At 39.1% G+C, this 144,179-nt stretch overlaps 4 protein-coding genes and 1 long non-coding RNA gene across 6 annotated transcripts; 1 reads left to right on the top strand and 4 right to left on the bottom strand.

Moving 5' to 3' along the window:
* Positions 1-5,954: 5,954 nt before the first annotated feature.
* Positions 5,955-25,838, bottom strand: LOC124381005 (sacsin-like). Its single transcript, XM_046842371.1, is given in 8 exon segments — positions 5,955-6,414; positions 6,416-10,157; positions 10,372-10,460; positions 10,542-11,979; positions 12,282-12,428; positions 21,153-21,264; positions 23,850-23,937; positions 25,792-25,838. Coding segments are annotated over 8 exon segments (6,108 nt in total). The 5' UTR covers positions 25,824-25,838.
* A 16,727-nt stretch (positions 25,839-42,565) lies between these two features.
* LOC124383200 (sacsin-like) lies at positions 42,566-66,805 on the bottom strand. Its single transcript, XM_046845656.1, has 8 exons — positions 66,681-66,805; positions 65,231-65,282; positions 64,303-64,390; positions 61,995-62,106; positions 56,539-56,685; positions 54,317-55,754; positions 54,120-54,208; positions 42,566-53,922 (listed from the first exon to the last, which is right to left on the bottom strand). Exons 2-8 carry the CDS (start codon positions 65,260-65,262, stop codon positions 42,989-42,991), a joined length of 12,840 nt encoding a protein of 4,279 aa, XP_046701612.1. The 5' UTR covers positions 65,263-65,282; positions 66,681-66,805; the 3' UTR covers positions 42,566-42,988.
* A 21,478-nt stretch (positions 66,806-88,283) lies between these two features.
* Positions 88,284-117,168, bottom strand: LOC124380994 (sacsin-like). The gene is given in 10 exon segments (XM_046842364.1): positions 88,284-95,019; positions 95,021-95,258; positions 95,260-95,329; positions 95,332-99,576; positions 99,785-99,873; positions 99,982-101,419; positions 101,868-102,014; positions 109,652-109,763; positions 111,540-111,627; positions 117,140-117,168. Coding segments are annotated over 10 exon segments (12,861 nt in total). The 3' UTR covers positions 88,284-88,614.
* Positions 117,169-125,375: 8,207 nt separating this feature from the next.
* On the bottom strand, positions 125,376-127,889 carry LOC124383156. Its single transcript, XR_006925224.1, has 2 exons — positions 127,757-127,889; positions 125,376-125,668 (listed from the first exon to the last, which is right to left on the bottom strand). It is a non-coding gene; the product is annotated as an uncharacterized LOC124383156 (long non-coding RNA).
* A 2,148-nt stretch (positions 127,890-130,037) lies between these two features.
* On the top strand, positions 130,038-140,927 carry LOC124382754 (CD209 antigen-like protein C). 2 transcript variants are annotated; one of them, XM_046844976.1, is made up of 6 exons: positions 130,038-130,241; positions 134,682-134,853; positions 134,954-135,220; positions 138,134-138,279; positions 139,837-139,943; positions 140,399-140,927. In XM_046844976.1, the coding sequence occupies exons 1-6, from the start codon at positions 130,203-130,205 to the stop codon at positions 140,541-140,543; spliced, it is 876 nt and encodes a 291-aa protein (XP_046700932.1). In that variant the 5' UTR covers positions 130,038-130,202; the 3' UTR covers positions 140,544-140,927. The 2 variants fall into 2 exon arrangements, with proteins under 2 accessions (XP_046700932.1, XP_046700933.1); XM_046844977.1 differs by lacking the exon at positions 130,038-130,241 and having other exon boundaries at positions 134,654-134,853.
* The last annotated feature ends 3,252 nt before the right edge of the window (positions 140,928-144,179 follow it).

The following is a 144,179-nucleotide window of genomic DNA, read 5'->3' as shown; positions in this document are numbered from 1 at the left end:
AGATTTCTTTGGGGATGGTTCAAACTGTGATGATTTAGACTGTGATGGTTCAGACTGTGATGGTTTAGACTGTGATGGTTCAGACTGTGATGATTCAGACTGTGAGAGCAGTTGGAAAAAGTCTGTGCAGGTAGCATTTCCATCGGGAGCTGATTGTTTTTCTCTTTTAAACTGATAAAGATCAAGGGAGCTAACTTCTATAAACTTCTCATCACCTATCTGTATTCTATACCTTGACGGATTTTGCCTGGTGTCCCCTGAATGCTTATCCAGACACTCCACAACAATAGCAAAAACATATTCATTTTCCAATTCATCCTTACAAAAACCAACATACTCTCCTTTCTCAAATCTGTTGAGAGGATCCATATCAAGGGAATCATGCCACTCCTCTTGTATAGGAGTTCCTGGGTTTGGACGAAATCCAAGTCCCTTTTCATCACTCACAGTGTTACGAACTCCATGCTGTTCCAGGGCCCGTTCAACATCCTCCATGTTTTCACATAGTAAAAGTTGTCCAAGTACTGATAAGCATAATGAATTTAAGATATTTTCCAGAAGAGCATTGATTTCTTTAGTTAGGTACATGTTGACCTCATTCACCACTTTGAGAGCCATGTTATCATTGTGCTTTAAATAGAAAACACACTCATCTTCCTGCTTTTTCACATAGACCTGAGTTTCCATCGCTGTACCTTCTAGTGGCTGATGATTTAACAGAAGCTCAGTGTGTAAAGCTTGGCAACAGACAATTTGAATTTTCCCAAATGTGCTTTCACACATGTGTACAGCTTCAGTCTGAGAAATGGTGCCCTTGCTCTGTTCTCTGATCAGACACATAAGACCATGGAGGAATTCACGAGAGGACAGACGTTTTTGAAACCAGCCACTGAATTCACATGAGCTTCCGTAATCACAGTGTTCCACCTGTCCATCAACCAGGTTCACAGAAATGACTCCAGAGAGCAGTTTGAGTTGACTTTGTTTTGGAAGCAACTGCAACAGCTTTTGATGTTCATATGGATCATCTGTTAGGTGACACTGGTGAAGTTTCACAAGAAGCTTTAGTTTTGTTTTCAATGAATTCTCCAGTCTGTTGGCCTGAAAGAAGGTGTCATTGAAAAACAACATACTGGATTCATATAGTTTTCCATCTGTTGAAGGAAGGTATAGTGTGTCCTTTGGAAAGTGAGTTAATTTGCCATCCTCTTTTATCAGACAGAAGAGCTGCTGCACAGCACGTTGAACAGTTGCCAGCTGGTTTGGCTGAAGTGTACTTTTATCACTGCACTCAGTATAGATTTCCTTAAGCACAGTACATAATTGAGAGACAGTAGGCCTTTCTTCAACACCAATCTTCTTAAAGAATTCTGCAAACATTGCATGTTTTGGTTGAATGGGGTACATGTATGGCCTAAACTCCGTGGCATTAGATAGTGTCAGGACTACCTGACTTGCTTTCACAAGACTTGTGTCATTTTCAACAAGAACAAGAGGGAGGTCAGCCAACAAAGCCTCATTAAAAGGCACAGATTGTAGGTAGGCATATGCGTTCTTGAACACTGTAGCTCTTGTCTTTACCATTTGCTCTGTTCTGCACTCAGATCCACTGATATTTTTTAGGTTCTGGATGACCTGCTCAGAGAATGGTTCATCCAAGGCTCCAGCTGTCCTTAGGGTAGCTAACTCATTTGTAGATAAGGACTTTGTGGGCAGTATTGGCATGGAAGTCCATATAAGGTATTGTTGATCTAGCTGCTTTTCCAGCAGTGATCCTTTGATGGCAACTACATCCCTTTCTTGGGCAAATGCTTTGTGGTAATTACATAGTGTTGGATCAATCTGCACAGCTAGTATGAATTTTATAGTTTTAATTGTTTGCATTAATTTAGATGACTTCTTGGCACCCAAAAAAAGTGCTGTCTTAAGCAATGTTACAGATTTCTTTGCAAGAACCTGCAGTTCAATGTGACCTCTCGCATCTGATTCAATCTGATGAGCAAATTCAATAACCTCTTCTTCAGATACTTCATGTTTTACTCCAAAGCTCTTTAGAAGGGATTTTGCTCTTGTACTACATTTAAATAGTTTCCAAAAAGTCTCTGGAACAAACTTCTCCTTTGAAAGCATGACTTTGTACAGCTCAACAGTGTCATCAAAGAAGTATGAGGCCATCTGAGGATCACCATTGACGTCCTCAATAAATCTGACATCTCTCAAGGCACAGACAATGGTGTCTCGGGAGTCGTTATAGCCAGGTGTTTGGCTCAGTTCCAATAGCAGCCTTATTAAATCAATAAGCTTTGTCTGTTTCAGCTTGTGTACTGAAGGAATAATAAATTTTACACAGTAATCCAGATCCTCCAAAATCTTAATGTCCAGGCATTTTGAGAGGTTTTCATTCACAAGGTTGTTTTTGAGGAAAATGCAGTTGGTGTCATCAAATGTGTACAAGCCTGGAAAATGTTTTTGAAACATGGATTTAAGGATGAATACATTCTTGTAAGAATCGATTCTTTGCCGCTTTCCACATATTGTCTGAAACAAAGGCAGAGACTTGAACATTCTCTGATACTCATCTATATTTTTAGAGGAGCTGATGCCAAGTTGAAGGAAGCGTTGGAGCTCATCACTTTCATCACCAGAAAGCAAATCAAACTGTGAATGTGGAATTGTCTCCAGCTGTTTCAGAACAGCACTTCTGTCCTCAATGTTGAAAAGTTCAGGTTGGATATATTTGTGGAAAAATTCCCGAAGCCCCAGAAAAAAGCTATGGTCTATTGTCATGCATCCAAGTTTAATAAGAATGGCAGAAATGTGTTCTTTTGGATCATGAACAATTCTATGTAGGTTTGCAAGTTTCTGCAGAAAGCATGTGTCGTTTTGTCCTGGATGTATTACAGGCAAAATAGGACTGCAAGAGAAGTGTTTCTTTATTTCACTTAAGACCTCATTTGTTTTGCCACCTGGGAATTCATTCACCTCATTTTCAAAAAATCTCCATAGATTCTTCAACCATACTTTCATTTCATTTCCAGCTGTATGAAGCTCATTTGTTTCATTAAGCGGTAAATGTTGAAGCTGTTTCTGAAGAACTGGCTTTATAAAACTGGCTGCCACTGGGATGGTTAATTTTTCAAGATATTTTCCTTTCAGTAGGATAGATTTGTGCCGATAATTAACCTGATTGTCTGCAAATTCTGACTTGTGTTCCTGAAAAATGGAACCAAATTTTGAAATAAGCTTTGGAGAATGAGAGCTGAACTTTCTCAACATCTGATCTTGGGTAAGGAGGAGAGGCAGCCCATTAAGATCAACAGAGCTAGACTCTTCATACACATCTCTGGTAACAGAGCCAGACAATTTGTTATTACTTAGACAAAAATCCAAGAGCTGTGAACAACTTTTTGAATCTTTGATCAAAGTCTGGTTGATAGATAATGGTAAATCATCAGTTGTTTGGAAGGGATCATTCATTCTTTTCTGTTTCAAATAGCTGTTCACTGAAGAAGGACTGACTTCAGCCACTTTAATACCTGCAGCCTTAAAGCTCTCCATAATGTTTCGAATTTTCATTGAAGATGGTACCAAGTTCATTTTAGTGCGCTCTAAAATGAGGACAATCTCACCATGGCTGTGGTTGGTAAAATATGGTGAATCTGTTGGATCTGGCTTTGAAACACTTGACCAGATAAATGTGTAATTTGGATCAAAGTGTTGTGAAGATTTTTGTTCAGCAACACTTCTAAGAATTGGTATCACAGGAAGGTAACGTCGACTGATTGACTGGTAGATTTCATTGATCATTTCATGCCAAACTGGAGCAACTGTTTTTGACACAATGGGAAAGTAGCTCAAGGTAAAGTTCAGATGTGATTTTGGATGCATAAACATTTTGGGTTCTCCTTTCCTAAAGTTTGTACAGATGTTTGCAAGGAGATCAGCATACAGAGGTGCAATGGTGTTCAGTTGCAGTAATTGATTCCATTTGGTCTTTAAGCTCTCACCATCTTCTTTCCACAGATCTCTTCTAGAGTGATCCACTTCAAAGTTTCCATTCACATGAACAGGAAGACCAGTTTCTCCTGGCAATGGCAAAGAACAAAAAGCCCTTCCATGAAATTCAATTTCTTTAGGTTTTGTGTCTAAACAAGCTGCCAGGCCTGCCTGAGGTATTTTGGCATGGGATTTATCTTCTTCTTGGTTTGGCAGACACCATCCATATTGCTCTGCTATAATCCACTGGCTTTGTTTTTTCCCTGATGTGATAGAAACCTTATAGATAGCTTGGTGTGGGATTACACTCCCAGATTTAAGAGAATTGCGAACACGATTATGAAAACTTTCCCTTTGTTCCATGGTGTCCTCTGTGATTTTTTTCTCAATTAGGAAATTGCTTTTAATTCCATCCTTGTTTATTTCATGAAAGTGTATTTTGGTGATGTGCTTCAAAAAGAGAATCAGTTCCTCTGAATCTGTTTGTAAAGCCTTGAAAAGTTCCATCATTTCATTTTCTTGAACTGCATTTATTGATATTTCTGATTGTGCTGCCATTGCTTCTGTCCTGAGTGGAAGTCTGAACATGGTTCCAGTGCGAAGAGGAAAATTTTCAGGAAGAAAGGTATTGTAAACATCCCGGAACGACATTTTTAAATCTTCATTCATTGAATACATGCAGCCTGGTGACTCTCTGGTTCCAGTTTCCACATATTTCAGGTTTGGATCAGATATGCAGAGATATTCATCACCAGTTAGTATACATGGGCAGTCAGTCAGCTGGTAAACAGAATTAAAACCAAGACCATATTTTCCAGTTCTACCCAAAGTGCCATGTTTTCCTCCTTCTCCTAATTGCTGAATGCCTATCAGGTCTTCATTTGAAAATATTTTATTGTTGTACACACAAAGTGCTGGGCCCTGAAGCATCTCCCATTTTTCCCCAAATAGTTTTTTAGTTCCATGCTTTCGTTTGTCCCATACAAAATGGATTTCTGTTGCTTCTGCATCATCAGCATTCTGAAGGAGTTCTTTCAGAATATCTTTCTTGGCTGGATAAGCTTCAATTATGTTTTTGATCCGAACAGTTAGTTTCTCATGTTGTCCGAACGGTAGGGGAGAAAACTCATTCACTAGATGATTTTTCAAAGTATTGTGTATTGTTGTTTCTACATTAAAATAGCAAGCAACCTCCCGAGGTATTAGTTTATGACAGAATGCTACCCCAGCTTGCACTGGCATCCAAGGACTGTCGTTAAATTTCAGCTTGCTTGACTTTGTCAACACTCCTTTTTCATCAGGAATTAAACAGTCTTCAACATATTCTTCTCGAGAGCCATACAGCCCTTCAATAAGTATATGAAGACACACATGAAGATCTCTTTCTTTGAGTTGTCTTGAATTAATACTCATTTTCTGAAGGACAGCAACAAGTTGCTTTGTAGTAAACTGACTTTTGATGCCAACACAGTTCCAGAGCTTCTCAAATTTGGACAGAATGGTGGGAAGAAAATAGAGGTATGGCTTTTCTTCAAATGTGCCACCCATTGCCACTGACTGCACATTGACAAAACAACCATCAATCAGTACAAATGGGTTGGATTGTGCATATTCAATAATAACAGTAGGAACACCATCATTCAACAGATATTTGTTGAGGTAGTCATAACAACTCATGGCAATATTAAAGAGTTCAGAATTTTCAAATGATTTGACATGATGATGTGCTTCTTTGAGTTGTCTGAGTACTAACTCAATTGGTGGGGTCTTCATCACTCCCAATTTTGCCAGAACTGGGTCATCTGGTCTTAAACCTAGATTTAATCGATCGAGAGTAAATTCTGTCATATTTACCAAGTGGTGGCACTGGTCATCATAGATTTCGGAAGGTTTTCTAAGTTCAGACATTACTTTATTTTGCCTATTGGTACCCAATGCAGGAAGAAATAAAATATGTTTTAGAGTTTCCCAGTGCAAAGAATCCAGATGTGCAAACTTCTCCATGGAGTGAAAAGACACTGAAGATGTGTGTAGGCTTTACTTTTGTCTTTAGCCCAAACTTGGGAGATTTTATTAGCTCTCCCAATAACTTCCTCTAGTGGGAGCACATCATTCAACATTCCCAAGCCTGACAGTCGCTGAATCCTTTCTGGAGTAAAATAGTCATTTTTGGTTTCATCAAGGAAGCGGCCCTCCTCTGGCTCATATAAGCATGCAACATTCCCATGAGGATTCACCAGTTTGTTAGAGAACTGAAGAGTCCCTGTTTTCACTGTTGGAATGCATGCAGTACTTTTCAGCAATTTGTCAACTTCATGATCATTCAAGTCTATGGCATTCAATATAAGAACATTTCTGCAGTGTGCCTCCATTTTGTTCAAGTTCTTGAAAACTACTTGGTAAAATTCAAACCAGCTAAATGTTCTCCTTTACCATTTCACCAAAGCCACATCGAATGAAATTATTCCTTGCCCAGGCCGGCAAAGGGACGGAACAGTAGCTCGATTCTGGATAATTTAGGAACACCTCCATTGCAAGTTTTCCCACTGTTTCATTTTCTTGAATACTTGGATCAAGAAATCTTGCATTGACAAAGGAGCACCAGGTTTTTCCATTACTCAAGAGCTCCAAGATTCTGACATTTGTGCTCTGTACAATGGCTGAGTAAAAAGCACTAACCAAAGGTTCAAATGCATTGTTTACTTTTTCTGTGTCAGGCCAGAATGTGTAGTAATCATAGTTCTGAAGGTTCCCATTTTGGTATATTTTCTTAAGCTCGAGCAGTGTGGTGATGTAGGCTGTTGCAACTGCATCTTTAAGCAGTGATTTGTTCCACTCCAGTTTTGTACCAAATCCCCACAAAGCCTTCCTGTTTGATGTGACTGCAAATGATCCATTGATATGAACTGGGAGGCCTGTATCTATTGGAAGAGGAAGGAAACAAAATGCCTGGCCATCTGAAAACCTTTCATCAGGGGACCACATATTATCTGATTCTTTTTGTAGAGGTACTGCAACTCCTCCAATTGGTAAGGAAAATGTGCATTGATCCAGTTCTCTCTGAAACATTCTCAGTGAATCCTTTGTCCCAAAACAGGAATAGACAAGCCAGTGCTGTTTGCTAGGTCTCACGGCACACTCCCAATCTATTTCCACAATGGTTGCAGTAAAACAGTCTACAACTTCATGGCAGCTTGTGTCAAAGTTTGTCAGAGCTTCTCTGATGTCTTGTAGATGACTTTCATTTGAAATTTTAATTGAGCATACGATCTCTTTGGAGATTTTCAGGACAGTTTCGATTGGTTCTTGTTTAAAGATTTGAAGAGACAATGACTTCATGTGTTTAAGAAATAACAGAGGAGTAAGAGAACAATCTGTCAAGTGTTGCTGAAATGCATTTATACACTCTCTGTCATATACTTTGGAGCTAATTTCTGAATTGCAGGCCTCCTCTGCTGTGCGAAATGGTAGTTTAATCAGAGTACCACTGTAAAATTTCTGGTTGCTGTTTGATATTTCACAACCAAAAATCCCCTGATAAGATTTGAACTGTCCAGGAAACCTCCTAAACAGCCTATCTTGAAACAGGTCAAGTTTAATTCCAGGAGCTGATTTACTTTTTATGTGTTTTTCCAAGTGGGTTACATTTGGATCAAGAAGTAGAAGAGTTTTTCCACTCAAAATAGATGGAATATCTGTCAAGTGGTAAACAGCATTAAAACCTAGTCCAAACTTCCCGATTGTCTCAAGTTTGTGTTCTTTTGGTGTAGAGCCAACCCTAACAATGTTTTTCCAATCTTCCTCTGAGAACAGCTCATTGTTGAATGCCCAAAGACAAGGACCATTGCACAGAGCCATGCCTTCATCAATAAGCCCTTCAGTTGGGTGTACTCTGAAATCCAGCATAAATCCACAGGTAATCGCACCAGCATCTTCAGCATTTTGTAGGAGTTCTTTAAAAATGTCATTTTCATCATCATACTCTTTCAGTATGTTTTTGATTCTCAGAGTGATTGGCTCTGTTTGACCACACTGCTCGATTCCCTCATACTCTTCCTCATCTACTATTATTTGTGGTTTCAGAATACGGGTACTTAGAAAGGGAATTTTCAGCCATTTTGCTGTCACAGGTAGCACCTCCTCATGGATGACATAGAACTCCTCTTCATCTTGTTTTAGGTCATTTAACCCATCATCACTGATATCACAAAAAACTGTTGTTTTCAAAGGTTGTAAGGTGAAGTTTTGGTTTTGTGCCATGACGGGTACTGGTGTAGTGTCCTTTAAATTCTTTTCATTTTTTCGCATCCAGTCAAGGATGGCTATTGACATTTTAAGTTCAGAGGGTTTGCCATAAGGTGGAATCCTGTCATCAATGTTTTCTTTAATGTCACTGAGTATAGCTTCAATTTCTTCATCAGCAAGTGTTTCCTTCACACCAAATTCTCTAAGGAGCTCATTATATTGTAAAAACTCTTCAGGCACTTTCTTGATGTAAAGACTTAGATCAAGTTCAGCTGGATAAGTGAGCACAACTTCCCTGGGTGACACAAACTCATTCTGGGCCCAGAGCCATGAAATGCTCTTATTGTTCATCTCCTTTCTGAACTGTTCAATGTTTTCTTGCATGAATTTATATGTGCTGTGCAAATTGTTTTTGAACTCATAATCTGAATCTGGACTGGCCATGGTTTGACCCCAAGATTTAAGAACACACAAATTTTCCATGACCTTTTCAGCTGGAGGAAAACTATAAAGGTCAAGTTTGTGGCATATGCTCTCATTTAGGTCTGAAGCAAGTGGCATGACATGTCCAACAATTGCAGAATACTTTGAAGCCCTTATTTCAGTTGGTTTGTAGAGACAGCGCTTCTGACTGTTTTTCATTTTTACTGAATTTGGATTTTCACAAGGAATCCACTGCAACTGAAGAAGCTCTTGTCTCTTCTCCTCAGAGAATTTCGATAGCAAGTCATTTTCATTCAGTATTCTTACAAGAACATCAGCCTTTTTAAAAGCTCTGTTTAGTGAGTGGATGTGGAGTTTTTGAATTTGTGAGGCAACATAAAGAATGTTTGCTGGAGACAATTCTTCTTCTTTTGTCTGTAGGCCAAGTTGTTTCAAGCTTTCCAGCATTTTTGCTGATCTATAAACTTGTGGTGGGAAAAAGTCTTCCTCAAAAAGATCAAGGAAAGTTTTCTTTGTTGGATCAAAAACACTTGACGGGCTTTTGCGTTCACCCTGCTCTGTCAAAATGAATCTGAGATTCTTGCATTTCCTGAGCAATTCTTCATTTTGGGAGAAAAGGATTTGCCCATGATTCAGAATCCAAGTCATTATTTGTTGTTCATCCTCTTTGGCAAAAAGATTGGCATCAATGCAGTCTACCAAGTAAATAGCTAACTGAGCAGGATCCAAAAGCTCAACTTTAAGGAGAGACAAAAGTCTGCGGTCAGCTTCATTTGCACACTGGATTATGGTGTCAGGCACCGGTAAATCCTTTGGAATGGCTGGGTTGGACTTTAAAATAACTGCTTGTTTTGACTCAATGGCAACATACTTTTCAGACATCAATCTAAAAATGGGCAGAGCTGACAACAGATTTTGCTCTACATCAGAAAGAAGATCCAAAGAGGAGATATAGGTTTTAAACTCCTCCTTTTCATGAATTGAAGTAGAAGCAATACCTCTGATGACCTTGTCTCTGTCTATATTTAAAAGAATTTGCAGGACGTTCCTTGGAGATGGAGTCAGAACGTAACTTTCGATGTCATGATGCTTTAGACACTCATCTTTCTTAATGACAGTACCTCCAATCGCCTTAACCACTTTCTGAATTTGATCTGATAAGGTGTACTCTCTGCTGCTCTGGAAAATCAAAGTGGATTTCTCTTCCAGTCTTGCTAACATTACAGTGCTTGCTGTTTGTTGAAATGGTTCCAGAGGTATCAATGGCATGCCAATAAAATCTCTTAGCTCTGCCCAGTGATCGTTCAGAAACTTCCAGAATTCCTTCAGCCATGTTTTTGGTGGATGATCATCTTTCATAGAATTCCACTTCACATGACCTTTTGTCTCTTTCCACTCTTTTGGTAAATGTTTCTTGCAAAATACACAAACATTCTTTGCATCCAAATTAATGAGTTGATACAGTTTTGAATCTAGAATTAAGCAGAGCAGATATAGAATTGTCAGTCTTCATCTATTTGCACTTTTTTTTACAGCTTGAAATACACAAATGGTATAAACATTTGCTTATTAGTTTTATTGTTAGCTACAGTATTTGTTAGTGTTTTACTGGTTAGTATGCTACTATGATCAGAATGTCCATAAACCATTTCATACAATCAGCAAAAAACACAATTATTTCCATACTTGTCATGGCTATGTGCCTCAGATGATGGACCGTGGAGCTGTTCAGATCTTCAGGCAGAAATCTGTCTTTGCAAAAAGGCAGCAACACCCTAGACAAGAGTATATATATTATTTTGACAATTCACAACAAATCAGTATAAAATAAAGAAGTGTCATATAAGAGAGCTCACCGTGAGAACTTCTCATTGTCAATCAAAACAGTGTCCTCCTCTTGGTTCGTAAAGGACCTGAAACTTCCATCACTAAGTGGCAAAAGCTTCAGACCATTTAATTCTTCATACCTTCCATCACTGAGCACATACTTCAAGATGGACAGTTTCTCATCCTTACCAACTGATTTAATGTTATTTCTGTGGAGCACAGATCTAACAAAACTTGGTGTCACCCATTCCAGACTGTCGGGGTTTGGGAAGGTTTCCTTTATGCTGAGTAGAACATGTTCAGGCACAGTCACAAGGTTTTCTCCTTCTTCAATCAATAAGCGAAAAACTGCAGACATTATATCAGTGTCAGTATCCGCTGGGAAAACAGCATCTGATGCAGCCACCCATTTGTTCTCATTTTTCGCTAAGGAAAAGATTTCTTGTTCTTTAAACAATCTTTGAAAAAGGTCTACAGCAACTTTATGCCATCGAGGGCTGTCCTGTGTCTCTTTTAGATTAGGCCAGAGTTTGTACACAGCACTTACAGGAAGTACTGACTTTTTTGATAGTTTCACACCATCTTGGAGTATTTTGAGATATACATGAGGCAGAACCTCCTTCATTAGCAACTCATTCCACTTTGCTGATTCATCATTCTTCTGATCCTCTTCCTGCCACTTGATGTACCTTCGATTGTCTGTAAGGCCAAAGCATGCGTTAATATGAACGGGGAGTCCTGTCCTGTTTGTTTCATTGTTTGGAAGGGGCAAAAAGCAGCTTAGCCTTCCACTGCTACCTGCCCCGTCTTCATCACACTGAAATGCTACATCAACCTGAGGGTATAAACTCAGTTTGTGAGCCAGAGTGTCGATCTCAGTTTCGTATTCTTCCACTAGCCGACAGGCTGTCACAAGCCACTGGGTGGTTGTTTCATCCTGATCTGGTGAACGGCAGGACACTGTCTTAAAGCTAGTCTTGCCTTGCACATAGTTACCTCTGAAATCGTCAGTCTGCTGAAGAGGGCTGGTTGGTGATGATGTAGAAACTTTCATCCTAATGGTAACACTGCCATTTAAATCAATATGCAACAAAGAAATGGATGAGACTGATCTCAGAAATAAAACGCTAATGTCTGCATCTGGAATGAAGCTGTCAAAAAGTTGGGTAGCCTTCTTGGAGTCATATAAATTGTCAGAAATCTCTGAGGCCTCATCACGCAAAGGAAACCGAAAGAGTGTTCCTTTAAAATAGTGCTCGTTGATGATTTTGTCCCAAGTACAAGAACCATTACATACTAGATTAATAATATCTTGAAAAGGTTTGAATTGATCTTTGAATTTCAAAATATGTTTTCTGTCCGCTTCATCATCCAGGGACCAGCGGTAGCCCTCACGTTCATCATCAAACATCAGCTTTTGGGGGTCAAAAATGGCAAGATATTTGGAGCTAAATACACACGGCAAATCTGTAAATAAATGAAAAATTGCTTGTTTATTGACCATATCACATTTCATACAAATGCAATTCTTAGGAGAATCCTCATATCTATAGTGACACTTTCTGCTTAGTGAACTTCCTATAAATTCTCTCCCATGACAGAATTTCAGCAAACACCATCACCATGTTTTCTCACTACTTTTCAACGGTTCATCCTAAAGAGTCCTCAGTGAGGAAAAATGGCCAGCCAAATTGAAGTTTAGGCTTGTGTGAAGAATTAGTAAAAGAAATGGTTTTACAATTTTTAAGTGTAAAAATCTGATTTCTTACCTGTAACATGGTAAACAGAATTGAATCCAATCCCGAATCGCCCCACTTTGGTTGGATCGTCATGTTTGATGCTCCGCCCTGCTCGCTGAATCCCTTTCCAGTCTTCCTCAGTAAAGTCTGCATCATTGAAGGCATAGAGAGCCGGTCCTACCAGAACAATGAAGTAGATTACGCCATAAACTTTTTGTAATGATTAATGATTAAATTTACATAATTGAGATGCACTCAATGATGAAATGCAGTATGCAATTTGCAATCTGTCAAACAGTAAGAAGGAGTTCTGCCTCTGTGTCTGTTCAAAAGGAATGTCTCTAGGTTACATATGTAACCTTATTTCCCTGAGGGAACCACACAAAGGTCAGCGGGGTGGACTAACCCCCGCTAGGGGGAGTGGTAGCTCCAGTGGTTAAGGCGCTGGATTACTGATTGGAAGGTCGGGGGTTCAAGCCCCGATATCGGCAAGCTGCCACTCTTGGGCCCTTGAGCAAGGCCCCCTAACCCTCTGTGCTCCAGGGGTGCCGTATTATGGCCGACCCTGCTCTCTGACCCCAGTTTCCAAGCAAAACCGGGATATGCGAAGAACAAATTTCACTGTGCTGTAATGTATATGTGACAAATAAAGGCTATTCTATTCTATTCTAACCAGACAGACCCCCCCAAAATGACGGCCCGGTCCCACACAGGCACTCTGGGTCATACCGAGGGCCTCAGCCTCTGGGTGCTACGGAGAAAACACGTTGCCATCGGGTCTCTGCCAGAGATTGCATGGCCACGGGGGCATGATTAGCCGAAATGGCATACACATAGACTTTTAAGGTGGATAGCGCAACCCCTTGGTGAGCTGTCCCTGGAGGAATTCAGCACTGAACCAACCTCGCAGTGGACTGAATCCAGCTGGTGGTGCTCACACCACGAGCAGAACAGATGCCACCTGGTGGCATACTACCTCCTCGTGGTGGGAACTCTGTAGTGGAGAATGGTCTCTACCACCTTGATGGAGAGACCAGAACCTTAGAGCTGTGCCCCCTCAGGGGACACAGACAGCCTCTAAAACTCTGGATTAGGGTGAAATATGGCACCTCTGAGCTGGGAAAGGAGATCCCTCCCCAGAGGAATCTCAAAAGGAGGGTGCTCGAGGAGAGCTACCAGGTCCGCAAACCATGGTTTGCTTGGCAACCTTGGAGCTACCAGAAGGAGACGGACTCCGTCCTGGCGAACTCTCTCCAGAACTCCTGGAAGCTGTGCGATGGGGGAAAGGTGTACAGACGCAGCCTCGGTTATGCCTGAGCCATGGCGTTCAGCCCAGCTGGGGTGGAGGAGCAAGGGAGTACCAGAGGGGACAGTGCAACATCTCTTGAGATGCAAACAGATCCACCTGGGCTCTTTAGAATTTCTCCCAAAACTTCTCCACCACATCGGCGTGGAGCCACCATTTCCCGGGTCTCAACCCCTGCATCGACAGGGTGCCTGCTGCCTCGTTTACCCAGCCTGGGATATAAACTGCTCCTAAAGAGAGGAGTTTCCTGTTGGCCCAAAGGTAAATCTGGTGCACCAGCCTGCACAGGGGGCAAGAATACAGACCTCCTTGATGGTTGATGTAGGAGAGTACCGCCGAATTGTCCGTATGGACCAACACATGGTGACCTATGAGGTCCTAGAGGAAATGCTTCAGTAGTCAAAAATTCCATATGACCATATGGTTCTCTGTAATGGACAAAGCACACTTTTCCCGGCATTGAAACCCCAATGCCTTCATTTGGGCAAGAACGACATCTTGATGCAGGACCGGCAACTGTTCTGATTGAGCTAGGATTCAATTAAATTCAATTCATTTTTATTTGTATAGCGCTTTTAACAATGAACATTGTCTCAAAGCAGCTTTAAACAGATAATGTGGTGATTAAACGTAAATATGTTCTTTATGTATGTTTGTCCCTGATGAGCAACTGTGGCAAGGGAAAAACTCCCCGAGATGGCATACGGAAGAAACCTTGAGAAGAACCAGACTCAAGAGGGAACCCATCCTCATCTGAGTTGCACCGAATGTCCATTTGAAGCAGATATACAATGTTGCGGGGTACAGTGATGATGATCAGAAGCGAACTGTATTCGTGAGTCAGTGTAGCAGACTGTTGACATTAACTACAGTCCAATCTATCTTTAAAGCGCCCGTTCTACTCCAGAATTTCAGGGAACCACCCAAGGTGTTGATGAGAGACCGTCTCAAGCTGCACAGAAGTGTGAAGATCCACGGAGGGGAGAGGGGCAGGAACAGTGGTCACTGGAGCCTCAGGAGCATGTTTAACTCGACCGAGAGAGAGAAGAGGGTGACAGGAAGAGAAGGATATGGATTATTAAGTGTCCCTATTGTTGTATGAAAGTTAATGTCACTGTGCAGTTTGGACTCCGGCAAGACTCGCTATGGCAGCATAACTAAAAGGGAGAACCAGAAGGTAAAACAGACATGAGGGATCTCTGGGATAAGAGACGACCCACCACACCACCGTCAACAAACCCGAGTGAACGTGGGAATGTGAGGGGACAACAGCATACAAATATACCAGTTCACCAAACACTCTATATCTATGCTCCCTCCAGATCTGAGCCTTTACCTAAGAAAAAAAAATCTACTGATCAAAGGTTTGACTAAATAAATACGTTTTCAACCTCGACTTGAACACTGAGACTGTGTCTGAGTCCCGAACACTGGTTGGAAGGCTGTTCCATAACTGTGGGGCTTTATAAGAGAAAGATCTGCCACCTGCTGTAGTCTTCATTATTTGAGGAACCAACAGATAGCCAGCACCTTTTGATCTAAGTAGGCGTGGAGGATTATACTGGTACAGAAGTTTACTCAGATACTGCGGTGTGAGACTGTTTAGTGCTTTATACGTCAGTAGTAGTATTTTATAATCAATGCGAGATTTGATTGGGAGCAGTGTAGACTGATTAAAACAGAGGTGATGTGGTCATATTTCCTAGATCTAGTGAGGACTCTTGCTGCTGCATTCTGAACTAACTGAAGCTTATTTCTGCACTTACTCGCACACCCAGACAGTAAAGCGTTACAGTAGTCTAATCTAGAAGTAACAAAAGCATGAACAAGTTTTTCTGCATCCTGTAACGACATCATATTTCTAATTTTAGCAGTATTTCTAAGGTGAAAGAAGACGATCCTGGTGATATTATTCACGTGAGACTCAAAGGAAAGACTCGGGTCAATAATCACACCAAGGTCTTTGACAGCCGTACACGCTGAAACAGAAACACCATCCAGAGATGCTACGTAATCTGAAAGTTTACTTCTAGCTGCATGTGGTCCTAGTAAAAGTACTTCCGTCTTATCTGAGTTGAGCAGAAGAAAGTTATTAAGCATCCACTGTCTAATGTCCTTTACACACTTCTCAACATTGTTAAGCTGATCACTCTCATCTGGCTTTGCTGAAATATACAGCTGTGTGTCAAAAGCATAGCAATGGAAGCGAATCCCATGTTTATGAATGATTCCACCAAGAGGCAGCATATATAAAGAGAAAAGCAGTGGGCCTAAGACAGATCCTTGAGGAACACCCAACTGTACCTCATAGAGTGTGGAGAACTCACCATTTACATCAACAAACTAATAGCGATCAGTCAATTAAGACCTGAGCCAAGAGAGAGCTGTTCCCTTTATTCCAACAACATTCTTAAGTCTAGCAAGTAGTATAGTGTGATCAATGGTGTCAAAAGCTGCACTAAGGTTGAGCAAAACTAGTAAGGAGACAAAACCCTGATCAGAGGCCAATAACAGGTCATTTACCACCTTAATTAGGATCAACCTGTAGTCGATGTAGTTGAGGATGTAGATGACCCGAGACCTCAGGGGAACCAGCGCCGCATCCACACATTTTGTGAAGGTACGGGGTGAAAGGGCAAGGCCAAACGGAAGAACCTGGTATTGGTAAGATTCGGCCCCGAAAGCTTTTGGAACTTCCTGTGTGACGGTATTATGGATACCTGAAAGTATGCATCCTTTAGATTTACCGTGACAAACCAGTCCTTGGATCTGATTTAAATCACGACCTGCTCGAGGGTCACATCTTGAAACTGAGTCTTATGAGAGAGTGCTTCAGCTGATGTAGATCTAATAAAGGACACAACCCCTCCTTTTTTAAACCTATGAAGTACCGGCAGTATAACCCGGACTCTCGTTCTGATGGAGGAACCACCTCAATGGCCTCCTTCCTCAAGAGAGTGTTTACTTCTGCTCCATGACCAGAGCAGATTCAGACTTGAACTGAATCAAGTGTGCAGGACCCACTGATACATATCTGGAAAAGCTTTCCAAGCTGCCAGTCTTTAGAGACTGACCTCTGGTGTGCCTAGAGCAGAGGCAGTGCCCTTAGATGGCTCTAGGGGTGGTGAGATCTACTGGACCACAACAATGCCGGGTGGAGACCATGGAGAGAGCACATTGGAGCTGGCCATGCCCTGAAGCACCGAGGGTGGCAGGGTTAACGTACCAGGTCCCTGAGGGGGCCGGGAGAGGGTGGGCACCGGATTTAATGGTGCGTCATGCCCTTTTATAGCCAGATCCCCAGAAAGTCCCATGTCAGGACTTTTTCATCAAAGCCTTTCTGTTGAAGATGACAGTCCTCAGATCTCACCGATATTAGCTTAGTCACCGAAGAGGCCATAAGGGGTTAGCGGGGCGTCCAGCATTACAGAACTGTTTCTATCACACATCTCTGACAGAGTGAGCTTTCTGTGGACACCAGGGCAGCCATAGAACAGCCAATGGCCCTAGCGGTCTCTTTGGTGGTTCTGAGAGCCAGATTCATATGTGTGTGTAAATATTTAAATGTAGCATGAATATGTAGAGGATATTTTTTGTGCATAAGTGAATGCAATACATTTTGACTAAAGTGCAGTTGATTTTCTGTTTCAGGTATGTGACTGAACTTTTGGGAGGAGAAAAAATATGTTTCATGCACTGTGGTTCCGCCATGTTTTTTGTCATCTTTCTTCTGTGATAGAAAGCTCAGATGATGACCCTGCCTACATGGTCAAGTTTAAGTCTACGTCCAGAAAAGACCTGGAAAACATGCAAGAAAAGATCCAACATTGCATATCTAAAGATTGCTACTACACTGGACCCGAGATTCAAGGACCTGAAGTGTTTACCCAGAGCTGAGAAGGGAGAGGTGTGGGCCTCAGTCACCAACTTACTCAAGGAACAGAGTTTTGGGAGACACTCTTATCCAGAGTGACTTTTATCTAATGAATACATCTGAGCAGTTGAAGGTAAAGGGGCTTGCTCAAGGGCCCAGGAGTGGCAGCTTGATGGTGCTTGTGACCTTCCGATCCACAGTACAATATCTTGACCACTAAGCAAAAACCCCCCTGGGATGGTTTGAGCATTTAAGAAACTACTAATTTACTTGTATTTTCCCCACACAACAGCCTCCACAGCTTAAACAGCGTGTCAAAAAAGAACTCATTGTGACTTTCTGTGGTGAAATATTTACAGATTATTTAAAACTGCCAAGAAGGATTTAGTACTTCAATTAACACTCTTTAATAAAGCACATAGTACAGGAATTTCTCGACCAAGATGGCGGCGCACGCACAACGCAAGGCCCAGCGTCTCTCCAGCTTTTGCGATTTAGTAGCAATTTCTTCATCATCAGCAAGTTCTTTCACTCAGAACAGGCTTGCACACATCTCATACAGCCTACAAGCATTATTAGACATCGGCTACACTCACAGATACGGACTTTCAACCAACTTTGAACTCCCTCGGGAAATTGCTCGAACACCGCCGACCGCTGATCCAGCTCGGCCGACAGCGAGACCACATCGCCGGCAGCGAGACTGTAAACAAAGGAGGGGGAAGCGAGGTGGCATCAGGGCTAGGCTAAGCTAAACCCGCATCAACCATCGATTCCAAGCATATTCCTTGCTAATGTACGGTCTCTCACAAACAAAATGGATGAGCTGCTGCTCCAGATATCATCACACAAAAGATTAAGGAATGTAATATGATTTTTACGGAAACATGGCTCAACAACAAAATTCTAAGCAGCGCCATTGAGCTCGGGGGTCGCAGTGTTTTTCGGGTGGACAGGAAGGCAGAGGACTCTGGTAAGCGCAGAGGTGGAGGTCTGTGCATTTATGTTAACAACTCATGGTGCACGGACTCTACCGTTACTGAAAGTCATTGCTCTGTCCATTTAGAGTATTTGATGATTAAGTGCAGACCCTTTTATTTACCAAGAGAATTCTCAGCAAACAGCAGTCTGCACATCCTGAAGGAGCTATTGTTGTTGCTGGAGATTTCAACGACTCCAACCTGAAATCTGTTTTACCAAAATTTAACCGAAATGTCTCCTGCTCTACCAGAGGGGAAAAACACTGGACCAGGTATACACAAACATACCTGGGGCATACACAGCCATTCCCCTCCCCCACTTGGGTCAGTCTGATCACCTCTCTTTGTTCATGCTACCCAAATACACACCACTGATCAAACGTGTGAAAACACCTATGATTACAGTAAAGGTATGGCCAAAGGGAGCCATTTCTTCTCTACAGCAACAGTTTCAGGATACTGACTGGACCATGTTTGCCTCACAGGCCACACTGGACTCTCACACAGACATGGAAATTTACACTAACTTCCTGTTAGAAGGAAGGGTGGATACATGAAAGTATGCATCCTTTAGATTTACGGGTGCTTTGAGGACGGATTGGACTGTAGTTGGTGTCGGCGGTCTGCTGCACTGACTCGGGAGTGCAGTTTGCTTCTGATCATCATCACTGTACCCCACAACATTGTATATCTGCTTCAAATGGACATTTGGTGCAACCCAGATGAGGATGGGTTCCCTCTTGAGTCTGGTTCCTCTCAAGGTTTCTTCCTTATGCCATCTCGGGGAGTTTTTCCTTGCCACAGTTGCTCATCAGGGACAAACATACTTACAAAGAACATATTTATGTTTAATCACCACATTATCTGTGTAAAGCTGCTTTGAGACAATGTTAATTGTTAAAAGCGCTATACAAATAAAAATGAATTGAATTGAATTGAATTTACCGATGGACTTTCATGTATCCATCCTTCCTTCTAACATGAAGTTCCTGAGGTTCGCTCAGCAGTATCTGAGATCTGTCTGAGCCCCCTTCGAGCCTCAAGACACCATTCTTATTGGCATTTTGCTCTCTCAAGAGAGTCAGAGATCTGCAGGCCCTTTCTGTGGCCCCCTCCTTCGTGGAGTTTACTGATTTCCTGAAAGTTTTAACATGATCATACAAAAAGATTTGAAGAAGGCAGTTGCATATATATATATATATATATATATAGTGGAACCTCGGGTTACGAACGCCCCGGCATACGTATAATTCAGGTTACGAATCGCAGTTCATAAAAAATGTTGCCTCTAGTTACGAGAAATTTTTTAGGATACGAGCGTTGCGCATGGAAAAATCGCAGGCAGGTTAGTTTTTTTACGTATCGCCACGTGCTCTCGCTGCGCTCTCGTGCAGCACATACACATCCGCTCGTCGCTCTAACAGTGTGGAATTACTGAACTTTAAATACTGTACGTATTCCTATCACCATGCCGCCAACAAAGTAGCCTGATGGAAATTCTCTTTCCAAACAATAACTCTCCCTCCTCCCGCTTCTACGGACGTCGTCTCCATCATGCACGCAGCGAGACTTCTTAAAGGTAAGGTACCATTTAAAGATTTATTTTTTATATGTTTATATGTTTTTATATGATACGATTTCAATATAACATGTTAAAAGTAAATAATATTAGTGAAACACTTTTTGGGTGTCCAGAACGAATTACTGAAGTTTCTATTCATTCTTATGGGAAAATTTGTATCGGGATACGAGCTTTTCAGGTTAAGAGTAAAGTGATGGAACCAATTAAACTCGTAACCCGTGGTTCCACTGTATATATATATATATATATATATATATATATATAAAATGGCATTAATCCATTCTAACCCTCAAAATGCCACCCCATTTTTCATGTTTTATTTTATTAAATAAGGAAAATACATTTCTAAATAACAAATCTTGTATAAAAACATAATAGAAAGAGTATGTAAAGATATAATAAGCTTTTATACAGTGTATTTACCTTGAAGATGAGACGACTTGAGCTATCGAAGACGATAGGCGGAGGAGGAGGGAAGACTAGTTTTTAACTACTCTCTCTATCACTACTGTACACTACGTATCCCTAAACTTTTACATTCTTTACTGCTTATCTTAATTTTTGTCACAGTCTTCGCTTTCTGGCTTCTCTTCGCCATCTAGCAGTGGCATCTCGAGCTCGTACCTCAATTTTTTGCTTGCGTAACAAACCAAAAAATTGACCGAGTGACCACTCGTACCTCAGGAAAACTCGTACATTAATGCACTCGTAGGTCAAGGTATCACTGTATGTGTATATATTATATATATATATATATATATATATATATATATATATATATATATATATATATATATATAAAATATAATTTTGTGCTATAGGGAGTACAATATAATATGCATTTATTTTCACTGATGGTGTTAACATAGAATTGTTAAATTTTCAATTGCTTTATAATTATTCACGTGCTGTGCTATATTTTAGTTTACTTTATAAAATGAGATATCATGATTTATTATCAATTATACTACTTCTGGTTTCTCATTGTTCAGTCAAATCCAGTTTTATTAAACTGTTTCTGCCTGTATCTTGATTGGTTTGAACCCCGATCCTTAAAGCATCATATTACTTATTTAAAGGGAGCAAAATATACTTGACATGACTAAGAATGAACAGTTTAAATCATTCACACTGCAATGGAAATATGAAATAGAAATACCTTGATATTTTCCCAGGGCATTGCTCCACACACTGTTTGTGCCATATCTTCTCTCATCATGGATGAACACGGTGTTTGAAGCTCCAGCATCGTCTGCATTCTGTACCAACTCCTGTAAAACAATACGAGAGAGTGAGACTCATTTATACATACAAAGATCATCTGAAAAGACTTATGACCGTCTCCAGGTTATGCATGTAACCATGGTTCCCTGAGGGAACAAGACATTGTGGCAAAATGCTTTCAGGAACACCTCAATCATCAGTAATGAGTCCAATGGAAAGCGTGACATCATGACCGGGAAGCTTTAAAGCGCATGGAGTGATACCAGCACCAACTTCTGGGGAAGAGAAGCAAGCGATGCAGGGATGCAGGCAGTGTGGCATGGAGACGCAGCATCTTGTTCCCTCTGGGACGTTTCCCTTAAGGAACTTGTAATGTGTCAAAACGCTTCGGGAATGAGAGTTCAATCAAGCCAGAATGACCAATCCCTGCCAAGCGTGAACGGACACAGCTAGGGCGAAGGACAGAGGGGCCAGGAATGGCACTCCTGAGAGGCAGCAAACCCCCCATATCTGCTACAGTGCCAGGCGGAATGCAAAGAGGGAGTTTTCTGAATCTGGCCATGCCCTGAAGCACTGAAAGTGGAAGGGTTAATGAACCAGCTCCCTGATGGTGCTGGGGGACACCGTATGATGAGGTGCACAACACCCTTGTCCCAGTGAGGTACCAAAGTGATCCTGTGTCAGGTCCTCTTGGCCGAAGCACTTCGAATGAAGACGACGGTCCTCAAATCAGTGTGCAGGTCTGGGAAGAGGGGTAGGCCCCAGTGCAGAGGCAGTCACGCGGGCTGCAGAAAACGCTTGTCAAGCTTGCAAGGTGGACGAGCTTTCTGCTGATTTCTGCTGCAATCTATCTCTATGTGCTTTTTGCTTCCTGGTCATGATGTCGCCCTGTTGGTGACACCGTGCTTTCCATTTGACTGATTACACAAGTGGTTCAGAGCATGAATAACGTGGAGGCGTTCTAAAAGCGTTTTGATGCAGTTTTGACGCAGCTCGAGTTCCTGAAAGGGGGAACAGCTGTAAATGGGTATGAGAATTTTTTAAAGCTCTACATGGTTGGTTTTGAAGTGTTATAATGTTTTACAAATGAGTTATGAATGAATGATGGAATCATTATAGATTAATCAAGATAGAGGATTATAAAGGCGTATGGCATTATTTTCGGATTATTAAGGCATTAATAAGTATGTATGAGATATATATGTATGAGGAATAAGAATTATCGTGAAGTTATACAGTATTGTGTATTTTAAGTAATCTTATTGCTTATAAACTTTTTATGACGAATCAGAAAGAATCTACTGTATGAGGGATTATGAAATAAATTGTCAATTAATTACAAATTCTTGTCTTGAATATATGAAGGAATGTAGATATTTATAGAGTAATTATAAAAGTACTTATTAAGGGGATGTGTTCGGGGAATAGGTGAGTTTATAAACTGAAAATTATGATGGAATTGTGAAAGGGTTATAAATAAAAAGAAATGTAATTGATTGGTGAATTATAGAGTATTAAAAAGAACTGTTGGTGTTATGAAGGGATTATGAAGAAAATTTTGTCGTCTAGACCCCAACCTTCCTTTCGTCACGGACCGGATTATTGTCAGACAATATTTTCACGGACTGCCCTTTAAGGTGGGGCGGATAAATACAACAAAATAAAATTATACGACCTGCATAAAAACTAGTATTTTCTAAATATAATAATAAACATGAATCCACTGGTTTTTTTTTTTTTTCATTTTGCTCGCTTGGGGGTTTGAATTTAGCGGTAATGTATTATGTGTTAGCGGCCGGAGCAGCCCCTTAAAGAAGGTAATGGATGGAGGTAAGACATGTGACCGAGGCACCGAGTAAATCATTGACAGATGTGGCAGAGAGAATCATGTAATGTTCCAAAAAAAAAAACATCATTCAGAATCAGATAATAAATAAAACAGAAATAATGTAAGTTATGTATTCTTTCTGTGCGGCCCGGTACCAATTAATCCACGGACTGTTGCCGGTCCGCAGCCCTGATCTAGATTATTGTCATTGTGTAGGGTACAAATACAGAGTCAATAAAATTTCAAATGTACCCATACACACATAAGACACATGAATATAATATAAATATAATATAAATGACACATGTAAACAGAATATTGCATTACATACAGTGCATATAATGTATACATATAATATGTTATAAATATATAGAGAGTACAGAGAGACAAAGTACAGTACTTATGTAGGATAAAGGGCAGAGTCAAAAGGAATTATGTAAGGGTTCCAAAATGATTATGAAAGGGCATGATTATGTAATAGAAATAATATGTTGAACAATGTTGGAACTGTAAGGTTTGTTATTATCATTATAATTTTTACTAGATATACAAATTAAATCTAAAGGAGGATATTATGAAACAGGACTGCAAGATTATATGGTCATTGACACATATAGACAACTTTTTATGTAGTTATTATAAGTTACTTATGTATTATAATTAAGAAGTATGAAGGAGAATTATAACATCAGTTAATGAAATGCTCAGTTCAACTTTAAATGTATGCATAAACCTAGATATTTTAATATTAATAACAAATTGAACACGTCAAAATATTAATATGTATAACAAGTCTATTTTCACCTTCAGTATCTGTCCTCCATCAGGGTAGCGTCTGAGGATCTCTTTCAAGTAGTCGATAAATGGAGGTGCCGTGGCTCCAAATGCATTTCTTAATAAAATAATTATAAAGTTCATTTAGAATATACAATAAAAAACAGTATCTTCATTTCTTAAAAAAAAAAAATAATAATTAGTTTTTTTCTCAAAGCATCAAATTGCAAAGTGTCAAAATGATGATGGAATTGTAAAGTACTACAGGGGTTCGAAATTGACATCAAGAGAGGAAAACAAAAAGGTTAGTGTAGTAAGGAAGTGGTGGTAGTGGTAAATCCCAGCATCACCAAGCTGCCACCGCTGGTTACATGAGAAACCCTTAACCTCTCAAATGCTCAGTTGTATAAATAAGTTAAATATAAAGTTTCTCTGGATATGCATGTATGCAAAATGCTGTAAATGTAAAAAAAAAAAAAAAAACACGAGTCTTAAATACTAAACTACACTGAACCAGCAGTACACATATTAATATTAAACTAATATTATTAATTAACAATAGTATTAATAATAATAATAATAATCATCATCATCATCATCATCATCATCATAATAATTAAGTGTTTAAATTCCTGCCATATTAATGCAGCTTGCAAATAGCAATAATTATGGTAATAACAGTAGTTTTCATATACAAAATTGTATGGAGTGATGTAACAGATCAATAGGTCAGTAGGTAAATAAAAAGTCAGATTATTTAATTAAACTGTGAAAATTAAAAAAGAACTGTTGATATTATAAAGGAATATATTTTAAGAATTAGACATTTCAAATTATGTTATCCTCAGGGATTATGTGTGTAGAGTACAAATACAAAGCAATGAATTAAAATTATATACATACTATATACAAAAAACTGTAAAATTCCTGCGGATTAATGACAAATATTGTAATGATGTTGAAAATAGGCTGAAGTTATGTAATAGGTGGTGAATTATTGAATAAAACTGTTTGTATAGATTCAATATCTGTTAGCTGCATAAGTTCAGGCATCAAGCTGTACAAGTGTAGGAAAATGTAAGTGTAGGAAATGTTTGTTAGTGGGATGAAAATTTCTTCCATTTCTAACCAAACATGTTCAAACCTTCTGATACTCATTTTAAACAGGGCCCAAGTCGAGGGTTTTGTAAGAGCTCCATGATTTTTAATTGTAATTATAAGAAAAAATCATGGAGCTCTTACAAAACCCTTCACTTTGGCCCTGTTTAAAATGAGTATCAGAAGGTTTGAACATGTTTGGTTAGAAATGGAAGACTTTAGATCTGCTTATCTGCATGGTGAACATCAGCACGTGTATAAACCACTTCTCCTTTTCTACACTAGCTTCTGAATTGTTTTAAATTACAGTCAGTCGTGTATATTGACATGTACAAGGAATTTGTCATTGGTAAGACAATAGTTTAAAAAATTGTGGTGGCTCATTGGTTAAGATGTTTGCCTTCTGAGCAGAAGGTTGTGAGTTCAAATCCAAGCAACACCAAGCAACCACTGGTGGGCTTCTGATCAAAGCTCTTACTTAACCCTTAATTGCCCAGTGTGTAAATGTGATAACTGTAAATCACTCTGGATAAGGAGCATCTAACAAAAGCTAAAAATGTAATGAAGGTGTAAGACTGAGCAACTTTTAACATTTCCCATAGGAGTTTTGGGGGTTATTTTTGTGTTAGGAAAATTTGACAAAAGAATAAATGAAAAAATAAAAACTGCTAAATTTCAGTGTAAACTATTGTTCCAAATCATATTTTCAAAATAATCAGATTATTTGAATTCTAAAACATTTATGCACATCACACACAGATACCATTACAGTGAAATAGGATGTGAACAGTGTCAGTGCAGTGGGATTTGATTTACACAATGTGTGGTTGCTTCTAGACAGGTTGGTTCACATGAAGTATTTAAGACCACTCACTTTTTATTCTTCGTCTTGTTTGATAGAGACATGGCTGCAGCTTTATGTTCTCCTGTGAACAAAAAAATATAATACATCATTAACACAATATCACTACATTTTATATATTTTTTATTATTAAAAATGTATTAAACAAACACATGTTTTAAGAGATAATACACACTGAGAATAAGCGGTAATGAAGTGGAGAGATAAAGCAGAGTTACAATTAACACCATGAATTTGATTATTTTTCTCAGGGTCGGGACTCGAACCAGGGAAATGTTAGTCCACCATCTCAGTGGAGACATTTGGGTTTGTCAAAAATAGTGTATGCACAGCAATATATATATATATATATATATATATATATATATATATATATATATATATATATATAGTAGTGTAGTGAGGATTATATAGTAGAGTAGTGGGGAGTGGTAGCTCAATGGTTAAGGTGATGGGCTACTGATCGGTTTCAAGCCCTGTTATCGCCAAGCCGCCACTCTTGGGGCCTTGAGCAAGGCCCTTAACCCTCTGTGTGCTCTAGGGGTGCCATATCATGGCTGACCCTGCACTCTGGCCCCAGTTCCCAAGCAAGCTGGGATATGCGAAGAAAGAATTTAACTGTGCTGTAATGTATATGTGACAAATAAAGTTTACTCTAATAATGTTTTGGACGGATCTCTTTTTTTTGTGAAGGAGAGCAAAAAAAAAAAAAAACGGCAACACATGAAGGACCAACATTTTGAATGCAAGGAAGAAAGAAACCGGAGTGTAATTGTAGCTTCTGATTTTTGTTTCATGAACATCAGAAATAAAAAAGCTAATAAAATCATTAAAAAATGAAAGGGTAATAAATGCATTAATATATGCAAATGCATAAACACTTACGTCCTCCTGACAGTCCTGATGGTGTCCGTGAAGAGAGAGAAGGTCATGTCTGCAGTGCTTAGGAGAGTAATGGCCCTCCGCGAGCTCCACTCGGCTTTATTAAGACTCATAGTTTCACTTTCTGTGGAACAAAATCATTTCTAAGCAAAACAAAATCCAGATGGATCGCAGTCAACTGCGGTGGAGGAACCTCCCCGAATCCACATGCAGAGCGCATAAGATTGGAATCAGAGCGCATAAGATTGGAATCAGAGCGCATAAGATTGGAATCAGAGTGCATGAGATTGTAATCAGAGCGCATAAGATTGCAATCAGAGCTGGTGTATGAAGTTCGTGGAAGTCTGATACTCTGTTTAGTAATAAAAATGTTCACTTTCATTTCTTCTGCACCAAAAAATAAATAAAAAATTAATGCCAGAACTGTTTACTCAGTCTTTATCTGTGTAAACCAATAATCTGATTTCTTTTCCCACTTCCAAGTAACTGCTCAAATGACGTACAGCCACATATATTCTTTTACTTTTACTCTTTTAAATGTTCATTAGATGTGAATAAATTCAAGCCATTCGAATCCAATTCAGTTCAGTCTATTTTATTTATTTTGGGAGACATTGTCACAAAGGAGCTTTACATAAATAAATAAATGTATTATAAATGATAACAGATCAATTTTATTATTTAGATATATTTTACATTTACAAATTAGTATCTTGGTTTATCCCTAGTGAGCGACTTGGTTTATCCCCAGTGGTGACATTGGCAAGGAAAAACCTCTCTGTATGAGATGTTATGAGAAAGAAACCTTGAGAATTTTTGAGAAACCAGACTCAAAATAGAGTCAAAAAACTTTTCACTAACTTCCTTGACACTAAATCCTACTGTAATATATTAAACAAAAAATAAAATAAAAATAGGCTGTGTTATTGTATTATTGTATTGTGTTGTTTCACAAAAAGATTTTGCACGCATTTTCATACGTGTACTCTTTGTTTATTCTAGTTACTGGAGTGTTATCTTCTGTTAATATATGTTCTTGAATGTAACCTCTTGGTCCTGGGAGAACATTGTTTTTCACTGTGTTCTGTATTGTATATGGTTAAAATGACGATAAATGTGAGTTGAAATTAGTGTAAAAATATCTCCCTTAATAAACATTGACTCTTTCAATCACCCCCATTGTTTGGTGAGAGATGGACAGTTTCAACATGTTACAGTACAGTTTGTGAAGGAAATGAACATAGATAGTGTGGACGATGAAATGAAATGGAGTTGAGGTGTAATTTTAGATAAATTCATAGCAGATAACCAGCTTGAGAAGTTCATGATTAATGAAGTTTATTACTTGTGTAGAAGATTTCAGAAGGACAATATTGAATGCAGCTTTAGAATCACTTACATTTTAATATATTTTTGTCCATGAATATGTATTAAATTATTCCCAATTAATTACTAAGTAATTTTACATTGGAGTTTCTATCAATTAGGATTTCAGCCGTCACATCAGGTATTGTTGTAAGGCCAGCAGAAATGAACAGTGTGGGCTACTGGTAGCTTCAAATAACTGTAGCTTGAAGGTGCAAAGGGTTTTGAGATGGGCTTGTCCCTTTCTCCAACCTCACCTGCTCGGTCTAGCACTCACTGACAGGCTTCAGAAGCACACCTTTCAGCGTTTTTTTCTCCCTGTGATGAGAGCATGCAGCTATGCCTCTCTTCCTCTGAGGAGTGCATGTCAACAACCTGGATGGAGCAATGCCACAGGTTGAAAGACGCTAACCAGCTATCTATCCCCGTGAATTGAATTGTCTCTAAAGAACCCAACTTTACCCACTAAGCCCCTATGCAATTCGTCGGGGCGCTCATGGGTAAGGTTAATGCCTCAGCAGGTCAGGCCGATGCAGCCCTGCACACAATGGCTGTGTTGCAGGCTTTTCAGGCCAATCTGCTGCGAGAGTTGGATGTGGAAGGTGCCTCAGGCGGCCAGGTTCAAGAGCCCCGCTGTGCGGTGGATCTGGCTCTCAAAGCCACTAAAGAGACCGCTAAGGCCGTTGGCCTGTCTATGGCCGCCCTAGTCTACACCAATGAAGAGACCTTTGGCTCACCCTGTCAGACGTGTCAGACAGAGATAGGCTGGATAGGTATTGCAGGATGCCCACTGGCCTATTCAGTGATTCCACTAACGTGGTGTTCGAAAGGTTTTAGGAGGTCAAGAAAAAGGTGGTGGCATTTAAATGGTACCTTCCACACCACTCTAATGGAGCTGCTTGGCGGGTGCAACACCAAACACAACCCAGTACTTCCTACTGGGAGGCCTAAAAATGAAGAATCTACCTGGCTTCCTGGCAAGCTCTACTAGATGAGTCTCAGTGGGTCCTGCATACTGTAGACAGAGGCTAATCGATTCAGTTTGAGTCTCATCCCACCGGATCGACTGAGTTTGTTCCACTCTGGTGGGAACCAAGCAGGCTCTGGTCATGGAACAAGAAGTAGACACTCTCCTGAGAAAACAGGCCATCAAGGTGGTCCCTCCATCAGACAGAGTCCAGGTTCTACAGCCAGACCATGGTAGATCTAAGGGATGCATACTTTCTAATATGCATGCTTCCTTATTACTGGAAGTTCCTGAGGTTTGTTTTTAGAGCTGAAGCTTACCAGTATCATGTTTTGTTTGGCCATGCCCCCTCACCCCACACCCTCACAAAGTGTTTATGTGGCTCTGGTCCCCCTGAGACTTTATGGCCACCGCATCTTTAACTATAACGACGATTGGTTGATATTAGCTCGATCAGAGCAGTTAGCGGTCCGGCAATAAGATGTTGTTCTTACTCACATGAAGGCGCTGGGGTTAAGGCTGAACGCCATGTAGAATGTGCTTTCTACATTGCAGAGGACCACTTATCTGGGCATCATATGGGATTCAACCACTATGGGCACACAGCTTTCCCCTGCCCACATTGCGTTCACCCGTACAGCCGTCAGGAAGGTCAGAGAAGGACTTTAGAGAAATACTTTTTTACTGTTTCAGAGACGTCTTGGGCTTATAGCAGCAGCATCCAGTGTGATTGTGAAGCAGCAAATACCCTGGTAGCCCTCCTCAAGCACCATCCCTGGATGATTCCTCTGAGGAGGAATCTCCTCTCTCAAGCAGGGGGCACAATAGTACAACCCCATCCAGATTTGTGAAGGTCTCTTCACCGAGGTGGTAGAGACCATTCTCCATTCCAGAGATCCCGCCCCAAGAGAGCGTATGTCGCAAGATGTTTTACCTGTTCAATGTGGGGTGTAAGCATCACCCCACCTTCCATTGGACAAATTACACACATGATCCAAAGTGGACAATGCGGAAGCGTTCCCAAATGGTTGCAACGCAGCATCTCATTCCCTCAGGGAACTAAGGTTACATATGTAACCTAGAGACATTTTCCTTTCCACGGAATGAAATCATCCATCATCAGAGCGCAAGAGATTGGAATCAGAGCGCATGAGATTGGCATCAGAGCTGGTGTATAAAGTTCGTGGAAGTTTGATACTCTGTTGCTTAAAAAAATGTTCACTTTCATTTCTTCTGAACAAAAACAATACATATATATTCACACCAGACCTGTTTACACAGCCTTGATTTGTGTTAAAAAATAATCTGATTTCTTTTCCCACTTCCAAGTAGCTACTCAAATGACGTACGATCACATATACGCTTTTACTTTTATGCTAATATATCTTCACTACAAGTGAATAAATTCAAGCAAATCAAATCCAATTTAGATCAGTCCAGTTAAACAGTTTTGGGAGACATTGTCGCAAAGCAGCTTTACAGAAATAAATAAATGTATTATGAATAATAATAGATACATTTTATTATTTAGATAAATTTTTTATTTACAAATAAGTATCTTAATTTATCCCTAGTGAGCAAGCCAGTGGTGACAGTAGCAAGGAAAAACCTCCTTGTATGAAATGTTATGGATCCCCAACAATGCCCAACTTTTCCATCATTGGTTAAGGTGATCACTTGAGTGTGCAAATTCGATGCCAAGACTAACCTTTTTGACTTTTTTGATGTAAATAAAAAATGTAATTGGAATCAATACAATGAAGCAACATGGCTGGAATATGATCCTTTTTCTTTGTTTCCATCAAGTCTGTCTGGCACGTTTTGAATCATTTGCAAGAGAGACAAGATGTAATGAGGTAGACCTTGCTGTGTTGTGTTGTTTCACAAGAATATTGTGCACACCTTTGCATATGTGTACTTTATGTAATGCACTGTGTAATGTTTGTTTATTCTAGTGTTATCTTGTGTAATTTATGTTCTTGAATGTAACACCTTGGTCCTGGGGGAATATTGTTTTTCACTGTGTGCTGTATGTATATGGTTAAAATGACAATAAATGTCACTGGCCATGTGAGTTGCAATGAGTGTGTTAAAACATCTCCCTTAAGAACATTGACTCTTTCAGTTACCCCATTTTTGGTGAGAGATGGAGAGTTCCAACATGTTACAGTGCAGTTTTTGAAGAAAAGAACATAGCTAGTGTGGACGGTGAAACGAAAGGGAGTTGAGGAGTAATTTTGAATACATTCATAGCAGAGAAACAGCTAGACAAGTTCACAATTAATTAGGTTTATTGCTTGTGTAGAAAATGTCAGATAGATAGATAGATAGATAGATAGATAGATAGATAGATAGATAGATAGATAGATAGATAGATAGATAGATAGAATATTATTGTCATTGCATAGTACAGGTACACAGTAACGAAATGCAACAAAATGGAGCCTCCGTACCATACAGTAATAAAGTTGGTCAGGATGCTCTCAATGATGCAGCGATAGAAACTCGTTAAAATCCATGGGGACAGATAAGCTTTCTTGAGACTACTCAAGTAGTACAGGCATTGTTGTGTCTTCTTAACCAGAGCTGTAGTGTTCTAGTGCCAGGGCAGATCCTCAAAGATGTGAACTCCCAAGAACTTTAAGTTGGAGACTTGCTCTACCTCAGTTCCATTGATATAGACTGGGAAATGTCTCCTGCTGTTTGAATTCCGAAAGTCCACGATGAGCTCATTAGTCTTCGTGGCCTTGAGGGTGAGGTTGTTGATGGCACACCATGCTGTCAGGCTTCGGCTCTCTTCCCTGTAGGCCGATTTGTCGTTGTTGCTGATCTGGCCGACCACGGTGGTGTCATCTACATGCTTGATAAAGATGTTGGAATTATACAGAGGAGCACAGTTATGGGTTAACAGGTAGTAGAGTAGTGGGATCAGAACACAGCCCTGTGGAATGCCAATGTTCAGAATGAGGGTTGAGGATACCTGTTTGCCCAACCCAACAGATTTAGGTCTGTTGGTGAGAAAGTCCAGACTTCATCTGCAAGTGGGGGTGCAGATACACAGGCCACTAAACTTAGTGATCAGTACAGTGGGGAGGACTGTTTTGAACGCTTAGCGAAAGTCAATGAACAGCATTCTGATGTAGGTGTTGTTTTTATCCAGGTGGGTGAGGGCTGAATGAAGAGCCATGGTAACATCAGGGCAAAGCAAATCCTGTTTTAGATCAAATCCGAGGACTGGTTTGTCACGGTAGATCTAAGGGATGCATACTTTCATGTATGCATCCTTCCTTCTCACTGGAAGTTCCTGAGGTTTGCTTTCAGAGCTGGAGCTTACCAGTATCATGTTCTGTTTAGCCATGCCCTCTCACCGCACACCTTCATGAAGTGTGTGTATGTGGCTCTGGTCCCCCTGAGACTTCAGGGACACCGCATCCTTAACTATATCGACAATTGGTTGATATTAGCTCGATCAGAGCAGTTACCGGTCCGGCATTGAGATGTTGTTCTCACTCACATGAAGGCGCTGGGGTTATGGCTGAACGCCAAGAAGAATGTGCTTTCTCCATTACAGAGAACCACTTATCTAGGCATCATATGGGATTCAACCACTATGTGCACGCAGCTTTCCCCTGCCCACATTGCGTTCACCCGTACAGCCGTCAGGAAGGTCAGAGAAGGACTTCAGAGAAATACTTTTTTACTGTTTCAGAGACTGCTTGGGCTTATGGCAGCAGCATCCAGTGTGATTGCGAAGCAGCAGATACTCTGTCTAGACAGGGGTTGAGACCCGGGAAATCAAAGCTCCATCCTCATATGGTGTAGCAAATTTGGGAGAAACTCGGCAAGGCTCAGGTGGACCTGTTTGCGTCCCAAGAGACGTCGCACTGTCCCCACTGGTTTTCCCATATTTCTCCTCCTCCATTTCTCAGGTGTGGCCGAGGCACCGCCTGTATGCTTTTCCCCCTGTCCCGCTGCTTCCGGGAGTTCTGGAGAGAGTTTGCTGGGATGGAGTCCATCTCCTCCCCATGGCCCCAAGGTGGCCGGGCAGACCATGGTTTGCTGACCTGGTAGCCCTCCTCGAGCACCATCCCTGGATGATTCCTCTGAGGAGGAATCTCCTCTCTCAAGCAGGGTGTACAATAGTACAACCCCAACCAGTTTTGTGGAGGTCTCTCCACCGAGGTGGTAGAGATCATTCTCCATTCCAGAGCTTCCTCCACAAGGAGGGCGTATGCCGCGAGATGTTTCACCTGTTCAATGTGGGGTGTGAGCATCACCCCACCTTCCATTGAAGAGATTAGACACATGATTCAGAGTGGACAATGCAGAAGTGTTCCCAAATGGTTGCAACGCAGCGTCTCATTCCCCCAGGGAACTAGGGTTACATATGTAACCTATAGATGTTTACCTTTCCGCAGAATGAAATCATCCATCATCAGAGCGCAAGAGATTGGAATCAGAGCGCATGAGATTGGCATCAGAGCTGGTGTATGAAGTTCTTGGAAGTCTGATACTCTGTTGCTTAATAAAAATGTTCACTTTCATTTCTTCTGAACAAAAACAATACATATATATTCACACCAGACCTGTTTACACAGCCTTTATCTGTGTTAAAAAATAATCTGATTTCTTTTCCCACTTCCAAGTAGCTACTCAAATGACGTTCAATCACATATACTCTTTTACTTTTACGCTAATATATCTTCACTACAAGTGAATAAATTCAAGCAAATCAAATCCAATTCAGATCAGTCCAGTTAAACTGTTTTGGGAGACATTGTCCCAAAGCAGTTTTACAGAAATAAATAAATGTATTATGAATAATAATAGATACATTTTATTATTTAGATAAATTTTTTATTTACAAATAAGTATCTTAATGTATCCCTAGTCAGCAAGCCAGTGGTGACAGTAGCAAGGAAAAACCTCCTTGCATGAAATGTTATGTGGAAGATCCTCGAGAATCTTTGAGAAACCAGACTCAAAATGGATCCCCAACAATGCCCAACTATGAATTCCATTCAATATATTTCCATCATTGGTTAAGGTAATCAATTGAATGTGCAAATTCGATGCCAAGAATAACTTTTTTGACTTTTTTAATGTAAAAAATAAAAAATAAAAAATAAAATGTAATTGGAATCAATACAATGAAGCAACATGGTGGAATATGATCCTTTTTCTTTGTTTCCATCAAGTCTGTCTAGCATGTTTTGGACCATTTGCAAGATAGACAAGATGAAATGAGGTAGACTTTGCTGTGTTGTGTTGTTTCACAAGAATATTGTGCACACCTTTGCATATGTGTACTTTATGTAATGCACTGTATAATGTTTATTTATTCTAGTGTTATCTTGGGTAATTTATGTTCTTGAATGTAACACCTTGGTCCTGGAGAAATATTGTTTTTCACTGTGTACTGTATTGTATATGGTTAAAATGACAATAAATGTCACTGGCCATGTGAGTTGCAATGAGTGTGTTAAAACATCTCCCTTAAGAACATTGACTCTTTCAGTCACCCCATTGTTTGGTGAGAGATGGAGAGTTCCAACATGTTACAGTACAGTTTTTGAAGAAAAGAACATAGCTAGTGTGGACGGTGAAACGAAAGGGAGTTGAGGAGTAATTTTAAATACATTCATAGCAGAGAAACAGCTAGACAAGTTCACAATTAATTAAGTTTATTGATTGTGTAGAAAATGTCAGATAGATAGATAGATAGATAGATAGATAGATAGATAGATAGATAGATAGATAGATAGATAGTTAGATAGTTAGATAGTTAGTTAGTTAGTACAGGCATTGTTGTGTCTTCTTAACCAGAGCTGTAGTGTTCTGGTGCCAGGGCAGATCCTCAAAGATGTGAACTCCCAAGAACTTTAAGTTGGAGACTTGCTCTACCTCAGTTTCATTGATATAGACTGGGAAATGTCCCCTGCTGTTTGAATTCCGAAAGTCCACGATGAGCTCTTTAGTCTTCGTGGCCTTGAGGGTGAGGTTGTTGATGGCACACCATGCTGTCAGGCTTCGGCTCTCTTCCCTGTAGGCCGATTTGTCGTTGTTGCCGATCTGGCCGACCACTGTGGTGTCATCTACATGCTTGATAAAGATGTTGGAATTATACAGAGGAGCACAGTCATGGGTTAACAGGTAGTAGAGTAGTGGGCTCAGAACACAGCCCTGTGGGATGTCAATGTTCAGAATGAGGGTTAAGGATACCTGTTTGCCCAACCCAACAGATTGAGGTCTGTTGGTGAGAAAGTCCAGACTTCATCTGCAAGTGGGGGTGCAGATACACAGGCCACTAAACTTAGTGATCAGTACAGTGGGGAGGACTGTTTTGAACGCTTAGCAAAAGTCAATGAACAGCATTCTGATGTAGGTGTTGTTTTTATCCAGGTGGGTGAGGCTGAATGAAGAGCCATGGTAACATTAGGGCGAAGCAGAGCCTGTTTTAGATCAGATCCGAGGACTGGTTTGTCACGGTAGATCTAAGGGATGCATACTTTCATGTATGCATCCTTCCTTCTCACTGGAAGTTCCTGAGGTTTGCTTTCAGAGCTGAAGCTTACCAGTATCGTGTTCTGTTTGGCCATGCCCTCTCACCCCACATCTTCATGAAGTGTGTGTATGTGGCCCTGGTCCCCCTGAGACTTCAGGGACACCGCATCCTTAACTATATCGACAATTGGTTGATATTAGCTTGATCAGAGCAGTTAGCGGTCCGGTATTGAGATGTTGTTCTCACTCACATGAATGCGCTGGGGTTATGGCTGAACGCCAAGAAGAATTACAGAGAACCACTTATCTAGGCATCATATGGGATTCATATATCATAGCTTTCCCCTGCCCACATTGCGTTCACCCGTACAGCCGTCAGGAAGGTCAGAGAAGGACTTCAGAGAAATACTTTTTTACTGTTTCAGAGACTGCTTGGGCTTATGGCAGCAGCATCCAGTCTAATTGCGAAGCAGCAGATACTCTGTCGAGACAGGGGTTGAGACCCGGGGAATCAAAGCAAATTTGAGAGAAACTCGGCAAGGCTCAGGTGGACCTGTTTGCGTCTCAAGAGACGTCGCACTGTCCCCTCTGGTTCTCCCATATTTCTCCTCCTCCATTTCTCAGGTGTGGCCGAGGCACTGCCTGTACGCTTTTCCCCCTGTCCCGCTGCTTCCGGGAGTTCTGGAGAGAGTTTGCTGGGATGGAGTCCATCTCCTCCCCATGGCCCCAAGGTGGCCGGGCAGACCATGGTTTGCTGACCTGGTAGCCCTCCTCGAGCACCATCCCTGGAAGATTCCTCTGAGGAGGAATCTCCTCTCTTAAGCAGGGGGTACAATAGTACAACCCCAACCAGATTTGTGGAGGTCTCTCCACCGAGGTGGTAGAGATCATTCTCCATTCCAGAGCTCCCTCCACAAGGAGGGCGTATGCCACGAGATGTTTCACCTGTTCAATGTGGGGTGTGAGCATCACCCCACCTTCCATTGAGAGATTAGACACATGATTCAGAGTGGACAATGCAGAAGTGTTCCCAAATGGTTGCAACGCAGCGTCTTATTCCCCCAGGGAACTAGGGTAACACATGTAACCTATAGATGTTTACCTTTCCGCGGAATGAAATCATCCATCATCAGAGCTCAAGAGATTGGAATCAGAACGCATGAGATTGGCATCAGAGCTGGTGTATGAAGTTCTTGGAAGTCTGATACACTGTTGCTTAATAAAAATTTTCACTTTCATTTCTTCTGAACAAAAAAAAAAAATATATATATATATATATATATATATATATATATATATATATATATATATATATATATATACAGCCTTTATCTATGTTCAACAATAATCTGATTTCTTTTTCCACATTGTCCCAAAGCAGCTTTACAGAAATTAATAAATGTATTATGAATGATAATAGTCAAGTCAATTCAAGTCAAGTTTACCATGTTAAGCACACATTCCTGGCCAATTTTTCTTTGGAGGTGACTTCTGCCAAAACTGCCTTCTACAAGGAAAAGCTTGAGGCCTCTGCACAAGATCCTCGTAAGCTTCACAACATCTTCTCTTCACTACTCAACCCCCCTGCTGCACCTGCTCCATCCTCCCTGACTGCTAATGACTTTGCCTCCTTCTATGATTAGAAGATTAAGAAAATCTTCCAGACCTTCACTTCCTCCTCAACAATGACTATGCAACACAGCCGACAATCCACTACGTCTCTGTCAAGCTTCTCAACCTTAACAGAAGATGACATACTGCAAGTCATCCAATCTTGCAATCCCACCACCTGTCCTCTGGATCCAATCCCTTCCACTATGCTTCAGACCATTACACAAGATCTCCTGCCCTTAATCTCCACAATCATCAATGGGTCATTAACATCTGGCTATGTATCAACTACATTCAAGCAAGCAAGGGTCATTCCCATCTTGAAGAAACTGCTCTGGATCCATCAGACGGTATCACTTCTCTCCTTTCTAAACCTTTTTAACCAACTGTCTGTCTATCTCTCACAGAACAACCTCCATGATCCTAAGCAGTCTGGGTTCAAAGCGGCACATTCCACAGAGATGGCCCTTTTGGCTGTTTCTGAGAAACTGCATGCTGCTCGGTCAGCTAAACTGTAATCTGTACTCATCTTCCTGGACCTTTCAGCAGCATTTGACACAGTCAACCACAAAACTATTTTGTCAACCCTTAAGAGCCTCGGTACCTGCGGAACAGCATGGGAACAGTTTGCTTCCTACCTGGAAGTTCGCTCATACCAGGTAACATGGAGGGGATCCACACCTGCCCCGTGCAGACTCACCATTGGTGTCCCACAAGGCTCGGTACTTGGTCCCCTCCTTTTCACTCTCTATACCCACTCCATTGGTGAAGTCATATCCTCACGTGTTTGTGAAGGCAAAAGGGCCAACAAGTGCCAAGCATCTCTCGGGGAACTCCTTCAAGACTGTTGGAAGACCATTTCAGGTGACTACCTCTTGAAGCTCATCAAGAGAATGCCAAGAGTGTGCAAAGCAGTAATCAAAGCAAAAGGTGGCTACTTTGAAGAACCTAGAATATGACATTTTTCAGTTGTTTCACACTTTTTTGTTATGTATATAATTCCATATATAATTCCACATGTGTTAATTTATAGTTTTGATGCCTTCAGTGTGAATCTACAATTTTCATAGTCATGAAAATAAAGAAAACTCTTTGAATGAGAAGGTGTGTCCAAACTTTTGGTCTGTACTGTACGTAACCTAGAGCCATTTACTAAGTCAATAGTGACTACTCTGAGAACTGCTATCTTTAGTAATGTTTTAGTTATTTTGATTTTAAAACAGACTTTGCAGAGAACATTTGCATATGCATTTCCCTTGTGTTTGCCCAAGGAAACCTTGGAGACCCTGACAACTCAATGGTCTTCTATGGGGGGTTATGCACCTCAGTATACGGTGCCCATCCCCCCTCTGTGCCTTCAGGAGGTTGGCCTGTTAACCCTTCTATGTATGGTGCTTCAGGGCACAGCGATCTCCAGCGAATGTCTCCTTTAGCCTCTGCCCAGTACGGTGCCTGCAGTAGTTCTGAACTTGATCCAGTTAATCTCTTGTGAAATATAAACATATATTCTATTGCAGCCATCCCATACTGCAGCAACAGATACACATGCAAACTTTCATCTCTGCTGTGACGTGTCTATGCTGTCTGAAATTGAACTTGTCTTTTCAATAGCTCAGCTCACAACTTTCCACTTACTCGTCCACTTCCTCGTCCAGTTGGAAATCTGTTGTGATGATGTGTATCTTTTCAATCATGTCTATCTTAATATTCGCTTTTTTTTCTGCACATCTGAATATAATTTTAATCCCCATTCAGACCCTTTCAAGACACATTCCAAAATATTGTGCATTGTGATGTCTGTGGAGAAAAGCGACAATATTTCCTTACTATTTCCTTAAACAAATTTATAAAATTATTAGTTTTTCAGTTATATTTGTGAGAAGAAAAGCAGGAATAAGACACATTTGTCAAATTTTTTATGCCAGAAACCTCAGGTGTTGCTGCTGAACCTGCTGCTCATTTGACTTTTAAAAGGATACATACAGACATAATGATGGACCAGGACAAGCAATAATTATAACAAATATGTCCTCTTCGAGAGTGGGAACTCTCTCTCAAAGCAAAGGGGGTAACTTAAATACACAAAACAAACAAGGGGCAGGTGGGAGAAATTTAACAATGCAAATAGAAAACTAAAGGTTATTGATACTGCTGGGGCTTTAATGTTTTATCCTGTTTATTATAAAAAACTAATTACCCACAGAATCTCGAGCCACAATCATAACATTATAACAGGTGACTGCTAAGTTAACATTTAACTTTTTTTTTTTTTTTTACAGTTAGCAGTAGAAAAATGTTTCTTCTATCAGGGAGAAGGCAACGATAGACAGGATTAGAAATAGGTTTATTAGAGGGACAGTGCATGTAGGACGTTTTGGAGACAAGGTGAGGGAGGAGAGATTGAAATGGTTTGGACATGTGCAGAAGACAGACATGGAGTATTATGGTAGAAGAATGCTGAGGATGGAGCCACCAGGAAGGAGGAAAAGAGGAAGGCCAAGAAGGAGGTTTATGGTTGTGGTGAGGGAAGACATGCAGGTAGTTGGTGTGAAAGAGGCAGATGTAGAGGACAGGGGTGATAGAGACGGATGATCCGCTGTCGCAACCCCTAATGGAAGAAGCCGGAAGAAGAAGAAGAAGATCAGTGTCATTAAGTGACTTGTCACTCTAGAAAACCCTCTTGGATGCAAATTTTTTTTAATAAATCAAGGCAAACAAACCCAAAATACAGTCAGAGTCTGTATCAAAGTGTATCGAATTTAGCTCGCAAAAAAAGGAAATATTTATAAGTAATTACAACGGGTTATAGTTACTTCTAAATATTTAAATTACGTTGAATTGACGGTTATAGAATTAACGTTACACTTATTTGGTCTGTTCGTCCGCCGAACAGACAGTATAATCTTTTATTAATTCTATAAAATAGGTATCTCCCTGGCCAAGAAAGACGCGATCCCCCCTTTACTTTATACCATACAATTAATAGAGCATGTACCGGTAGTTCAGATTGAATATTGCAGAAAGTTTGAAATGTGAGCGGCACTCAGAGACAATCACTTATGAAAAATACAGCGTTTAATGAATGAGACAAAACACAACATAGAACTAACTACACAAACATACAAAAATTAAATACAAAGAAATTAAATTAAACTTAAAGTTAAAAAATAGAAAAAGGAGGAAGAGAAAGGAAAAGAAGAAAGGAGAGAAAGAAAGGAATTGCAAGCTTAATCTTCAAAATTAACTGCAACCTATACAAAACTCATCAAGGAATGCTTAAGCAACTTAAGGTAGCCAAATCTTTAGGTGATCCATTAAGTAATCACCTAGCCTTCTCCTAACTGTCTTGACCAGTCAGGTCAAATTGGGCATAAAATATATAATTGCCTATTAGCGCAGCCCACTAATATCATAAGAACTCTCTTCACCAGTGAACCAGCATGTCCCGACCATCGAGTCGTGATGACCACTGAGATCAACTAGAGACCTGGGTAAACGCCATGACTGGTAACCTTCTGCCCAAGGCTACTAGTGACCTGCAGAATCTGAGCCCAGAACGGCTTGGTGATATCTCAAGTGCTGCAAAGGGGATGAAGCACGCCGAGAGTTGCGAAAAAAGGACACCAAAAAGGAGCTCAGTGAGAAACTCTAAGGAGCTGATTCTCTGTTAATGAAAGCAGAGACTGAACTAAGGGAAAGGCACACAACAGAATTTCTCTTAACCAGCCGAATAATGCCCCTTAGCCCACGAATTCCTAGTTCCAAAAGGGGGTAAGAACCCCTACTCGGGACGTCTCCAGGGTGGGAGACTTCTCAAAGAACCGCGCCTCACAGTCACTATCTCACCCTGGATCCTGAATTAGAACTGAGAAATGAGAAAGGAGGGGGCAGGGGGACTGTGCAAACAATCAACATCACCCCAATCGCTGTCCAAGCACTGTCTTGACTGCTGATACCAACCAACTTCTCTGTTACCTGATCCTGAACCACTACCTCCACAGCCATCGGGTAAACACTGAACCTTGGCCTTACCCTATTTCTGTTGGAAGTAATCAATGAAGTGCAAAGGTCAATGAACAGGTGCACTGCTGCTTTTTTTCCCGCACCTTCACGCAAAACTAAGTTCTCCAAAGCAAGTATAACCTGGAAACCATGCCCACAAAAACCCTCCAAAATTTCAGGCCATAGCATTGGCCATTACCCTAAAGATGGGTGAGGTTCAGTTCTTTTAAAACCCAACTAATTAACAATCAGTCAAGTCAAGCAAGCTCGCTCACTCGGCTCAATCGGAAAGGCTCAGATGCCCAGGGCCCGAAGGCCCGGAGAGAACAGACGCTTAGAACAGCCCAGCAGTGACTCTTTGAGAAGAGATTTTAAATCCTTTTTGAAATTTTCCAGCAAGCTTTTTCTTCAAGAACAACACCTGCTCTGATCTTCAGGAGAACCTGGAAGAACATCTGACTCCCTCCTAACCGACTCTTCAAAGATTCCTTTGTCTACCGAATCCGGACTCTTGTGCAAACAAGCCAATGCAAGTACCAACCAATTTAGATGCGTGTTTAAGTGTGAGCCCCTTAATTTTAAGGTGATTTTGAATTCTTTGATGAGTTCTCATTTAGGATGTGATTAATTCCTTGCCATTCCGTTCCTTTCTTTCTCTCCTTTCTTCATTTTCCTTCTCTTCCTCCTTTTTCCTAATTTTAACTTTTTTTTAATTTCTTTTGTATGTTTGTGTAGTTAGTTTTATGTTGTGTTTGTCTCATTCATTAAACGCTGTATTTTTCTTAAGTGATTGTGGCGCTCACATTTCAAGGTTCCTGCAACATTCGATCTGAACTACATGCTCTATAATTTGTATGGTATAAAGTAAAGGGGGTTTGCGTCTTTCTTGGACGGGGAGATAAGTCTTTTATAGAATTAATAAAAGATTATACTGTCTGTTCTGCGGATGAACAGACCAAATAAGTGTAACGTTAATTCCATTACCGTCAATTCAACTTAATTTAAATTTAGGAGTAACTATAACCCGTTATAATTACTTATAAATATTTACTTTTATTTGCAAGCTAAATTTGCCACAAAAGAACAGCAGAGGTCAGGAGGTGCATAAACAGGATATAATGAATGAAAAAGATGATAGTTTGAAATGTCAGGCTCATGGAAAAAAATACACTGCGCAATATTTTGCATTGGAAATGAGATTAGTCCCTTTTTGATGGTGTGTTTGTGGGTGTGTATCTGAGAGCATTACCCATTGTGAGTGGTGTATGCCATGATGCTTGCGGGGAATTGGACTTGTGACCTTGTTAAGTCAGGACAAGTGTAGCAATAGAGTAAAAACATAAGAACACCAGAGGAAAAGCTTTTGAACTTGTTCTACACTAGCATTAACATAATTTTAAATATGTAGTTGACATTTTAAAATGTAAAGTGTCTGCGATAAATAAAACAATTAAGCAGTATTGATTACAATTTTATTTATTAGTTTCACAATTGTAGTAGTAGTAATAGTATGGGTAGCAAATTGCTCAAATGAAATTCAGTCAATCTAGTTTCACAATTATCAGCAATAAGTTTAATTTTAGTCTAGAAAAACCCCCCACAAAAATTTGCAAAAAACCAAACAAAAAACAAGACTTTCAAAGCTTGTAGGCAGTAAAGCAATAAGAACAATAATGTAAAGCACAATACAGTAACTTTATGTTTTTAAATCTTACAACTTTTGTAATGTGTTTACTGAAACTTATAGAAGTTGACAAAAGAATGTATATAATTAAAAAAAAAGTTTAACATAATTAAAAAAGTTTGTAGTAATTCATGGTATACAAATAAGTAAAAAAAAAGGCTCAATTTACCACAGACATGCAGGCAGATTGTAAATCACTCAGTAATATAGATCTCCAGTTTCCTAAGCAGTTTTGTTGCTATGTTTACTGCTTCTTGTGCCTCTGCAGCTTTAAATCTGTCATTTGGAATGTGGGGTGGTGGGTAGAAGTTTGGGTATTGAGTTCTTTTAGCATCAACACCAAGTGCCCTTAAATGAATCACAGTGTTGGGCAAATCATAAAGGTAGGTAGCATACTTTGATATCTTCTGGGCAAGGCATGTGATGGTGGATGCGGTTCCAGGATGCTGTCCATTCCTTCTAAACTCTGTGGCTATAAGTGCTTTTTCCACTGCCTGATGCACTTTAAATAAACACCACTCTGGGTACACATTGCATCCAGTGTCGTTCTGAGCAGCATTAAGATCACACTCTGCTTGTTTGTACCAACGTTTAGCTTCCTCTTTATTTGGTTTTGGTGTTTCATGAAAGTGTGACCAAAAATTATACTGCTGTCTGAAATTGTTCTGATAGAATCGCTCCCGTCCCCTTTTGTGACTCTTAGCCTCATAGTTCCATTTTTCATAAAAATCTCTGAAGTTATAAGAATGTGTTGTATTTGATTGTGTTGATGTATTACGTTTGGACTTTCCTTGCTGTAGCTCGTCAATTCTGTTCATCAAATATTTAAATGCTTCAGTGGAAAGCTCCATGTTATCAGGATTCTTGTCTGGATGCCACCTTAAGTACAGGCGTCTAATTGCCTTTGATTTGTCTTCATCGGACATCTTCCAGATCTGTTCCAAGCTCTGGTCAATCTCTATTTTAGCCTCCTCCAAAGTCTGTGGTAGAGATTTCTTTGGGAATGGTTCAAACTGTGATGATTTAGACTGTGATGGTTTAGACTCTGATGGTTTGGTCTGTGAAAGCAGTTCGAAAATGTCTGTGCAAGTAGCATTTCCATCGGGAGCTGATCTTTTTTCTCTTTTAAACTGATAAAGATCAAGGGAGCTAACATCTATGAACTTCTCATCACCTATCTGTATTCTATACCTTGACGGATTTTGCCTGGTGTCCCCTGAATGCTTATCCAGACACTCCACAACAATAGCAAAAACATATTCATTTTCCAATTCATCCTTACAAAAACCAACATACTCTCCTTTCTCAAAACTGTTGAGAGGATCCATATCAAGGGAATCATGCCACTCCTCTTGTATAGGAGTTCCTGGGTTTGGACGAAATCCAAGTCCTTTTTCATCACTCACAGTGTTACGAACTCCATGCTGTTCCAGGGCCCGTTCAACATCCTCCATGTTTTCACATAATAAAAGTTGTCCAAGTACTGATAAGCATAATGAATTTAAGATATTTTCCAGAAGAGCATTGATTTCTTTAGTTAGGTACATGTTGACCTCATTCACCACTTTGAGAGCCATGTTATCATTGTGCTTTAAATAGAAAACACACTCATCTTCCTGCTTTTTCACATAGACCTGAGTTTCCATCGCTGTACCTTCTAGCGGCTGATGATTTAACAAAAGCTCAGTGTGTAAAGCTTGGCAACAGACAATTTGAATTTTCCCGAATGTGCTTTCACACATGTGTGCAGCTTCAGTCTGAGAAATGGTGCCCTTGCTCTGTTCTCTGATCAGACACATAAGACCATGGAGGAATTCACGAGAGGACAGATGCTTTTGAAACCAGCCACTGAATTCACATGAGCTTCCGTAATCACAGTGTTCCACCTGTCCACCAACCAGGTTCACAGAAATGACTCCAGAAAGCAGTTTGGGTTGACTTTGTTTTGGAAGCAACTGCAACAGCTTTTGATGTTCATATGGATCATCTGTTAGGTGACACTGGTGAAGTTTCACAAGAAGCTTCAGTTTTTTTTTCAATGAATTCTCCAGTCTGTTGGCCTGAAAGAAGGTGTCATTGAAAAACAACATGCTGGATTCATATAGTTTTCCATCTGTTGAAGGAAGGTATAGTGTGTCCTTCAGAAACTGAGTTAATTTGCCATCCTCTTTTATCAGACAGAAGAGCTGCTGCACAGCACGTTGAACAGTTGCCAGCTGGTTTGGCTGAAGTGTACTTTTATCACTGCACTCTGTATAGATTTCCTCTAACACAGTACAGAATTGAGAGACAGTAGGCCTTTCTTCAACACCAATCTTCTTAAAGAATTCTGCAAACATTGCATGTTTTGGTTGAATGGGGTACATGTATGGCCTAAACTCAGTGGCATTAGATAGTGTCAGGACTACCTGACTTGCTTTCACAAGACTTGTGTCATTTTCAACAAGAACAAGAGGGAGGTCAGCCAACAAAGCCTCATTAAAAGGCACAGATTGTAGGTAGGCATATGACTTCTTAAACACTGTAGCTCTTGTCTCTATCAATTGCTCTGTTCTGCACTCAGATCCACAGATGTTTTTTAGGTTCTGCATGACCTGCTCTGAGGGTGGTTCATCCAAGGCTCCAGCTGTCCTTAGGGTATCTAACTCTTTTGTAGATAAGGACTTTGTGGGCAGTATTGGCATGGAAGTCCATATAAGGTTTTGTTGATCTAGCTGCTTTTCAAGCAGTGATCCTTTGATGGCAACTACATCCCTTTCTTGGGCAAATGCTTTGTGGTAATTACATAGTGTTGGATCAATCTGCACAGCTAGTATGAATTTTATAGTTTTAATTGTTTGCATTAATTTAGACGACTTCTTGGCACCCAAAAAAAGTGCTGTCTTAAGCAATGTTACAGATTTCTTTGCAAGAACCTGCAGTTCAATGTGACCTCTCGCATCTGATTCAATCTGATGAGCAAATTCAATAACCTCTTTTTCAGATACTTCATGCTTTAATCCTAAGCTCTTTAGAAGAGATTTTGCTCTTGTGCTATATTCAAATAGTTTCCAAAAAGTCTTTGGAACAAACTTCTCCTTTGAAAGCATGACTTTGTACAGCTCAACAGTGTCATCAAAGAAGTATGAGGCCATCTGAAGATCACCATTGACGTCCTCAATAAATCTGACATCTCTCAAGGCACAGGCAATGGTGTCTCGGGAGTCGTTATAGCCAGGTGTTTGGCTCAGTTCCAATAGCAGCCTTATTAAATCAATAAGCTGTGTCTGTTTCAGCTTGTGTACTGAAGGAATAATAAATTTTACACAGTACTCCAGATCCCCCAAAATCTTAATGTCCAGACATTTTGAGAGGCTTTCATTCACAAGGTTGTTTTTGAGGAAAATGCAGTTGCTGTCATCAAATTTGTACAAGCCTGGAAATTTTTGTTCAAACACTGATTTAAGGATGAAAACATTCCTGTGAAAATCAATTCTTTGCCGCTTTCCACATATTGTCTGAAACAAAGGCAGAGACTTGAACATTCTCTGATACTCATCTATATTTTTAGAGGAGCTGATGCCAAGTTGAAGGAAGCGTTGGAGCTCATCACTTTCATCACCAGAAAGCAAATCAAACTGTGAATGTGGAATTGTCTCCAGCTGTTTCAGAACAGCACTTTTGTCCTCAATGTTCAAAAGTTCAGGTTGGATATATTTGTGGAAAAATTCGCCAAGCCTCAGAAAAAAGCTACGGTCTATTGTCATGCATCCAAGTTTAATAAGAATGGCAGAAATGTGATCTTTTGGATCACGAACAATTCTATGCAGGTTTGCAATTTTCTGCAGAAAGCATGTGTCTTTTTGTCCTGGATAAATGACAGGCAAAATAGGACTGCAAGAGAAGTGTTTCTTTATTTCACTGAAGACCCCATTTGTTTCGCCACCTGGGAATTCATTCACCTCATTTTCAAAAAAATTCCAGAGATTCTTTAACCATTCTTTCATTTCTTTTCCAGCTGTATGAAGCTCATTTGTTTCATTAAGCGGTAAATGTTGAAGCTGTTTCTGAAGAACTGGCTTAATAAAACTGGCTGCCACTGGGATGGTTAATTTTTCAAGATATTTTCCTTTCAGCAGAATAGATTTGTGCCAATAATTAACCTGATCGTCTGCAAATTCTGACTTGTGTTCCTGAAAAATGTAAGCAAATTTGGAAATAAGCTTTGGAGAATGAGAGCTGAACTTTCTCAACATCTGATCTTGGGTAAGGAGGAGAGGCAGCCCATTAAGCTCAACAGAGCTAGACTCTTTATACACATCTCTGGTAACAGAGCCAGACAATTCGTCATTACTTAGACAGAAATCCAAGAGCCGTGAACAACTTTTTGAATCTTTGATCAAAGTCAGGTTGATACGTAATGGTAAATCATCAGCTGTGTGCGAGGGATCATTCATTCTTTTCTGTTTCAAATAGCTGATCACTGAAGAAGGACTGACTACAGCCACTTCAACACCTGCAGCCTTAAAGCTCTTCATAATGTTTAGAATTTCCACTGAAAAAGGTACCAAGTTCATTTCAGTGCGCTCTAAAATGTGGAGAATGTCAGCATGGCTGTGGTTGGTAAAATGTGGTGACTCTGTTGGATCTGGCTTTGAAACACTTGACCAGTTAAATGTGTACTTTGGATCAGAGTGTTGTGAAGATTTTTGTTCAGCAACACTTCTAAGAATTGGTATCACAGGAAGGTTACGTCGATTGATTGACTGGTAGATTTCATTGATCATTTCATGCCAAACTGGAGCAACTGTTTTTGACACAATGGGAAAGTAGCTCAAGATAAAGTTCAGATGTGATTTTAGATGGACCAACATTTTGGGTTCTCCTTTCCTAAAGCTTGTACAGATTTTTGCAAGGAGATCAGCATACAGATGTGCAATGGTGTTCAGCTGCAGTAATTGATTCCATTTGGTCTTTAAGCTCTCACCATCTTCTTTCCACAGATCTCGTCTAGAATGATCCACTTCAAAGTTTCCATTCACATGAACAGGAAGACCAGTTTCTCCCGGCAATGGCAAAGAACAAAAAGCCCTTCCATGAAATTCAATTTCTTTCGGTTTTGTGCCTAAACAAGCTGCCAGGCCTGCCTGAGGTATTTTGGCATGGGCTTTATCTTCTTCTTTGTTTGGCAGAAACCATCCATATTGCTCTGCTATAATCCACTGGCTTTGTTTTTTCCCTGATGTGATAGAAACTTTATAGATAGCTTGGTGTGGGTTTACACTCCCAGATTTAAGAGAATTGCGAACATGATTATGAAAACCCTCCTTTTGCTTCATGGTGTCCTCTGTGACTTTTTTCTCAATTAGAAAATAATTACTTTTACTTCCATCCTTGTTTATTTCATGAAAGTGTATTTTGGTGATGTGCTTCAAAAAGAGAATCAGTTCCTCTGGATCTGTTTGTAAAGCCTTGAAAAGTTCCATCATTTCATAATCTCGAACTGCATTTATTGATATTTCTGATTGTTCTGCCATTGCTTCTGTCCTGAGTGGAAGTCTGAACATGGTTCCAGACTGAAGAGGAAAATTTTCAGGAAGAAAGGTATTGTAAACATCCCGGAAAGACATTTTGAAATTTTCATCCATTAAATACATGCAGCCTGGTGACTCCCTGGTTCCAGTTTCCACATATTTCAGGTTTGGATCAGATATGCAGAGATATTCATCACCAGTTAGTATACATGGGCAGTCAGTCAGCTGGTAAACAGAATTAAAACCAAGACCATATTTTCCAGTTCTACCCAAAGTGCCATGTTTTCCTCCTTCTCCTAATTGCTGAATGCCTATCAGGTCTTCATTTGAAAATATTTTATTGTTGTACACACAAAGTGCTGGGCCCTGAAGCATCTCCCATTTTTCCCCAAATAGTTTTCTAGTTCCATGCTTTCGTTTGTCCCATACAAAATGGATTTCTGTTGCTTCTGCATCATCAGCATTCTGAAGGAGTTCTTTCAGGATGTCTTTCTTGGCTGGATAAGCTTCAATTATGTTTTTGATCCGAACAGTTAGTTTCTCATGTTGTCCGAACTCCTTGGCCAAGGGAGAAAACTCATTCACAAGATGATTTTTCAAAGTATTGTGTATTGTTGTTTCTACATTGAAATAGCAAGCAACCTCCCGAGGTATTAGTTTATGACAGAATGCTACCCCAGCTTGCACTGGCATCCAAGGACTGTCGTTAAATTTCAGCTTGCTTGACTTTGTCAACACTCCTTTTTCATCAGGAATTAAACAGTCTTCAACAGATTCTTCTCGAGAGCCATACAGCCCTTCAATAAGTATATCAAGACACACATGAAGATCTCTTTCTTTGAGTTGTCTTGAATTAATACTCATTTTCTGAAGGACAGCAACAAATTGCTCTGTAGTAAACTGACTTTTGATGCCAACACACTTCCAGAGCTTCTCAAATTTGGACAGAATGGTGGGAAGAAAATAGAGGTATGGCTTTTCTTCAAATGTTCCACCCATTGCCACTGACTGCACATTGACAAAACAACCATCAATCAGTACAAATGGGTTTGATTGTGCATATTCAATAATAACAGTAGGAACACCATCATTCAACAGATATTTGTTGAGGTAGTCATAACAGCTTATGGCAATTTTAAAGAGTTCCGAATTTTCAAATGATTTGACACGATGATGTGCTTCTTTGAGTTGTCTGAGTACTAATTCAATTCGTGGGGTCTTCATCACTCCCAATTTTGCCAGAACTGGGTCATCTGGTCTTAAGAATAGATTTAAACGATCTACAGTGAATTCTGTCATGTTTACCAACTGGTGGCACTGGTCATCATAGATTTCGGAAGGTTTTCTAAGTACAGACATTACTTCATTATGCCTATTGGTACCCAATGCAGGAAGAAATGAAATATGTTTTAGAGTTTCCCAGTGCAAAGAATCCAGATGTGCAAACTTCTCCATGGAGTGAAAAAGACACCGAAGATGTGTGTAGGCTTTACTTTTGTCTTTAGCCCAAACTTGGGAGATTTTATTAGCTCTCTCTATAACTTCATCTAGTGGGAGCACATCATTCAACATTCCCAAGCCAGACAGTCGTTGAATCCTTTCTGGCGTGAAATAGTTATTTTTGGTACCATCAAGGAAGCGGCCCTCCTCTGGCTCATATAAGCATGCAACTTTCCCATGAGGATTTACCAGTTTGTTGGTGAACTGAAGAGTCCCTGTTTTCACTGTTGGAATGCATGCAGTACTTTTCAGCAATTTGTCAACTTCATGATCATTCAAGTCTATGGCATTCAATATAAGAACATTTCTGCAGTGTGCCTCCATTTTGTTCAAGTTCTTGAAAACTACTTGGTAAAATTCAAACCAGCTAAATGTTCTCTCCTTTACCATTTCACCAAAGCCACATCGAATGAAATTATTCCTTGCCCAGGCCGGCAAAGGGACGGAACAGTAGTTCGGTTCTGGATATTTTAGGAACACCTCCATTGCAAGTTTTCCCACTGTTTCATTTTCTTGAATACTTGGATCAAGAAATCTTGCATTGACAAAGGAGCACCAGGTTTTTCCATTACTCAAGAGCTCCAAGATTCTGACATTTGTGCTCTGTACAATGGCTGAGTAAAAAGCACTAACCAAAGGTTGAAATGCTTTGTTTACTTTTTCTGTGTCAGGCCAGAATGTGTAGTAATCATAGTTCTGAAGGTTCCCATTTTGGTATATTTTCTTCAACTCGAGCAGTGTGGTGATGTAGGCTGTTGCAACTGCATCTTTAAGCAGTGATTTGTTCCACTCCAGTTTTGTGCCAATTTCCCACAAAGCCTTCCTGTTTGATGTAACTGCAAATGATCCATTGATATGAACTGGGAGGCCTGTATCTATTGGAAGAGGAAGAAAACAAAATGCCTGGCCATCTGAAAACCTTTCATCAGGGGACCACATATTATCTGATTCTTTTTGTAGAGGTACTGCAACTCCTCCAATTGGTAAGGAAAATGTGCATTGATCCAGTTCTCTCTGAAACATTCTCAGTGAATCCTTTGTCCCAAAACAGGAATAGACAAGCCAGTGCTGTTTGCTAGGTCTCACGGCACACTCCCAATCTATTTCCACAATGGTTGCAGTAAAACAGTCTACAACTTCATGGCAGCTTGTGTCAAGGTTTGTCAGCGCTTCTCTGATGTCTTGTAGATGCCTTTCATTTGAAATTTTAATTGAGCATACGATCTCTTTGGAGATTTTTAGGACGGTTTCGATTGGTTCGTGTTTAATGATTTGAAGTGACAATGACTTTATGTGCTTAAGAAATAAAAGAGGAGTTTGAGAACCGGCTGTCAGGTGTTGCTGAAATGCATTTATATGCTCTTTGTCATATACCTTGGAGCTAATTTCTGAATTGCAGGCCTCCTCTGCTGTGCGAAATGGTAGTTTAATCAGAGTACCACTGTAAAATTTCTGGTTGCTGTTTGATAGATCACAATCAAAAATACCCTGATAAGATTTGAACTGTCCAGGAAACCTCCTAAACAGCCTATCTTGGAACAGGTCAAGTTTAATTCCAGGAAGTGATTTACTTTTTATGTGTTTTTCCAAGTGGGTTACATTTGGATCAAGTATTAGAAGAGTTTTTCCACTCAAAATAGATGGAATATCTGTCAAGTGGTAAACAGCATTAAAACCTAGTCCAAACTTCCCGATTTTCTCAAGTTTGTTTTCTTTTGATGCAGAGCCAACCCTAACAATGTTTTTCCAATCTTCCTCTGAGAACAGCTCATTGTTGAATGCCCAAAGACAAGGACCATTGCACAGAGCCATGCCTTCATCAATAAGCCCTTCAGTTGGGTGTACTCTGAAATCCAGCATAAATCCACAGGTAATCGCACCAGCATCTTCAGCATTTTGTAGGAGTTCTTTAAAAATGTCATTTTCATCATCATACTCTTTCAGTATGTTTTTGATTCTCAGAGTGATTGGCTCTGTTTGACCACACTGCTCGATTCCCTCATACTCTTCCTCATCTACTATTATTTGTGGTTTCAGAATACGGGTACTTAGAAAGGGAATTTTCAGCCATTTTGCAGTCACAGGTAGCACCTCCTCATGGATGACATAGAACTCCTCTTCATCTTGTTTTAGGTCATTTAACCCATCATCACTGATATCACAAAAAACTGTTGTTTTCAAAGGTTGTAAGGTGAAGTTTTGGTTTTGTGCCATGACGGGTACTGGTGTAGTGTCCTTTAAATTCTTTTCATTTTTTCGCATCCAGTCAAGGATGGCTATTGACATTTTAAGTTCAGAGGGCTCGCCATAAGGTGGAATCCTGTCATCAATGTTTTCTTTAATGTCACTGAGTATAGCTTCAATTTCTTCATCAGCAAGTGTTTCCTTCACACCAAATTCTCTTAGAAGCGCAACATATTGTAAAAACTCTTCAGGCACTTTCTTGATGTAAAGACTTAGATCAAGTTCAGCTGGATAAGTGAGCACAACTTCCCTGGGTGACACAAACTCATTCTGGGTCCAGAGCCAAGAAATGCTCTTATTGTTCATCTCCTTCCTGAACTGTTCAATGTTTTCTTGCATGAATTTATATGTGCTGTGCAAATTGTTTTTGAACTCATAATCTGAGTCTGGACTGGGCATTGTTTGAGCCCAAGATTTTAGAACAGACAAATTTTCCATGACCTTTTCAGCTGGAGGAAAACTATAAAGGTCAAGTTTGTGGCATATGCTCTCATTTAGGTCTGAAGCAAGTGGCATGACATATCCAACAATTGCAGAATACTTTGAAGCCCTTATTTCTGTTGGTTTGTAGAGACACCGCTTCTGACTGTTTTTACTTTTGACCAAATTTGGATTTTCACAAGGAATCCACTGCAACTGAAGAAGCTCTTGTCTCTCCTCCTCAGAGAATTTCAAAAGCAAGTCATTTCCATTCAGTATTCTTATAAGAACATCAGCCTTTTTGAAAGCCCTGTTTCGTGAGTGGATGTGGAGTTTTTGAATTTGTGAGGCAACATAAAGAATGTTTGCTGGCAACAATTCTTCTTCTTTTGTTTGTAGGCCAAGTTGTTTCAAGCTTTCTAGCATTTTTGCTGATCTATAAACTTGTGGTGGGAAAAAGTCTTCCTCAAAAAGATCAAGGAAAGTTTTATTTGTTGGATCAAAAACACTTGACGGCCTTTTGCGTTCACCTTGCTCTGTCAAAATGAATCTGAGATTCTTGCATTTCCTGAGCAATTCTTCATTTTGGGAGAAAAGGATTTGCCCATGATTCAGAATCCAAGTCATTATTTGTCGTTCATTCTCTTTTGCAAAAAGATTGGCATCAATGCAGTCTACCAAGTAAATAGCTAACTGAGCAGGATCCAAAAGCTCAACTTTAAGGAGAGACAGAAGTCTGCGGTCAGCTTCATTTGCACACTGGATTATGGTGTCAGGCACCGGTAAATCCTTTGGAATGGCTGGGTTGGACTTTAAAATAACTGCTTGTTTTGACTCAATGGCAACATACTTTTCAGACATCAATCTAAAAATGGGCAGAGCTGACAACAGATTTTGCTCTACATCAGAAAGAAGATCCAAAGAGGAGATATAGGTTTTAAACTCCTCCTTTTCATGAATTGAAGTAGAAGCAATACCTCTGATGACCTTGTCTCTGTCTATATTTAAAAGAATTTGCAGGACGTTCCTTGGAGATGGAGTCAGAACGTAACTTTCGATGTCATGATGCTTTAGACACTCATCTTTCTTAATGACAGTACCTCCAATCCCCTTAACCACTTTCTGAATTTGATCTGATAAGGTGTACTCTCTGCTGCTCTGGAAAATCAAAGTGGATTTCTCTTCCAGTCTTGCTAACATTACAGTACTGGTTGTTTGTTGAAATGGTTCCAGAGGTATCAAAGGCATGCCAATAAAATCTCTAAGCTCTGCCCAGTGATCGTTCAGAAACTTCCAGAATTCCTTCAGCCATATTTTTGGTGGATAATCATCTTTCATAGAAATCCACTTCACATGACCTTTTGTCTCTTTCCACTCTTTTGGTAAATGTTTCTTGCAAAATACAGCAACATTGTTTGCATCCAAATTAATGAGTTGATACAGTTTTGAATCTAGAATTAAGCAGAGCAAATTGTCAGTCTTGATGTATTTGAATTTATTTACAGCTTAAACTACAAAAAAATCCTATTTTATTTTTTGTAATATGGCTACAGTATTTGTTAGTGGTTTAATAGTTAGTATGCTACTATGATTAGAATGTCTATAAACCATTTCATGCAATCAGCAAAAAACACAATAACTTCCATACTTGTCATTGCTATGTGCCTCAGATGATGGACCGTGGAGCTGTTCAGATCTTCAGGCAGAAATCTGTCTTTGCAAAAAGGCAGCAAAACCCTAGACATAGAAGAGTGTATATATATATTGTATATATTAGTATATATTATGTTGACAATTCACAACAAATGAGTATAAAATAAACAAGAGCCATATAAGAGAGCTTACCGTGAGAACTTCTCATTGTCAATCAAAACAGTGTCCTCCTCTTGGTTTGTAAAGGACCTGAAACTTCCATCACTAAGTGGCAAAAGCTGCAGACCATTTAATTCTTCATACCTTCCATCACTGAGCACATACTCCAAGATCGACAGTTTCTCATCCTTATCAACTGATTTAATGTTATTTCTGTGGAGCACACATCTAACAAAACTTGGTGTCACCCATTCCAGACTGTCAGGGTTTGGAAAGGTTTCCTTTATGCTGAGTAGAACATGTTCTGGCACAGTCACAAGGTTTTCTCCTTCTTCAATCAATAAGTGGAAAACTGCAGACATTATATCAGTGTCAGTATCCGCTGGGAAAACAGCATCTGAAGCAGCCACCCATTTGTTCTCATTTTTCGCTAAGGAAAAGATTTCTTGTTCTTTAAACAATCGTTGAAAAAGGTCTACTGCAACTTTATGCCATCGAGGGCTGTGTTGAGTCTCTTTCAGATTAGGCCAGAGTTTGTATACAGCACTTACAGGAAGTACTGACTTTTTTGATAGTTTCACACCATCTTGGAGTATTTTGAGATATACATGAGGCAGAACCTCCTTCATTAGCAACTCATTCCACTCTGCTGATTCATCATTCTTCTGATCCTCTTCCTGCCACTTGATGTACCTTCGGTTGTCTGTAAGGCCAAAGCATGCGTTAATATGAATGGGGAGTCCTGTCCTGTTTGTTTCATTGTTTGGAAGTGGCAAAAAGCAGCTTAGTCTTCCACTGCTACCTGCCCCGTCTTCATCACACTGAAATGCTACGTCAACCTGAGGGTAAAAACTCAGTTTGTCAGCCAGTTTGTCAATGTCAGGGACGTGTCCTTCCGCTAGCCGACAGGCTGTCACAAGCCATTTGGTGGTTGTTTCATCCTGACCTGGTGAACTGCAGGACACTGTCTTAAAGCTAGTCTTGCCTTGCACATAGTTTCCTCTGAAATCGTCAGTCTGCTGGAGAGGGCTGGTTGGTGATGATGTAGAAACTTTCATCCTAATTGTAACACTGCCATTTGAATCAATATGCAACAAAGAAATGGATGAGACTGATCTCAGAAATAAAACGCTAATGTCTGCATCTGGAATGAAGCTGTCAAAAAGTTGGGTAGCCTTCTTGGAGTCATATAAATTGTCAGAAATCTCTGAGGCCTCATCACGCAAAGGAAACCGAAAGAGTGTTCCTTTAAAATAGTGCTCGTTGATGATTTTGTCCCAAGTACAAGAACCATTACAGACTAGATTAACAATATCCTGAAAAGGTTTAAATTGATCTTTCAATTTCACAATGTCTTTTCTGTCCTCTTCATCATCCAGGGACCAGCGGTAGCCCTCACGTTCATCATCAAACATCAGCTTTTGGGGGTCAAAAATGGCAAGGTGTTTGGAGCTAAATACACATGGCAAATCTGTAAATAAAATAACAAAATTGCTGGTTTATTGACCATATCACATTTTACAAGTTTAATTCTTAGGAGAATCCTTCTATCTATAGTGACACTTTCTCCTTAGTGAACTTCCTATAAATTCTCTCAGCAGTTCTTCCTGGTGAGGCCTCAGTGGGGGAAGTGGCTATCTGAAATAGAACTTCAACCTCAAGTTGTCAGAGTTCTTCACTTTTTTAAATATGGTTTGCTTTCTGCACATTTTCTGTGGTTCATGATGTCTGTCTAAAGAGAAATTGCTTAATCTACTGCTATTTATAAACTATAAATCTTTCATTAGTTGTAATTTTTTTGTCTTCAATGATTTATATAAAACGAGTGGAACGTGTGGGAAAACAATTCTAAAGTAGACTTAATATTCAACCTTTGGATTAATTTTCAATTAATCAAAAAGTTTGAGTTTAGGCTTAGCCTAAAGGAATAAGTAAACTTTCTTTCGGCTTCTCCCGTTAGGGGTCGCCACAGCGGATCCTCCGCACGTTTGATTTGGCACATGTTTTACGCTGGATGCCCTTCCTAACGCAACCCTCCCCAATTTATCCGGGCTTGGGACCGGCACTGAGAGTGGCTGGGGATGGTTCCCTGACCGGGGATCGAACCCGGGTCGCAGCGGTGAGAGCGCTGCATCTTAACCACTAAACCACCAGGGGACCTTAAAGGAATAAGTTAAAAAAAAAAAAAAGATGGTTTTACAACTTTCCCTATTAAAGTGCAAAAGTACTGTTGTGCTAAAGTGCTGATTTCTTACCTGTAACATGGTAAACAGAATTGAATCCAATCCCGAATCGCCCCACTTTGGTTGGATCATCATGCTTGATGCTCCGCCCTGCTCGCTGAATCCCTTCCCAGTCTTCCTCAGTGAAGTCTGCATCATTGAATGCATAGAGAGCCGGTCCTACCAGAACAGTGAAGTGGTATACTCAATAAACTGTTTGTAATGACTAACTGAGATGCACTCAATGATCAAATGCAATATGCAATTTGTCATCTGCAAAATGCAATCTGTTAAACAGAAAAAGTTCTGCCCCTGTGTCTGTTTAAAAGGATCAATTGTAACATATAGTGAGAGACAGGACCTAATATTGAGAACTTGTGATTATGTGATCTCTATTTGAGACCTTATTATTCTTTAATGTGACTGTGGCCCAGTTATTAGTTTAGACACATCCATTTAACATAGTCACAAACTGTCACCTTAAAAGGATAGTGTAAAACTACTATTTCAACACTGAAATGTGATACGGTGTGGGTATGTTTACCAGGAATATATGCAACCACACATTCCTATCTCAGGTTAGTTTTGCATTGGAGGCCAGTTTAGCAGGAAGTCCAGTGTTCTTTTCAGAACACAATGTATCTATTTACCTGCTTCAAGAACACAACAGTCGTCACCCTTCTCAAGAAGAGCCCACCCACCTGTCTGAATGACTATAGGCCAGTAGCACTCACTCCAATCATCATGAAGTGCTTCGAGAGAATGGTGCTGGCCTATATCCAGAACAATATACCATACACAATCGACCCCCTGCAATAAGCCTACCGGCCCAACAGGGCGACCTCAGATGCTATTGCTGCTGCCCTCCATTTTCCCTCTCCCACCTGGAAAATAAAGCCTCTTATATCGGGATGCTTTTTGTGGACTATAGTTCTGCTATTATTAAGGTCATCCCCAACAAATTCATCCAGAAACTATCTATACTGGGCGCAAACACCTGCAGAGAGTGGTGAAGACTGCTGAGAAGATCACAAGGACTCCACTGCTGTCCCTGCAGAGCATTTACTATCGCAAAGTTTGCAGGAGAACTGCTTTCATCCTTAAGAAACCCCACCCACCCTGAGCATAGACATTCACACTCCTTTCCTCAGGCCAGAGGTACAGAAGTGTAAAATGCAGAACTACTATCCTAAAGAATTCCTTCTTTCCTACTGCCATCAGGCTCGTAAAAAACAAATGACAGTTGACAGAACACTCATTAGGGAACCTGCTCAATCACTGCAGACTTGGCACACCCATTGCAGCCTTGCACACTCATTGCAGACTTTTTCACACACATTGGTGGACTTTTCACACTAATCATAGATTTTGCACACTTGATGTGGACTATGGCATGCAATTGATTGGTTTTTGTAATATACTCTGCATATAAATGTACATTTTAGAGTATATATTTGTCTATTTATACCTATATTTTTTGTTTATTTATTTTTGTTGTATTTATTGTGGTCAGCAAATTAAGAATTTCATTGTATGTGGTAACATTTTCCCTGAGAAAATGAGACAAATAGAGCATGCAGGATGACCGAGGGCACCTTGGCAACATAGTCTGTAGTAGAGAAGTCATGCCTGGAGAAAACTCCAGAAGAAAGGGGGCCATGGAAAGGGACTGAAGAACTCCAAACCTCTTCAAAGAGGAGTTGGCCAGTAGGAGCACAGTCTTGACTGTGAGAAATGTCAAGAGCAACTCGGACAAGGGCTCGAAGGGAGGTTTAGATAGGGCCTCCAGAACAATGGAACCTCCAGAACAATGGAACAGAACAGAAGAATGGGTCACACCTGAGGCCTCAGCCTCAGGATACAGCAGAGAAGAACGTGTCACTAATGGGTTTTTCTCTAGTGACTGTTTAGCAAGTGAAGCATGATAAGCCGCATTAGCGGACACGTATAACTTTAGGGTGGAAGGAGGCATCCCTTTGGGCAACTGTTCTTAAAGAAATTCCAACACTGGGCCAACCAGGCAGTTAACAGGGTCTAAGTGGTGATCTACGCACCATGTAGTGAACAGGTGCCACTTTGTGGCATACAATCTCCTGGTGGACTGAGTTCTCAAGAGAGTTGGAGATCTGCAGGCCCCTTCTGTGGCCCCCTTCTTTCTGGAGGTGTGGTATGGCTAGTGCCTTTTTGTACCCTAGAACGGGTTACATCCCCAAGGTGCCCTTGGTTGTTCCATGACCCATGAGGTTACAGGCATTCTACCCTCCTCCGTTTTAGGCCCTGTGGCTGGAGAAACTGAACCGGCTGTTCCGGGTACGTGCACTGGACTCCTACGTCCATAGGACGGGTCCTTGGAGTAAGTCCGACCAACTGCTCGTCTGCTAGTGTAAAAAGTTACACTATTTTGCAAGGACTCTATGTTTACTGCTTATTAATGGAAACAATAAAGAAAGAGCAGCATGCAGAAACTTAATGTGGCATATAATGATGGAATGAGGCTGTTGATTTAAGTGCAAGCCAAATGTTTGCCAGTGTTAGTGTGCCATCCTGCTCTGCTGTGTTACTTTAACTTATGTACAGGTGTGTGGAGGTTATCAGATTCTGCAAACAGTATCGTTTCAACACTGTTGGATCTGTTGTTAAATCCAGTTTCTGCCTGTATCTTGATTAGTTTAAACCCTGATCTTGAAAGCATCATATTACATTATATATATATATATATATATATATATATATATATATATATATATATATATATATATAGACCCAAAATGGTGGCGCGAGTACATCATTAGGCTCAGGGTCTCTCCAGAATCTGCAATTTTGCGGTATTTCTGTTGCTTATCTCGGTCTGTTCATGCAGAACAGCTGTGCCTTTACATCGTACACCCGACGTGAGCTTTTGGATATTGGTTTACGATTTCCCGACAGTTTTATCGATAACCTTCATCTCCTTCCTGAGATCACCAGAGCACCCGAGGCAGCTCTCTCTACCCGGCCGGGCGGAAGTGCTCACAGGCGGCATCGAGATCGTAAACAAAGGCAGGGGAAGCGTGGTGGAGTGAAAGCTAAGCTAAAGCTAACACCAGACCGGCTCTCTTTACCTAAGATCTTCCTCGCAAATGTTTGGTCACTGATGAACAAAATGGAGGAGATTCGACTCAGCATCACGCACAGCATGAAACTTCGGAACTGTAATGACATGATCTTCACAGAGACATGGCTACACAGCGGCATCCCGGACAACGATATTAAGCTAGCGGGACAACACACACTCCGGGCGGATAGGACAGTAGATGGCTCTCGTAAGACCAGAGGCGGTGGATTGTGCATTTATGTTAACAAAGCTTGGTGCACAAACTCTGTTTTTGTTGAGAGTCATTGTTCAGCTAACCAGGAGTTTCTAATGGTTAAATGTAGACCGTTGTAAGCTCGCTATGAAAGAACTTTATGCGGCCAACAGTACCCAACAGACTGTTCACCCGGAAGCTGCATTTATTGTTGCGGGAGATTTTAATCACTCAAACTTAAAGGCAGTGCTCCCAAAATTTCAGCAGCATGTTTCATGTCACACCAGAGGGAACAAAACATTAGACCATGTATATACAAACATGGCTGGAGCTTACGTTGCGACCCCCCTCCCCCACCTGGGACAGTCAGATTACCTTTCTTTGTTTCTTACCCCCAAATATGCACCCCTCATCAATCGGGTGAAGCCATCAGTGAGAACCATCAAGGTGTGCCCCGCAGAGGCAGATTTCATACTTCAGGAAAGGTTTTTACACAGAGACTGGAGTACATTTGCTTCTCAGGCCACTAGTGACTCTCACACAAACATCGACTGCTACACCTCCTCTGTACTGGATTAGATCCATACCCAGAAACAGATCATCACATGTCCAAAACAGAAGCCATGGATAAACAAGGAGGTGCGCTTCCTACTGAAGGCATGCACTACTGCCTTCAGGTCAGGCGACGCTCAGGCCTACAGCACATCCAGAGCTAACCTGAAGAGGGGCATCAAAGAGGCTGCTACAAGCAAAAGATAGAGGAGCATTTTTCCAACTCTGACCCTCGACGCATGTGGCAAGGCATCCAGACCACTGCCACTGATGTCCTCTTTTTGAATGAGCTTAATGACTTTTATGCTTGCTTTGTGAGAGACAACAAAGAAATTGCCACAAAGCTCAAACTCTCGGCTGATCACTCTCCAATCGCACTCTCCTTCACAGATGTCTGTAATGCACTGAGCCGGATCAGCGCACACAAAGCCGCTGGACCGGACAACATCCCTGGACTCTTTAGGGCATGTGCTGAGCAGCTTGCTGGGGTCTTTACTGACATCTTCAACCTGTCTCTTGCCCAAGCAGCTGTTCCCACTTGCTTTAAATGCACCTCCATTGTGCCAGTGCCAAAACACTCCAACCCAACGTGCCTGAACGACTACCGCCCTGTAGCACTGACACCCATTGTCATGAAATGCTTTGAGTGGCTGGTCAAGAAGGCTCACCAGCGCCTCTTTTTCTTGAGGACACCAAAGAAAAATCAGCACTTCTTAGATGTCCTGGTGAACTGCTGCGCAATAGAAAGCATCCTGACCAGCTGTGTCACAGTCTGGTATGGGAGCTGCTCTGTTGCAGAGCGCAAGGCACTGCAGCGGGTGGTGAAAACTGCCCAGCGCATCACAGGGACTTTACTCCCAGCCATGGTGGACATCCAAAAGAAACGCTGTCTGCGTCGAGCTCGCAGCATTCTTAAGGACTCCTCTCATCCCGAACATAGACTGTTCTCTCTTCTGCCCTCCGGCAGGTGTTTCGGGTGCCTCCGGACCAGGACCAGCTGACTAAAGAACAGCTTTTTTCCTAGAGCTGTCTCTTTACTGAACTCTGCCCATTGCTGATACACTACCACATTTTCCCCCACACCTCACACTTTGTTCTTTTGCTAATGGACTGTTACACAAAACTATGCTTATTTGCACACCTACTATTCTTTGTATTGCTGCTCACCATTAACTTATTACCATTGTATATATACCCGATCTCTGTTTATAGTAATAGCAATATATTATGTTCACCTTTCACATCCTTCTGTAAACTTCTGTTTATAGTAATAGGCATCTGTAAATCATGTTCATAGTACATATATACTCATCTGTATATTTAATTCATAGTACATATTTATCTATCTGTATATTAATAGTACATATAGATCTGTAAATTACTGTTCATAGTCCTATAATATCATTCTATTTTAATTTATGTAAATCATGTAACACTGTATATCCTGCACTTGCTGTTATTGCACTCTTTTTAGACGCAAATTGCATTTCGTTGCCTTGTACTTGTACATGTGTCATGACAATAAAGTTTAATCTAATCTAATCTATTCTAATAAAGTGACAAACATGTACTTAACATGACTAAGAATGAACAGTTTACATTTTTTTCCTTGGGTCATTCACACTGCAATGGAAATATGAATAGAAATACCTTGATATTTTCCCAGGGCTTCGCTCCACACACTGTTTGTACCGTATCTTCTCTCATCATGGATGAACACGGTGTTTGAAGCTCCAGCATCGTCTGCATTCTGTACCAACTCCTGTGAAACAATACAAGAGAGTAAAACTCATTTATACATACACACTTCATCTGAACAAAGTTATAACCAGCTGCAAATCAGTATGAGAATGTTTTAAAGCTCTACATGGTTGGTTTTGAAGGGTTATAATGTGTTAAAAATGTGTTATGAAACAACTATGAATGATGGAATCATTATAGATCAATCAAGACAGAGAATTAAAGGGGTATGGCATTATTTTTGGATTAATAATGCATTATAAAGTAAGTATAAGATATATAGAGGAATAAGAATTATTATGAAGTTATATAGTATTGTGTATTTTCAATTAATGATGATGTACTATGGAAAATGCAGGATTATAGAGTTTAGTAATGTTTATAAACTCATTACGAAGAATCTGAAAGAATCTACTGTATAAGGGATTACGAAATAAATGGATAATAAATAAATAAATAAATAAATTAAATAAATAAATTAAATAAATAAATAATTTATTACAACTTATTGTCTTGGGTATATGAAGGAATGTAGAGATTTATAGAGGAATTATAAAAGTACTTACAACTTAATTATATGAACTATGGAGATAATGATCTATGAAATTAGGAAAGACTTTAAACTGGTTTTGAAGTAATCGTGAAGGATGATAAAATTAATGAATGATTTTGAAGGGGATTATAGTTTATAAACTGTACATTTGAAAGTATTATGATAGGATTGGGGAAGGGTTATAAACAAAAAGAAATGTAATGAATTGTGAATTATTGAGCATTTAAAAATTTAAATGCTTTAAAAAAGTCAATAAAAAATCAAATGTACCCAAGTACATATAGAAGATATACATGAATATAATATAAATGACACACATGGAAACAGAATATTGGCTTACATACAGTGCATATAATGTATACATATATTTTGTTATTAATATATAATGATGTAGTGAGGAGAGACAAAGTACTTGAAGGGCAGAGTCAAAAGCAATTATGTAAGAGTTCTAAAATGATTATATAAGGAAATGATTATGTAATAAAAATGAACATTGTAGGGACTGTAAAATTTGTTATATCATCATTATCAGTTTTACTAGATATACAAATTAAATCTAAACGAGGATATTATGAAAAAGGACTTCAAGATTACAAGGTCATTGAGACATACAGACAAATTCTATGTAGTTATTATAAAGTATTATGAATTATTATTAAAAGGTATAAAGGAGAATTATAACATCAGTTTATGAAATGCACATTTTTATTTTAAATGCCTGGATAAACCTAGATATTTTAATATTAATTACAAATTGAACATGTCACAAAATTTTATGTGTAACAAGTACGGGTGTAAACGGTACATGTATTCGCCATGTATTGTCACGGTACAGGCGTCACGGTTCGGTTCGTGTACTCTGACGATGAATACACTCAGTCACAGGCGCCCAGATGGGGGCACGTGTGATAATGCAATGTTAACTATCACTACAGGAAAACGCAGAAGAAGAGCTCTGCTACACACCAATCCAAAAGAAGAATGGCAAGTTCAGACAACACACAAGAGCTCGAAGACTCGCCTGCTTGTTTTAAATCTATAGTGTGGGAAAGTTTCCAGTTTCCTGTGAAGTACGGCAGTAAAGGAGAGTGAGTCGTAGGTAGGACGATAACGGTGTGTCGCCATTGTAAGGCAGCTGTGCGGTACGTGAGTGGAAATACAACCAATATGCTAACACATATCAGACGACAAAAAGACTACAGTAGTGCAAGAACTAATCCCTGCAGCTTTTAAGCAGCCTTTAGATGTGAAAGCAGACAGGACCAAATCTATTACGGAGGCAAGTGGCATATACATTTCATCTGCAATGCGCCAAGTGTTCAAGTGTTTATTAAATGTACTCGAGCCACGTTACACTGTTATTTTGATGACATTTATTTTGAAGCGTTTTCATTAAAAGCGATTTTGAGTTTAAAGTTTATTGTCTTAAATTTAATGCACATTTAATGTTTTTCTGTTGTTTTAGGAGAGGGTTGGGCTTAACCTTTGAAAGTTCAATATATAGTCTCCTAATTGAAAAGTTTTATTTTTCACAATTCTATTTAGCTGTTCTGTAGCTGATTGTGACCAAACACTACTGCCTGTTTAAAATTAACAGAAAAAAGTGATTTGTTGCTTATTCCTCTTTGTGTACCGTTACACCCCTAATAACAAGTTTATTTTCACCTTCAGTATCTGTCCTCCATCAGGGTAGCGTCTAAGGATCTCTTTCAAGTAGTCGATAAATGGAGGTGCCGTGGCTCCAAATGCATTTCTTAATAAAAGAATGATAAAGTTAGTTTAGAATATACAATAAAAAAACAGTATCTCCATTAAAAACAATGATTAACATCCATTTTTTTTTTCTTTAAGCATCAAATTGCAGAGACAAAATGATGATGAAATTGTAAAGTACTACAGGGGTTTGAAATTGACATCGTGAGAGGAAAGACAAGGTTAGTGTAGTAAGGAAGTGGCTCAGAGATTAAGATGTTGGACATTGAATCGGTCATGAGTTCATATTCCAGCATCACCAAGCCGCCACTGCTGATGCGCAGTACAAGGACATGTACAAGGAATTTGTCATTGGTAAGACAATTGTTTTAAAAAAATGTGGTGGCTCATTGGTTAAGATGTTTGCCTTCTGAACAGAAGGTTGTGAGTTCAAATCCCAGCAACACCAAGCAACTGCTGGTGAGCTTCTGATCAAAGCTCTTACTTAACCCTTAATTGCCCAGTGTGTAAATGAGATAAGTGTAAATCACTCTGGATAAGAAGCATCTAACAAAAGCTATAAATGTGAAGAAGGTTTAAGACTAAGCAAGTTTTTGCTTTTTCCATGGGGGGGTTATTTTGTGGTTATGAAAATTTCACAAAAGAATAAATAAATAAAAAAAACTACTACATTTCAGTGTTAATCATTATTCCAAATCCTATAAAAAAATCCAATTATTTAAATTCTAAAACATTTTTTTTACATCTTATGCACATCACACACAGATACCATTACAGTGAAATAGGATGTGAACAGTGTCAGTGCAGTGGGATTTGATTTACACAATGTGTGGTTGCTTTTAGACAGGTTGGTTCACATGAAGTATTTAAGACCACTCACTTTTTATTCTTCGTCTTGTTTGATAGAGACATGGCTGCAGCTTTATGTTCTCCTGTGAACACAAAAATAAAATACATCATTAACACAATATCACTACATTTTATTATGTTTTATTATTAAAAATGTATTAAACAAACACATGTTTTAAGAGATAATACACACTGAGAATAAGCGGTAATGAAGTGGAGAGATAAAGCAGAGTTACAATTAACACCATGAGGTTGATTATTTTTCTCAGGGTCGGGACTCCAACCAGGGAAATGTTAGTCCACCATCTCAGTGGAGACATTTGGGTTTGTTAAAAATAGTGTACACACAGCAATATATATCTTCAATATATTCCTAATAGTTCTATTAATGTATTTTATATATGTACCTCCTCGAGAAATAGCCCAATCTGTTCACTGTGTGTGTTTTTATTATTCTCACTGGTCCGAGTGTATTTTGGTGTTGTGGAGTTGTGTATGGTGTGTAGCCCTGGTCCCCTCGGTGTCTTAGCTTCTTTTATTTTCATCCTTGTTTTGTTTGTGTTTGTGTTGCATGTATTTTTGTTGTCTACCTCCTGTGTATTATTATTATTATTATTATTATTATTATTATTATTATTTGATGTTTTATAAAACTTTAATGCATCTTCTGGCAACCTGGAATTTTTTGAAGGTTTTTTAAAAGAAAACAAACAAAAAGGCAACAAATGAAGGAAGAAAAATAGCATTTTGAATGCCACGATACAGCACCCCTGGAGCACAAAGGGTTAAGGGCCTTGCATAAGGGCCCCAAGAGTGGCAGCTTGGTGATAGCAGGGTACCCCTAACCTCCCAATCAATAACACAGTGGTTTAAGCACTGATCTACCACTTCTCCACATAAATACAGCTCATTATTAAGCAATATAAAATCCAACACACCAACCCATTATTTTTATTTTTATTATTATAATATAATATAATTATTATTATTATTAGAATGTTTAGTGAGTTATCTATAATGCACCCAGAAAAAGTTAGAGGTTCTGGATGCAGGAGACACTTTAATCCACAAGGGGGCGGAAAAGCTCAACATTCAGTATTAGAGGCGGTCAGGATTTCAAAATCTACAGTTGGGAAAATGATACTGAGCAGAAATAACTTTTGAGTGGAAATTTCACACGCATACTCATTTGGCTGTTTATTTATTTTATTAACTCATTTGGCTATTTTAGCTATGCATCTATTTATGCATCTATCTATCTATCTATCTATCTATCTATCTATCTATCTATCTATCTATCTATCTATCTATCTAAAACACCTTTATTTATGCCTTCTAGGAACTTGGCTCTATAAAGGAATGTAATTGTATCTTTCGATTGTTGTTTTATAAACATCAGAAATAAAAAAATTAAATGAAATGGTTTAGAAAAACTAAAGGCTGATAAATGTATTAATATATGCAAATGCATAAACACTTACCACCTCCTAACAGTCGTGATGAAGTCCGTGAAGAGAGAGAAGGTCATTTCTGCAGTGCTGAGGAGGAGAGGAATGGCCGTCCTCGAGCTCCACTCGGCTTTATGAAGACTCACAGTTTCACTTTCCGCGGAACGAAATCTGATCTGAGCGAAACGAAAGTCAGACTAAGCGCAGTCAGGGGCAGTGGAGGAACCGCCCTGAATCCACACGCAGAGAGCATGAGAGAGGAAACAACACTGGTCTATGAAGTTCCTGGAAGTCTGATTCTCTGTTTCACACTAAAACCGTGTTAACTTTCATTTCCTTTGCACCAAAAAAAAAAAAAATCACGCCAGAACGGTTTACTCCGCCTTCATCTGTGTACAACAATAATCTGATTTCTTTTCCCACTTCCGAGTTACTACTCAAATGACGTACAATCACGTCTACTCTTTAACTTTTACACTTAAAAATGTTCATTAGACATGTGAATAAATTCAAGCCAATCGAATCCAATTCGATTCAATTCAGTCCAGTTCAATTCTTTTTGGAGACATTGTCCCAAAGCAACTTTACAGAAAGAAAGAAATGTATTATAACTGATAACAGATACATTATATTATTTAGATCAATTTTACATTTACAAATGAGTATCTTAGTTTATCCCTACTGAGTAAACCAGTGGCAACAGTGGCAAGGAAAAACTTTCATGCATATGATGTTATAAAGAAGAAACCTTAAGAATAATAACTCAAAAGGGAGCCCATACTCATCCCCAACAATAAATGTCCATTCAATATATTTCCATCATTGGTTAAGGTTTTTAATTGAATGTGCAAATTCAACCTTCTGCCCATTAGTCATTTCAAACAACTTATCACTAACTTCTTTGGCACTAAATAAACTTTAATAAATTAAACAAAAAAATAAAAAATACGTAAGTGGATATGAGAATTATTTAATTTTACTCGGTTATATGAAGAAATTCATCATAGAAAATCTCCAAGGAAGTTAAAACTACTTTAGGGATCATTTGCATAATAACACTTCTGGTGGGTCTTTTGCATTACATTTAAAATCCATTTTTATTTATATGATTTTTATTTTTATTTTTTAGATTTTTATTTAGTGTAAATACACTTTTTTTTAAAAGATGTATTTATTTTATGTAAATTGGGTATAAATCTTCTTCTTCTTCTTTCGGCTGCTCCCATTAGGGGTCGCCATCATCCGTCTCCATACCACCCTGTCCTCTACATCTGCCTCTTTTACCCTAACTACCTACGTGTCTTCCCTCACCACATCCATAAACCTCCTCCTTGGCCTTCCTTTTTTCCTCCTTCCTGGTGGCTCCATCCTCAGCATTCTCCTAGCAATATAAATTGGGTATAAATACATCTGCACAATCATCTGATGTGATAAAAAAAAGGAAATGAAAAAGATATAGCAACCAAAACATTTATTTTTATTATTATTAGTAGTAGTAGTAGAAGTATAATAATGTGTCATAATGTGGCAAAAAGATCTCCTTTTCAGGTGTAGTCTTACCGCCCAACACAGTTTCATGGCATTGCGTGATATAGACATAAACTTTATCTATTAATTCGTGTTAATGGACACGAATTTCCCTCTTTTTTGTGTCATTCAGCACGACTGCCTCCGTCTGGCTCGGTCTCCATAGCAACAGAGGCAGATCATCATGTGTAATGCTGACAGAAATGCCAAAGATGATCTTTTCCCCCATTTTTATCAGTGAATAAGGCAGAAATTATATTTCTTTTCTTATTATATTTTTCTTTTAATTTTTGTTATTATATTTATATTTTTATTCTCCGTTTTACCCTATTTTATTCCCTCATGCTGGACCGTCGTCAAAAGCATTTCACTGCATGTCGTACCCTGTATGTATGTGTATGTGACAAATAAAATTTGATTTGTTTTGATTTGAAATTATGGTTAGGGTTCAGGTTGGGGACACAGTGTAAAACGCGTGTGTCTTTAATTAACGCAGTCTCCTTAATTAACCGGGAGAATATATTTACTGTATTTTGACTGAAAGAAACCGCTGAAGATGGTTTATAATAGCGAATAGGTCATAGACTATAAAGCAGTAAAAACAGGGATAAAGATTAAAGGTTGTGTAATGGTGCTTGAAGATAAAAAAAAATCAATAACAAACAAGAAAAAAACAGTACAGCGTCTGTGGTATACAGTGGCAGCAAGAAAACTTTGGCGGAGGCACCAAAAATACTTCTTATTGAAATAAATTACATTGAAAGTCGTCCTCAGTGACATGAAAAAGAGGGAAATTTGTGTCTATGAACACGAATAAATTTATTACAATTAAGAAAGCTGACTTGCAGACGTGTACTTTATGTGAACTACTGTGTACTGTTTGTTCATTCTAGTTACTGTTGTGTTATCTGGTGTTAATTTATGTTCATGAATGTAACACCTTGGTCCTGGAGGAACATTGTTTTTTACTGTGTACTGTATTGTATATGGGTAAAATGACAATAAATTTAAAATTTAAAATTTAAAGTTAAAATGTCCCCCTTAAGAACATTGACTCTTCCAGTCACCCCATTGTTTGGTGAGAGATGGACAGTTCCAACATGTTTCAGTACAGTTTGTGAAGGAACAGAACATAGATAGTGTGAATGGTTAAACGAGAGGGAGTTGAGGTGTAATTTTAAATACATTCATAGCAGATAACCAGCTTGAGGAGTTTACAATTAATTACGTTTATTGGTTGTGTAGAAGATGTCAGAAGGATATTATTGAGTGCAGCATCAGAATCACTTACATTTTAATAAACATTTTTGTGCAGGAATATGTATTAAATTAATCCCAATTAATTAATTAATTTTGCATTGAAGTATGTATTAAAGAATTTTTCAGCCGTCACATCAGGTATTGTTGTAAGGCCAGAAGAAACGAACAGTGTGGGCTATTGGTAGCTTCAAATCAATGTTGCTTGAAGGTGTTGCTTCAACCAATTAAACTTTGTCTTGCTTACTCCAAGGCCCACTAATGTCATCCAGTCACATCAACATTTTCACATCCTTTGATTGGATGGTCAGAGAGCGCACTAGTCAGAGGTTTCAACCCCAATCTGTAGTGCACAAGCTTTGAATTGTGCTCTTTTGGTTGCTTTTTTTTTAGTAATGCCATTTCTTCTCACTGTCTGAGATTCCTGTCTGTGATGCAGCACTCTGTTATACTGCAGTTTTCTATAATATTTATTTTTTCTAAACATCGTGTCATATTAATAGTATTAAGAGGTGCAATGATTCAGGTAGGACACCACTGAAGGTATAGGTGTGAAATGCACTGCCACTGCCAACACATTAGGAGATCCAGCATTGGATTTATTATGAAAGGGGGAATGAGTGCAATAGGCAATGACTTCTTCTTTCAAAATAATATACATAGCATTAAATATAAATAGACAACCTTAATTACTGACAATAAATTAAATATACAGTACGGTGCAACAATTTAAACATTTGGGGAAAAAAGTGTTGTAAAGTAAGAATGCTTTTAATATAATGTTAGTGTTAATAGTTTCTTATTGTCAAGTAACAACATGGAAAGTGAGTAAACAAAAAGTCCAAATCATATCAATATTTGGTCTGACAATCCTTTGCTTGCGAAACAGTCAATTCTTCTAGCAATATCTGTACACACACTGTAAAAAATGTCCGTAAATTTAACAGTAAAGTACCGTATAAATGCTACAGGATAGAACCGTATTTCACAAAACTTGCAATAACCGTAGAATTTACAGTAAAAAACTGTAATTAGTTTTACAGAGTAAGACCTTAAATTTAATAGTTAAAAACATATAAAAACACAGTTTATTGCAGGAAAATTTACAATATACTGTATTAGTTACCATAAAAAAATTATATTCTATTTTACAAAAGGGAAATAAACATGTCATAAATGTGAAAATATCTTTGGTGAAAACTTAATTTTTTTTATTGTAAGGTTGTTTTATTTAATTGCCCTCCTAATCTTATTACAAATACATAAACATATTTGACACCTCTGTGCAGTGTGCAATTGAAAACCACAATGCAGGACCGAGGACATAAATAATTATTACATATGTTTGATAAAATCATCTTTGTCTATCTAAAGTTGCAATATGCCGACTTCTAAAAAAATTGTATGCTTACACGGTCTGCCTAAAAAGCTTAAAAATGTCCACCTTGACACTTTGATTTTGGAAACTAAAATATTGTTTTGCTGTAATTAACATTGATTTTACAGTTTTCATGTTGTGTGATCGAAATTTCTGAAATCTGTTTTGTCTCTGTTCTCAGGAGTTTGTTTTAAAGAAGGAAAAATGTAATAAGCATTTGAAAAGGTAACCGTTATGCATCATCCAATCATGATAAACGTTGCGCCTTGGCGCCAGTGTGCAAAGAATTTGATTGGCTGAATACTGATTGGTCAGAGCACACGGCAGCGTTTGCTTTCTCGCATTTGAGCAGTGGCCAAATGGCGATTCTTTCGAATTATTGTCGGAGCTGAACTACAAATAGGTAAAAATATTCCTTAAGATAAATGTGTATGGGCACATTGGATTAAACTGTTTTAATCAGTGTGTGGATTTAAACATGAGTCAGCGCATATAGTCCGACTTGCAAACTCCAGCCCGGAATGTGAAACATCATTTAGGTGTTTAAAACAGCAGTAGAGTGTGTGTTTGTTCACCTGGTTAAAATGTTTAGCTGTTATTTCTGCGGAATATCATTACAAACCCTTCGGAGGCATGTTTTACATGTCAAACTTCACCGTAATGAACCACGAGGTGTGTTCAAGTGCGCCGCTACAGATTGCAATGAAACGTTTCGTTCATACGGGGCATTTAAGGCTCATTTTTATCGTAAACATAACATGGATTCACATGTTGCTACTGCAAATGTCCTTACAGTGTTTACGTGTAATATTACTTTATGCCAGCACCAGTGTCGCGATATCAAATCACTAATAGCTCACTTAAAGGAACATATCCTCGAAGGGCGTGTTGTAACTTGTCCGGTGACGGGATGCGACCACACGTTCACTGTAAAGTCATCGTTTACATCCCACATGTCCAGGAAACACAGAGAGTGTTCCGTGGACAGCATTAGTGATCTTTATAAGGAGACAGTTTCTCAGTCTCTTGAAACGGAACCTTTAGTTACAGGCCCTACAGAGAGATTGAGTGAGACTGATGAAAGTGGAAATTTCAATGACCTGTTTCTCAGAAATTACAAGGGCATCAACTATACAAAATATTGTTGAAGAGATGCAGAGCATACACGAACTGGGACAGACATATACTTTGAATAAATTGAGTGCATTTCTGAAAAGTGATTTCGAGTTAACAGATGAGCACATTGGTAGAATATGTAATGTCATGAAGGAATCTGACCTATTTAGCATTAGTCATGAAGGACCAATGAGAACCAATTTTTCAAGAACAAAGGCTTTTAAAAATGTTCAGATACACAGAACCTGTAAAGTTATACTTAGGAATAGATGAAACAAGGTCACAGAGGTTTGCCTACTATGTTCCGTTGAAAGACACTTTGAGATGTTTATTGGAGTCTGACTTATGGCGGAATTGTGCTGCACAGGATAAATGCTTACCGTGCACTGATGTGCTTTGTGATGTCAGTGATGGTCAGGTATACAAAACCAATGAGTTCTTTTCTCAAAACCCATCATGTCTCAAAATAATTCTATATCAAGATTCTTTTGAGGTGGTAAACCCATTAGGTTCAGCAAAAAGCAAGCACAAAGTTCTAGCTGTATATCTGTCTCTGTCTAATTTACCACCTCATATAAGATCAAGTACAGACCACATGTAACTTGTAATGCTTTGTCGAGAAAAAGACTTCAAACACTTTGGACATGACAAAGTTTTCTCAAGGCTAATTGCAGACTTGAGAGACCTGGAAGACAATGGAATAACTGTGGCAGAGGAAAACATTAAAGGGACAGTTTTTTGCATTGCAGGGGACAATTTGGGGTCTCATAGTATCGGTGGATTCACAGAAAATATTAGTGTTTCTGAATATTTCTGCAGGTATTGCCGGATATCACGAAGGGATTTTCAAACAGATCCAAATGCATGTGGGCCTCAGCGCACTCCTGAAAACTACAATTCTGCAGTAGCTGTTTTACAGTCTAAGGGGCAACAAAACATTGAAGGTATAACATCTGAGTCAATTTTTAATTCATTGAATTACTTCAATGTTTGCATGCCTGGCCTGCCACCTTGTTTAGGCCATGACATTTTTGAGGGTTTTCTTTCCTATGATTTAGCCCTTTTCCTGAAGTACTTCATCAAGCAGAAAAAGTGGTTCACCTATTCAATTCTAAATAGACGCATTAAGCAATTTAAATACAGTGCATCTGATGCATTGAGTAAGCCATGTGCAGTGAGCACCAATGGAGTAAAGCTTTCTGGTCAGGCTATTCAGAACTGGAATTTTTTAAGACTTCTTCCTGTGATCATATGTGACAAGGTAAAAGAGCCATGGATGATGTTTGGCAGTTGATCCTTCAGCTAAAAGACATTGTGGAGATGATTTGTGCCCAGAAAATTTCTTTGCCAGAGGTTGCATACCTTGATGTTCTTATCCAAGAATATCTTGCTTGTAGATTCTCTCTCTTTCCAGGACATAGACTAAAGCCTAAGCATCACTACTTGCGACACTATCCTGCACTGATTTTAAAGTTTGGTCCTTTGATCAGGTTGTGGACAATGCGCTTTGAGAGTAAGCACAGTTACTTTAAAAGATGTGCTAGGAACTTAAAGAATTATAAAAACCTGTGCTTCAATCTCTCTGAAAGACATCAAATGTACCAGGCCTATCTGTCAGAAGGGTCTATGTGTGATCTAATTTTGAGGGTAAAAAACAGCACTGCATTTTACCCGGAGCTGTATGGTGGTTCTGTTAAAGATGCAGTGAGGCAGTTTGGATTTACAAAGAACAATACCAAAGTCTCAGCAGAAGTAATGTACAAGGGTACGTTATACAAACAAGGCCAGTTTCTTGTAACACATAATATGAATTTAATAGAGTTTGGAGAACTTGTACTTATTCTAATAAAAGATGAAGTTGTTAATTTTCTGCTGAGAAAGTATGTAGCAAAATTCATTCCTGAATACCATTTGCATGAATTGAAACATCAGATTGAAATAATGCATTGTATGAAAATCAATGATCTGGCAGATTTCTATCCTTTAACATCATATATGATGAATGAAAAAAGGGTAATTCCATTAAAGCACAGTGTGATGTCACACTGAACATGATTGTTGATCAGTATTTTCTCATACCTTTTGGTTTATTTATGTAAATTATTTTTTTTATTGTTTTTCAGAAATGGGTGAATCAGAGCTAAACATTTTAAACATCAGCAATGCCATTGATGCTGTATTACCTGACCTTCCAATCACAACCAAAAAATCTCTTGAGGACACCTTTAAATCACTTGGAGTGAAGACCCAAAGTGATTTCAGATTTCTTGAGCAATCAGATCTGGCAGCTGTATTGAGGCCCATTCAAGCCCGGAAATTTATTTCTGTTCTAAAGGAGACCAGTAAGTCCATGTATTTCTTTCCGTTACAAAAACCTTAAAGGGATAGTTGACCCCAAAATTAAAATTGTCATTAGTTACTCACCCTTAGTTTGTTCCAAACCTGTATACATTTCTTTGTTCTGCTAAACACACAAGAAGATAGTTGGAAGAATGTCAGTAACCAAGCAGGGATGAGGTCTGTTTGGTTACTGACATTCTTCCAACTATAAATGGTAGTAAATAATGACAGAATCTTAATTTTGGGGTGAACTCTTTCTTTAATGTTCAGATATTATTTTTGTTATTAAAAGTAACAATTAATTTTATTACTTTTTGTTATTTGTTCTATTTAATACACTTTATATTCTGTTTATTATACAGTAACAGTAAAGCAATCAAATGATTGTGATCATTAAAATAATTGTTCAACTGTAAAGACAATCTTGTCATTTTAAATTAGTGCCTGCTTTGGAATAACAATGGGGCAATAAACAGTGATATTTTTCATTTTGGTTGAACTATTCCTTGTCCAACTAAGTACGCATAAGTGACTTTTTATTTTTACAGCACAAATTTCCGAAACCCCAAAGCAAACAGTCTGTTCAAATCCGGGATCTTTTCTGTCCCAGAGTTCTTCATGCTCATCTCCCAACACCTCCCCTCCTAGTGTAAACTGGGTGGACAGCTTTGAAGTCCCATGGAATAAGTTTCCTGAGGAATTAATGCAGGCACTTGAGAGACAGAAAAGACCAACTCCTCGGTTGCGTAGGGAAATGGTGAGAATTGTTGTTGGCAATGATGAAAGTTTGTACTTGTCCAAGTAGGAAGAATTTAACGGAGGTCACCAAAAGGATGGTTGCTAAATATCCAAATTCTTTGCAAGATGTGATTGAAGAGTGTGTGATTGGTCCTGGATACTACTCCTTGGTCAAACAATTTCAAGCCAGGGTCGAAAATGCAAGAAGGACCAGCACACCAAAAATAAAAAAGCATGTTCATAATACAGAGGAATGTGACACTGAGAAGGTCACACCTGAAAAAAGAGCTGCAGTCCAGGATACATACGGCTGCATTAATTGGGAAGTTCGATTTATGCCCCTCAGCGAAACTGCTGAAAGTCAGCAGTTGAAAAAAGAGAAGATGAGGAGTCTGTCACAAACAACTGACTGGAATGAAGAGGAAGTGAAGGTTCTTATGAAGTCTACATACTACAGTCAACGAAAAGATATCAACAAAGGAACAGACATGAAAATCCTCACTGATGACTGGCCATTTTTGTTTCAGGAAAGTGGAATGGAAGTGCATTTTAAAGACCTCACAGGGATGCCACTTAAAGAGACCTTCCTGAACAGCATTGACAGAAAAGGAAATAGGCTGTTGAACTTCATGAGGAATGTTTGTGCAACCAAGAACAAGCATGTCTTACAGGCTATCACAAAATTACAAGTTTTGAGAGGACAGAGAAATGGTTGCTCTGAGGATGTGAAAGACATGATTCTTCTACTTCTCTCCTATTTTGATGAGAAAGAGGACCTCCTTCTTCATTATGTAGAAGAGACAAGCCTCGCAAAGGATGTAGAGTTGCAAAACCTGCCTGTGACACCTTGCATTATTGTATGTGGTAGGTATAAGTTTTTACATATTTTCCACAACACAGATTAATAAATCAGTTTACAAAAATTGTTTAGTTTAAAAGTTTCGATACACTAGATGCTGAATACTGTACAATATTACATAAATCATGAGCATTTCTGTTTTGTAATTATTGTTCACGTGTCTTGTTTAATCTGAAACTTATAAAAATTAACCCAGTCCTTGCACGTTATCTGCCTTTTGACATGTTCTGCATATTTAGCCCCTTTCTACCACTGACTGTATCATTTGGAGATTGTCTTTAAATAATGTGGACATTTTAGAGACTCGGGTAATAGTTGTTTGAGTCTTATTGTCATTAGTGTTAAAAGATGAGGGTCATGGTCAGAAATTTGGATGCTGGAAATTCAAAGCATGTTCAGGACCTGGTGGATTTTCTTTAATGTCTCAAATTAAATGAGACTAATGAACAACAAAACAGAATGTTCATCTTTTATGTAACATTAGAGAGAATTAAGCATTTGGGGTATCTAAACCTTTGAACTAGGTCATTTTATTAAATGGAGTTAGTAATGTAGAATGTGTAGAAATATATTTTGTGATAGTTTTTCAGGGCAGTACTAAATAAACTGCTATGTGTATGATAGTCATATATGTAAATACACAATTACCTTGCTACATGTACATGTCTTCATTAAATTGAAATGTTTCCACAGGACGCTCCTGCTATGCTGCTGTTCGATTCATGCTCAGTGTGGACCGCAAGATTGTGAACGATGACATCACTACTTTCATCGCTGCTGTTTGCCTAATGTTCGGCAGTTACTACTGTTTCAACATTCACTACCCTACTGAACTGGCGTCAGTGCTTGAATTCCTGCAAAGGGATGGAAAGGCACCTAGGAGAGGAGGTTCACTTAATGTTTACAGTGTTTCAATGTTTGTTTGTTTTTCTTTTAAGGTGTTTTTTCATCATCAATCCTGAAAAGGGCACAAAAGTTGTGGAAAAGAAGAACAAAAAGCGACTCCAAGTGAACCCAAGAGTCTTCACCCTAATATCTGACCTTTCGGATCATGAGTGGCGAGAGACTTTGTAAAGGTGGCCTGCAAATGATTATCAAGTTTAAACATTAGAAACATTAAAATGTTAATGACTGAGTTGTAGCCACATGTTTAGTGGTAGCTATACTCTGTAAGCACTTGTGCCTTTGTTCTGCTTTAGTAGTTCTTACTGTAAATGTTTATCTGAACCGTTACCTACTGTATCTTTCCAAGCTCAGTTTAAAGTGGCAGTTAGGTAGCAGAAATGTTTTAAATTCCAAGTCTAAATTTATAATGAGTAGTCTTTCCCGACTGATCTTAATCTGATCTTAAGCCACTGTATACTTCTGTTAAAACACGTGAACAGAAAAATACATTATTGTTTTAAATGCCTGCCAGTCTTTAATAAAAAATACATAGGACCACACTGATGTCCGAGTCTATTAATAGATTTTGATGATTTGATGTAGGTTTGTGTTCATCAATCAGAATGATAGTACTCTTAATAGTTTCTTAGAGGTAAAATCTGAATGTTTAGAAATGTAACTTCTCTAACCCTAGTGTGATCAAATGATGCTTTGAATTCACTGTGGTTGTTTATAATAAAAATAGTTCAACAGCATTTACATATTGAATGTTTTTTTCCTTAATTTAAATTATTTTCCTGTTTGCTTTGTGAAATAATTATAGGTTTGAGCTAATTATTACAAAATAAACCTTTAAATTAAACAGTTTTAAACTGTAAAAAAAAGATGGTTATGAACCGTAATTATTACGATGTAAACCATGTAATTTGACGGGTATAAACTGCTTTTATAACAAGATAAATATTGGTTCAGACAGTTATAAACCGTAAAAAAACCAATTAAAATCCGTAAAATATACAGTACAATGGGTGCAATCCTGTACAACCAATAACGTTCCTACCGTATTTTTTACGGTAAATTTCTGGCAACCACAGCTGCCGTTTTTTTACCGTAAAATGTACAGTTTATTTTTTACAGTGCAGTTAGGAGGATGTCGACTGCTTATATGTATTTGTCTTTTTATGGAATCTAGAGATTAGGTCTCTATGGGGGCCAAAATATTACATCCAAGAAATAATGTCAAAGAAACAAAAAAATTATAAAAAAAAATATTAAAGTAAATTATTCTATAACTTAAGGAGGAAAAATCATTGCACACTTCTCAGAAATAATAAGCAGAGTCTTTAATTTGAGAAATAGGAAAAAATATTCAAGGTCCACTGAGCAAAGCATGGCAAAAACAATAGCACCAACACAAAAGACTGTGGAATTTCAAGAAAAGGGCAGAAGACACAAACTCATGAACCAAAGACCACATGACATAACAAAAACAAACCAACAAAAAGTGACCTAAAAGGGGAACATATCCAGATTCCATATGTAATCATGTTTCCCCAAGGGATGATGACCAGGGGGAAAGGCGTACCATGGCATGGAGTGCCCCATGACTCAGACCACAGAGGTGTCAGAGGCTTCATCATTGTGTTACTACCAGACACTATGGATCCACTACACTTTGCTTACCACCAAAACCACTCTTCTGAGGATGATCCACCTGGACTGTAGAAAAGGGAATTATACGAAAATGCTGTTTGTGGACTACAGTTCAGCGTTTAACACTGTAATTCCCTCCACACTTGCCTTTAAATTGATGGTCTTGTGACTCAACCCACCCATGTGTCAATGGAATTTTCTGACATACAGACCACTAACTACTAACTGCTAACTACTACTAAGGTGGGCAAACACACCTTATCCACCTTCACCCTCAGCACTGGAGCTCCTCAGGGTAGTGTTCTGAGCCCCCTCCTGTACTTGCTCTACACATATGACTGTATGGTCACTTCCAACTCCACCACCATCATTAAGTTTGCTAATGACACTGTTGTGGTGAGCCTGACCTCCAACAATGATGATATGGCCTACCTACTGGAGATTAGAAACCATTAAATATCAATAGGACCCCAGTAGACATAGTGGACAGTTTCTGGTACCTAGATGTTCATATCATGCAAGACCTGTCAGGGGCCTATCACAATGACACCCTGGTTAAGCAGGCCCGGCAGCGTCTGTACAATCTGATATGCTTAAGGGACTTTAAACTATCCTCACAGGTGCTAAGGTCTTTCCCTTTCAGGAACTCGAGCTGTGTCACAATGCTTTGGGAACGCTTCAGCATTGATGTCGCGTCTCTCCATTGGCCGGATTACACACTTGATTCAAAGCATAAACAACATGGAGGTGTTCCCAAAGCATTGCGACACAGCTTGAGTTGGAAGAGCTGGAAGACCAGGAAGCTACAAAGCATACGGCGGAGCCAATGCTAGCTTCTGTTGGTTCATTTAAGCGCTTTTAGTGTGAATCCGTGCAAACATGAGCACTAAAAGCAAACAAAACTTTCAGCTTTTAGCCTGTGTATAGAGTGCTTTTTAAAAAAAAAGCATGCTCACTCGGCTCTCCTCGAAGAGCTCTCTCCCTCACGGCTCTGGCTTGCTGTTGTTGAGGCAATACAGCGTCAGACATCATGAGGCTTACAAAGGAACCTAGCAGAGGGCCTGTAGACAGGTAAGCCTCTCACCTGCTAGGTATTGCACTCGCCCCCCGGCTTCGGAAGCACACTGTTCAGCAGCTTGGTGCTCCAAACTTTCTTCCACCAAGGAGGGAGAGATTATAGAGACTAACGAGTCCACGGACTCCTCCCAGCATGTGCTGTATAGGGTGCTCCTAGAGATAGTGACCTGGGCCGTGTCCACGCCTAAACTAGCTTGGCCGGATGAAGCAATGCACACTTTCAATCCGGGGCCTGCCTTTCTTCCCGGGTTCTGGACACTGAGATGTTGATGTCCTGGAATAGTTCACATGCAGCCTGCCCCCACTACATTAATTTGCTATCTCTCCCCGGTTGAAGCGTCATCCCTCAAGGACCCGGTGCTACCCACTTAGCTGTTGCGGTTGACTTCGGCTCTGGTGGGCAAGGCTTATGCAGCAGCGGGTTGCCTACACAAGATGACTGTGTTGCAGGAGTACAGGATGACCTGCTGCAGGAGTGGATGAGGGATTTGGCTCTGGGGCTGACGATATAAAAAAGCTACGTCGTGCTGCCGACCTAGATCTCAGGGCCACCTAAGAAATAGCCATGGGCATAGGGCAGTCCATATCAGCCTTGGTAGACACAGAAAGGCATCTGTGGCTCACCCTGTTGAATATTCTTTACAGGGGCCCAAGAGGCAGCCCCAGCAGTTTATTCTAATGTGGGCTTTGCAGTGTCAAAAGCAGAGGCACAAGTCCAAGGAGTCCGGCAAGCGGGCCTTGGCTTGGAGGCCTTGACAACCAAAGAGCCTCAGTTTAAGGAGGATGGTGTACACCCCATTATACGGTGCCCATCCCTCCTCAGCACCACCAGGAGTTCAGGCTGTTAACCCTACCACAGGATGTGCTTTAGGGCGCGGGCGCCCTCCTCCACCTCTGCCTAGTTTCATAGTGGATGGAGGAGACCTGCTGCCTCTCAGGAGCCTCCAAAAACTGCAGAGCACTGCTCCAGCTGCTCTGGTCGGGTCAGAGGCCAGTTTACATTTACATTTGGGGCATTTAGCAGAGCAACGTACAAAAGTGCTTTGAGTCTCTAGTAATGAATAAAACAACACTGGTAAGCAAGTTAACAAACTTAATATAAATATAACCCTTGAATTCTACAAGCTTGGAAGTGCTAATTTAAGTATTTCAGGAAGAGGTAGGTCTTCAGTCGTCGCTTGAAGATAGTCAGGGACTCTGCTGTATGGACATCTAGGTAAGGTTCATTCCACCACCTCGGTGCCAAAACAGAGAAGAGCCTTGAAGTGTACTTACCTCTCATTCTGAGAGAAGGAGGTACCAATCGAGCAGTGCTGGAGGATCTCAGACAGCGTGGTGCAGTGTGAGATGTGATAAGGTCACTGAGGTAAGATGGTGCTGGTCCATTTTTGCCTTGTAGGCAAGCATTAGTGTTTTGAATCTGATACGTGCAGCTACTGGAAGCCAGTGAAGAGAGCGCAGTAGTGGGGTGGTGTGGGAGAACTTGGGCTGATTCAACACAAGTCGTGCAGCTGCATTTTGGATCATTTGCCGTGGACGAATAGCGCTCAGGGGAAGACCTGCCAGCAGAGAGTTACAGTAGTCAAGTCTTGAAATGACAAGAGACTGAACAAGCACCTGGGCAGCCTGTGTAGAGAGAAATGGTCAAATCCTTCGGATGTTATAGAGAAGAAATCGACAAGAACGAGCAACATTAGCGACATGTGGGAAGAAGGACAGTTCATTGTCCATAGTTACCCCAAGGTTACGAGCAGTGGCTGAAGGGGAGAGCAGAGAGTCATGAAGTGTTATTTGGAGATCTTGACCTGGAGATGAATCACCTGGGATGACCAGCAGTTCTGTTTTACTGGGCTTTGATTTTTAGTTGGTGAGCACTCATCCATGAAGATATGTCTGTCAAGCATGGTGATATCCGAGCGGAAGCTGTGGTATCTGATGGAGGGAATGAAAAAGATTAGTTGAGTGTCATCTGCATAGCAGTGATAAGAAAACCCATATAAGGATATGACTTCACCAATGGAGTGGGTATAGAGGGAGAAAAGGAGGGGACCAAGTAGCGAGCCTTGTGGGACACAAGTGGTGAGTCTGCACGGGGCAGATGTGGATCCCCTCCATGTTACCTGGTATGAGCAACCTTCCAGGTAGGAAGCAAACCATTCCCATGCTGTTCCACAGATACCAAGGCTCTTGAGGGTTGACAAAAGAGGGTTTTAAAGCTGCCTAATTGGTGCTTATTAGGCTTTATTGCTGCTCCCTGATATCCACAGGTGTTTTCAATACCTGATTGAAAACACTTCATTGAACCTCTGTTCTTCAGAGTGGTAGTCTTTAAGGGGTTGAATAATTATGTCAATGAAGAATTCACAAAAGAAACATTTACTACTGTATTACAAAACTAATTGATGTCATTTTAGTTGCATATGGTTCTTTAAGAAGTCCTTGTAGGATTTCATTCTGAATACAATTACAAATGTACACTAAATTCCCTAAAACCATTTACAGCATTGGGGGTTGAATAATTTTGAACACAACTGTACATAGCCAGATGTTAATGAACCATTGATGATTGCGGAGATGAAGGGGCAGGAGATCTTGTGTGATGGTCTAAAGCATAGTTGAAGGGATTGGATCCAGAGGACAGGTGGTGGGATTGCAAGATTGGATGTCTTGCAGTATCTCATCTTCTCTTAAGGTTGAGAAGCTTGACAGAGACGTAGTGGATTGTCAGTTGTGTTGTGTTGTGTTGGGGAGGAAGTGACGGTCTGGCAGACTTTGGAGGATGGAGCAGGTACAGCAGGGAGGGTTGAGTAATGAAGAGAAGATGTTGTGAAGCTTATGAGGATCTTGTGCAGAGGCCTCAAGCTTTTTCTTGTAGAGATCCATTGACACAGCGGCAGCCTGAGTCCCAGGACCTCCAACTTAGAGGTGAGTGTGGAGGGAATTATAGTGTTAAATGCTGAACTGTAGTCCACAAACAGCATCTTTGTGTAATTCCCGTTTCTTTGGTCCAGGTGGCTGATTGTAGTGTGGAGAAGATGTGCAATTGCGTCCTCAGTCGAACTGTTCTGACGGTACGCAAACTGTAGTGGGTCCAGTGTGTCCGGTAGTGAGGCAGTGATGAAGTCTCTGACCAGTCTCTCGAAGCACTTCATCACTACTGAGGTCAGAGCTACAGGGCGGTAGTCGTTAAGGCAGGCGGGCTGGGGTTTCTTCGGGACAGAAACAATGGTGGACTGTTTGAAACATGAGGGGACAACAGATTGTTCCAGTGAGAGGTTGAATATCTCAGTTAACATCGGTGCTAGCTGGTCAGCGCAGGCTTTCAGAACCCGACCTGTGATGCCATCTGGTCCTGCTGCCTTCCTGGTATTCACGCTCTTGAATGCCCTCCTCACGTCATGCTCCGAGATGGTGAATGTGTTTACCTCTCCGGCTCTCTCTGTGTGCACGCTGGTTGTGCCGCTAGCGCCGCTAGCGTGGTTAGCTGCAGCCTTGAAACGAGCGTAAAAGATGTTTAGCTCATCTGCCAGAGAACCGTCCGCATCCACCATTCTGGAAGATGGTGTTCTATTGTCCGTTATTGTCCTTAGTCCCTGTCACAGGCTCCTAGAGCCACCTTGTTGGAACTGTGACTCTAGTTTCCTCCCGTAGCGCCACTTTGCATCCTTCACCGCTCTGCGAACACTGTAAGATGCAGCCTTGTATTCATCCATGTCCCCGGTGGCGAGCCCCGTGTTGTAGGCAGCGGAGCGGGATCTCAGAGCGTCGCGGATGGTTTTACCCACCCATTGCTTCTGGTTGGGAAACGTTCTAATAGTGTTTTTTTGCACCGTGTCATCTGCTAGTTTCCCGATGTATCCCACAACCACTTCCGTAAACATGTTGACGTCTGCGTCATCCAAAGCATCCTGCAGAGTGGCCACTGATTGGTCAGTCCAGCGCATAACTCCCTCTGAACCGGAGCTTCCTGTTTCAGCTTTTGTTTGTAAACAGGCATGAGGAAGATGCCGGCATGGTCCGATTTCCCAAATGGTGGACGTGGTTGTGCCTTGTAGCTGTTCCTGAATGTTGTATAGCAGTGGTCCAGTGTTCTTTCGCCCCTGGTGGGGCAGGTGATAAAAGTTTGGTAGTGGCACTGTTGAAATCTCCTACCACAATGAGCAATGAGTGTTTGGTGTTGCGTTAGTGTCTCATGTAAGTCCCATACTGCAGTGTCCGTGTCCGCTGCAGGTGGAATATAAACGGCACTGACTATGACCGAGCTGAATTCCCGAGGTAGATAAAAGGGCCGACATTTGATGGTCAATTGTTCCAGATTTCGTGTGCAGGAGCGTGAAAGAGGAACAATGCTAGCGCTGTCACACCAGTGGTTGTTCACCATCAGATACACTTCACCTCCTTTTGACTTCCCCGACTCCAGTGTTCTGTCCATGCAGCAAACCGAGAAAAACTCGGCCGGCTGAATGGCATGGACCGGTATCGCTGGGTTTAGCCATGTCTCGGTGAAGCAGAGAAGGTTGCAGTCCCGAATGTCTCTCTGGAACTTGACCCTTGCCCTGAGGTCGTTGAGCTTGTTCTCCAGTGACTGGACCTTGGCTAACAGGATACTAGGTAAGGAAGCGTGGTGTGCGCGTGCCCTCAGCCTGTTCCTGACGCAGGCTCGTTTTCCTCGCGGATGCTGGTACGGGTCGTGTCCTTTGTTCTCCCTCAGGATCTCGCTCGGCCAGCATGGGTCCTGGTTTAAAAATGGCGAAAGGTGAGTGCATTGTACACCAATAGATATGAGTGTCTCTGTCATATCTAATGATGTCCATCTTGTGTAAATGGAACTAAAACTAGTTAAATAAAAGTATAAAATAAACAAAAAAAGAAAAAACGTAGCCGGAGCAGTTGTGACGGCAGCCGACCTCACCGGCGCCATCTTGAGATCCCGAGATCCCGAGATGTTTACTACTGTTTGGATTTATACTCTATTTTTCAGACTTTCTCTATGCCTACCTGTATTTTCCTGTTATCCAGTGTTTGGACCTTGTTTTTTTTAGATTTGTCTTATTCTGATTGATTGTTGGATTATTAAAGCCTATTAACTTTTATGTTTTCCACATCTAAATTCTACATTCTGCTCCCTTACAGTACTATCTGGACAGTCATTGACTTAGCAGATGGCCTACACGATACTCTGTCCTTTTTGGCTCAGGTCGCCACCTCCCATGAACGCTAGATCAAGGAAATCATGAATGCCACTTAAGAACCTGTGGACCCGTACAGCAGCCGCCTCTTCTGTGGCTTTGATCCTCAACATGCTACAGGCCAACCCCAATTAATCTGGAATATTCTACATGCCAGTGAGTATCCAAGTGGTTACACTCCAGGCTTTGTTGGATTTGGATTCAAGAAATCCTGGTTTGATTCAAGGCTTTTTGAATACTGCAGACCTGGTGAAGGTGAGGTGGTGCATGGGGATATCCATGAATATCCACATGCACCCATAACTATTTGGTTTGGGAGAGCAAAATGTAAAACTCATCCACTAATTCTGGGAATGAATTGGCCAGCCATGCAATGGCTGGTGAGGTGTTGGAAGAAACATTGGTGTCACCTCCGCATCCAGCAGACATAGGGAATTTTTCTTGGGGAATTTCCCACTGTTGCAGATATTTAACAAAACCCCCCCAGCATGCATTTAACCAAGTGAGAGTAATCAATAGTCAGCAAATTCAGCCAAACATAATTCTTTCCTACCACTATTTTGTTATTATTAAAGTTAAGCTGTAACAAGTGATCTGATGGCAGGACATGAAAAAACACTAAACCACCTAGTGGCCCATTTCAATTGGCTGGGTATTCACGGCAACGTGCAACTTTGGTGTCCATCCCAAACATTTGCGCACATTACTAATCGAAGTCTCCTTCGAAAGAATTAGAACAAATCTTAATTGTTCTTAAACCATAAGCCACACAGAAAAATAAATGTCATCCACAAAAATTAGTAGGAAGGACCTTCTAACAGTAAAAATGAAATGTAGTCTGCCCTTGACACAAGGGCAAAACCCGTACTCTGGGTTATTAACACTGGAGAATATCCAACAGGCTCAAGAACAGCAATCTTGACTGTATAATAGAGGCATGCAGCTGCAAGTGTAATAGGGTCATGTGTTACTACCCAAATTGAGCTCTAAATTAATCAGAAAGTGACAAAGACCCTTTCAGGTTACACAGAGAATGGGTCATGATTAGTTTAGGTGCACAGATAGAGTTGATGCACTCCACCAAAACCTCTTGAAACACTGGACAAAGGCAATACCTGTGCCTCTACCAATGGTGATTCCATTTATGGAGGAGCTAGGTTTGGAGTTAAGTCCAAAACATGTGGTTAAACGTCTCTGTGGAGACATTTTTTTTTGCTCATTGGGGGCTCATGGCAAACCCAATAAATTTGGCAATTTGGTGGTTGAAAGTAGAATATATGGGCTTTCACTTGGGTCATGGGCAGGTTCATCCTCAAATTGATAAGACAGCAGTGATTGCAGCCTGCCTGAGACCCAAGTCCAAAAAGGATGAGAGACAGTTCCTGGGGTTGGCAGGCTTTTAGTGAATATTTGTTCCTAATTATTCAGACATCGCCAGCCCACTGACTAATCTCACTATAAAGGGAATGCCAGATCCAGTCCAGTAGACAGAGTAGTGCCCACAGACTTTCATCCAGGTAAAAACTGCATTCTGTGGTGGGCCACTTTGACATTTTCTTTGACTTCTTTTCCCCCTTTTTTTTTTTGCACCCTTCAGTACTATCTGCTGCGATGGGGCTTCACTTTGTTTGGACCATGCCCCGCTCAAATGCCTCATCACATGAACGATACCAACACACATATAACATAGTGGTACCTGCCACCTCAGCCATTCAATTTTAAGGTGGTCCACAGACCAATTTCATCTCACGTCATGAGGGAAGTTGGCTGCAGGCCAGGGAAACCCCTGCCTAAGTTTTTTATTTAAAAAAAAATGTCTGCATGACTCAGGAACAATGTACACATAGAAGTGATTTATTTTCCCAACTACAATTATTTCTCTTGCTTGAGGGTGCAAAGTGGATTGATTTAACCAGGGTTGAGAAATGACCTTGACATTCTTTTAGCTACATCTGGAACAACTAAACAATCTAAATTAGAGTTTTTATCCAGGTTTTTTTTGTTTGTTCAATATAGTGGATATGGTTTAATGTGGTCCATTGAGGAATGTAACTCTCAGCAACTTACACAGCCTACAGACATGGCTGCAGCAGACGACTATTTCTATTACTCGATCACCCAGCTTTTAACTAGATTAAACTGTTTTACTACACACACACACACACACACACACACACACATACACACTGGTTATACAAAGGACCAGTGTTTTAAAACTTTTAAAAATAAAGTAACTTCGTTACCATTACCGTATGGTGCGTTACCCGTTACTTTTTTTAATTAATTAATTTCGGCTGAAGTGTAGACTACAGCCTAACCTGCTTACAGCAGCGTCGCCATTGTAGGATTCGTGGATGAACCACTGTAAACAGGAAAAAGACACATTGTAGAATTGGTGGATGAACCACTGTAAACACGAAGAAGATGCACTGTGGGCGTGTCTCCGTTTATTCAGGTCTGTGCGGCAGTAATGGCGAGTCGAGGCGAGAGCAAGACGAGTTTCTCAAAGAGGAAATATGCTCATTATTTTACTTTAGTTGAGTATAAAGACAAAAACTATTAAGTCAAATGTAAGCTGTGTCTTTCTGGTTCGAAGCTCGTATCTACTGCGATAAACAGCAACTCCAATCTGTTGAAGCTCCTCCAGGACCTCCATGCCTGAGGAGCTAGTAGCTAGAAGCTAACCCGGTGTTCTGTTCTACATTGTTGATAGTTTTCATACTTCAGCTGTGAAAGGAACATTTTTAAGAGCTCAACACAACAGCAGAAGCTACTTTAGTTTTTGATTGTGAATATATTATTCAGCTTGTTTTGTTATTTATTTCAGAAATCCTTGTGATATATTCAGTTTGTGCTGCTCTGACTTTAATAAAATAGTGTTTTAAAAATTAAATTGTGTTTAAGTCAGTTTTGTGTTTGTCTAGACCATAACGCATAAAAGGGCATTAATGGGAACATTAAAGAAGGTTCTTTAAAAAAGTAACTAAAAAGTTACTTTTAACAGTAACGCATTACGTTATGGTGTAAGTAATCAACAAAGTAATGGAGTTACTTTTTGAATGAAGTAACGAGTAACTGTAACTAGTTACTATTTTTTAGTAACGAGCACAACACTGCAAAGGACTTTCATTTACAAATTCCATTAAAAATACAAATTCTGTTCATCATTCAGACTATAGACTATGTTCATTCTATGTTGTTGTTTTTTTTTTTTATTATGTTGTTGATCTTTTTGCTCCATTTATGGATTATCCTGGGTATGTTATTTGCTGATAATCTGACCCTTTGCCTGACCATTTTCAGCACTTGGCCCATATTTTTCAGATGTTAAATAAATCACCCTCAGTCAAGGTGGCAACCTAACCAGAAGAAAAAGAAAACAATAAAAGGTAGGATAACAATATGGTGCCTATGCACCTTTAGTGTTTGCAGACCTTTTGATAAAGATGGATAAAGGTGAAGGGAGCCAACTTCGGTGATGTATCAGGTACTTAGAATAAATGTAGTGTCACAATTAATAAAGCGGTGTATGGCATTCTTTGCCAGAGGTCTGAAGAAATTCACACAAATTCGAAGGTAGTGTCTTGATGTTTTAATGGTGGTGTGTAATAGTAGCATAGCAATACCAATTATTGCATTAAGAAGGTAAAATATCTTTACTATAAATAAAATGTAAATGAGTAAACTAATGTAAAATAAAAGTAAGTAAAATTATAATAACAGTTTGTCTCAGGATCAATGCAAAGAATTTGCATAAATGCATAAATAATGTGTAATGACACTATAAATATTTATGATAAATGATGTTATATAGAAAGCAGAACAAGTAGTTTTTTAGTAAATAGTTTGGTAAATAGTTTTGTGAACATTTTTTAATTGTTTACACTCTAAAATAGAACAATGTTGCTAACGTTACCATAAAAGTATATTTATATATGTATAAATGTATCATATTGTAATATAGTTATTCAGTTTTTCTAGCAGTTTTGTTGCTATGTTTACTGCTTCTTGTGCATCTTCAGTATTGAATCCGTCATTTGGAATGTGGGGTGGTGGGTAGAAGTTTGGGTATTGAGTTCTCTTAGCATCAACACCAATTGACTTCAAATAACTCACAATGTTGGGCAAATCATTAAGGTAGGTAGCATACTTTGATATCTTCTGGGCAAGGCATGTGATGGTGAATGTGGTTCCAGGATGCTGTCCATTCCTTCTAAACTCTGTGGCTATAAGTGCTTTTTCCACTGCCTGGTGCACTTTAAATAGACACCACTCTGGGTACACATTGCATCCAGTGTCGTTCTGAGCAGCATTAAGATCACACTCTGCTTGTCTGTACCAACGCTTAGCTTCCTCTTTATTTGGTCTTGGTGTTTCTTGAAAGTATGACCAAAAATTATACTGCTGTCTGAAATTGTTCCGATAGAATCGCTCCCGTCCCCTTTTGTGACTCTTAGCCTCATAGTTCCATTTTTCATAAAAATCTCTGAAGTTATAAGAATGTGTTGTATTTGATTGTGTTGATGTATTGCATTTGGACTTTCCTTGCTGTAGCTCGTCAATTCTGTTCATCAAATATTTAAATGCTTCAGTGGAAAGCTCCATTTTATCAGGATTCTTGTCTGGATGCCACCTTAAGTACAGGCGTCTAATGGCCTTTGATTTGTCTTCATCGGACATCTTCCAGATCTGTTCCAAGCTCTGGTCAATCTCTATTTTTGCCTCCTCCAAAGTCTGTGGTACAGATTTCTTTGGGGATGGTTCAGAAAGTGATGATTTAGAATCTGATGGTTCAGACTGTGATGGTTCAGACTGTGATGATTCAGACTGTGATGATTCAGACTGTGAGAGCAGTTGGAAAAAGTCTGTGCAGGTAGAATTTCCATAAGGAGCTGATCTTTTTTCTCTTTTAAACTGATAAAGATCAAGGGAGCTAACATCTATGAACTTCTCATCACCTATCTGCATTCTATACCTTGAAGGATTTCGCCTGGTCTCTCCTGGATGCTTATCCAGACACTCCACAACAATGGCAAAAACATATTCATTTTCCAATTCATCCTTACAAAAACCAACATACTCCCCTTTCTCAAAACTGTTGAGGGGGTCCATATCAAGGGAATCATGCCACTCCTCTTGTATAGGAGTTCCTGGGTTTGGACGGAATCCTAGTCCTTTTTCATCACTCACAGTGTTACGAACTCCATGCTGTTCCAGGGCCCGTTCAACATCCTCCATGTTTTCACATAATAAAAGATGTCCAAGTATTGGGAGCGTTAATAAATTCAATATATTTTCCAGAAGAGCATTGATTTCTTTAGTAAGGTACATGTTGACCTCATTCACCACTTTGAGAGCCATGTTATCATTGTGCTTCAAATAGAAAACACACTCGTCTTCCTGCTTTTTCACATAGACCTGAGTTTCCATCGCTGTACCTTCTAGTGGCTGATGATTTAACAGAAGCTCAGTGTGTAAAGCTTGGCAACAGACAATTTGAATTTTCCCGAATGTGCTTTCACACATGTGTGCAGCTTCAGTCTGAGAAATGGTGCCCTTGCTCTGTTCTCTGATCAGACACATAAGACCATGGAGGAATTCACGAGAGGACAGACGCTTTTGAAACCAGCCACTGAATTCACATGAGCTTCCGTAATCACAGTGTTCCACCTGTCCACCAACTAGGTTCACAGAAATGACTCCAGAGAGCAGTTTGGGTTGACTTTGTTTTGGAAGCAACTGCAAAAGCTTTTGATGTTCATATGGATCATCTGTTAGGTGACACTGGTTTAGATTCACAAGAAGCTTCAGCTTTGTTTTCAATGAATTCTCCAGTCTGTTGGCCTGAAAGAAGGTGTCATTGAAAAACAACATACTGGATTCATATAGTTTTCTATCTGTTGAAGGAAGGTATAGTGTGTCCTTTGGAAATTGAGTTAAATTGCCAACCTCTTTTATCAGACAGAAGAGCTGCTGCACAGCACGTTGAACAGTTGCCAGCTGGTTTGGCTGAGTTGTACTTTTATCACTGCACTCAGTATAGATTTCCTTAAGCACAGTACAGAACTGAGAGACAGTAGGCCTTTCTTCAACACCAATCTTCTTAAAGAATTCTGCAAACATTGCATGTTTTGGTTGAATGGGGTACAGGTATGGCCTAAACTCAGTGGCATTAGATAGTGTCAGGACTACCTGACTTGCTTTCACAAGACTTGTGTCATTTTCAACAAGAACAAGAGGGAGGTCAGCCAACAAAGCCTCATTAAAAGGCACAGATTGTAAGTAGGCATATGACTTCTTGAACACTGTAGCTCTTGTCTCTACCAATAACTCTGTTCTGCACTCAGATCCACAAATGTTTTTTAGGTTCTGCATGACCTGCTCTGAGGGTGGTTCATCCAAGGCTCCAGCTGTCCTTAGGGTAGCTAACTCTATTGAAGTTAATGACTTTGTGGGCAGTATTAGCATGGAGGTCCATATAAGGTATTGTTGATCTAGCTGCTTTTCCAGCAGTGATCCTTTGATGGCAACTACATCCCTTTCTTGGGCAAATGCTTTGTGGTAATTACATAGTGTTGGATCAATCTGCACAGCTAGTATGAATTTTATAGTTGAAATTGTTTGCATTAATTTAGACGACTTCTTGGCACCCAAAAAAAGTGCTGTCTTAAGCAATGTTACAGATTTCGTTGCAAGAACCTGCAGTTCAATGTGACCTCTCGCATCTGATTCAATCTGATGGGCAAATTCAATAACCTCCTCTTCAGATACTTCATGCTTTAATCCTAAACTCTTTAGAAGAGATTTTGCACTTGTACTACATTTAAATAGTTTCCAAAAAGTCTCTGGAACAAACTTCTCCTTTGAAAGCATGACTTTGTACAGCTCAACAGTGTCATCAAAGAAGTATGAGGTCATCTGAGGATCACCATTGACGTCCTCAATAAATCTGACATCTCTCAAGGCACAGGCAATGGTGTCTTGGTAGTCCTCATAGCCAGATCTTTGGCTCAGTTCCAGTAGCAGCCTTATTAAATCAATAAGCTGTGTCTGTTTCAGCTTGTGTACTGAAGGAATAATACATTTTACACAGAACTCCAGATCCCCCAAAATGTTAATGTCCAGACATTTTGAGAGGTTTTCATTCACAAGGTTGTTTTTGAGGAAAATGCAGTTGGTGTCATCAAATGTGTACAAGCCTGGAAAATGTTCTTGAAACACTGACTTAAGGATAAAAACATTCTTGTAAGAATCGATTCTTTGCCGCTTTCCACATATTGTCTGAAACAAAGGCAGAGACTTAAACATTCTTTGATACTTGCTTATGTTTTTAGAGGAGCTAATGCTAAGGTCAAGGAAGCGTTGAAGTTCACGTTGAAGCTCATCACTTTCATCACCAGAAAGCAAATCAAATTGTGAATGTGGGATTGTTTCCAGCTGTTTCAGAACAGCACTTCTGTCCTCAATGTTCAAAAGTTCAGGTTGGATATATTTGTAGAAAAATTCCCCAAGCCCCAGAAAAAAGTTACGGTCGATTGTCATGCATCCAAGTTTAATAAGAATGGCAGAAATGTGTTCTTTTGGATCACGAACAATTCTATGCAGGTTTGCAAGTTTTTGCAGAAAGCATGTGTCTTTTTGTCCTGGATGTATCACAGGCAAAATAGGACTGCATGAGAAGTGTTTCTTTATTTCACTTAAGACCTCATTTGTTTTGCCACCTGGGAATTCATTCACTTCATTTTCAAAAAATCTCCATAGATTCTTTAACCATTCTTTCATTTCATTTCCAGCTGTATGAAGCTCATTTGTTACATTAAGCGGTGAATGTTGAAGCTGTTTCTGAAGAACTGGCTTTATAAAACTTTCTGCCACTCGGATGGTTAATTTTTCAAGATATTTTTCTTTTAGCAGAATACATTTGTTCCAAGAATTAACTTGACTGTCTGCAAATTCTGACTTGTGTTCCTGAAAAATGTGAGCAAATTCTGAAATAAGCTTTGGAGAATGGGAGCTGAACTTTCTCAACATCTGATCTTGGGTAAGGAGGAGAGGCAGCCCATTAAGATCAACAGAGCTAGACTCTTTATCCACATCTCTGGTAACAGAGCCAGACAATTCGTCATTACTTAGACAGAATTCCAAGAGCTGTGAACAACTTTTTGAATCTTTGATCAAAGTCTGGTTGATAGGTAATGGTAAATCATCAGTTGTTTGGAAGGGATCATTCATTCTTTTCTGTTTCAAATAGCTGATCACTGAAGAAGAACTGACTTCAGCCACTTTAATACCTGCAGCCTTAAAGCTCTCCATAATGTTTCGAATTTTCATTGAAGATGGTACCAAGTTCATTTCAGTGCGCTCTAAAATGTTGACAATCTCACCATGGCTGTGGTTGGTAAAATATGGTGAATCTGTTGGATCTGGCTTTGAAACACTTGACCAGATATATGTGTACTTTGGATCAAAGTGTTGTGAAGATTTTTGTTCAGCAGCACTTCTAAGAATTGGTATCACAGGAAGGTTACGTCGACTGATTGACTGGTAGATTTCATTGATCATTTCATGCCAAACTGGGGCAACTGTTTTTGACACAATGGGAAAGTAGCTCAAGATAAAGTTCAGATGTGATTTTAGATGCATCAAAATTTTGGGTTCTCCTTTCCTAAAGCTTGTACAGATATTTGTAAGGAGGTCAGTATACAGAGGTGCAATTGTGTTCAGTTGCAGTAATTGATTCCATTTGGTCTTTAAGCTCTCACCATCTTCTTTCCACAGATCTCTTCTAGAGTGATCCACTTCAAAGTTTCCATTCACATGAACAGGAAGACCAGTTTCTCCCGGCAATGGCAAAGAACAAAAAGCCCTTCCATGAAATTTAATTTCTTTAGGTTTTGTGTCTAAACAAGCTGCCAGGCCTGCCTGTGGTATTTTGGCATGGGATTTATCTTCTTCTTGGTTTGGCAGAAACCACCCATATTGCTCTGCTATTATCCACTGGCTTTGTTTTTCTCCTGATGTGATAGAAACTTTATAGATAGCTTGGTGTGGGTTTACACTCCCAGATTTAAGAGAATTGCGAACATGATTATGGAAACCTTCCCTTTGCTCAATGGTGTCCTCTGTGACTTTTTTCTCAATTAGGGAATAATTGCTTTTACTTCCATCCTTGTTTATTTCATGAAAGTGTATTTTGGTGATGTGCTTCAAAAAGAGAATCAGTTCCTCTGGATCTGTTTGTAAAGCCTTTAAAAGTTCCATCATTTCATAATCTCGAACTGCATTTATTGATATTTCTGATTGTTCTGCCATTGCTTCTGTCCTGAGTGGAAGTCTGAACATGGTTCCAGACTGAAGAGGAAAATTTTCAGGAAGAAAGGTATTGTAAACATCCCGAAAAGACATTTTGAAATTTTCATCCATTAAATACATGCAGCCTGGTGACTCTCTGGTTCCAGTTTCCACATATTTCAGGTTTGGATCAGATATGCAGAGATATTCATCACCAGTTAGTATACATGGGCAGTCAGTCAGCTGGTAAACAGAATTAAAACCAAGACCATATTTTCCAGTTCTACCCAAAGTGCCATGTTTTCCTCCTTCTCCTAATTGCTGAATGCCTATCAGGTCTTCATTTGAAAATATTTTATTGTTGTACACACAAAGTGCTGGGCCCTGAAGCATCTCCCATTTTTTCCCAAATAGTTTTTTAGTTCCATGCTTTCGTTTATCCCATACAAAATGGATTTCTGTTGCTTCTGCATCATCAGCATTCTGAAGGAGTTCTTTCAGGAATATCTTTCTTGGCTGGATAAGCTTCAATTATGTTTTGATCCGAACAGTTAGTTTCTCATGTTGTCCGAACGGTAGGGGAGAAAACTCATTCACTAGATGATTTTTCAAAGTATTGTGTATTGTTGTTTCTACATTAAAATAGCAAGCAACCTCCCGAGGTATTAGTTTATGACAGAATGCTACCCCAGCTTGCACTGGCATCCAAGGACTGTCGTTAAATTTCAGCTTGCTTGACTTTGTCAACACTCCTTTTTCATCAGGAATTAAACAGTCTTCAACATATTCTTCTCGAGAGCCATACAGCCCTTCAATAAGTATATGAAGACACACATGAAGATCTCTTTCTTTGAGTTGTCTTGAATTAATACTCATTTTCTGAAGGACAGCAACAAGTTGCTTTGTAGTAAACTGACTTTTGATGCCAACACAGTTCCAGAGCTTCTCAAATTTGGACAGAATGGTGGGAAGAAAATAGAGGTATGGCTTTTCTTCAAATGTGCCACCCATTGCCACTGACTGCACATTCACAAAACAACCATCAATCAGTACAAATGGGTTTGGATTGTGCATATTCAATAATAACAGTAGGAACACCATCATTCAACAGATATTTGTTGAGGTAGTCATAACAACTCATGGCAATATTAAAGAGTTCAGAATTTTCAAATGATTTGACATGATGATGTGCTTCTTTGAGTTGTCTGAGTACTAACTCAATTGGTGGGGTCTTCATCACTCCCAATTTTGCCAGAACTGGGTCATCTGGTCTTAAACCTAGATTTAATCGATCGAGTAAATTCTGTCATATTTACCAACTGGTGGCACTGGTCATCATAGATTTCGGAAGGTTTTCTAAGTTCAGACATTACTTATTTTGCCTATTGGTACCCAATGCAGGAAGAAATAAAATATGTTTTAGAGTTTCCCAGTGCAAAGAATCCAGATGTGCAAACTTCTCCATGGAGTGAAAAAGACACTGAAGATGTGTGTAGGCTTTACTTTTGTCTTTAGCCCAAACTTGGGAGATTTTATTAGCTCTCCCAATAACTTCCTCTAGTGGGAGCACATCATTCAACATTCCCAAGCCTGACAGTCGCTGAATCCTTTCTGGAGTAAAATAGTCATTTTTGGTTTCATCAAGGAAGCGGCCCTCCTCTGGCTCATATAAGCATGCAACATTCCCATGAGGATTCACCAGTTTGTTAGAGAACTGAAGAGTCCCTGTTTTCACTGTTGGAATGCATGCAGTACTTTTCAGCAATTTGTCAACTTCATGATCATTCAAGTCTATGGCATTCAATATAAGAACATTTCTGCAGTGTGCCTCCATTTTGTTCAAGTTCTTGAAAACTACTTGGTAAAATTCAAACCAGCTAAATGTTCTCTCCTTTACCATTTCACCAAAGCCACATCGAATGAAATTATTCCTTGCCCAGGCCGGCAAAGGGACGGAACAGTAGCTCGATTCTGGATAATTTAGGAACACCTCCATTGCAAGTTTTCCCACTGTTTCATTTTCTTGAATACTTGGATCAAGAAATCTTGCATTGACAAAGGAGCACCAGGTTTTTCCATTACTCAAGAGCTCCAAGATTCTGACATTTGTGCTCTGTACAATGGCTGAGTAAAAAGCACTAACCAAAGGTTCAAATGCATTGTTTACTTTTTCTGTGTCAGGCCAGAATGTGTAGTAATCATAGTTCTGAAGGTTCCCATTTTGGTATATTTTCTTAAGCTCGAGCAGTGTGGTGATGTAGGCTGTTGCAACTGCATCTTTAAGCAGTGATTTGTTCCACTCCAGTTTTGTACCAGTTTCCCACAAAGCCTTCCTGTTTGATGTGACTGCAAATGATCCATTGATATGAACTGGGAGGCCTGTATCTATTGGAAGAGGAAGGAAACAAAATGCCTGGCCATCTGAAAACCTTTCATCAGGGGACCACATATTATCTGATTCTTTTTGTAGAGGTACTGCAACTCCTCCAATTGGTAAGGAAAATGTGCATTGATCCAGTTCAAACATTCTCAGTGAATCCTTTGTCCCAAAACAGGAATAGACAAGCCAGTGCTGTTTGCTAGGTCTCACGGCACACTCCCAATCTATTTCCACAATATTTGCAGTAAAACAGTCTACAACATCAAGGCAGCTTGTGGCAAGGTTTGTCAGAGCTTCTCTGATGTCTTGTAGATGCCTTTCATTTGAAATTTTAATTGAGCATACGATCTCTTTGGAGATTTTCAGAACGGTTTCGATTGGTTCTTGTTTAAAGATTTGAAGTGACAATGACTTTATGTGCTTAAGAAATAACAGAGAAGTTTGAGAACCATCTGTCAAGTGTTGCTGAAATGCATTTATATGCTCTTTGTCATATACCTTGGAGCTAATTTCTGAATTGCAGGCCTCCTCTGCTGTGCGAAATGGTAGTTTAATCAGAGTACCACTGTAAAGTTTCTGGTTGCTGTTTGATAGATCACAATCGAAAATCCCCTGATAAGATTTGAACTGTCCAGGAAACCTCCTAAACAGCCTATCTTGGAACAGGTCAAGTTTAATTCCAGGAACTGATTTACTTTTTATGTGTTTTTCCAAGTGGGTTACATTTGGATCAAGAAGTAGGAGATTTTTTCCACTCAAAATAGATGGAATATCTGTCAAGTGGTAAACAGCATTAAAACCTAGTCCAAACTTCCCGATTTTCTCAAGTTTGTGTTCTTTTGATGCAGAGCCAACCCTAACAATGTTTTTCCAATCTTCCTCTGAGAACAGCTCATTGTTGAATGCCCAAAGACAAGGACCATTGCACAGAGCCATGCCTTCATCAATAAGCCCTTCAGTTGGGTGTACTCTGAAATCCAGCATAAATCTACAGGTAATCGCACCAGCATCTTCAGCATTTTGTAGGAGTTCTTTAAAAATGTCATTTTCATCATCATACTCTTTCAGTATGTTTTTGATTCTCAAAGTGATTGGCTCTGTTTGACCACACTGCTCGATTCCCTCATACTCTTCCTCATCTACTATTATTTGTGGTTTCAGAATACGGGTACTTAGAAAGGGAATTTTCAGCCATTTTGCAGTCACAGGTAGCACCTCCTCATGGATGACATAGAACTCCTCTTTATCTTGTTGCAGGTCATTTAACCCATCATCACTGATATCACAAAAAACAGTCGTTTTTAAAGGTTGTAAGGTGAAGTTTTGGTTTTGTGCCATGACTGGTACTGGTGTAGTGTCCTTTAAATTCTTTTCATTTTTTCGCATCCAGTCAAGGATGGCTATTGACATTTTAAGTTCAGAGGGCTCGCCATAAGGTGGAATCCTGTCATCAATGTTTTCTTTAATGTCACTGAGTATAGCTTCAATTTCTTCATCAGCAAGTGTTTCCTTCACACCAAATTCTCTAAGGAGCTCATCATATTGTAAAAACTCTTCAGGCACTTTCTTGATGTAAAGACTTAGATCAAGTTCAGCTGGATAAGTGAGCACAACTTCCCTGGGTGACACAAACTCATTCTGGGTCCAGAGCCAAGAAATGCTCTTATTGTTCATCTCCTTTCTGAACTGTTCAATATTTTCTTGCATGAATTTATATGTGCTGTGCAAATTGTTTTTGAACTCATAATCTGAGTCTGGACTGGGCATTGTTTGAGCCCAAGATTTTACAACACACAAATTTTCCATGACCTTTTCAGCTGGAGGAAAACTATAAAGGTCAAGTTGGTGGCATATGCTCTCATTTAGGTCTGAAGCAAGTGGCATGACATGTCCAACAATTGCAGAATACTTTGAAGCCCTTATTTCAGTTGGTTTGTAGAGACACCGCTTCTGACTGTTTTTACTTTTAACCAAATTTGGATTTTCACAAGGAATCCACTGCAACTGAAGAAGCTCTTGTCTCTCCTCCTCAGAGAATTTCAAGAGCAAGTCATTTCCATTCAGTATTCTTATAAGAACATCAGCCTTTTTAAAAGCCCTGATTCGTGAGTGGATGTGGAGTTTTTGAATTTGTGAGGCAACATAAAGAATGTTTGCTGGCGACAATTCTTCTTCTTTTGTTTGTAGGCCAAGTTGTTTCAAGCTTTCTAGCATTTTTGCTGATCTATAAACTTGTGGTGGGAAAAAGTCTTCCTCAAAAAGATCAAGGAAAGTTTTATTCGTTGGATCAAAAACATTTGATGGCCTTTTGCGTTCACCTTGCTCTGTCAAAATGAATCTGAGATTCTTGCATTTCCTGAGCAATTCTTCATTTTGGGAGAAAAGGATTTGCCCATGATTCAGAATCCAAGTCATTATTTGTTGTTCATTCTCTTTTGCAAAAAGATTGGCATCAATGCAGTCTACCAAGTAAATAGCTAACTGAGCAGGATCCAGAAGCTCCACTTTAAGGAGAGACAAAAGTCTGCGGTCAGCTTCATTTGCACACTGGATTATGGTGTCAGGCACCGGTAAATCCTTTGGAATGGCTGGGTTGGACTTTAAAATAACTGCTTGTTTTGACTCAATGGCAACATACTTTTCAGACATCAATTTAAAAATGGGCAGAGCTGACAACAGATTTTGCTCTACACCAGAAAGAAGATCCAAAGAGGAGATATAGGTTTTAAACTCCTCCTTTTCATGAATTGAAGTAGAAGCAATACCTCTGATGACCTTGTCTCTGTCTATATTTAAAATAATTTGCAGAACGTTCCTTGGAGATGGAGTCAGAACGTAACTTTCGATGTCATGATGCTTTAGACACTCATCTTTCTTAATGACAGTACCTCCAATTACATTAACCACTTTCTGAATTTGATCTGATAAGGTGTACTCTCTGCTGCTCTGGAAAATCAAAGTGGATTTCTTTTCCATTCTTGCTAACATTACAGTACTGGTTGTTTGTTGAAATGGTTCCAGGGGTATCAAAGGCATGCCAACAAAATCTCTTAGCTCTGCCCAATGATCGTTCAGAAACTTCCAGAATTCCTTCAGCCATGTTTTTGGTGGATGACCATCTTTTATAGAATTCCACTTTACATGACTTTTTGTCTCTTTCCACTCTTTTGGTAAATGTTTCTTGCAAAATACACCAACATTGTTTGCATCCAAATTAATAAGTTGATACAGTTTTGAATCTAGAATTAAGCAGAGCAGATATAGAATTGTCAGTCTTGATGTATTTGAATTTTTTTAACAGCTTAAACTTCAAAAAATGCTATTTTATATATTTTTTGTAATATGGCTACAGTATTTTTTAGTGGTTTAATGGTTAATATGCTACTATGATCAGAATGTCCATAAACCATTTTATACAATCTGCAAAAAACACAATAATTTCCATACTTGTCATGGCTATGTGCCTCAGATGATGGACCGTGGAACTGTTCAGATCTTCAGGCAGAAATCTGTCTTTGCAAAAAGGCAGCAAAACCCTAGACATAGAAGAGTGTATATATATTGTATATATATATTAGTATATATTATGTTGACAATTCACAACAAATGAGTATAAAATAAACAAGAGCCATATGAGAGCTTACCGTGAGAACTTCTCATTGTCAATCAAAACAGTGTCCTCCTCTTGGTTTGTAAACGCCCTGAAACTTCCATCACTAAGTGGCAAAAGCTGCAGACCATTTAATTCTTCATACCTTCCATCACTGAGCACATACTCCAAGATCGACAGTTTCTTATCCTTAGCAACTGATTTAATGTTATTTCTGTGGAGCACAGATCTAACAAAACTTGGTGTCACCCATTCCAGACTGTCAGGGTTTGGAAAGGTTTCCTTTATGCTGAGTAGAACATGTTCTGGCACAGTCACAAGGTTTTCTCCTTCTTCAATCAATAAGTGGAAAACTGCAGACATTATATCAGTGTCAGTATCCGCTGGGAAAACAGCTTCTGAAGCAGCCACCCATTTGTTCTCATTTTTCGCTAAGGAAAAGATTTCTTGATTTGGAAACAATTGTTGAAAAAGGTCTACTGCAACTTTATGCCATCGAGGGCTGTGTTGTGTCTCTTTCAGATTAGGCCAGAGTTTGTATACAGCACTTACAGGAAGTACTGACTTTTTTGATAGTTTCACACTATCTTGGAGTATTTTGAGATATACATGAGGAAGAACCTCCTTCATTAGCAACTCATTCCACTCTGCTGATTCATCATTCTTCTGATCCTCTTCCTGCCACTTGATGTACCTTCGGTTGTCTGTAAGGCCAAAGCATGCGTTAATATGAATGGGAAGTCCTGTCCTGTTTGTTTCATTGTTTGGAAGTGGCAAAAAGCAGCTTAGCCTTCCACTGCTACCTGCCCCATCTTCATCACAATGAAATGCTACATCAACCTGAGGGTAAAAACTCAGTTTGTCAGCCAGTTTGTCAATGTCAGGGACGTGTCCTTCTGCTAGCCGACAGGCTGTCACAAGCCATTTGGTGGTTGTTTCATCTTGACCTGGTGAACTGCAGGACACTGTCTTAAAGCTAGTCTTGCCTTGCACATAGTTTCCTCTGAAATCGTCAGTCTGCTGAAGAGGGCTGGTTGGTGATGATGTAGAAACTTTCATCCTAATTGTAACACTGCCATTTGAATCAATATGCAACAAAGAAATGGATGAGACTGATCTCAGAAATAAAACGCTAATGTCTGCATCTGGAATGAAGCTGTCAAAAAGTTGGGTAGCCTTCTTGGAGTCATATAAATTGTCAGAAATCTCTGAGGCCTCATCACGCAAAGGAAACCGAAAGAGTGTTCCTTTAAAATAGTGCTCGTTGATGATTTTGTCCCAAGTACAAGAACCATTAAAGACTAGATTAATAATATCCTGAAAAGGTTTGAATTGATCTTTGAATTTCAAAATGTGTTTTCTGTCCTCTTCATCATCCAGGGACCAGCGGTAGCCCTCACGTTCATCATCAAACATCAGCTTTTGGGGGTCAAAAATGGCAAGGTGTTTGGAGCTAAATACACACGGCAAATCTGTAAGAAATAAGAATCACTGAGTATTACAAACTCATTTATTAAGGAAAATATAATTTTTAAATCTATTTTCCACATAATCCTAATTGTGTTTCTCAAGAATTTAGGTAGTATGTAGTTCATCCAATTAATAGCATTATAAATAAATGAGTCATAAAATGCATGGAATTTTCTGTCAAAAACTATACATTTATCTTTCTAGTTAACTACGTAAACTATGCTTCTACAGTTAAAATACTTCATGGTTAATTTGCTTGCTTGCTAGGATACCTAGAATGCTGTATGATGTTATAGACATATAGCAATCATAGAAAACTTTGATTAATATAAAAATGATTTAGTATACATGTTATGTTTGGATTTTTTTGTATAATTTTCCTGATTTAAATTCCAGTAGTTGGATTTTACACTTGTTTAAATATTGGTAGTTTTTTGAAAACATCTTCACCTGTAACATGGTAAACAGAATTAAAGCCGATCCCGAATCTCCCCACTTTGGTTGGATCGTCATGCTTGATGCTTCGCCCTGCTCTCTGAATCCCTACCCAGTCGTCCTCAGTAAAGTCTGCATCATTGAATGCATAGAGAGCCGGTCCTACCAAAAGAAAAATGAAATGTAAATTAAATTAGAACTGGTCAAAGTTAAATTGTTCCTATTGAAGTTGAGGTCTAAACGATGTTAAAAATATATATTTTTTGTTATTTTGATCTGTTAAACAATTAAAATTAGTTTGTTCCCAGTGTCTCTTCAGAATGAGACTTTGTGATATGCAGTGAGAAACAGGACCAAATCTGTAAACTTTCTGTGAACAAGTGGTTAAGACATTGGACTCTGGATTGGAAGATCAAAAGTTCAAATCCCAGCACAACCAAGCTGCCACTATTTGGTCCTTAATCATAAAACATCTTATTTGTAAGTCACTCTACATAAGGACATCTGCTAAATGTCATAATGTAAATGTAATATGCAAGGTCAAACAGGAATAGTCAATCTTAGTGAGCTGAAAAGAATTCTAGAATGCAAATTTTAAATGTCTCTAGGTTACGTATGTAACCCTGGTTCCCTGAGAGAAAAAGACGCTGTGTCAACAACACTTTGGGAGCGCTTCCATTGTCCACACTCTGAATCCCATGTGTGATCAGTCCATTGGCCAAGAGGCTATAAAAGGCACATGGGGGCCATGGTAGGCCACAATGGCAGACACACAGCCTTTAGGAGTGGAAGAAGCCAAACATTTGGCAAACTGTTCCTGAAGGAATTCCAGAACGGAACCAACCATGCCTGAGAGAGAAGATTCCTCCTGAGAGGAATCTCCCAGGGGTGGTGTTTGAGAAGGGCTACTAGGTCCGCAAACCATGGCCTGCCTGGTCACCTTGGGGCTACAGGCGTGGCCTCGGCATACCAAGGCATCCAGCCCTAAAGGGGCTGTCATGGAAAGCAAGTCAACCTGAGCTTTGTAAAATCTCTTACAAATTTGATCCACCACCTCAGAGTACGGAGTGGATTGTCCCACAGAAAGAGCCCTCGGGCTCTAAAACACCACTGTACACAGAGCCTGCTCGGGCTTCACCAGAGTGGGGCACACACTGTTGAACCAGGGTGGAAACTCGCAGGACCCATCAAGGGGAGGGCACCGTATACTGAGATGTGCACTGCCCCTTCCTGGGGGAGTCCCCAGATGGTCCTGTATCAGGATGTTTTGGCCGAAGCTCCTCAATTGAAGGTGACAGTCCTCAGACTTGTCAGCCATTGTGGTCAAACAGCCTGCGGGTGGACCTGGTGAGGCATCAGTCTTGCCCACCAGCACTTAGGTAGTTTGAAGGGACTTGGTGGGCAGTGCCGGGGCTTTTAGGGATGATGCCACACTCAGGTAGAGATAGCTAGCCAGCATCTCTACAACCTGGTGGATCCTCCCATAAACATACTTTTTTTTTAAGGGGCAGGCCAAATAAGGCTTCGACAAGACCACGACACCTCAGTGAAGGTAAAAAAAAAAAAAAAAAAAAAAAAAAAAAAGAATCGGCAGACCCTAAAGTGAAGGCAGTGATGTGGGTTGAGGTGAGACTGCTGTTGACTGGCCGGCTATTAATTAATTAATTAATTAATTTATTTATTTATTTGTTTGTTTGTTTGTTTGTTTATTTAATACATTTTTGTTATCTTTTTCAAACATGCTTTGGCATGGGTCACTACCTCTAAAAGCTCCTTGAAGGGGGCTGGGTGAGGGGTTGTCTCCGAGGGCTTCCTCAGAAACACAATCTGCACAGCAGATTTCCCTGGGACCGACCTAGCATGCTTTGCTTCCAGACAAGCAGCACATGAAGGGAATGCTTAATTTCTTAGTCACTTTTATTTTCATTTTTATATTTTTTCTGACATTTACCACTTACTAAAGACACATACAAACATAGAGCGCTTAATGAACAAACAGAAAATAGCACCGGTTTCACTTCATGTGCATTCTATAGTTTTCCAATGGACTGATTACACATTTGATTCGGAGCGTGGACAACGTCAAATCGTTCCCAAAGCGTTGTTGACGCTGCTTGAGTAATTGGATAAGGAGGTCAAACTACTCGGAGACCATCTATCAGCGTATCAGGGGCTGTTGAACACTCCACTGTCTCTTCCTATTCTCCTTCCATCCCCATACCTCAATCTCAAAGAAATCAATCACCTGTCAACAGGCTTCTTGCCCTCCCTCTCCCCCTTCTAATCTCCCAGTGTCTTCTCCACAGGTGGGTGATTCTGACAGCACAGGTGCGGGAAGCCTAGGCTGGCTGCAGGTGCTGTGAGAAACCTAGGCATATCCTGGACCAATTCCTCGCAATAGAGTTGGGGGCCATGGTTTGGATCCCTGACGCAGCACAGGATGCCCCAATCAAACTAGAATGTACCGCATACGTGTGAGTTTTCAAGTGGGTGTATTCTGGCTGTGATTATATCACCATCCACCAAAGCTTGTTTCAGTGTGAGGCTTTGAATACTGCATGATAGGTAAAGGTGGGGATATTCACAAATATCTGCTAGTGGCCTCTATGTTTGATCTGGGGAAAAGATTTTAGAATCGAGGCAGTGGTTAGTGGTTATTTTAGGAATTAATTGGCTCTGCTTTCAGCATCTATTGAGGGGAATGTCTGGATGGGTCCTGCAATAATTTTAAGCATCATTTCCATGCAATCTCTAGGGTGGGATTCCGAAAGAGATCCTGGCCAGTCATGGCACAGCATTCATGTCACAAACACTACACAAACTTTATACATTTTTGGGGAATATATCAATCTGTACTAGTGCTTATTGTCTGCAGACAGACAACTTAGCAGAGCAATTTAATTTAACCCTAAAAATTATAATTCAGAAGTTTGTTCACAAGGATGCATGGAACTAGTCTAAGTGGCACGAGCCCCTTTGGTATGCAGTGTGAAAGGTCACACAGACCACCATGGGATTTTCCTCTTTTAAATTTGTTATACAGCTGTAAGCTGCATGGAGTGCTTGATTTCTTTTATAAAAATTGCCCTTCCTCCAGCAAAAATGAATTCTTGACCTGAAAGCAAAACTCCTCACTTTGGTTTAACTACACTGGAGAATTTGCTACTGGCTCAAGAAAGGCAGACCCGGCTGTAAAAAAGGGGAGGCCGAAGTTAGAATGGCTCCCAGGCCTGAGCCGGTAGGTGTTTGTGGCAGCAGGGGCATGGCTGAGTGCCAATTTGTGAATGGAGGCTGGAGCTGAAGGAGCCCAGAGGTAAAAATCACACCACTCAAATGCAGCTTTGCACTCATTACTCTCAATAGAGCCTTCTTTAAAATAATGTTATACACCTCAGGCAACTAGAATGGACTTAATGAGGGCATTACGTTGTGTTGGGTTTGGTAGGCTATGCAATAAAATACCTAAAAGAAGTCTTTTAGCAAGATTTCAGCACATAATGTAATGTATTTACAGTTTAGATGTACTCTTTCATCTTTTTTCCCCAAAGGCAGAGTTGTGAAAGGGGTCCTGACTGACCAGGGGTTGTGTCTGTCAGGAATCTTAAAGGACACGGTGCATGGCCAGATTATTCTGTCAGAAAATGCGGGTGACTAGGTAAATGGGTGAGGACCCAAATGCAAGTTGTGATAGGATTCAGGAGAAAACAGGCTTTAATAAAATAGTAAGCAGATCAAAGGGGCAAAGGCAAAAAACTAAGTCCAAAAAACAGTCCAGGGTTTAAACACAGGCAAACAGGGTGATGCAGGCAAAAACTAAACCAGATTTAAAAATACAGTCCAAAAGAGCCGGCAAACAGAATAATTAAGACAGAGTAAAAACACAAACCAAAAACAAGTCCAAAGTCAAAACCAAAGCAGAGCAGAAAAGGGGTAGAGAAGGAGTAGGAACAGGAACCAGAGCAGGCAGGGTGCCAAGAATATTCTCAGGGGCTATGAAGCCGGTAAAATAATCTGGCCCTGAGCTAAAGTCTTGGGTGTCCTTAAATACTAAAATGAGTGACAAATGTAAATTGGATGGAATCATTTCAACAGGCTCTTAGTTAGATAATTGTTTTCAATCAATTACTGTTTTGCACAAATTTTTGTGTATGTGTAGTACACACTTTTTTGCACATTGTACTGTATAGCATAGTATACAGAAGTACACTGGTTGCATGCTATTTTGTGTTTTTTTGTATTTGTCCTGCACTGTATTGTATTGTCTGTTTGCACTGCGTTTTGTCTTTCACTGTTTGCAATAGGTTGTACATGATGCACTTTATGTGGCTAGAATAACTTACTTTAATCCTTAGCTTTGTGTTTTGTATGTAGCTCTATGTTGTTTTATGTAGCACAAAGGTTTTGGAGAAATGTCTCATTTTACTGTGTACTGCATCCGCTATATATGATCGAATTGACATGCCCTTAATCTGGGATATGTTAGACCCCCTCCATGTCCCAACTGCAAGTCAGGCCTTTGAGCAACTCAAGACTGCTGTTACCATGGCCGGAATTCTCAAACTCTTCATTACCGCTATCAGCCACAATGATTACCTAGTCAAGGTGTATGGGCTTTTTAGAAATGTTCTAAGAAACATATTTGCGAGATTTATCTTTAGCCCTATTCGGACAGGACTAGTTTTCCAAACAAAGTTTGAGTTAGAATCTTTTTCAGCCGCCGTCTGTCATTTCATGTATGGATTCGGACGGGACTAACATCTCCGTGTTTATTACGGAGGTAGGCGTGTCTGTGTTTTACATGTGGGCATTGCACAAGACCAAATGTCCAGGATGCGTGGATTGCATATGGTCATATGACCGATGGTTGCATCAAATTATTTTTTATAAAAAAATGTTGTATTTCTTCACAGGGTAGCAAACACATTTACATCCATTATTGGTGCGCAGAAAGCAGAAACTTAAATACCGGTGTGCTAGGGTTAGTACAGTAGACAGTACACACAAAAAAACGCGTTTTGGAAAAAACATTTTCGGCAATCGCATTCGGGCGGGATTAGATTTCTCAGAGGACCGCCGAGTTTGCTGAAAAACAGTAGGTAATTTGCTCTGGAATTTTTACAGAGGTCATGTAAGAAAAAGACAGACATGGCAGATTTGGACGAGATTAAAATCACAAAGTACGTCTGTGAAACAGAAATTTCTCTAATGACCCCCCTGTAAAACTAGTCCCGTCCGAATAGGGCTTTTGTGCATATTACTGAAATTTATTCTGCCAGATACTCAAACCTTGTTTACATTGTTTACTAAGTAATTTATTATCTCAGGGACCACAATTACCATGATACCATTCACAGAGAAAGTTTTTAATTTCACATTTTTCACACTGGCAAAATATTTATGTTTTAGGATACATTATGAGCTCAGATAGGGTAACAGTGACCCAGCCAAAAATTTAAGCCATGGTAAATGAGCCTATTGTAGGGACAGTAAATAATTCACAAATATCAATTATGTTTTCAAACTTTAAATTCAATTTATCAGTTATCAGATGTATTATGACTGGGCAACCTTGACTTTTATGTCAACCTTGTAGGGTAACTGCAAGACCTTAACATTGACACTCGCTGCTAGTCAAGGCTTTCGGCAGCCAAAGACTATCCTTACTTGGACCCCAATTCTCAAATACCCTGAGCTGTTGAAACCATTTCTAGCAGGAGTAAATACCTCGGAAAACGGTATGGGGCAATATTGTCACAATGATTTAGGGAGAAGCCCAAAGACAGTCCCATGGCCTGATTCTCAAGCAAACTGAAGGAGTGGCAACACTTTTAAGAAAAGGCAAAGCACCCTTTCATCATTTTCATTGATCTCAAGAAACTGGAATACTTACGTTCTGCAGAAAGATTAAAACCATATCAAGCATGCTTGTCCCACTTCTTTGCCACATTCAGATTTACAATCCCCTGCTTAACTACTCACGTAGATCCAAGAATCTAAAGGCTGATATACATGATGTGGACTACATAGCAGATGGCCCCTCCTTCATTTTACTATATACCTACTTTTTTGGAGTCGTAGAATGGGAGCTAAACCATTTGCTGTGCCAAGTACCAAAAGAGCAAGTTCCTAGCACATGTTCTAGAGGCAAACTGTATGTCCAAGCACAACACAACAACCGACTTTGTACTTGGACACAACGGGCTATGGGCACAGGTCACCCAGCCACTCAATCCACCTGCGGCCTGCTTGGAAAGAGGTATTCCAGGCAAAGCATCTTTTCCAACACCCAGTCGATAATCTTCCTATGTTCTGGATGTGCTTAAACCAATGTGCACTGTATACTTCTTTTAGGAAAGCTTCTTTCTCTTCCTATTCTGCAACATTTTAGTCAATATACTTCGTCATTGACTATCCTGAGTCTCAAGGTAATACAATACACTGATTCTGGTTATCTTCAACTTTTTTTTTCTTTTTTCTAATCCCTGTGTCTGATTCCTTTTTCTTAGCCTTCACCAGAGCAAAGTTTTAGGTTACCAATGTGTTTGATATCTTAGATCAAAATGGTATCTTGATATCTATCAACCTCAACTCTCAGAATTATAGACAAGTGAAGAGAGCTAACCAACAGGTGGGACAATTTCTAAAAACTTCCTGCTCCTTCAGTATTAGATCAGAAACAGGTCATGCTGTGGGGCAAATAAGCCCAGAGTATCTTTTTCCTGTAGAACCCCAATCCTACAAATTTACCAGCAGTGGATAGTAGCGTTAAGAGGATGGACTTCTGAATGGAAAGTTGTTGGACTTCTTAACCTTCAGCTGCTCAGTTGTATAAATGAGATAAATGTAATTCAACCTGGATAAGGAAGTGTAAATAAGTGGTTCTATTGCAGTAAACAGGTATAGAAACACACATATCAATGATGTGCAGGTGGGGGCTTGTGTCATATCTATGTCAGCTGCGATCCATTTTAGATTCTAGAAACCCCTGGACCTTTAAATATGGTCTCTACATACTGCAACTCCCAGACCATGCATACACCAACCAGGCATAACATTATGATCTTATAACAATATAAGCGGTAAGTGAATAACACTGATCATCTCTTCATCATGGCACCTGTTAGTGGGTGGGATAATTTAGGCAGCGTGTAAACATTTTGTCCTCAATGTTCATGTGTTAAAAGCAGGAAAAATGGGCAAGTTTAAGGATTTGAGCGAGTTGGCTAGATAACTGGGTCGATAACTGGGTCAGGGCAGGATAACTGGGTGATGGCTAGATAACTGGGTCAGGGCATCTCCAAAATTGCAGCTCTTGTGTGCTGTTCCTGGTCTGCAGTGGACAGTATCAATCATAAGTGATTCAAGGAAGGAACAGTGCTGAAGCAGCGACAGGATAATGGGTGGCCAAGGCTCATTGATGGGGAGCAAAGGCTGGTCCGTGTGGTCCGATCCAACCGACAAGCTCCTGTAGCACAAACTGCTGGTTGGTGTACACTCTCCTGATCTGAGTCTCAAGCTACTGATTGAACTAACACTTAAAACATGTCTGCTATTCATAAACTTATGCAAAAGTAATGCTCTTTGTAATCTGTTTTTAGGATTCAAAAGCTTTGTATAGCATGATTTAATATTTTGCTGCTTACTTTTTTTATTTTTTTATTTCGCCACTACTATTTGTACCTGTTTTCACCTTATTACGTTTTATTACATAATTTGCTGTAAGGATCAAAGGATTTTGATTAACAGTAGCTAATTGCCATGACTTTAAAGGTTTGTTTCATAAATACTGATATAAGTACCTTGATACTTTCCCAGTGCCTGGGTCCATACACTGTCTGTGCCATATCTTCTCTCATCATGGACGAACACAGTTTTTGATGCTCCGGCATCATCTGCGTTCTGTATCAACTCCTGTTAAATAACAGAATAATTTTATTAACATAAATAGGCACGTCTGTTTAGAAGATAACAAATGTAAAAACACTTGTGAACAATTGTGAGTATAAAGCTTATGGAAATAAATATGTTGAATGAATATATTATGTTGTGGGCTATAAATGGTTATAAAGAAGAACAAATGAAGTATAAAGCAAGTACAAATGATGTTGACATTATAACAGCAATATAAAGCAATTGAAAGAAGTATGAACTTATTACCAATGATTACAAGGATGTTGGGGTCAGTGCTGTGCTCGTTACTAAAAAATAGTAACTAGTTACAGTTACTCGTTACTTCATTCAAAAGTAACTTAGTTACTTTGTTGATTATTTACACCAAAAAGTAATGCGTTACTGTTAAAAGTAACTTTTTAGTTACTTTTTTAAAGAACGTTCTTTAATGTTCCCATTAATGCCCTTGTATGCGTTATGATCTACAAACACTAAACTGACTTAAACATAAAGTCATTTTTAAACACTATTTTATTTAAGTCAGAGCAGCACAAACTGAATATATCACAAGCATTTCTGAAATAAATAACAAAACAAGCTGAATAATATATTCACAATCAAAAACTAAAGTAGCTTCTGCATCATAAAAGCTGTTGTGTTGAGCTCTTAAAAATGTTCCTTTCACAGCTTAAGTATGAAAACTATCAACAATGTACAGCAGAACACCGGGTTAGCTTCTAGCTTTGTCAAGGCATGGAGTTTCTGGAGGTGCTGCTATCACAGTAGATACGAGCTTCGAACCAGAAAGACAAAGCTTGCATTACACTCACAAGTTTTTGTCTTTATATTTAACTAAAGTGAAATAATGGTCATATTTCCACTTTGAGAAACTCGTCTTGCTCTCGCCTCGACTCGCTTTTACTGCCGCACAGACCTGAATAAATAGAGACACGCCCACAGTGCATCTTCTTCGTGTTTACAGTGGTTCATCCACCAATCCTACAATGCGTGGCTGCTGTAAACAGGTTAGACTGTAGTCTACACTTCAGCCCAAATTCATTCATTTAAAAAAGTAACGGTAACGCACCATACGGTAACGGTAATGAAGTTACTTTATTTTAAAAAGTAACGCGTTACAGTATTAGTTACTGTCAAAAGCAACACCGTTACAGTAATGCGTTATTGCCCAACACTGGTTAGGGTTATGAAGATGTAAAGAATTAAAGAGGTATTTTAATTGTAAAGGATTATGACTTTAAATAATACCAGAATTGCACTAGAAATACACAGAATCTGATGATTATGTAGTGAATTAAGTTTGGAGAATTAATCTGAAAATTCTCCAAACAAATAAAGTTATGAAGCTGAAATAAAGGCAAATAAAATAAATATTGTTTTTGCATTTTAGAAAAATCATTAAAAAAAAAGGAAAAAAAATTGTGATGAATTATTAAAAAGCATGCAAAATTATTTATAAAGGATTGTGATGTAATGATACAGTATCTCAGAAAAGTGAGTACACACTTCTCAAGGGACAATACCATAAAATTTAAACTTATATACAATTATTTACTGCTGTACAAGCTGCACATTGACTACTCCAAAATATATCCAAGATTCATTTCTATAATATTGTCCCTTGAGAAGATACTAAAATGGTTGCTAGAGTGTGAGGGGTGTATTTACTTTTGTGAGATACTGTTCAGATATACACATGTAAAGGGGTATGGGGTAAATCGAGTGACATAGTCTCATATATATTGCTGTGTGACAGTTATGCATAAAGTGAATTCTTACCTTCAGAATCTGTCCTCCATCAGGATAGCGTCTGAGAATTTCCTTCAAGTAGTCGGTAAATGGTGGCGCTGTGGCTCCAAATGCATTTCTTTATAGGAGCACATTAGAATTAGTTTTGCTTTTAAAAATAGTATGTCAATGAAAACATTGTTTTAAACCTGTACACATAGCTTTAAAAAAAGAAAAACACATCAGTAAAGTGATACTAAAGTAAAAAAAAAAAAATATATATATATATATATATATATATATATATATATATATATATATATATATATATATATATATATATTTATTTCTGTATTTGGTAAAAAAAAAAAAAAAAAGTTCTTATTAATTATGAAGTAATCCAAAAAACATATAACTCCATATGCCAATGGAATTTTTGTCAAATCTAGGCTGGACGTTTCTCTTAAAGACTACCACATGGCACCCTCTCCAAAATGATTTAACTTCTCCTTTATACCACCCATTTTTGTGTTTGATCAGCTTGAATTTCAGCGACAGTACAAAGCCTCGTGGTTTGTTCCTTTATAGTTTTTGTGCCACAAGCATCATTGAAACCTTTGGAGAAATGCAGTTCCGCTTCTGCTAACCATGAACCATGTGCACCAGCAATGTGTTCCTCTCATTCTTCTGATGAGCCATTTTATTTTCTAGTGCAACCTCACATTATTCAAGTGGTGTAGGTACAATCCAATCAAAAAATCCAACTGCTCACTCATGTGAATGGCACTCCCCTGGGCTGGCACTACATTTGGTCTTATGATTCAATGCCTACTCTTTAAAAATAATTGTGTGGTTGTGTATGTGCTGAATGTGTTTCATATAACTTTATTTTCTATTTGTGTTTCCTATTTATCTTCCTGAATTTGATTTTATATGTTGTTATTATAAAGTGTTAAATTATGGCTTTCAGTGAAACTTTGTTCTGTCTAAGGATTTCACAATATCACAAGCAGCCCTGCCAGCATGGTGAACGTTTTTTTTTTAACACTTGTCTTTTAACATGAATTTATGATCAGGCACTATGTACAGAAATATCTGAAGCATACAAATTAAGAAATATAATCTCATGATAATGAACTATTGATTTACCTGAGACTTACTGGGATTGGAAAAGTTTGGAAACACGTAGTCATTGATAGTTTTTGAGACACATGCATGTCCTTTTGTTTATATACAACAGGCTAGGTAAAAGGCAACCCAGCCATTAGGGAGGCACAAGCCAGTGCATTCTTAGTGCCGGTCCCAAGCCCGGGTAAATGGGGAGGGTTGCGTTAGGAAGGGCATCCAGCGTAAAACATGTGCCAAATCAAATATGCGGATCACAAATGAGAATGGAAAGAGAAATGGTGTAGGGGTGATTCTGAAGGAAGAGTACAGTAAAAGTGTAGTGGAGGTGAAGAGAGTTTCTGATGATCGTGAAGGTGGAGGTTGAAGGGATGATGATAAATGTCATCAGTGCCTATGCTCCACAAGTTGGCTGTGAGATGGAGGAGAAGGAAAGATTCTGGAGTGAATTAGATGACGTGGTAGATGGTGTACCTAGGAAAGAACGGTTGGTAATTGGGGCAGACTTTAATGGGCATGTAGGTGAAGGAACAGAGGTGACGAGGAGGTGATGGGTAGGTATGGTTTTAAGGAGAGGAATGTGGAAGGGCAAATAGTGGTAGATTTTGCTAAAAGGATGGAAATGGCAGTGGTGAACACTTATTTTAAGAAAAAGGAGGATCATAGGGTGACGTATAAGAGTGGAGGAAGGTGCACACAGGTGGACTATGTGCTATGCAGGAGATGCAACCTGAAGGAGATTGGAGACTGTAAGGTGTTGGCAGGGGACAGTGTAGCTAGACAGCATCGGATGGTGGTCTGTAGGATTGTTTTGGAGGCGAAGAAGAAGAGGAGGAGAGTGAGGACTGAAAGAAGAATAAGATGGTGGAAACTGAAGGAGGAAGAGTGTAGTGTGAGGTTCATTAAAGAGGTCAGAGAGAGGATCAGTGGTGTTAAGGAGGTGTTGGATGATTGGGCAACTACTGCAGGAGTGATGAGGGAGGCAGCTAGAAAAGTACTTGGTGTGACATCTGGAAATAGAAAGGAAGACAAGGAGACGTGGTGGTGGAATGTGGAAGTGCAGGAGAGCATAAGGAGAAAGAGGTTGGCAAAACAGAATTGGGATCGACAGAGTGATGAGAAAAGTAGGCAGGAGTACAAGGAGATGCGGAAGCAGGTTAAAAGGGATGTGGCGAAAGCCAAGGAGCATAAAGGAGATGTGCAGACCTGCAGTAACTACAGGGGAATTAAGTTGATCAGTCACACCATGAAGTTATGGGAAAGAGTAGTGGAAGCCAGGCTGAGAGAAGAGGTGATCATCTGTGAGCAACAGTATGGTTTCATGCCAAGGAAGGGCACCACAGATGCCTTATTTGCTTTGAGAATGTTGATGGAGAAGTATAGAGAAGGACAGAAGGAGTTGCATTGTGTGTTTGTGGATTTAGAGAAAGCGTACGACAGAGTGCCAAGAGAGGAGTTGTGGTATTGTATGAGGACGTCAGGTGTGTCAGAGAAGTATGTGAGGTTGGTGCATGACATGTATGAGGACAGTGTGACAGCAGTGAAGTGTGCAGTAGGTACGACAGACTGGTTCAGGGTGAAGGTTGGACTGCATCAAGGATCGGCCCTGAGCCCTTTCCTGTTTGCAGTGGTGATGGACAGGTTGACAGACGAGGTCAGAAAGGAGTCTCCCTGGACTATGATGTTTGCAGATGATATTGTGATTTGTGGTGAGAGTAGAGAGCAGGTTGAGAAGAGCCTGGAGAGGTGGAGATATGCGCTGAAGAGAAGGGGAATGAAACTCAGTAGGAGTAAGACAGAATACATGTGTGTGAATGAGAGGGAGGTCAGTGGAGTGATGCGGTTGCAGGGAGAAGAGCTGGAGAAGGTGGAGGAAATCAGGTACCTGGGGTCAGCAGTGCAAAGTAATGGAGAGTGTGTTAGAGAATTGAAGAAAAGAGTGCAGGCAGGGTGGAGTGTGTGGAGAAGAGTGACAGGAGTGATTTGTGATAGTAGGGTATCTGCAAAAATGAAAGGGAAAGTTTATAGGACTGTGGTGAGACCTGCGATGTTGTATAAATTAGAGACAGTGGCATTGAGTAAAAGACAGGAGGTGGAGCTGGAGGTAGCAGAGCTGAAGATGTTGAGGTTTTCGTTGGGAGTGACGAGGATTTTAGTTAAATAGTTTAGTTTAGATTTTTAGTTCACGAGTAGTTTTAGATAAATGTTTGCCTGTCCAGATGCCTAAAGTGTATAAAATGTGTTGTTATCCATGCTAATGAAGGACTATTTAATGAAGATAACATTTTAAAGTTTAAATTGTATACATTGATATATGATTTGCTCAGAGTAACTCTTTATACATTTACATTACCAAGTTTGTTGCATAGAAACAAAAGGAACATGCATGTATCAAAAACTATAAAAGACTAGGTGTTTCCAAACTTTTGACAGATGGCTGGCAGAGGTTTTGCTTATATTATAGAGCTCTGAATGCTATCCGTGTCTAGTATCATTACCCTGGCACCATCTGTTGTGCTTTTAATAGCACTTCCAGAGGTTTCACCACTATGTCTGCTCTTATTAGAGCACCAGGATGCCCCGTCCTGAAGCACCCTCCTCTAGTGGAAGGTAGGCTGAGAAAGTGACTATGTAATAGGAAACTAAATACTCAGCCATTAGAAGCTCTGAAAAAAATGCTGAATCATCATTCTGCTTACCATCTGCACCGAGGTAAAAAAAAATCTGAAATTGTTTTGAACATTACCTTTCAACAATTAACTGTCACAAGCAGTGGTGAAACTGCAGCAAAAACCTATTGAGTTAAAACCCCCCAAAAGAAAAGGAGGATCAGATTGCACCAATCACACATACTATTCAATGCAATAGTGTGATTTTGCCAGTAAAATTATCCTGGTGTTCATTATCACAAAGCTCTTGTTGGTGTGGCTGGACACTCAGTGGATCAAACCTTGGCTTACATGATACATATTCCCCTTGGTCCTTTTAATAGGGTTTTTGGTCGGGGCATAGGAGAGGTGAATATTTAAAAAATGTACCATCCTCCAAATGCATGGCACATTTAGGGTTTAAACCCTCTCTTTAATGAACACACAATCCCTCCATACTGTAAATCCCTCCGGTATGTCTAACATTAGCCATAATGTCTTATAAAAACAGGTTAGCTCACTGCATGGCGCACTATTTTAACACTTACATCTCTCCAGTGCAACTCCCCACACACTGAAACCCCCGAGGTGCATAAGAAAGTGAGAAAACTAAAACAATACACTGATCTTGCAAAAAACTGTCGAAATCCCTTCAGCTACCACCGGATAAGTCCATAGGACTGTTCTAATGGTCTTTTACCAATAAGATGCCCCACATTCCTATTTATCATTAAAAATTAAGAAAATGGAAGGGTACAAATAAAAATCCAGACAATTTCTTAGTGTTTTTAAAATGATACCCTGAAATAATTTTACAACTTCGGGATATACTCTGCTATACAGTCTTTTGTTTTGTAACTCTTCTTTTTTTTTGTCCACACCTCTCGGATCACTTACTTTATACTTCTCTTTTTGTTTGTTGGTGGTAGAGACATCACTGCATCTTTATATTTATCTGTGAACACAAAACAATAAGAAATCATCATCCAGTTAAACCTAATAGATCTATTAGTGAGTTTGTAGCTTTAATGTGGAGAAGCTCTGATTCATCATCAGCCTTCTTGCAAATGAAGAAGGGAAGAATTTGGAAAGAATTTGCAAAAGATTTCATTGTTCAGCCTCAACAAATACTTGCAGGTGCAGCGACTTTGTCTTGTGCACCTTCTAGTTTGGAAAATGATCATGTGAATGAAGGTGTGGTGGAAGTGCTTGAGAGATTTTCCTTTCTGTTTTACATAAGCAGCAAGACAAAGAAATAAAAATAGATGCAAATATATAAAAAAGAATAATAAAAAAGAATATACAAAAATAAAAACAGAGAAATAAAACCAAATAATAATAATAATAATAATAATAATAATAATAATAATAATAATAATAATAATGATAATAATAACAAACAAAGAAATAAAAATAAATGCAAATATATGAAAAAGAATATACATATACTACAATAACAGTATATACAGTATATACAGTATATACATGCTCGTTGAATGACTGTATTAGTGGATGGAAAAAATTTACAATAAAAAAAATACAATAGAGTGTAAATTAGTGTGAAAATGACTTTTAAAGATATGGAGTTATACTGGTGTTATGTTCCAGTCTGAAGTCGACAGTTAAATCAGATCATTCAGAAATTCGAGTTTTTAAGAAATGTGTGTTTGCCTTATAGGAACTTTGCTATATAAAAAAAAAAAAAAAAAAAAAAAATATATATATATATATATATAAATAAATGTGTCTTGTGATTACATTACATAAATCTCAGAAATAATCTTTCAGACCAATAGCTCCTAAACAGAGAAAAATGTAAAGGAAATAAACAAAAAAGGCTATTAGGTTCCTATAATATGTAAGTAAATAAACACTTACCTCCTCCTGACAGTCCTGATGGTGTCCATGAGGAGAGCGAATGTGATGTCTGCAGTGCTCAGGAGTCAAATGTCTCCCTCTGAGCTCCGTTTGGCTTTAATACGTCTCTGAGTTTCACTTTCCACGCAACGAAACCTCCATTAGATCAGATCAGAGAGAATCGAAAGCCAGATCCAATGCTGAATCACTGTTATTAATGGGAATATTTACTCTGAGAGGGCTGAAGGCTCTGGAACAATACGCCCACATTATCATAAGAATATGTAATATATTGTAATTCTGATTATATTGTAATTATAATTCTAGTGCGATTAAAATTGGCGCAAACGTTCTATTTTATCATTATTGCTCTTTGTGAATGCATTCCTTTTAACAATACAGTTATTTTTAGGCAGAGAAAAATATATAGCCTGCATGGAACTATTACTAATAACAATAACTATAGTAATAGTGTATCTCTTTGTTCATGCAGTGATCGTTATTAAAGACTAAGTTATAGATCATAAAGAAAAATTTAATAGAAAATTATAGAAATAATATATCTTTTTATTTATTTATATAATTTTTTTAACATTGTACATTCATTCTGAAGACATTCAAACTATGAAAGAACGCGTATGGATTATATAGCAAATTAAAACACGTTAAACCACCCAGAATGTTTTCTATTTTAGATTCTCCAAAGTAGCTCCACTTTGACACTTTGATGTTTTTTCAACTCACACGTGCCTTGAGTTCATTTGTGACATTTCTTGCCTTCTAAATGTGCTTCAGACCATCGGTTGTCTTGTGCAGAGAAAAGAATGAGTACAGAGTCAATAGCCCTATTATTCTTCTGTACAAATCCATATTATGATAAACACTCAGTTAAGAAAAGACAGTCTATTATCACAAATTAAGGCAAGCCAATTAAAAATCTCAATAAATGTATCCCTAAGTGCAGTTTCCAAAACCATTAAATGCTGCGATGAAGCAGGCACCATGAAAGGTGTTTGGATGTCTTCAGTACTAACGTACAATGTTGAAAATAATACAAACACTAAAAGAGTGGGTGTGTCCAAAGCTTTGATGGAACTTTGATATTTTCTATATATATGTATTGTGATTTACAATCTGTCTAATAAGTGAGGTGATTGTGGTGAGGGAAAAAACTCCTTGAGATGATGAAAAGAAATAAAACCCTTGATAGGAACCCATCATCACCCTCAACACTGGGTAGTGTGATTATAAACCATTTATTTTCTATAACTGTATACTGTTTTTAAATTTGCCTCTGGGATGAAAATCTATTTAGACAAAGTCATCATCATCATCATCATCATCATCATTAGCAGCAGCACCACAATCAGCATCGTCATCTTCAGCATCAGCATCCGCAGAGGCAGCAGCACCCTCCCTTTCCTCCTCCTGTGTTAAATGTACAGCAGTCCAGGAGGGGGCGGTAAATTCCTCTTGAGCTGTGAGTGATGTTTCATAACCACAGAAGAAGTAGTGGACTCGGGGCATTACTTTCGTTTTTGTTCCTGCAGCCTGGTAATATAAAGAATTGGAGGTTGATTTGGGACACAGCCCAGACCGCAGCCAGTGAGTGATGCTGCGTGCGTGCGCGTGCGTGTACGTGTGTGTGCGTGCGTACGCGCGCGTGAGTCGGCTTGTTCAGAATTCAATCTGATTTATTTCAGACCCAATATCACAGAGGACATTTTCACAGCTGTGATCTGAAACCTGCATCTTTTACAGCTGTGTGATTTATTCCATCCAGCTTCACCTGGACACATTTAGGATTCTGATTCACCACCTGGACACCTGTAAGTCTGTGGAGCTCGTGATCACTAATAGAGTTAGACTTAAATGTCCTCATGCCTCGGTTAATTCAACCCATGAGTCAAAAACATCCTGATTACCTCATGCAGCTGTAAAAAAAAAAAAATTGACTGAGATGACAAGCGAAAGCTCAGGTGTTGTGACGCATCACTCTGATGGAGGTATCAAGCAAGAGGACGCACAGGAATGTGAGACACCTCCTTCATCTGAGGCGTGTGAGACGCCGGTGCACGTCGCGAGTCTGACCTCTGACCCCGCCATGCCTTTCGATAGACGCTTCTGTAAAAGAGAAGCAGATAAATCATGCACGTGCCCGTCTTGCAGCAAGACGTTTGTCACGCCGTCCCATCTGGCTCTCCACGTGTGCACACGTGGCGGTGACAGGAAGCACGAACGCAGCAGGTACAGATGCAGGAAGCACACGTGTGCCAAGGCGTTCGCTAGGCCGTCTCAGCTGGTGCGCCACATGGCCGTCCACGTGGGTGAGAAGCCCTTCAAGTGTCCGGATTGCGGCAGGTGTTTCGGACGCGGGTCGCACCTGGAGACCCATCGGCGGCTCCACACGGGCGAGAAGCCGTTCAAGTGCGGCGTGTGCGGCAAAAAGTTCACGCAGAAGTCCGGCCTCATCGTACACGTGAGAAAGCACACGGGTGAGCGGCCGTACAAATGTGACAAGTGCAGCGAGGCGTTTCGCACCGCCGCTCACCTCCTCTCTCACCAGGCCGTGGAGGCGGGAGAAGGCCGACACGCCTGCGCCACGTGCCACAAAAGCTTCAGGACCATTTCAGAGCTCAGACAGCATGAAAAAATTCACCGGGAGTCACATGATTCCCTCACACACACGTGCAGCGTGTGTTGTGGTGCTTTCGTTAGCAGCTCTGGTCTTCTCGGAGACACTGAGGACACGGTGTGTGTGTTTCACTGCAGAGTCTGTAACGTCGTTTTCACAGACATGGAAGCCTTCGGGGATCACTGCAAGAAACACCAGAGAGAGAGGAGCGTTTATGGAGAGGATGAAAACGAGGAGGAGGAGGAAGAAGAAGAAGAAGAAGAAGAGGAGAAAAAAAGAAAGAACAGCACGCGAGACCCGCCGTTTCGGCCGCACGTGGCAACGTCAGCAACGCGCTACTCATCCGAGGTCAGCACACGCTCTAAAACCAGAGCCAGGAGCAGCACTGAGGGATTAAATTGACTTTATATACGTGTGCGGTTATTATAATTTTTTTATTTTGCTCGTGTTCATGCACATCTTTTATTTATGTATTTATTTATTTATTATTTGGCCTCATTTATGAATCTATAGATTTTAAATCATAACTTTCTGTTCAGAAGTTCAACATTAGTTTGTGAACGTGTGTGTGTGTGTGTGTGTGTGTGTGTGTGTGTGTGTGTATATATATATATATATATATATATATATATATATATATATATATATATATATATATATATATATATATATATATATATATATATATATAAATATATTAACGTTAATAACAAACTAAAATTATTTTAACGTCACAAACGTTTTCAACATGCGATTAATGCATTTCTGTTTTTCATTTAAAATAATAATAAAAAAAACCTTTTTAAATTTATTTAACATTTATTCACGAAAATAAACTCCAGTTAAAGATTTTTTAATGTTAACATTTTTGCAAAGACTTTTTTAAACCCGTTAATTTTGACGGCCCTAATAAAGAAATACGCACATACACTGATCAGGCATAACATTATGACCACCTGCCTAATATTGTGTTGGTCCCCCTTTTTCTCCAAAAAACAACATTAACAGCATGAACTTCTTCAGCAGTTTGAGCTACAGGAGCTTGTCTGTTGGATCGGACCAGCCTTCGCTCTCCACGTGCATCAATGAACCTCAGCCGTCCACACACTCACAATCTAGCGCTTGTTATATTTGCTTAAATCCATACGGTCGTCTATTTTTCCTGCTTCTAACACATCAACATTGAGAACAAAATGTTTCAGATATTCAGTGTTTTTATATATATATATATATATATATATATATATATATATATATATATATATATATACAGTCAGGTCCATAAATATTGGGACATCGACACAATTCTAACATTTTTGGCCCTATACACCATCACAATGGATTTGAAATGAAACGAACAAGTTGACCTTTATTGGCAGACTGTCAACTTTAATTTGAGGGCATTTACATCCAAATCCGGTGACCGGTGTAGGAATTACAACAGTTTGCATATGTGCCTCCCACTTTTTAGGGGACCAAAAGTAATGGGTCAATTGGCTTTGCAGCTCTTCCATGGTTAGGTGTGTGTTATTGCCTCATTATACCAATTACAATTAGAAGATAAAAGGGTCCAGAGTTAATTTCAAGTGTGCTTTTTGCATTTGGAATCTGTTGCTGTCAACTCTCCAAGATGAGATCCAAAGCGCCGTCACTAACAGTGAAGCAAGCCATCATTAGACTGAAAAAACAAAATAAACCCATCAGAGATATAGCAAAACATTAGGCGTGGCCAAAACAACTGTTTGGAACATTCTTAAAAAGAATTAATGCACCGGTGAGCTCAGCAACACCAAAAGACCCTGAAGACCATGGAAAACAACTGTGGTGGATGACTGAAGAATTCTTTTCCTGGTGAAGAAAACACCCTTCACAACAGTTGTCCAGATCAAGAACACTCTCCAGGAGGTAGGTGTATGTGTGTCAAAGTCAACAATCAAGAGAAGACTTCACCAGCGTGAATACAGAGGGTTCACCACAAGATGTAAACCATTGGTGAGCCTCAAAAACAGGAAGGTCAGACTAGAGTTTGCCGAACAACATCTAAAAAAGCCTCCACAGTTCTGGAACAACATCCTATGGACAGATGAGACCAAGATCAACTTGTACCAGAGTGATGGGAAGAGAAGCGTATGGAGAAGGAAATGAACTGCTCATGATCCTAAGCATAACACCTCATCAGTAAAGCATGGTTGTAGTAGTGTCATGGCGTGGGCATGTATGGCTGCCAATGGAACTGGTTCTCTTGTATTTATTGATGATGTGACTGCTGACAAAAGCAGCAGAATGAATTCAGAAGTGTTTTGGGCAGTATTATCTGCTCTTATTCAGCCAAATGCTTCAGAACTCATTGGAAGGCGCTTCACAGTGCAGATGGACAATGACCCAAAGCATACTGCAAAAGCAACAAAAGAGTTTTTTAAGGGAAAAAAGTGGAATGTTATGCAATGGCCAAGTCAATCACCTGACCTGGATCCGATTGAGCATTCATTTCACTTGCTGAAAACACAACTGAAGGGAAAATGCCCCAAGAACAAGCAGGAACTGAAGACAGTTGCAGTAGAGCATCACCAGGGATGAAACCCAGCGTATGGTGATGTCTATGCATTCCAGACTTCAGGCTGTAATTGACTATAAAGGATTTGCAACCAAGTATTAAAAAATTGAAAGTTTGATTCATGATTATTATTCTGGCCCATTACTTTTGGTCCCTTAAAAAGTGGAAGGCACATATGCAAACTGTTGTAATTGCTACACCGGTCACCGGATTTGGAGGTAAATGCCCTCAAATTAAAGCTGACAGTCTGCAGTTAAAGCACAACTTGTTCGTTTCATTTCAAATCCATTGTGGTGGTGTATAGAGCCATAAATGTTAGAATTGTGTCGATGTCCCAATATTTATGGACCTGACTGGAGGTGGAGGTGTTAGCTCAGTGGTTAAGGCATTGGGCTTTGGATCAGAAGACCATAGGTTCAAATCCCACCACCACCAAGCTGCCACTGCTGGGCCCTTGAGCAAAAGCCCTAAAACCCTCCCCTGCTCAGTTTTAAGTCGCTCTGGATAAGGGCGTCTGCCAAATGCCGCAAATGTGTGTGTGTGTGTGTGTATATATATATATATTTATATAGTATTGAAAAATTATTCATTCCCCTTGAATATTTCCACATTGTGTCACATATAACCACAAACTGCGATACTTTGTGTTGGTCCATCGCAAAAACCTTAATAAAATACATTTAAGTTTGTGGTTATAACGTGCTCGTTTGCACATAAAATGCAACATTGATAATGTGTATCATTCTGTTCCTGTTGCAGTATATGCAGTACATCAGATTTTGATTCTAAGCTTTGTTGTATTTTGCTCGGTTTAAAATAGGACACTTGTTTTAAATGTATGTATTCTAGAGATTATTTATTTGTTATTTCATTCAGTGTAATTACATTTAATCCAGTGTTATTGTGTAGAAGGTCTCTTTGGTTGTTTTGAAGAAAAGTCATGAATCAGTCTCAAACACAACGAGTCAAAACGATGCGAAATCCACTGCAGTTTTAAATAAAAGAATACGATTTTATATATACACATTCTTATACCCCAGAACTCCTCAAATTTTGGACGCACCCCCACAGCCCCTATGGTACCTCAGTGAATTCCTCTACACATTTTCAGTTAAATACAATAATGTGTTTTAAAAGATTTTATGAAATTTGTTAGTGAAAACAGTTTAAAATGTTATTCCTAACGTTCCTGAACATTCGGTCCCGCTGCGGATCTGCAACTTGCTGTTAAGTTAGGTTTCAGAGGGGAACCCGCAAATTTTCCGAGCCGCAAGTTCCGAACCGCGAATTATCGGGGTTTGACTGTACACACATATACATCTACTGTATATAAACACACACTAAAGTTTGTGGACTTTTTTTTTTAAGTTTGTAGACTGTTTGAGTATCTCATCCAACATTTAATTCCCATTTGCTGTTAAAATAGCTTCCACTCTTCTGGAAAGATGTCCACAAGATTTTGGAGTGTGTTTGTGGAGATTCATTCAGACACAAGGGTGTTAGTAAAGTCAGGCACTTATGTAGGTGAGGTGAGGAGGCCTGGGGTGCAGTCAGCGTTCACATTTATCTCAAAGGTGTTCAATTGGTTTGACCCGTGTAAAGAATATCTTCATGGAGCTGGCTTTGTGCACAGGGGCATCATTATGCTAGAACATGGAGTTCAAGTGAAGGAAAAATTAAAAAATGTAGACAGCCTAAACATCTGTGTGCCTCCAGCTTTGTGCTGATCGTTTGGGGAAGAACCTCATGTGGCTGGAAAAGTCCATATATCTATATCTGTTTGAGCAGAAATGACACTACAGGGTCATACATGTGTGTAAACATACAAAAAAAGCACAAAAACTGACAAAGTAACAGCCCCTACAGAGGAGTGAATCTTTCACATGAGCAAAATGTTTACGATGTGTAAATCAATAGCACTGAATGGCAGGTATTACATTTGTGGAAGCCTGTTTGAGCTAAACAAAATATACAGTAACACAATTTATGGAAACTTAATTTAGATTTTTCAATCTCTGTGAGATTTTGTAAGTTCTATGGCGTATTATTATCACATTTATGCTGGGTTTTATTTGGAACTTTCACACCTCTAAAAGAGTTCAAACATTTTATTACTGTATTCATAGTGACCTTCTTTATGACCTTTAACCTTTCGAAAAACTTCTTCGAAGTTCTGAAATATAATTACCGTAATTTCCAGACTGTAAAGCTGAATTTTACAAATATTTTTATTTTTAACATAAATAAGCCGCACCTTGTGTATAAGCCTGAAACCAATGAACTTTACACAGGCTTTACCGAAAGACAGTGTCTGTTACACGGTGTAACGGGTGAAATATGTTGTGGCTCCTTTCATTTTTCCGGTATTACTGTGTGTGTGTGTGTGTGTGTGTGTGTGTGTGTGTGTGTGTGGAGACTGAGAATTATGTGCTCATTATTTTCTGATGCTCATTTCTAAGTTTCTTTGACTAACCCGTAACGCTGTTGCCAAGAAAAATAAAAAAGCACGAGTTTTGGAAACCTGTCTGTGCTTATATGATTTCTGTTGTAACTGGAGTTAGCGAGCTCTCCCTTCACCCAGACTCAACGCGTTACAACGGCTTGTATCTAAACAGTAGCCGACCAAGAAAGTCATTGTTCACTGTCTTCCTCCTTCCTTTCACAACTATTTCTTTTGGGAGTTTATCTTTTGGCGTCATTGTGCGTTTAAAAATCAACACTGGTGAAAGTTTTTCTCCCGATGCCGTGCAGCTCAGAACACAGGTGAAGTGCGCTTTTTCGTTTCCGTTCGTAAATTTCATTGGTCTACTGTTATGGGGTTCAGTTTTTTGGCTTGATGTTTGTGAAACCAGGAAAAACCCAGGAAAAATCCATAAATTAGCCGTTTCGTTGTTTTAGCCATGGGGTTCAAAACGTGGGAAAAAAGTAGCGGCTTATAGTCCGAAAAATACGGTACTCATTTTTTTTATTTAGTAAATAATGAGTTTAAACATCATTTTTTAAACCACATGACTACGTTTTTTACCCTCTTGAGCCTTAAATGGACACAATCATGACTGAATACTCGGTCCATGTTTAAAAACGTTTTATTTCAGCAGTTCTAAAAAAAAAAAAAAAAGGGAAAACATGTAGTCAAATTACAAAACAGTCATCATTAATGTCAGTATAAAACAGTGTGTTTTGATTGGCTGAGAGCAGAACACATTACATAGATGCAAACAGCAAAGTGTGTGTATATAAATATAAAAAAGTCAATTTGTTGGCTGAAGGCGTAACACAAGATAAAGAGTCTGGATTAATCCTGAGCTGAGGGTCACCTCCACATGCTCCAAACCTCCACCTCTAGACGCTTTGACTTCTTCTGTTTAAACATACAAACACACCAAACAGTATTAAATTAGATGTTACACACACAAAAACAAGATGATAGTATGACGCTAACACAGCTGCTTGCGAAATGGTGGAGAGTATCGGGTGAACTGCAGCAGGAAAAAGTGTGTGTCCAAAGTCACGGATGAAAGAGAAACTTCAGCACGGTGAGTAAAAACGCTATACTCCATATCGTGTGAAAATGGTGTAGTTTAATGAAGTGATATTGTGTAAACTGTAACTTCGGGAAAGTCGCACTGGATCTGTTCTGTCGAGACTCGTGAGCATCGGGTCGTTTACGACATCGTAATGGAATCAATTAAAACGGTGTGAACCATCACTAGATTTAAAAGCAGTAAACTATTACATTTTAAGTCACTGTTGTGTTTTTCAGCGAATGATTTTGTATATATAATTTAATTATTATACACAATTGTATTAATTATATGTTCTAGATGTTTAAATCTTCACAACTGAACACAATGTCTGGAAACTTTTTTACAAATTGCCAAAACAATGTTTTTATCTTTTATATTGATTTTTTTGAAGCATGGTTGTCAACTTTCCATCTGCAAGCATCATTTAAGGAGAAATCCCTTACAAACTCAAGAAGCACTATAAGCTTTATAAACTGTCAAAATGAAAGATAGTTAAACTTAATATGTGGCTTATGCATTTTTTTATACATAAATACCCTGGATTAGTGGTTTATATAGTTATAATAAGCAAAACAAAAAACAACAAAAAAAAAATACCATTAGATTAATTGATTATCAAAAGATTGATTATGCAGCATTATAGAAATTTGAAGGCAGATCTATCAGATAGATTCTCTGTTTATTTTAAAAGATTTGGATGATTCTAATTTGGCCAACTTTTATAAACCTTAAATTACATTTACATTTGCGGCATTTAGCAGACGCCTTCATCCAGAGCGACGTACAAAAGTGCTTTGAGTCTCTAGTAATGAATAAATCTACACTGGTACACAAGATTACACACTTAATATAAATATAACTCGAATTCTACAAAGCAAACTTGGAAAGTGCTAATTTAAGTGTTTCAGGAAGAGGAAGGTCTTCAGTTGTCGCTTAAAGATAATCAGGGACTCTGCTGTACGGACATCTAGGGAAGTTCATTCCAAAAATTACCAATATGTAAAGGAAAAAAATCCATGCTGTGCTTTTGTGTAAAAAAATAATCAAATGCGAGTCGGTGTAATGAGCTTTGGTGTATTAACAGTGACTCCATGTCGTTATTATTCTATAACAGCACTGCCATGAATTTTATTCCATTTATAACAAAGAACTTTGTCATTACGTTTTATTTATGTCAGACTTTTTAAATGTATAGTTATGTTATGTTGTTATTGCACAATGCTGTTATTAAGCATGTGTCAAACACCTACAGAATGCTCTGTTCCATCAGGTGTTCACTGGGGTTTCAGCCAGATACTGATGCTGATTGAACTTCACATCAACTCAAAGTGAGTTTGGAGAAAAATAAAAACTATACCAGGATAGTAAGTCTTCTGAATAACCTCAGATAAAGTGGTCTCGTTCCTTCTCTTTATACTTCACTCAGTAGTGATTGACACAGTCGCCCTAAAGGACGGATTTAAGGCGAAATGTGTATTTTTTCTGAGCAAAAAAGTGAAATGTATAAACCTCCCTCTCTGTTATAATAATTATGTACAGTATAAGTCGGGCTCATAGTGGAGTGCTGAGTGGAGCAGTAGGATCTGAGGGACTTGTGAGTGAGTGAGATCCATGAGTCCACGGATTCGGTCAATTCTAAGGATTTTAGTGGAAATCCAGAATCCCTGCTGACTCAAGGGACACGTGACATTCAGATCTGTTCAGTGATTCAGAAAAATTTGAATCTGTAAACGGATCCAGTCATCATCGTGTGTGTGTGTGTGTGTGTGTGTGTGTGTGTGTGTGTGTGTGTGTGTGTGTGAGTGTGTGTGTGTGTGTGTTACATTATAGTATTGTTACAGAGCTACATGTGTTACAGAGCTGTCTGTCTGTGTGTGATTTGTTGTAATGTAAATAATGTTATGTAATAAATAAACTCTGACCTGATCTGCTCCTGTAGCAGTAAAATCCTCTATCGCTATTAACTCCTGTGTAATAATGTTAGTGTGATTGTGTGTGTGTGTGTGTGTGTGTGTGTGTGTTCTCACATTCACTTATCTCCAACACACACACACACTCTGCACACATGGACAAACCGAAAAAAACAGGAAGTCTACTTCTGCCATTGTCATGTAGAAGTATGTGTGCATTTACTGACACCTAGAGGCAGGGTTCAGAATTACAGCCTCACATTTTAATACTGTGAGAAAATACAATATCATCAAATAGTTCTAAGAAAACCAAAGACCCCAGTGTAGAAACTCACTGGTTTCTCTATGATGTCCAAATGGTGTCCAGTAGATATCAGCATGTGATCTACAAGCTTCCAAAGTGTGTTTTTCGGTTCTCGTTGCTGTATCGGACTGATCAGCAAACTGATAAAGGCAACGAGTTACCAGTTATGACCCACAGGGTAACATCATTACAGGAACTATTAAATCCTAATACAAATTCCATGATGTTTTTTTATCAGGATAAAAGTGGATAAAAGAGAAAACTTGATGGGAATGCTTTTATGGTAGGAGAATGGTAAGAGACATAAAATAGAACCAACAGGAGTTTGAAAAATCTGACATGCATCTGGGAAAATCTTATGTGGACATTTAAGGGCAAGAATAGATGTTTGTTTGCTGGGGTACATTCTGTTTTTATGGAAAAAGAACCTTAAAGAAAATATTCTGAAGTCTATCAAGGAATTTCCGAGCAGTTTACTCTTAAAAACTGGATCTCCATTTAACACTATGTTGACTTCAAGAAATGGAATTATTCAAAGCACTGGATTGTTTTTCTTTGGCCATCAGTGAGTCCAGATCTAAATATCAACGAACACTTGAAGCAGATCACTGCAGCTACATTTATTGTTTATATGCAGCAAACTAGTTAAATGATAAAGAAATACCACAGGAATTGGACAGTGAATGAGTGGAGGAAAGTTCTGTGGACTGATGATTCAAAATGTGTTAGTTGTAATAGTTATTTAGAGAGTAAACAGTCGTCTGGAGTGATATCTATCATGGAACAACCTGCCCAGTCACCACACCCAAATCCTATTGATCTGCTCTGGGATGAAGTAGATTGTAAAGGAATCTCCAACTAGTAAAGAACAACACATCTGGCAAGTTTTACAAGAGACACAGCAAAGTATTTCAGCTGAACATTTGAAGAAATGAACTGTCCAGATGCAGAGAGTGTGTGAGGATTTTTCAATTAAAATAAAGTGAAACATCTGTACATTTATAGACTTGTTTGTACATTATTGAGTTTGTTGCATAGAAACCAAAGGGACATTTAGACATTTAGACATGTGTCTAAAACACGAGATGTTTCCAAATTTTTCATAGGCTCTGTATTCCTTAAATAAATAATTGGAGAAAACTTCTTTGACAACTAACATTTTAAATAAATGATGATAAAATAAAGAATTTCTAAAAACAAAAGATTTCATTGCCTAAGATTGTTCTTCAAATATTTGACACAGATATCAACTGCTCCTTAAAAAAAAAAAAAAGAAATTTAACCAGATAATCTGAATTCTAAAAAAATTCTGCTGGTAATTCAGGGTCATTTCAATATTTTCCATTCTATCTAATGATGTCTCAGGTATAGAAAAGAGAACACATTATAATTATATTCCATACTTGCTTGAAACATGTTCATAAATGGAGAATCATTTGTGCTAAACATTTTTTTTCATGTTTTTAAGAATGAAATATGACCGAGCCTACAGGACATTTTTATCCCCATACATAACTAACTCTTTCTTTCTTTCTTTCTTTCTGCCATCAAACTAAAAGCTAATTATTAGCGCAAGTGTTAAACAGGCATCTGGTTAAAGTGTCTGTAGTGCAGGGGGAAGAGGGAGAAAAAGGGAAAATAGAAAGCAGCTGATATGAGCCTGACTCATATCTATAATATGTTTCCGTCTCTACAAGCAGTTCAGATGCTTGTGTGTAATGTGTGGAGATACAGTAGCTAATGAGTCAACAAAGCCCTTGAAATTACTTTTGTTCTCATGCATCATGCACCCTGCATTGATTGTTCTGATGATGGAACAGAGTTGTGGTCCTTATCTCCGTTTGACTAGTATAGTTAAATATTAATGTCTGTTTGCACAACCTTCAGATCACATTTTTTTAATTTGACTCAAGGAAATGGAAAATAATCAGAAACCTGATATATATATGGACTGAGAGTCTCTTGTGTGCAACATTATACAGTTTGAAGCAGGTCAAACTCCCACTATATATTAAACTCCCATTTTCACCTTCCAAGAAAAAGAAGAAGAAGAAGGAGGAGAAGGTTCTTCACCACTAAGTGATATTTCTGACAAGGATTTCTATTTTCTATTGAGGTTTTGGATGATCAATTCATCAATACTGGTAAAAGTATATGATTCATGACAAGAAAAGAAAAAAAAACTGCATCCACGTGAGTACTATCAGTCACACACTCAGCACATTCTCAGAAGGGTGCTCTTCTTGAGGGTTAAAAAAATCCTTTGGAGCAAATGACCTCAACTAAACCTCATAAATTTTTTGCAAGCCCGAGTATTGACCACTTTGCTTACAGTTTACCTTTTAGAGGACCCCAAGAGCTGGGTTGCAACCCTGTACCAGGCTGTGGGCGAGTTGCTACCTGGTAGTAAGAACATTCTGAGGAAAATGTCTCATGTGAAACATTGTATTATTTATTGTAAGTTTTGCCCTTTAAGAGCCAATATCCAAATCAACATGAGGCAAAATTTAGACATCAACATTTCCACACTGCAAGAGCTTCAGCTAATTATTTATAATAATGTTAAACATCCATAACTTGATATTTCTTTAGTGGGAGAGATCATAAAAGATCAAGTGATCGTTATAATAAAGATACAGGTACTAACAAAAGAGAGAAAAAAAGAAAGCAGCCTATAACTAATAATATCTATAATAGGTTTTTATCTCTATGAGCAGTTTTCATGCTCCAAACAGCTTGTGTGAAATATATAGAGATACATTAGGAAATATCTCAATGAAGCCCTCGAAAAAATTATTATAATAATTAAGTGTTACAAAAAATGAATGTTAGTTCAAATGACGGACTGCAGTTGTGGTGCCGATATTCTGTTTAATAGTGTTTTTAAAGGTTACTGTCTGTTTGCACGGCCTTCAGATCACATTTTTTCAAAGACAACAATACATTTACTTGCAATCGATTTGATTCAAGGAAATGAGAAGTATTTTATTATTATTATTCCCACTTGTCCTTTATCTCACAATTGATAAATAAATACAATTTGAAGTTTTATTTGTCATATGTACAGATGTCAGTGACGTGACAATGAAGTTCTTAAATGAAGCTACAGAAAACTACAGCAAATATTAAATATTAAACAGGAAATAAGCTAAAATGTAATGAGGTGTATGAACGTTATAATTATTTATGTGTTTGCAGAAGTATTAAAGTAATTATATGAGGTATTTTTTTAGAAAATATGGAAGACTGAGGTGTACTATACTGTAGGTGTGCAAAAATACGATACTTTAATTTATATACGATAAGTATATCATTCAATATTTTATTTTAAAGCACTTAAACTTAATAGCAGTTGTTGTACAGTGACTTTTTTTGCTTTTTTCTCTTTACTTTTAAATGTCAATTTACATTTTTTATTTATTTAAAGCTGTTTATCACACAAACCTAGTCACCAAATGGTCTGATTTTGGCAATAATTGGAATAATCACTAGTAGTTTTAAATACAAGCAATATTCCAAATTACAGCATTTGGCAGACACCCCTATCCGGAGTGGCTTACAACTGAGCAAGTAAACGATTTGCTCATGAGAGATGCTTTAGCTGGTCTAGCTACTCTAGTTGGGCATGCAGATATATCCACAGTCCTTTATTTACTCAGGTAAGTCCCAAAAAAAACGGAAAAAAGAGAAAACAGCTCATTTTAAATACCAAAAATATCATTCCAAAAACTAAGGTCCAAAAGGTAACAAAAACGGAAACAGCTAAATATAATCCTCAAAGGCTCCGAAGGTAAAAAGCCAAGAAAAAGGTTACTTTTTATAATACAAGATTACTTCATATAATACCACTATAAAAAAAAAAAATTAAGATAAGATAAAATATACCTTTATTCGTCCTACATTGGGGAAATTTCTCAAGGAAAACTTTTTTGATCAGACTAGAGCATCAAGTCATTTAAACGTCTAGCATATTGGTCTGGTCAGTTTAAGCAGCACAGGGGGTTGTTCATCAGTTTGATCCTAGCCAAATCACCAAATCAGCTCAGGGTCACTACTGGTAGCATGAGCTGATACCTGGACCCTACAGACATTGCACAAGCAGTCAAACTCTTCCAGGATAGCACATCAATATGTGCCAGAAGGTTTATGTGTGTCCAAGGACAGTCTCAAGAGCATAGAGGAGATTTCAGGAGACAGGCAGTTACACTAGGAGAGCTGGACAGGACTGTAGGCAGTTTCTGGACAGGCAGTTTCTGGAGGATGAAGAATTTGATACCTTTGACTGGCCCACATGCTTGCCAAAGCTAAAGCCAATAAAACACCTCTGGAACATTGTTTCAGGTCCATCTGATGCCTCAGGCCAGGTCCAGATCTGGAAGAAGATACCCCAGGACATGCCCTGACGTCATACATGCATTCAAGCACGTGGGGGCCATACAAACTACTGAAAATCATTTTGAGTTGCTATAATGAAAGTTCAGCTAAATGGACTAGGCTTCCACATTTTTTCTCTTTGATTTTTAGGGCATGTGCATGCTTTGCCTCTCTGATGGGCCGGTACAGTTTGGCCCTCACTGTTCTTAGGGCCACCTTGTCGCCTGCCCTGAATGCAAAGTCTCAGGTCTTAAGCAAAAAGTTTTGAAAGTGTTCCTTTATTTATTTATTTTTTGAGCAGTGCATTTAGTCTTTCTCCAAAGGGCACAGCAAAGATCCAACTCAAGCACTAAGACTTACAAGGGGGGAGACTTGGTACACAGAAACTCATGTCCACGACATAACATAGCAGGGTGCATGGGAATAAAGGACATTACAAAGTCAAGTCAAGTCAAGTCAAGTTTATTTGTATAGCGCTTTTCACAACAGACATTGTCTCAAAGCAGCTTTACACAAATCAACAGTGATGGTGAATGGTGTGCATTTGTCCCTGATGAGCAAGCCGTGGCGACTGTGGCAAGGAAAAACTCCCTTAGATGTTATGAGGAAGAAACCTTGAGAGGAACCAGACTCAAAAGGGGAACCCATCCTCATCTGGGTGACATCAAGAGTTTGATCATAAATCTTTCAACAATACAGAACACTGGAGAGTGGGAACTAACATGATTACTGGAGTATAAGATTATAAGTAATGTTCTTTCTGCAGTCTTAAACAGTCTATATGGTTAGTAGCTCCGAGTTTTATAAGCTCAGCATTTGTGATCACCACAGATCCAGCATCAGCTTCTCCATGCCAGAGCCTTTAAACACTCCAGGAGGTCCAATGTCAAAACTCCACACATGTAGCGGGATCCAAATGGCACTGGTACGTCTCTAGATGGTTCAGGATGTTTGTGAGTTCGGCATCTACTTCTTTAAAGGTCCGTAATCATCACGAGGTGGGAGGTGACTGAGCTGGAGCAACCTCAGGATGCCTCGGGATGGGGAGAGAAAGAGAAGCAGTGGAGAGGAATTAGCGTAGCTGCTGTTCATGATATTAACAGCACAAGTTGATAATGTGCATGTGATCAGATGTTCTGGAGCACAAGGTTATGATGTGATGTGTGTTATGTGTAGGCTTTGCTAAAAGATACGTTTTAATCTACACTTAAATTGGGTGAGTGTGTCTGAGCCCCGAACACCGTCAGGAAGACTATTCCAGAGTTTAGGAGCTAAATGTGAAAATGCTCCACCACCTTTAGTGGACTTTGCTATTCTAGGAACTACTAGAAGCCCAGAGTTTTGAGATCTCAGGGAGCGTGGCGGATTGTAGCGTGTTAAAAGACTGGATAGATACACGGGAGCCAAACCATTTAGCGCTTTATAAGTGAGAAGTAATAGTTTGTAGTCTATTCGAATAACAAAATAACAAAGCAGCAAGCAAAACACAAACATGTAAAACAAAATCATAACAGCCACATAACAGATATAAAATATGAGCAAAAAAAAATCTCTCAAACAAAGGGCTTACACCGGAAACTCAGGAAATGGCGGAAGAGAACTAGAGGACCAAATGAAAGAGAGTAGACAAACTAGGAAGGAACAGCACACATGGGACCATGTAGCATTTAGATAAGGAAAATTAATGGGGAAGATCTGACGAGCTGACAAAAAAGGGGAACTCAAATACATGGGGATATTGAGACACAAGTGAAAACCTAAAGCACCTCTTAAGCACACTGAGCAGGGCCCACTGGCAGCATCTGGTGGTGAAACACAGTAAGTGCAGTCATGGGCAATTTTCAAGATCAGATTCAAGGTTCAAGATTTTTTTTTATATAATATTTATATAAAGTAGTTATATTCAGGATACTTGCAGTAAGAATATAAAACTTGCAGTAAAATGAATATTTTGCCTTGAGATGAAAAATTATATTGACAGAATCCTGATGCAATAGTACAAACACGCTCCTGTGATCAAATCCTGTTTAATATTTTTGCGGTGTCTACATAACTGGTCATTAATTATTAATAAACTAAGATGTATTATTTTTAAAAATAGGGTTTGGGTGGTGATATTCCATTCCAGTAAATGTACTGTATGCAATTCAGTGTGAGCAAAATTACTGAAATAAAATCTATAGAAACATGCATCTGAAGTGCATGCTGGACAGAGATTTGCATTACGAATACATTTTATGGCTCTTTGTTTATTTCCAGCATTTAAAAGAAACATTAAAGATGGCTGAATCAGCTTGTGCAAACTCAAGATTTCCAGTAGTTAGAACTTCAACCATTGTAAAGGACAATGAGAATCCATATGAAGGTATCTACATGAATGAAGGCACAGAAACTCAAGTGAACAAAAGCAATAAAAGAACTATGACTTCAGGTACGCTCACACACATAGCAACCCCACTACATTAAACTTCAACATCCCACATTGTAATTGCAGTATTTCATGTAGATAATTGGATTTTTTTCACTGCTAGTTTCAGAACCCTGCACTGCAAGATTCAGATGTTACACACTAGCTGTGGTTTTTCTGCTGAGTCTGATTGTTATCTTACTGGCTGTCGTCGCAATACCTTGGATCAAATTCAACAACCTGACTAAAGAAAGAAACCAGTTACAGAGAAGTTACAACAACCTGACTTTCGAGAGAGACCAGTTAGAGGCCAGTTACAAACAAGTGGCTGAAGAGAGAGACCAGTTTCAGATGAAGAGAGATGAACTTCAGAAGAAGCTTTCTCAATTGAGTAAGTGAATGTATGGTATCTTTAATGGGATGAAGCAGATTTGTGGTGGGTTGAAACACTACTTGTGTATACAGTGCCTGTTAGGATTATTATAGTTTTACAAGTTTGTATTTAATTTCAGTGCTGTATAATTCCTGAACTGTAATATGTAGTGAAATCATTGATATTTGTAAAATCTTATTTAACAAATTATTGATCAAATGACAAAATTATCTAATGTCTAACAAGCTACATGCAATACATGTCATTCCAATAAATAGACACCTCAACCTACTATCTGGAACTGATTACTATGCAATTACTTTTTTTTTATCAGAGATGGAATCAGAAACAGAGTCTCCAAAGTCTCCCAAATGGTCCCCTGTCTTTTCCTACCTTGCATTTTAGCCATTAGTGTTCTACAGAGGTGGCAAAGTACACACATCCTTTACTTAAGTAGAAGTACAGATCCTCATGTTTTAAAATTCTCGGGTAAAAGTTGAAGTACTGATTATACATTTTTACTTAAGTGAAAGTAAAGAAGTTTTGGCTCAGACATGTACTTCAGTAAAAAGTAGTTATTACTTCTACCTGTTTTAGCTGTTAACTGGACCTCACATCATGATAGATAGATAGAGAGAGAGAGAGAGAGAGAGAGAGAGAGAGAGAGAGATAGATAGATAGATAGATAGATAGATAGATAGATAGATAGATAGATAGATAGATAGATAGATAGATAGATAGATAGATACACAGCAACAAAATGCAGTTTGGCATCTACCAGAAGTGCAAAAAGTAGCAATCGTGCAAATAGTACAGATAAACATGTATCATATTTACAGCATGTGATATGTATGTAAGCATATGTACAGTGATTAAATATAAAGGCTATATCAGTGCAGAGATGTGTGGACATCATTAAGAGCCTTTGCTATGTTTCCACACGGACAGTTAATGAGGTGATACCGGAGAAAGTGCACCACTTTAAATCAAGTCAAGAAGCTTTTATATATAATTATAGACATTTTACAGATTTGAATGTTGTATTGTTTTTATCTGTACGATCAATAAAGACAGTAATTTAAGTTCGTGTCGCCATTATGAGGGAAAAACCCACAAAACGCCACCCAGAGGATTAATTGTGTAAAACATGGTGGATTTGGTGTTTAATTTGAGACTTACGAAATAAAACAAAAGTTTACTGATTAAAAATATTTTTATCTGGAGTTTATTTATTTATATTACATCTAAGTAAAGAAGGGACGTAGTAGATAAATGTATTTTTGCCGAAGGTTTTAATTTTGCCTCTTTTATATTTGTTATTTATGTATTTATATTTTTTATAAAAATGGTAAAAACAGAAATGCACACTGAATTTTGTGCCATTTAATATAATTTTTATTTTGACAGCCCTAATATTTATATTTTAATACAAAACTAATTAAAAATGTTGTTACCTAATGAATGTGTCCAGGCTGAACATCCACATATAGAACACAAGCAGAGAAAAGATGATGATGATCATGTGATCAGGAATGTGTCTGTTCTCAGTCATGTTTACATCACTGACTCCCTCTGTCTCATCCACGTAAACCCCAAAGTTCTTACCACCTTCTGCCTGCTGATTCTTAGCTTCGTAAACTAGTCATCTGTGGTGAGTGAGAGTCAGGACTTTATACACCAGTGGATTGAAAAAGACAGTAAATCGGTTGTTCGGCTGAAATCGGCGCACAGTGAAAATAAAAAATATATATTTCACCAAATCAATGAATTAAAACTAAGGTAACAAGTCTGTTTTGAAAATGTAAGAAGTAGAAAGTACAGATATTTGTGTAAAAATGTAAAGTTGTCTGAAAAATAAATAGTGGAGTAAAAAACTGATACCAGAAAAATCTACTTAAGTACAGTAACGAAGTATTTGTACTCCGTTACTTCCCACCTCTGGTGTTCTATTAATTCTAATACCCATTACTCTTGCCATGACAGCATACTGCACTCAGAGCCTCAAAAAACACTAAGTGGATGGACAAATATGGACAAGTAAGAGGGAAGTAGTAGCTCAGCGGTTTAGTCATCAGACTTTGGATCTAAAGGGTGTGTTTTTAAATCCCAGCCACACCAATGACCACTCCTGGGCCCCTGAGTAAGACCCTGAACCTCATCGCTGCTCAATTGTATGAATAAGAAACTTGTAAACCACTCTAAAGTCGTCTACCAAATGCTGTAAATATAATTTAAAATATAAATGTCAGTCATTTATGGACTTCAGATCAGAAGGTCTTGTTGTATATGACTGTAGGAATATTGCAAGTCAATCTGAAGCATTAGTTATAATTAAAAGATTATTAAAGAGTTGCATGAGTGATTACCCGGTCAATTGCACATCCTGGGAAGGGGCAGAGTTTGCGTTATAAAAATAGAGGTCAGACTCGAGTGAGAATTCCACTATGGTGCGAAAGGGAATTTATTATAGTGAGTATATTGTTTGTACCCTACGCATATCTATTATATTTGTCCTCCTTTCTTTTCTATTTTTGTTTTTGTCTTTGTCACTTTTAGGTCACTGCTCTATATACAGTATAGAAACCTATACCACCACCTTTACAGTTTTGTACATATTTTTGGTATATACACATAACCTGTTGTGCTGTGTGTATATACAGCCTTTTTCTTCAAAACAATCCCTTTCGCTACCCAAACCAGGTCTCCAGGGGTTTTGTATGACAGTATTTTATAGTAAAATATTACATACAGACATGTGGTTTAGTGGACTTATAGTCTAGCATATGTGTGTATGTGTGAATGAGAACATGACTGTATCCTTGTGGTAAAAAATTATTCCTGGTTGTAAGGAACTGTAAAAAAAAAAAAAGCTAAATGAATTAATTGATGGACTGGATTGTTTGTTTGTGTTTTAATCTGTGTTCTGTACAGAGGAAGATATTAACACACCAGGATGGAGATACTTCAACTCCAGTATTTACTACATCTCTACTGAGAAGAAGAGCTGGAGTGAAAGCAGACAGGACTGCAAGAGAAGAGGAGCAGATCTAGTGATTATAACCAGCCGAGAAGAACAGGTAAAAAAGGACAAAATGCTTGAAAATACAATAAATTATTCACATGTTGTGAGGTGGGGCCTCCATTGATCAGACTTGGTTGTCTAGCACATCCCACAGATGCTTGATTGGATTGAGATTTGGGGAATTTGAGGCCAAGTCAACACCTCAAACTCATAGTTGGGATCCTTAAACGATTCCTGAACCATTTTTGCTTTGTGGCAGGGCACATTATTCTACTGAAAGAGGCCACAGCCATCAGGGAGTAACATTTTTATCAAAGGGTTTACATGGTCTGTGAAAGTGCTTAGGTAGGTGGTAGGTGGTAGTAACAACCACATGGATGGCCAGACCCAATGTTTCACAGCAAAACATTGCCCAAACATCACATTGAGCTACAGAAGCTCGTCTGCTGGATCAGACCACACGGGCCAGCCTTCGTGCACCATATGCATTGATGAGTTCCCTCCTTGGAGCACTTTTTATAGATACTGACCACTGCAGAATGGGAACACCCCACCATGGCTGCAGTTTTAGAGATGCTCTGACCCAGTCGTCTAGCCATCACAATTTGGCCTTTGCAACACTTGCGCAAATCTTTATGCTTGCCCATTTTTCCTGCTTCTAACACATCTACTATAGGTTGGATTTTCAGTTTATGTTACTATCCAATTAGATTTCAGGTGACATGCTGCTGAGATCGAAGGAAATTGCTGTAAAGCCGACATTGTGAACACTGCAGGCATCATATTGATATTACGTGATCATATTGATATTATATTGTTTCTTCAAACTGTTTCTGTAACCAATTGGATTGCGACCTCTCCGAGGCCCTCTCGACGGCATCTAAACATGTCTGCATTCTCACATCTTTTGATTGAAAGGTCAGGGCTTGATTCAGTCAGTTCAGGGTGGAATAATTCAGTTAGAACACCACTGAAGGCCTCGGTGTGAAATACACAGCCCACCACTGATGTCTATGTATATTCTAACTTATCAGAATACAATCAATATTACAGGAACAGTTCCTCAATAATTACTAACAACTATGATATAATACTATGATGACTGAAGTGTAATAATTTAGTAATCAATATTACATTCCAATGCTAAATAAAAAATATTTGCACAACTGTTTTAATCTCCTACTATAGTTATTATTATAGCAGTAATTTCTGATAAAGTCTGATGTCTTAATAATGTGTTAATTCTGCTTAATATTCACTTCCTCTTTTTATCACCTTTATTTACTTATTAAACACAATGTTTATGTTTATTATTGGTGGTGGATTATGTGAAGCATCTGCTGTACAATTTATTTATATAAGTTGTTACTATAGAAACAATATAATAGAATGGCAGCATAAATATATACTTATTATTCATGTTCTGACCAATCAGTTTTGACAATCAAGATTTGAGCTGTGGTTTTATTGTTCTCATTAATTTAATAAAGAAAGACAGTTCACTTTTTTGACCTGTATATTGTTATACATTATACAACATTAATATATGTTAATGTATAACATTAAAAAATAAAAAAACAGAATGTCTAACCAGTTGTACTTTCTTCACCAGGACTTTGTTGAGGTGTGGAGAGGTGGTCAAGGTGCTTGGATTGGTGCAAATGACCAAAAGATTGAGGGAGTCTGGAAATGGGTGGATGGTACATCAGTGACTAGTGGGTAAGGGATCACTATATTAGAATGACCCTGTGAAATTGATATCTGCTTCACAATCAGTTCACAGTTCAAATGTATTGTGTAAGTCTGTTGTTTGCTCAACAAACATTCTCACTCTCCGGTGTTTTATATTGTTTTTAAAATTTATAATCACACTCTTGATAATCACCCAAATGAGGATCGGTTCCATTTTTAAGTCTGGTCTGGTCAAGTCAAGGTTTCCTCCCCATATCATCTAATGCAGTTTTTCCTTGCCACAGTCACCACAGTCTTTATCATCAGGGATTAATACACATAATTATATAAATAAGGTTTATAAATAAGGTTCGAGAAGTTCACTTTGAGTTAATGTTTCCATTGACTATAATGACATTACATTTAAATAGTGATCTAGGCTGTTTATTAGGTAGGCTGTTTACTGTTTTGTTTGCTTGTTCACTGGTTCTCTTCTTCTTTAGGTTCTGGAGTAGAGGAGAACCCAACAACAAAGGTAATGAGGACTGTGCTGTATCTGGCTATCGGTCTGAACCTGTGCCAAACTGGTTTGATGTTTCCTGTAGTTCCCAAAATATTTGGATCTGTGAAAAGAACATTAATAGCTAAATTGTGGCAAATAAAAAACATTTATTTTGGATAATTTCCATCATACAGTATATTTTGGAAAAAAATAAAAAACCCTGAGTCTATAGTCAAGTAAAAGGTTTAGCTTTTGTTTTATGGACTTTCTGATATAATTTGTGACAATCTAAATTTTTACATGATGGAGAATCTAATCCTTGTATTATTTTCCACAATAATAATATAAAAACTCCACCATATAACAATCACTATTTTGCCTTAAATGTCCACGATTAAGCTGAAGATGGTTCTGCCTACTATTAAACCTTGACTAGTTATACAACTAAAACATTGTGTTTTGTTGAATTAACTTTATTACAATGAAAAAGTATTCTTGGCACCTTGAAAAATTAGAGATACTGTGTTCGTTCCGGTCCTCCGCACGTTTGATTTGGCACATGTTTTTACAATGGATGCCCTTCCTAACGCAACCCTCTTCAATTTATCCGGGCTTGGGACCGGCACTAAGAGTGGCTGGGATGGGTTCCCTGACCGGGATCGAACCCGGGCCGCAGCGGTGAGAGTGCCCCATCCTAACCACTAGACCACAAAATCCCAATAACATTACAAAGCATGTTAAAGATGTGATGGAGCGGGGCCCAGTGGGTAGAGTGGCAAGAAAGAGAGATTAAGAATAACCAGAGACACTTCGATGAAGAACTGCTGCCAAGTGATCCTCCAGCAGCAGCTTCATCCAGGAAATTGGGCCAATGTCACAATACCCACTTTACCATTCCTGTCTGGAGTCAATTGTTGAATCGCTCCAGTAACACCAGTTTTATGAACTGCTTTGGGTCCATCAACAACTGCCCTGACTGAATGTCATCAACTATATGTACCACTAAGTATAACAATAGCCTTTTAATTGGTAGAGTGTGTTATGGCTACATAAATGGTTATTGTCTCCCACCATCAGAAAGAATTTGGCCCACAATGTCATTGTACTTGGAATAAAATGATTGAGATACCTGAAATGCTATAAAATGAGTATATCCAAAGTTTAAGTGGAAAAGTGACCGACACATAAGTACAGTAAATGTTTTCATCTTTAAGATCACAGCTACTGTCCAGGGAATATTTATGCATAAGGTTTTAACCTGAAAGAGGCTCTGCTATCAATGAAAATTGGCCAGAACCTTTGAAACCTTAAACCCAAACGTAAGCCATGGATGGTACTATTGCTGCTAAAGGAGTTTGCAGTGCAAAATGGGAGTTGAATAATAAATGGTGTTTTATGATGTATTAAAAGAATTGCAAGGTGGATGCTCCAAATAAACGCATAAGTTGTCTGTAAGGAGATATTCAATTAACATGTATCAGAGTTAACAAGTTGTATCAGAGTATTATAGTTCAAAACATGCCATATTTACACTGTTTAATTTAATAAATACTCATATGGAATATGTGTAACGGTTGATCTGGTAAAAGTACTGTATATAATGTGAGTTAATGTCACTGGATGTCAGGCCAATTAATGATTGTACAAAAGACGTTTATATAACATACAAATACAGTTACTACACACTGCAGCTTTGGCTTCATTCTTTTGCAGTGTCAGCTTTTACAGCTTTTCTCTGTTTCTCTACCAAATACATGACCATTGACTGGTTAGATTAAATTGCCTTTATTTTTGAATAGACTGATTTATTTATGTTTATGTTTTATGTTTTGTCATGATTTTTTTTAACGGAAATGCATGATTTATGTTAATCATGCATTATTTATCAATATGACTTACATTTACATGTGATTTTGTGGTTAATTATACATATACTGTATGTATTGTGTATATACATTTATGTATCACACATTATGCAGATGTGTCTGCGTTTTTGATTTTCAGTTTTAGTTTTTCTTAAATGACATTTTTTTGGTGGAATCACAAATCAAACTACTTCTTGTTTATCATCTTTACCAGCCAGTTTCCACATCTACATAAGAATAGAAATGTCAGCTTCCTGGTAGAAGCGAAGAAGAGATAAGAAAAAAATGTGTTAAAATCACACACAGTTTCTCAGAATTGAAAGCTAAGGAGGGGACAGTAGAGACCCTTCAACTTATTATCTTTTTGAGCAAATATCAAAATTAAACAGTGGACATTAAAGCTCTAAGTGTCTTCTTTTTAAAGATGTTTAATGTGTTTAATTGTGTATGTAGCCCACTTTTATCAGGAACTGTTAACATTTCAAGTTATGTAGGGCATTTCAGCCGAGAGTCCCCAAATCTGTGTCGAAGGCTAACAGGTTAAACACAAAGTAATTTTTAAACACTATTTAATTGAAGTCAGACCAGCACTAACTGAATATATCACAAGGATTTCTGAAATAAATAACAAAACAAGCTGAATAATATATTCACAATCAAAAACTAAAGTGGCTTCTGCATCTTTGAGCTCCTAAAAATTTTTCTTTCACATCTTAAGTATGAAAACTATCAACAATGTACAACAGAACACCGGGTTAGCTTCTAGCTTCGTCGAGGCGTGGAGTTTCTGGAGGAGCTTCAACAGATTGGAGTTGCTGCTATCGCAGTAGATACGACCTTCGAACCAGAAAGACACAGCTTACATTTGACTCAAAAGTTTTTGTCTTTATGCTCAACTAAAGGGAAATAATGAGCATATTTCCACTTTGAGAAACTCGTCTTGCTCTCGCCTCGACTCGCACAGACCTGAATAAACGGAGACACGCCCACAGTGCGTCTTCTTCGTGTTTACAGTGGTTCATCCACCATTTCATTTAAAAAGTAACTGCGCTACTGCCCAACACTGCTGATGAAAAACTTCTGCTTAGTGAACCTCCAGGAGCATCTTGTCCAGGAATGCAGGCCGATGTCACTAGACCCACTTTGCCATTCCTGTCTGAAGTGAATCGCTCCAGTATCACCAGCTTTTACTGGTGATACTTTCACCAGAATTACTGTTTTGTTTTCCTTTATTCTCCACTCTTCGTCGGCCGTGTTTCTATTTTTTCTTTTTGGAAGAGTGCTTTTCTTAATGTTTTAAAGCAGTGAATAGAGGCCATTCTCAGCAGAATTGTGAACACACTACAGTCTACTGAAAGACATCTAGTTATAGGAGACTTTTTTTTTTAATGTGAAATTCACTAGGCCTTTAGGGGCACCAGTAGCTCAGGTTAGGTGTATACTGGGAAAAGAAAGAATGAAATAAAATGTTCAGTAATATTATGACTTTCCTTTTCATTATTTTGTTATCTTCAATGTGTTCAGGCGGACCCAATATGAAAGCACTGTCACACTCTTCAAGCTGCTAGATCAGCATATTTTTCTACTCTCATTGAAGATAAGCATAATTCTGAATTTTTTTTCAGTTATGATATCAAAATTAACTGGGAATAAAAGCACCGCACTAACACATACCTTTCATAGGCAGTGATGATTTCTGAGGCTGAGTAAGAGTATGAGCCTTGGAGGGGGGCATAGCTGGTAGTTCTCTGACATTCCCCCCTCCTCCAGGGGTGGCTCCTAATGCCCCACTTGATTCTGCTTCTCCTGGTCTGGAGCTAGGAAGGGAGGAGGGCAGAATGCCTGCAACACGACAGGTCGTGAGGGAGCCGTATGGATCCTGTATGGGTACATAACCAGAACCATAACTAGGGGAGA

This window comes from Silurus meridionalis, chromosome 3, assembly GCF_014805685.1.
Source record: "Silurus meridionalis isolate SWU-2019-XX chromosome 3, ASM1480568v1, whole genome shotgun sequence".
NCBI lineage: Eukaryota > Metazoa > Chordata > Actinopteri > Siluriformes > Siluridae > Silurus > Silurus meridionalis.
The sequence above is the reverse complement of the archived record's forward strand: the minus strand, read 5'-3'. Positions and strand labels throughout refer to the sequence as shown.

Excerpts from the sequence above, each read along its gene's own strand:
- LOC124383200 (XM_046845656.1), bottom strand. The coding sequence starts at position 65,262 with ATGTCTCTATCAAACAAGACGAAGAATAAAAA. Across the intron at positions 64,391-65,230 it reads AACAAGACGAAGAATAAAAA|AAATGCATTTGGAGCCACGG; the intron begins GTGAGTGGTCTT and ends TCTTTTATTAAG. Across the intron at positions 55,755-56,538 it reads TTCTGTTTACCATGTTACAG|ATTTGCCATGTGTATTTAGC; the intron begins GTAAGAAATCAG and ends TTTTATTTACAG.
- LOC124382754 (XM_046844976.1), top strand. The coding sequence starts at position 130,203 with ATGATTCATGACAAGAAAAGAAAAAAAAACTGCATCCAC. Across the intron at positions 135,221-138,133 it reads GAAGAAGCTTTCTCAATTGA|AGGAAGATATTAACACACCA; the intron begins GTAAGTGAATGT and ends TGTTCTGTACAG. Across the intron at positions 138,280-139,836 it reads TAACCAGCCGAGAAGAACAG|GACTTTGTTGAGGTGTGGAG; the intron begins GTAAAAAAGGAC and ends TTTCTTCACCAG.